Raw genomic sequence first — 144,179 nt, 5'->3', positions numbered from 1 at the left:
TGGCCCAGTGTAATTTAGACACACACACATATGTATACACAAACATTCATAGACACCAAGCCCCCTTGGGAAAACACCATCACACATCGAGTCAGAGATCACAGCTACGTAAACAACAATCCCTGATTAGTGTTGCATTACTGTTCAATTTTTTATTCGTTCCAAATTGGAAATCTGAGGGCTCTGTGTTTTTGTCTCTTCTTGTACGCCACAAGTTCTTTGATATTAAACATGGATTAGCAGTGTCTAAGCTCTCGCTGACCAGACATGAATGAGAGAAGAGGGGGTTGGAACTGCTATCTCTCCTTGTAGAGGCCATTGATTTCCAAGCTACTTACGCCTTGTTTGTATGTACAGACACACTGGAGTGTAAGCCTGTTAAATGTGAAGTGCTTCACCTGTCACCTACAGGTCCCTGTCTCATCTTCTTTGGGCTTCTCAGCACACAAACTCGCGCACGTGTGCACAAAATACAATCTGGCCACTTTGCAAATCAGATTTAGATATCGTATGGGACGCGGGCTGATTTTATCACCGTACCGTCTATTATATCAGGATGTTATGAGCTACTGGGTGACATGGAGCCGACTAAATAGGGTTATCATCCATTTGGTATTCTTATTCAGGGCCTCTGTTAACATAGCTGTAGCTCTATTTTAATTTTAATGTGGCAATAGTTATGTAGGGGTGGTGCCTGGTTAAACATTTGATCTATCGTTGATTTTCTTCTTTGAACTGACTAAGAACACGAGGCAAGATCGCTCCTATAGATTAAAATTCATGTCAAGTAATATCAATCATGTGATTACTCCCTATCATTTGTAAGTTCTCCTTTCATCTCATCCTTAGTGAATAGAGTTTGACTTGAGCGCCAAACTACTCATAAGGGAAGACAATTTTGATTATTTCTCTGGGTTCCTAAGAAAATAGAAGTTTGTATTTCTCATAACGTGAGCTTCCATCTGGCCTTGGTGTTCGGTGCTGAAGGATAGCCCAAGTGATTACAGTCTGTAGTCTGCTCCAGCTTATTATGGCAAAACATCACTGGCCCCTTCTCCAAATATATCATAAATAATTATTACGGAGTGCATGTTCAGTGCTCTGGGCTATGGATATAACTTGTTTAGTTTCAAACACAGCCCAATCAATATAAGCCTGTCATCTAAAATTTATGAGAACACCAGCTTGTATTTTATTTATCTATTTATTTATTTATTTCATTTGGCTGCTTTCTTTCAGCTTCTTTTTCTTAACTAATTTTGCTGATCTTTGCGTGTGTCTGTGTGTGTGTGTGTGTGTGTGTGTGTGAGTGTGTTTGAATTCCTGAAAGCACTTGTACCTTTGTGTGGATGCAGTCAAGTATGCGTGTGTGAGTCTCTGGATGTGTGCACACATTCTCTGCAGCTCGGTCCAGCAGGCAGCGCCACTCAGGGGACTCCTGGAATTATGGATTGAGGACAGGAGTCATGCGATGATTGACAGCCGCATTCCGTTGGAGGTGATTAGGTGCACGAGGCCCAAAGAAAACAGACATGATGGAAATTTCAACATCCCTGCTCTAATTTTGACTGTGGGTAATTATGATACATGATGATCTGCAGACATCATTGGCCACACAGTCTGCTGTGCTCAGTCTCCCCAGTTCTCGCTGGCTCTCTGTGCCTCACTGGCTCACTCACTCACTCGCTCTCAGAGCAGCACAAAAGATTTCTTACAAACAAATGGTGTCAAAAAGCAGGTGGGCATCATTAAGCAGCACCAAAAGTATGAAGGTTTGTTTTTTCAGCGAGTTTGTTATTATCTTGTTATATTACTGTGTACACAAAATCAAAGTCGGGGTTTAGTACATCATTTGTAACATTTGTAAGGCAGGAAAAATTTTTAAATCCCAGAATCATTTGTTAAGTATGGGGGGAAATCCCTGTGTCCAGCGTAAAGTGGATAGAAATGTTGGCTGTAGCCACTGTGGCTTCACCCGTTAGTTCGTGAACTCTTCTTCGGAAGCTTCAGTTTCTGAATACTTAAATCATTTTTTGTATTTGCACAAGAAATTTGTGTGCTACGTTTTCAGCTAATGCTAACTAACTTGACCAGCAAGGTGCTAACCAGGTACACCTGCTCAGCTGCTTAATGCAAATTTGCTTAATGCAAATATCTATTCAGCCGGTCACATGGTAGTAACTCAATGCATGTCGGCACGTAGACATGGTTAATTCAAACTGCTTAAGTTTAAACCGAGCATCAGAAGAGGGAAGGGAAGGCGATTCAAGTGACTTTGAACGTGGCGTGGTTGTTGTTATTGCCAGATGGACTGGGCTGAGTGGTCCAAAAAATTTAAACTATCCAGTGAGCAGCAGTTCTATGTGTAAAAACGCTAGTTGATGCTACAGGTCAGAGGTGAAGGCCCAGACACCTTCAAGCTAAGCGGAAGGTGACACTAACTCAAATAACAACTTGTTAGATCTAAAGTATGCAGAAGAGCATCTTTGTTTGAGCAACATGTTGAACCTTAAAGCAGATGGGCTACATCAGCAGAAGAGCACACTGGGAGCCACTCCAGTGTGGTCTGCTCCTTGGTCTCTTGCTTCTCAGTAGGATCAGAATTTAGCAAGAGAGCATGAATCTATCCTGCCTTGTATCAACCACACAGCCTACCTGAGCATTGTTGCTGACATTGCACATTCCCTTATGACCCCAGTGTACCCAACTTCTGATGCCTGCTTCTAGCAGGATAAAACACCATGTCACAAATCTCAGATCATCTCAAACTGATTTCTTGAACATGATAATGAGTTCACTGTAGTCAAATGGCCTTTATCGACACCAAATCTCAATACTATAGAACAAACTTTGGGATGTGGTGGAACAGGAAATTCACTTCATGGATGTGCAGCTGACAAATATGCAGTGACTGCGTGATGCTATCATGTCAATATGGACCACAATCTCTGAGGAATGTTTCCAGCACCTTGTTGAATCTATCCCACAGAGACCTGAGGCAGACACAAAAGGGGATCTAACTCAGTACTGGTACTAAAATGTAAACTCGTGCAAATAAAATGAAATTAGGTAAAAAGTGCAACCCAAACGTCTTGAACAGGCTTTTAATACAACAGATAAGATACTATTTCTCAGACAATAATAACAAAGCCAAAAGGTCCAGTTGAGGAACTCGTAGTAGTAGAACACATGACTCAGCACCCACTGTTTACTTAAAGCAGTGATGCACAAAATACCTGTACAGTTGTGAGCAATACTCACTGCAGATACCATGGGGGGCAATGGGGGGCAAGGTTATTTTAAAGCCTACCCCATGTGGCCATTAAAAGATCTGCAGTTATAGGCAGTTCTGCAGTGTCAACAGCTAGCTGTAGTTATAAAGACAATGTCTTCTCATGCAGCCCTCTGCAAGATAGTAAGTGCATTTCACAAAGTGCAATTAAATGTGAATTAAACATCTGTTCCACTGAATTTGAGTTAGTCCTTCATTCTTAAGTATCACATTCCATTTAAGTAAACTTACCTCTAGTAAGAACCATCGTGCATCTTATTAATGACAAAACTAATCGGCGTGGAATTTAACTGCTGCGTTAAATCACGCCACACAGTTTTCAAAACCCAAACACACAAGTGGACTCACTCAAACGCACGCACAGGCACGATCTGCAAAGGCCACGAGCGCACCATCGCGGATCCCGAGCCGAGTGTTCAGATCTGAAAGTTACAATATTCCTCCCAGCACTTTTCTTCTCGGCTTCTCTCATGTGCAGCCTCACTCTTTTCCCCCCATCTGACAAGAGCTGCACGTCCCGCTCTCACTCCCCCAACGTCAGGTGCGTTTAGCATGGCTTTGAACGCCATGCCGCCATATTTTATTGAACACTTTGTTGGTTGATGCTGGAGCCCTCCACAATGCCTGGCGATGAACTCATGCATTAGAGATGTGAGATGCGGACGGCGGCTGGAGAGGGTTTGAAAGAAAATACTGGGAGGGCGGGTGTTTCTCTCTGTTTTGGTGAGCTGTATAGAAGTCGTTGTGATTTAGTGTTTCAGTATTAGTTCTTGCTCCCTGTAAAGAAAAATCCATGATAGCTCTCACAGATTCCCTCTTAAGGATAAGAGCTCTGCAAGTGCTCTTAGCCTTGCTCACACACTGTCTTTCTTTCTTCAGCAGGTTCATAACATTGTTTTTTTGTTTTTTAAAAATTTGTTGCTCAAACTTGTGCTCCATGTTGACAGGAATAAAAGAGACTGTTGTCTCTTTTGTGATCCTTCAGTTCGGTACCGTATCATCAACATTTCCCGTGTGACCTTTTCCTTTGCCTAGAAAGACGTTCTTGGGTGTGGAATACATAGAACAGAGTCTATTTTGCATATCTAATGTTAAACCCAGCTGCCCGTCCTATAGAATAGGTGAGAAAATACTGATTAATCCCCCAAAGGGGTGAGTGTAAAATACATATCTGCATTCTCTTGATTGTAAAGTGTAGCAATAGGAAAATTAGACACTGAAATGTGTTAAGCCTTAAATTAACGCTCCATATTTTAGTGCCATTTTCAACTGTAGCACGTCGCAAAGGCCTCCACAGACAAGAGGCATCTCACTTGTTGTCAGACAACCTTCTATCACCTCTGCTACACCTTTGTAGGATTTGCATACGATCTGGTTATGTGTGAGCCAGTGAATTAAGAACCAGGCTTTTTATTTTTGAGGTTGCATCTTTTTTTGCAGTACTGGCATTAAAAATAATCCCAAACTGCAGAGTTAGTGCAAAGGTTTTGCGTCGCTCTTTGGATTTCTGACAGAAACTCTGTTCTCGGACATTTATCGATTCACATTTATCTGATGGTCGCTGGATTCTTTGACTGCAGCGCCACAGCCAAACAGATGTTTCATTTACAGCTAACAATTACACCCCGAGAAGTTTTGGGATGGAGGGGGTGGTAAAAAAAAAAAAGGCATGAGTTTATTTAAACAGATTCTTCACATGACACGTCCTCTCTCCAGCACCCCGCAGATTTATTTAAAATGAAACAGTTTGTGCTGATTCTCTCATTTACTTCTCAACCCCCTCAGTCCGCGGAGCAATAATCTGGCTTCCTGTAGACTAAACATAAAATTAAAAAGCAATCTGGTTCTCCTGTATGTTTTATAGAAAATCTGGGGGAAAAAAGAAGTCACATCAGCGACTTTTACAGATAAAAGTGCCATGGCTTGCCAAGTGAAAAGACGGATAAAAAAAAAGAATATCTTTTTTTCCTCTCTTTTCGCCTTTGCATATGTTAGAGCAGCTTGATTAACGGCAGGGCTGTCCAAAAGCTAATTATTTTATTGAGTTGTGGGATGAGGCGGGATCCCACCCTGAGGATTTGGCTTTGGCTTTGGCTGCAAAATAGAAAAGGGCCCCCTGCATGTGATGTGTGATTTCTCCCTCCTCCTGGTGCCCGTCCTGCACGGTGACAGCAGGATGAGCCCCAGGTATGGGTGGTCTCATCTCTTCTCTATCAATAAGGAGCTTACTAGCTGTACTGGAAATGGGAGGGAATACAATACCATTGCAATTTGATTTTAAGCCCCACAGGTCAATCTCCTGAACCCCCTTTTCAGGTGCCGCCTTTTATCATTCCCTCCCCATCCTTCACATCTGTCATTTGCTTTCTCTTTCTGAGTCTCTATCGTCCCCCCTCACTTTCATTCTCTTTTGCTTTCTCTAACCCTTTGTCTCTATTACTCTTTTTTTTTTTAACTCTCTGTGTTAAACCGCTAGCAGAAGTGCATTTAAGTTGCTCTCAGAGCGGTCTCTCTTTGAAGGTTGGTGGTCACATCAAAATATGCAACAGCCACAAATATGGATTTTAAATGTCAGGATGTCGTTTCTTTATGGTCACCACTGAGTGGCAAGTAGTTATTCACTTCAGTGCAAGAAAACAGATGCGCTGCACACAAAATGGGACAAACAAGTAAGAACTGGTGCATTCGTGTTTGCATTTATGCACTTCGTGCTCATTATTTGGCCCATTATAACATATACTTTGAATCCTTGAACAATAACAAATTATGGCAATCTTGTATGGAGGTGTCAGGATAATCACTTGAATGCAGCACAAGTTTTTGCTGTTTGTTAATGCAATGTGTAATCTTAAAGAACGACCCAGACAGCTCAGGCTGTGTCCAACAAGTGTCACCACACCTTAGTTCTTGTAGAAGAACTCTACGCTGACGATCACCTTGGGGGTGAATTTACAGTGCACAGTCCTCACCTCATGTGCCTCCTCCTCACTTGAACTTTGCACACTGACTAGAAATCTACTGTTTGGTCTCTGGGTGGGAGATCCATCTCTCATCACAACTGATTCAAAGTTGGGTCAGCTGGAAGTTGAGGTTGGAGGTTTTGAGGCCCGTGCTGAAATTGCAGATGTGCACATGCAAGTGGTCAGAATGGGACTTCCCGAGGGTGACCTAAAAATAGTAGCCATACTGGAAGCCGAGACACAAATATAATTCAAGAATCTTTTTTGGATTTTTATGGGTCCACTATGCAGTCAAAGTTCATTCAGGGTTTAACCCTTGTGTGGTGTTCGTATTTTTGTTACTCAGCCAGTGTTCATGGGTCTGGTGGACCCGCTAGAGTTTTGGCTTTCCAAATTAACACTATCAAACAATTTTATGTTAAATTACTCAACAGATGTTTACTTCATCCCAATTACAAGACATATGAACAGCAAACATGGTTAATTTTTTCCCTTTACCTTTGTTAGATCACATTTATGAATTAATGTGCTTCTCGTTTTTCTTTTATATAAAATGTTATAAATAAATCAGTGATAATCAAGTGGAGTGAGTGGAAAGACACAACACATTTACACGTGAAAAAATAATTAATTGTTTAATTTTTCTTTTGAAAAAAACTGAACACGGGTCTCACAGACCCGAACACCATACAAGGGTTAAAGCCTGTTTTTATATCGAGTAACTTGATGCAGTTGTTAAAGTTTCAGCAGTAATTCTTCTGAGGTTATTTAATAGAAAAAGAAGTGAAGAAAGAAGAAATGTTGTACTCATAAATAAACATTGATTAGTGCGTAATTACATCTTCCAACAAACTTTCTTCTCGTAAACTTAGAATTTATCCATTAAAAATACATAGGAAGCAGCGCCAGTTTGCGAAGCTGCCGTTTTGCCCTGCCATCTTGATTAGAGTGACTCAGATGGACATTGTCAGATGGACAAGCATGTGGCTAGAGAACTGCCACATACATAGTACCTCTTATAAGATCTCTCTTATCTCCTTTCTACTTCATCCTCTTCCTCCTCATTCTAAGCCTCAAATACTGAGCCGAAGTCAGGGCTCTAATATCAGAAAATGTGCAGAAATATGCTTATTTATTCCGAATATTGTCAAGCGTTTAGACAACAATTTTAGATCCATTTCAAAGAAAGTTTTACTAATGCCAGCTAACAACAGCTGACAGTGGCTAACAGCAGTTAACAGAGGCTAACAGCATCAGAAAAGTACAGGATACCTCAACAACTTCATATCACTCATCAGTGAGAAGTGAGGTTCACTGACTCAGTGTCTCAGATCGGACTTCTTTCATGAATTTTTACAGCCTCCTGCAGAGTAAATAGATAGGGATACATAGTGAGGCAGAAATAAACAGCGGACTAACAGCCTACATTCGCTACAGATGAACGGATACTAGAGTTGTTTGTCTTACAGTGTCCACCATAGCAAGAATTATACCCTTGAATGGGATGGATTAAAAAACATAATTCTGCAAATTTGACCGCAATCGGCAATCTACTGACATCTAGTGGTGAGCTTTTATAAAGTGTAACTTTAAAGCAGACTACGTTAACTTTAATTCAGAAAATGAATTAATTAATGCATTTCTTAAGTTATATACACTACACAAGTTTGACTGTGATGCACAGCATGCCTGTGTGAATGCGTGCTTGCATATGGTGTATATATGTGGGTGGCTCTGCATGTGTCATTAGTGTGTTTTAGTATACCACCGAATGCCATTTTTTGTGTGTCGCTGTCTGTAGGATCTGATTGACCTCACATCCCTGTCAACAAAATGTAGAGCCAGGCCTGCGAGTTCCATAAAAAAAGAAAGAAAAAAAAAAACTTTACTCACTTCTTTGTATCAAAGGCAGCTGCGTTGCAGACAACAAATTGGCTCTTCATGTCTCCCTCTCCAAATGCTAAGGTTAGGCTTTAATTGTGGCACCTGGGTCGGAAAGCAGCAGAGTTATAGACAAAATAGCGATGCTCATGTCAGTGGACGTGTTGTGAATAGTTCACATAATACCAGTGTATACACAGTGGACACGGAGCCAGCCACCTTTGCTCCTCTCCCCTGTTCTCGCTGAATAAGAATCTGACATAAATTCTGCACATATAAAATTAGTAAATGCCACTGTAGCCGTAGTTAAATATCACACAAACCCCCGGGGAGGGGGGCAGGGGGAGGCGCCGACAAGTTACCTTGGCCTATTTTTTTGTGGCGAAGACAGGGGGAGGGGAAGGGCCTTTGACTAGCAAAAGAGATGGTGGGAGGTTAGAGAGAAGGAACGGGGAGAAGGGAAAGGAAAAAGGGAAAGGAAACAGCTGTACATCATCAGAGAGAGGGTGGGGAAGGAGTGGTGGCGGTCTCCCTGCGAAAGAACCCTGCTTTCAGATATGGAGCTGTCATGCAGCAGGCGTGCTCGTCTCCCCCCGCTGCTCCCCTTCCTTTCTTCACATTGAAACTATCAAATAAAAAAAGTGTCGTGCAGAAACTTCTTTCTTCAGCCATCATTAGAGGTTAAGTGCAGTCTAATCTCTCCACTAATAAAGTTTCTTTGAAGTGAGGAAAAGGGGTGGAGTAAGGCCAAGGGTTGTTCACACACTCTATTTAGTAAATTAGCTCAGCAGAGGCATCACTGCTGGCGACGGCTGGAACACTCAGCATGAAAGCTGAACTGGCCTCATAGAGTTAGTTGATTATCAACACAGCCTTAGAGTAAATACTGGTTCTCAGTACATTTGGATGTTGGATGTTCTCCAGAATCAGTTTGCAATTCAAGGCAAGCTTTTTGGCTGTTTTTGCAGCTTTTTGGATGGAAACGTGAATATTTGATATTCTAACAAGTGGCTGTTGAATGGAAATGTATTTAAGAAAGTCAAATGGTTTATTTTCTACTTTCTTGTAATTTTTTTTAAAGTGGTCTTGAGCAATAGTTCCCCAGGCTTTCTGAAGGTCTTTCAAAGGTTTTTTGGACATTGGCTAATTTTTCACTCATTTTCAGTCCACTATTCATACATTTTCAGAGGAATGAGAGCAACCTTGTTATGTCTACACATAACAGACAATTAATCAAAGAACCAATTTTAAACTCTATCTTACATCTTTGGGCCCTTTGTTACTAGCAGTCTGTCACAAAAACGCATCCTTTAGTTTACTTTACCAAATATGCCAAAGATAACGCAGTTTGACAGGCGTTAAATAGCATTTTTGCAACAAGGCGATTTCCAAAGACCTATTAGCTGAAAACTTGGCATTTCTCGACATCATGTGCATGTATCTTTTTAAGATTTGGGGAAACTGCTCGAGTGAAGGACAGAAATAAGAAGCGACAGGCCAAAAATGCTGTCAATAACAGATGAACAGTAACTAAAAATCACATCCTTAAGAAATAGAATAAAAAATGCAGCAAAGACCTTAAGCAGGATCTTCAGATGATTCTTAACCCCTGAATCCTCATCAGAAATAGTCTCAGTGATAGCTGAGATGGCTTCTTGATAGCCACCTTTCCATTGGTGAGGTATTTTTAATTACTGGTAAGGTAGGTTAAATTACACATAAACTGGACTGAAATCAGTTTAGATTTTGTTAAAGAATACAAAATACTGACTTTCATAATGTCAGACAATATTTTCACAGACCAGCCTTTAAGGTGTCGCGGATAAATGCAACAAAATAAAATGATACGACCAAGACAAAAACTGTGGTATTTTGTAAATATAAGAAAAAATGTGAATTATTTGTGCAATTGTGTAATTGTATTAGCAGCGTCCTCCTGAAATACGTCAACGACATTGAGAGTAATATCCTCCTCTCTGCCCCTTAATGCTCTCTGGTCACTATGGTAATGCGTAAATATTTCTTTCAAAATTAGACACACAACTACAACACGGGAAAAGACACAGGGAAACCGAGTTAACGATAAAAAAACCTGAAAACCATAAATTTCACACCTGAGCCTCAACTCTCGCGGCCCAGCACCAAACTACTTACGGACCGATACGGGTCCGTGGCCCGGGGGTTGGGGACCACTGTTATAGACCATATTTCCATGTATGACTGCACATTTCTTTAAATAAATGTAGGGTGGCTTAAGACTTTTGCACATTTAAAAAACTGAGCTCCCTTTCAGTCGTCAATGGGTAATAACTGTGATTTTGTGTGTAACATAGCAGCATCTAACAAAACAGCACATTTATTAAACAGAAAGTACTTTAATGTAATTTGTCTTATTGGATTTTCTTCATCATCCTTTTTCTCCTTCACTTTCTTCCAACCTTTCCCTGCCTTGTGTGTGTGTGTGTGTGTGTGTGTGTGTGTGTGTGTGTGTGTGTGTGTTTTCTTTCGTATCAGCCTGTTGCTTCCACAGCCTCAGCCTGGCACAGCGCCAGTGCTGGGCAGGAATCCCACCCCTCCCCTCCTCATTAATTTGCCAACAGATTGCCAAGGGCTGCTCGCCGTTCACAGACGAGGGGGCGGTGGTGGTCGTGAGGCGTGTTTACAACAGTTAAGTAACAAACTGACAACCATTAAAACCTTAATGCAGCACAGCATCACAGAGCAAAGACTCGACTGCCCCCACTTTGTCTGGCACGCGTGATGATGCAACAGCCAGAGCCGGGCATGCTGTTGGCACTTCATCTTAACTGGAAATCTTGGGATCCTGCCAACACCGGCAGCCAAGAAACAACAGGTCTGAGGCAGCACGGGCCTGCCAGTGAAAAAAAAACCCCAAAAAAATGCATGCAGACAAATTCATTCAACAAGTGGAATTTTTGTCGCGCGTCAAGTATAAATAATGTACAACGTCTAAACGGTGAAATTTAAACTATTTAAATGATAAAATAGTTTTGATAAATATTTAGCACTGACTAAATGTGTTCTGCATGTGTCTGGAGCATTTTTATAAACTGTAATTGCTCATTTTCTTGTGCTACAGATGTATTAAAATCAACCAATCAATTACGTCAATCACATCATGAACAAAAACAACATTTCCCTGCATAAACTGTTATTGTTGGGGCGGCTTACCTTATACAACACAGCTCAATTTGGTAGCGATTTGCAGAGTAAATGTTATTGCCCTTGCATGCATCAACGCCATATGTTTTTTGTGTGTGTGTCTTTTGTTGGAAATTTCACTGGAAGGGGGCAAAATTCCTTCTCCAAAGGGATCTTGTTAAATTACTCCGAACCGTTTAGTGTCCAGCACACAAAAATGCCATTTCGTGACCATATGGAAGCCTTTATGTAAAGTTTTTCCTTGTTGATATACAGAATCTATAACAAATGATAATGATTTGCACATGTGGGATGGATAGGGCTTGGTGTCAGTTGATGGCTTGATGGCTTCAACATGAGTTGTGTGCCCAATTTTAAAGTTGTTCCCTGCCCACTACCTGTCGTAATGGGAAGTTTATGGCTACTTTATTATATCCAGTAACTGGCAGATAGTTTGAGGGGCTAGATTTAAGATGACCATGAGAAGGAAAGTAAAGTGCTGAGCGAGCTCAAACAAGCTTAGTAGGAAACTGAGTTTAAATGTTTTCAGCTTTCCCATTGATTTGATCGTTTAATCTACGCAGATAGATTTAGCTGAAAACCCCAGACCCTCAAGTACACCATTGCGTGACAGATTCATGGCGCAGTGACTACCTCCATATTTGGATTCTGAATGGCTGGTGAGCTGATATGGAATTTTACGCATATAGTTTTTATCAAGAAATCACAACCACATGGATACATATGTACATCATAATGTGAGAGCCTCCTGTGAAGAAGGTAAGCTATCTGAATGTAAAAGGCAGATAAACATGAGATGCTGGCAGCTTCCTTTGTCGGTCACTTGAATCAAAATCATTCACACAAGGGATACAAGGTGGATGAAAGGCAGAGATTGCAAACATGCGGGTAATTTCTAATGCATGTATAGAAACATGTCCTCTAGGAAAGCTGATACACCGTCACTGACCACCAAAAAATTTAGGCAAGGCGGTGACAAATTGCATTACAGGGCAAATAGGCTAGTTTTTTAGAGGCCCCAATTTGTCGTTTCCAATAAAGGCCATTGTTGCTCAAAAGTCTGGGCTCATTGCCCAGTGGCTGTTTAGAGCCAAACTGATTGGACGTAATGTCTGACAGCTGTCGGCGGTTCCATGAATTGAGTCAATTTCTATGTGTCATGCCAAGTTTTCTGTACATCAATATGTATAAGGTGAAAAGAGAGGCCGACAGGGCAAAGTAGAGCGAGAGCAAAAGAGACTGCTTTACAAAGAATGGATGACTTCCTGCTGTAACAAGAGGCCCCATCTGGCGCTGCTTTAGGTTCCCCGGGCTTCATGTGTAGACTGGGGAGAGTTTGGTCAAAGGGTGGGGGAAGTGTGGGTAGAATGTGTGGTAGGGAGTATTATGTGGTTACAGAAGGGACACTTCAGGCTCCCGAGGTAGCAATGTGAGAGTTTCTAGGTCAAGAGGGTCGACTCTGCCCTACCGTGGGCATCTGAAGTCTGGCATTTGGACTGACTTTGTAGTGATACAGATGGGTGGGCATGACATTAGGCCTGTAGGATGCGTGCTAGTGACACATATATACAGATATGTGTATAATACGTCTGGGTGTGAGCATGCAAGCCTGTGTGAAGTCTGATCAGAAGTTTTGGGAAGTCATGTCCAAGAATAGAAATAATCTGTGCTGAATAGAAAGACAGTTTAAGTTAAGTAAGTTGTGAATGCCTGAACACTTTATATGTGACTGCAGGTTCTCTTTCATTTTTGTGAAGTTAGGTACAGTGTGCTATTATATACATATACAGGGAGTGCAGAATTATTAGGCAAGTTGTATTTTTGAGGAATAATTTTATTATTGAACAACAACCATGTTCTCAATGAACCCAAAAAACTCATTAATATCAAAGCTGAATGTTTTTGGAAGTAGTTTTTAGTTTGGTTTTAGTTTTAGCTATTTTAGGGGGATATCTGTGTGTGCAGGTGACTATTACTGTGCATAATTATTAGGCAACTTAACAAAAAACAAATATATACCCATTTCAATTATTTATTTTTACCAGTGAAACCAATATAACATCTCCACATTCACAAATATACATTTCTGACATTCAAAAACAAAAGAAAAACAAATCAGCGACCAATATAGCCACCTTTCTTTGCAAGGACACTCAAAAGCCTGCCATCCATGGATTCTGTCAGTGTTTTGATCTGTTCACCATCAACATTGCGTGCAGCAGCAACCACAGCCTCCCAGACACTGTTCAGAGAGGTGTACTGTTTTCCCTCCTTGTAAATCTCACATTTGATGATGGACCACAGGCTCTCAATGGGGTTCAGATCAGGTGAACAAGGTGGCCATGTCATTAGTTTTTCTTCTTTTATACCCTTTCTTGCCAGCCACGCTGTGGAGTACTTGGACGCGTGTGATGGAGCATTGTCCTGCATGGAAATCATGTTTTTCTTGAAGGATGCAGACTTCTTCCTGTACCACTGCTTGAAGAAGGTGTCTTCCAGAAACTGGCAGTAGGACTGGGAGTTGAGCTTGACTCCATCCTCAACCCGAAAAGGCCCCACTGTCATGGTCTGGCTAGGGCAGACCGTATGTTGCAGGGAAGGACTCAAGCGCAGACCGAAATGAGATGTGAATAACAAAACAAGCCGTTTATTAAGGCAAGAAACGAGGGTACAAAATAATAGGGAATCGATGAAAACTAAACAATGACCTAAACTGGGTGAACTAAAACAAAACATAGAAAACTCTAAACATAACAAACTGACAGGGATACCTGGAGCGGAGACATAGGAAACAACAGACGAATACAACGGGTGAATACAACGGACGACCTGACAAAGAATGACTGAGAACACACAGACTAAATGGACACAGGAAGATAATGAGGGAAGTGGCAACACCTGGGGAAACAGCTGGCACACATGAACATAATGATGTCACAGTGGGAGAGTAAAACTGAACACGATGAACACAGAAACGCCAGACCTCTTCACAATAAAACAGGAAACAGAGTGAGACATAGACATGACAACCTGAACTTGACAACATAAGCCACAGACATGAAATACATGAAAAGCAGGGGAGACTTAACATGGTGGAAACACGAGGGGAAAATAACTAGAAACACCTAGGCATGAAAACGATGAACTTAGGAAACCTGAAGGCTACATAAACTAAACACAAAACGCTGGGTCAGCAGACCCAGGATCATGACAGAGCCCCCCCTTCAAGGGCGGATTCCAGACGCCCAAAACCCCGAAAAGACAAAACCAAGGCAACCCACCAAGGGCGGGCGGCGGGGGCCCAGGACGGAGGGCCAGAAACAAGGCCACAAAACAAAACGTCCAACAAGAGCACAGGAAACAGTTCGCAACTCCTCAGGGGGCCGACCCGGAGGGTGACAGTCCAGAAGTCCATAGTTGACTCGAGCAGGGGGCCGGCCCGGCGGCAGACGGCACAGGAGAACACATTCAAATAGTTCCGGGGGCCGGCCGTGCGGGTGGCAACGGCGGCGACACAGGCGACGGCGATCCGGGGGCCGACCATGCGGAAGGCAGCGGCGGTGACAAAGGAGACCACGGAGCAGTTCAGGGGGCCGGCCGCGCGGAAGGCAGCGGCGGCTCCCAAGTGTCAGGCGTACCGGCCGAGGCTTGGAGGGCACAGGACCAGGCGACGCTGAAGCAGAGGCTGGCCCAGGCGACGCTGAAGCGGAGGCAGAGGTTGGACCAGGCGTAGCAGAAGCAGAGGCAGAGGTTGGACCAGGCGTAGCAGAAGCAGAGACCGGACCAGACGAGAACGAAGACTCGGATGAAGCCGGACCAGGCGAGGACGAAGACTCGGATGAAGCCGGACCAGGCGAGGGCGAAGCACAGGCTGAAGCCGGACCAGGCGAGGACGAAGACTCGGATGAAGCCGGACCAGGCGAAGCACAGGCTGAAGCCGGACCATTCGAAGCACAGGCTGAAGCCGGACCAGGCGAGGATGAAGACTCGGATGAAGCCGGACCAGGCGAAGCACAGGCTGAAGCCGGACCAGGCGAAGCACAGGCTGAAGCTGGACCAGGCGAGGATGAAGACTCAGATGAAGCCGGACCAGGCGAAGCACAGGCTGAAGCTGGACCAGGCGAGGATGAAGACTCGGCTGAAGCTGGACCAGGCGAGGATGAAGACTCGGATGAAGCTGGACCAGGTGACGACGAGGCAGCCGCAGGTGGCGGCTGGACAGGCTCCTCGGGCCCTCCAGCTGACGCGGCGTGAGGCTGAACGGACCCCTCGGACCCTCCAGCGGAGACAGGAGGCTGAACGGGCCCCTCGGACCCTCCAGCGGAGACGGGTGGCTGAACGGGTCCCTCGGACCCTCCAGCGGAGACAGGAGGCTGAACGGGCCCCTCGGACCCTCCAGCGGAGACGGGTGGCTGAACGGGCCCCTCGGGCCCTCCAGCTGACGAGGCATGAGGGTGGTGTGGTTCTCCGGAACCACCAGCTGACGAGGAAGGCTGCTGGACGGGCTCCTCGGGCCCTCCAGCTGACGTGGCATGACCAGTAGGTGCAGAGACCACCGGCTGAACAGAAGGCTGAGCAGGTGATGGAGCAAATGACTGAGCTGCACAGTGGGTTAACGGCTGGGCTAACGGAAGCACAGGAATGTAAGCTACGGACTGGGCTGCTAACAGAGCTAACGACTGAGCTAATGACTGAAAGGCATGCAGTAGCGATGGCGGTGTGGATTGCAGACCGAATTCTCCTGAGCCCTCAGTAGAGACAGGGACGGGTGCAGGAGCACGCCGGACACTAGCCACTCCCACCCGAGGAGTAGGTACAGGTGCGGAGACGGGCTGTATCCTGGCTGCCCTCACCCTGGGGACCGGAACAGGTACCGGCAACGGCTGGGCAACTGCCCTTCCCACCCGAGGAGCAGGTACGGGTGCAGAAAGGGTCAGAGCCTCAGCCGGCCTGGAAACCAGAGCGGGAGCCAACCGGGCCTCAGTCTCCCCCACCCGAGGAACAGACAAGGGTGCAGAGGTACGCTGGGCCCGAGTTGCCCCGGGAGGAGAAACACGAGCAGGAACGGGAGCAGGCTCAGATAAAACAGTCGCAGAAACGGCAGGCTCAGGGTCAACATATATAGGGTCGACAAAAACGGATCTATCAAAAATGAGCCCGCCGTCCACTTCATGTTTAGCAGTCTTAGCAATAGCAGTCTTAGTTTTAACAGTTTTCAAAATCCTTGGGTTAACAGTTGCAGAGCGGGTTGACTCGGGGGTGACTGAACCGGACCTGACAAAACCCGAACAGACGGAACCGGAACTGAAGGTGTTTGACCTGGTAGAGTGGTTCACAGTTTTCCCTTTAACCGCATGTGCAGACTTAGGCGAGCGGGTATTGTTTTTCATCTCTCCCTGTGTAGAGGGAGCAAAGCAAAACGATTCTTCCCAGTCCACGTCGTCATCCATAAGGGAAGTTCCCCACGGATCAGAAGTGAGCTGATTACTTTTAATGTCAGACGGGACGTGAGAATAAAAGTCAATGTCACTCACCACCGTGAGCTCGGCATTGTCCAGTTTATGGCGACGGGCGCGCCGCTTCCTTCGAGCGGAGGAAGCCGGCGGAGCGAGCGACTGAGCCCCCGGTGCACAACACGGCGACAACGAGGCTGGAGCGTGAGCGCCTGTAGCCACGCGAAAAACTCCCACTTGAAGCGGACGAGGCTTGGAAACAGGTGGGGACTTACGGCAGCTCTTGGGACCTCCGAGAGCTAGCCGAGTCCCGTGGAAAATCCGCTCATAGTCGGGGGCGCGCCACGGCTTCCAGCGGAGCTCCTCCTCCAGCTGGGCGAAGGCTGCCTCCCGACGCTCGTAAAGCTCGTGGTCTGCTGAGTCCATAGTGGTCAGGTCGTACTGTCACGGTCTGGCTAGGGCAGACCGTATGTTGCAGGGAAGGACTCAAGCGCAGACCGAAATGAGATGTGAATAACAAAACAAGCCGTTTATTAAGGCAAGAAACGAGGGTACAAAATAATAGGGAATCGATGAAAACTAAACAATGACCTAAACTGGGTGAACTAAAACAAAACATAGAAAACTCTAAACATAACAAACTGACAGGGATACCTGGAGCGGAGACATAGGAAACAACGGACGAATACAACGGGTGAATACAACGGACGACCTGACAAAGAATGACTGAGAACACACAGACTAAATGGACACAGGAAGATAATGAGGGAAGTGGCAACACCTGGGGAAACAGCTGGCACACATGAACATAATGACGTCACAGTGGGAGAGTAAAACTGAACACGATGAACACAGAAACGCCAGACCTCTTCACAATAAAACAGGAAACAGAGTGAGACATAGACATGACAACCTGAACTTGACAACATAAGCCACAGACATGAAATACATGAAAAGCAGGGGAGACTTAACATGGTGGAAACACGAGGGGAAAATAACTAGAAACACCTAGGCATGAAAACGATGAACTTAGGAAACCTGAAGGCTACATAAACTAAACACAAAACGCTGGGTCAGCAGACCCAGGATCATGACACCCACAAGCTCATCTTTGATGATACCAGCCCAAACCAGTACTCCACCTCCACCTTGCTGGCGTCTGAGTCAGACTGGAGCTCTCTGCCCTTTACCAATCCAGCCACGGGCCCATCCATCTGGCCCATCAAGACTCACTCTCATTTCATCAGTCCATAAAACCTTAGAAAAACCAGTCTTGAGATATTTCTTGGCCCAGTCTTGACGTTTCAGCTTGTGTGTCTTGTTCAGTGGTGGTCGTCTTTCAGCCTTTCTTACCTTGGCCATGTCTCTGAGTATTGCACACCTTGTTATTTTGGGCACTCCAGTGATGTTGCAGCTCTGAAATATGGCCAAACTGGTGGCAAGTGGCATCTTGGCAGCTGCACGCTTGACTTTTCTCAGTTCATGGGCAGTTATTTTGCGCCTTGGTTTTTCCACACGCTTCTTGCACCCCTGTTGACTATTTTGAATGAAACGCTTGATTGTTCGATGATCACGCTTCAGAAGCTTTGCAATTTTGAGACTGCTGCATCGCTCTGCAAGATATCTCACTATTTTTGACTTTTCTGAGCCTGTCAAGTCCTTCTTTTGACCCATTTTGCCAAAGGAAAGGACGTTGCCTAATAATTATGCACACCTGATATAGGGTGTTGATGTCATTAGACCACACCCCTTCTCATTACAGGGATGCACATCACCTAATATGCTTAATTGGTAGTAGGCTTTCGAGCCTATACAGCTTGGAGTGAGACAACATGCACGAAGAGGATGATGTGGACAAAATACTCATTTGCCTAATAATTCTGCACTCCCTATATATATATGTGTGTATATATGTGTATATATGTGTGTGTATATATATATATATATATATATATATATATATATATATATATTAGGGGTGCAACGATACACAAAATTCACGGTTCGGTTCGATACTTTGGTGTCACGGTTCGATATTTTTTCGATACAAAAAAATGTTCATGCATTTTTAATTTGTCATTTATTAAAATTATAAATATATATTTTAACTCAAAAGTACAGTTTTTAAATTTAACCCTAACCCTTGTGCGTGTTTTTTATTTTGACAGCGAATGCGCACCTGCGGACCACTTATGTGCAGCCCTGGTTATTTAGCTCATCATATTGCAGCCAAAATTCTTTTGTCCATGAAACCATAAAGCTGCACTTTCTTTTTGCCTTATAGTCTGATTTGTCATAACTTCTCCGTTTTGTGGTAAGCTTTTCTTTGGCTGTCACTTCTTCACCCTGACCTGTCTTATTTGGCTCAGCAGAACTGAAATGCTTTTACACACGCACTCACATAAGCTCAGCGATTCTCTGCACGATCAACCTCTCACATGTTTAAGCTTGCTGCGGGAGATTTCACTTGTCATGTTTGCATAGTAAGCTAACGATTAATAAGACGATGTCAGAGAAATTGGTGCACAAATTATCATCACTCACAGATCAGTGCTGTCGCTCTCTATACACAGTTCGCACGATTGCAAAGTGAAAGCAAAAAAACAAGCGCAAATTCAAACGCGACTTCAATATGTCACATATTGACAGTGGCTCACCGATGCCAATGACATAATTACCCAGCTACATTTCTGAAAGAATGCAAAAGCATTGACATATATTTTTCCTACAATAGCCCGACGGGCAGGGAAGAGATAGATTTTGGTAGCCCGACTGAAAAAATCGCTAGCTCCGGGACGTCGGGCTAGCGATATTGCGAGCCCTGTATCTGATTGAGGAATCACTCATCTTTGGAAAAGAGAGTTTATTACAGAGAAACGGCTCTTTCCAAAATAAAAGCTATACTATCCGCTTCTTCTGGGCTATATTCTCAGCAGCATAAGGAGAATCATGTGCTAACAGCTGTCTAAATGACTCCGCTAAAGTTAGTAGCATGCTTGCTTTTTTTTGTCTGCTTCCACTTGTCTTTGCACTAGGATGATGTCGGCGTAAATGTGCAGTCATATTCGTTGTGTTCCCACTAGTGCTTTCAGGTTAATCTCGTTGAAATGACCTTAACGCCACAACACGGCAAATCTCCGTTAACGAGCTACCGCCGATCGCTCCGTGCATGGGGCTAGACGGCCAACACGTTAACGAGCTAACTGCGCTAACACACTAGTTCACACCAATGTAATTGAGCATTGCATGGCACATCCAACATACTGTTTTACTTTAGTCCATGACTCGCTTACCTTCAGGGTCATACGTCACATGAAAACCAAAATAATTCCAAACGCCAGATCTGAATGAGGTTCAATTTGCCTGTTGCAAGTAGAGCTTAACTTCTGTCTCGCTAGCTTGCCCTGCGCTCTTCCTTCTGACTATGCTGTCTGTGTTGAGCGCTCAGTGGATCTGCGCTCGACAGTGCAGCCTAGGCGGAGTAGTCGAACACAGATTCACTGAGCGCTCAACACAGACAGCATCGTCAGAAGGAAAATTGATAAAATAAATTACAAATGTTGTATTGTTCGATATATATGCGTACCGAACCGAAAGCACTGTATCGAACGGTTCAATATCGATACGAATATCGTTGCACCCCTAATATATATATATATATATACACACACACCATCAGCCGCTGAAGTCTTTCTTTCAACAGATTTTGTCTGCATGATAGCCCACAACTATGCAAAAGTCACATAATTTTGGAGGCAGAATTTGCATATTGGTAAGGTTCAACATATGAATGCTGAGTACTCAGTAGATTAGCACCAGCACAGAATTCTTGGACAATTGACCTCACAGCGAATGCTGAGGCCCAGTTCAGAGGTTCAGTTAGTACACCTAGCAGCCAGCTGCTAATAGCGCAAAACCTAGAGCCCCTGCTATTTCTAAGAAAATTGCTATAGAGAAAAAGTGTTTGGTTTTTTTTTGTATCAAACTGTAAACATTTTATACCCTGCTGTAATATTTGGCATTTTAACATGAGAGTCACTTTTGCTGCCATTGGCCATTTAAGGGACTTTTAGCACTTTGCATTGGCTTCATTTTTCAGCCATATAGGTTGTGCTAATGTAGTAATGGCTATAGTGTATATAGCCATTACTACATTGAATTTCTAAATCAAAAGTATTTGATTTAGAAATTCAATTTTTGTGGATTTAAATGGGGTGGGATTAAAAAAAATTAATACAGTGATTTCTGTCAAATAATGACAAACCACAAACTAGTTAACACTACAAATATTCACAGACAGAGTGCTCCCAGGTATAAAACATATCTCATAGACCTCGTATAGGAAACATTTAGCTTGTAGCACTGACCGATGTCTGATTTAGACTAATGCTGGCTGCACTGACAGTGTGTGTAGTTCAGTTTCTCAGGAGGTGCACATCAGGTTCTGTAGAAGGTTACGCTGTACATTTAAAAGAGGTTTCCAGTTGCTTCAAAAGTTATGATGTCGATTTCCCACAGAAGTCTAAATCAGTGATTAGTGAGCCAACGTGCATAAACCCAGGTTCCTTTTGATAAGACAGACTTGTGTTTATGTTAAAAGAATGCATATGTTTATGTTGGTATTATTGAAAATCTTGTGAATTTAGACTGCTTTTAATGGGATACAGAACCATTTGAAGAATCCATGACCAGCTCTTTGCCCTGGGGTGTGAGTCAAATTAAACCATTGGCTTTTAGTAGATTTCAGATCTGTGACACTGATTATCCTGCCATTAGCAGTGTCTGTTTATTTGATTTGCTTTATCGATTGGAGCCAATCCCCGATCAAACAAACTTTATGGATGTAACAACACGACCTCCAGGTCCCTGGATAAACAAGACACGGCTTGTGGGGGGCAGCGACACCAATCTGTTCTGGAAAAGTCTCCACATTTCATAACAACTGAACAGTGCTGTGGTTTCCCATAAGAGACGTGCAGAGGAATTATCTGTGACAGCACAAGCAAAGGCATGTGATTAGATGCCATATTGTGCTGCCATCTTTTACATACAATATTTATCCTATTGATTTCTTTTGATTAAAAATCTAAGCAGTCAGTGTTGGCTTGTCACTGCGAAAATCTTCACATTTCCCCTCCTTTGTGAGGGATATGTGTCATGTGGATTAATATTTCAAAGTCTGGTAATTCATTTATGGCAGGAAGAGCTCGTTACGGGGGGGAAGAAGCGTCTTCACGCTGCATAGTGAGGAAAAAAACCCCAACAACAATCGTGTTGCTGTTGCTGTTTGTCAATGACCTGCCGCGAATTGGCGATGAGGGAGTTACGGAGCAAGATGAAAAGAAAACATGCTAAATAATACAACAAATTACATTGCAACTTTTTCCCTGTGTGTCAGGAGAGCAGATTTGAATATCTATTATTTACACAAACATCTTGTTAGCTAAAGAGTAAGCAGTTTGTTTACTAAATATGTGTTTTAGGCTGGATCAGAACACTACAGTTGCATAATTCATGGAGCCAGGAGTTGTTTGTTCACGTAACTCAAGCATTGCAAAATGTTGTGGTGTCGGGCACATCCCTGCGCATTAAATATAGACTAGTGCAACACAGAAAAAGCTCCTTCTTTCCAGTCACTTATTCAGACTCGCTTCCGCACATTAATATTGCAAACCGTACACTGGCACGACAAAGCTTTTTGTGTGTGTGGGTGTGTGTTTGTGTGCCTTTTTACCCCAGTTCACTAATATGCCTTGTCCTGAGGATTTTTCCTGTTTCTGCTTCTTCCCCTCCATCGCTGCTTCCAACCACCGCTACCCCGACAACCCCCAAAATTAATCCTCATTTTAAACGTCTGCTCTGGTAGCAGATCAGGCCAGGTGAGAGATTGTCTTCTCCTCCCGCCTTCAGGGCATCTCAAGCTCCATTTAATCCAAATGCCAATTTGTAGCACACAAATAGGAAGAGGCTGGAGCCAGCTGCCTGGTTGGCTGGCTTGTTTGGGCATTTTGTGCACATACAGTACAAAGGTGTGTGAAAGTATCTGCATGCGTGTGTGCGCATGCACACGCAAGTTCCCCTGTACGAGGGTTTACACTGGGCTCTCTCAGCTTGGTGCATCTATAATTGGAGAGCAGGGAGCGTCCAGAGGTGTGGGGTTGTCAGTCACTGTTTAGGTTGCCCCGGGGCCCCTGGCACTCCTGTGGGTATCAAAGTGGCGCTAATTAAATGTGGGCCCCGCTGTACGGCCCTCCACATCACGGGGCCAACGAAGAGCTCCCGCTCGGCTGTCTTCCCCATGCCTTTGAGATTCTGGTGCTCGCACTAATTACCCATTGTCCATTGACTTGCCCATTCTCACACACCCACACACAGACACACGCATTTCACCCCCTACCAACCCCCATCTACATCACTAACCCCCCACCCTTCCTATATTTATTATTTTATATTTTCTCTGCCCACTCTGTCTTTGGCTAGCCAGTCTAATTAATCTTATGGAAATCTCCTCCAGCCAAGGTTGGCCTCCGATGTTTGTAATTTGATTTGGTGATGATAAAAGTGAAAGCCGGGTTCTGGGATGCTGAGGGAACAGTGTCATTTCTCTGTCCTCTCGCCCTGTCCCCCTCCACATCCCAGTACTCGGGAGACGCGTGGGGGCTATCAATCTTTCCCACGTGCCCAGCAAACTGATATCCCTGAAAATTAACTTCAATTAATAACAGAAATCCCCTGATGCGGCCGTGGAGGCAAGCCGGGGCTTTGAAGGAGAACCTTCAAAGATGTCTCTCTGCAAGTCTTTTATAGGCCAGCTGGGGAGGGGGGTTTCTTTTCATTGTCATCAACCACCATTTGAACACTCATTTTTTCTTTTTCGTTTTTTTCTTTCTTTCTTTTTTTGTCTATGGCTGTGGACATTTAAATAAAACCACTGTCAACACTGAAAAATCGATTAAGTTTCCCTCCAGCTAGAAAAGAAAAAACAAAATGGCTGCTCATTATTAAATTGCACAACTTGGCCTTTGTGTACTCGGTAATGTAAGTCTTTCCAACAAGACCTTGTTTATATCAAATGAATGACCACAAATTTCAGTCATCGTGTCAGTTTTTTATGTTTGCAGAGATTAGGATTTCCTAAAATTGAAGTTTTGACTTTAATATATTACAGAGATGTGTTAGTGTAGTAATGTAATGTAGTAATTCACACGTTCACCTAAGAAACAATGGGTTCTTGGTTTGGTCCCAGGAGGAAACACAAATTACTTTGTGTTAGGAAGGTTATCTGCTGTAATAGTAGCCGATAGTAGCTTCTTCCAAAGTATTGTGACTAGTCAGGCTTTTGTGTAATTTCAATAAAAAGTTTTTTGTCCTTAAGATTTACCAGTATACCAAAAGATTATCAGATTTTTTTTTAAATGTAAAAATGTTCATCATTATCCCAAAAGTCTACTATTAATGAAGCTATTGTCCTTTTTTTTTTTTACATGGGGCATAATTATAATTTGAGCAATTCTTACAATTTGTGAAATGACAGGCTTTTAGGGTTTTAGCTGACCTCTTAGAATGTCTCACAGGTTTTGCTGACTTGTACCAAGGTACAGTCAGTTTACAGGCCCTGCTCCCTCAGGCATTTTTCATTTTTTCTAAATTATCCCTCTGTGTGCTTGATTGACAAATCCTTAGTTCTTCTTTTTATTTGCGGAGCCTATCAGAGTAAAGAAGTCTGATTGATTCATGATGATCTCGTATAACTTCATTTCAACTTGAGAAGTAAAAACAGGCATATGGATGGGTGCTTCTTGAAAAGAGAGAAATCTTTAGTGTGAATCTCTTCAGCATTGTTTTTTTACACTTCATCACTCTTTGTCAGATAGTATAGCTGAATAGGGGGATCCATGCAGAAGGTGAGTACCAGCAACATAGTGACTAGAGACCATAGGAAGCCAATGAGATTCAGTGACTTTAAGCAATGCAGGCAAAAAAAACTCTGGAGATTGAAGTGATTACTGATGAAATGCCAATGAGTGATGTATGTCAAGATGGCAAATACTAAGGTTTTGAAGACACTAACTGCTAACCATGTGACATGAACGATTCTGTATGTGTGATAATCACAGTGATGTAGTGAAGAATGTGAAGTCAATAAGACCCCAGTCACACAGACCTAGAGACTGGTCCGCTGCCCTTCTGGTAATACCCATTCTGAGGGAAAAAGGAACATTCCCAGTTGTGAGTGTTTCCTGGAGGTTGATTGCACTTGTAGAGAAAGTGAAGGTTAGAGTGTTCAGTTAGGCGGGTCCCCAACCAATTTGCCTTCAAAGTAATATTTTTGCCTCACCGCTGAAGCTAGCATGTTTTAAAATGTGCAACTTTTGCTTTGAAAGCAAGTCTTTGCCATTTCCGGTGACACTTTTCCAAGCGGCACTACCGCATGGTTAGTAGTAAGCTACCATTTTCAGAAAAACATGGAAAAACGACATGCAGCCTGCTAGCAAACAAAGCAATCACTAGGAGGTTTTTGACACTGCTCCTTCTTTGCAACCGATTTTCTCAGAAAGAGAAACTGAAACTTCCAGAAACCATTGCCAACCATTTGGGTATATAAATTTTATCCTTAGTGAAAGGTTGTTGTATTGATCCACTAACGATCAACATAGCATTGCACAATAAACAAATAGCTTACTGTGTGGACTCTTCTTAGTAAACCACTTAAATTTAGGACTTTATGAATACTATGTACTTAATTTTGTAAAGCATGAACTTAAATAGGTCAGTGTTGTCTCAAACACAGCAAGTTGCGTATTTACCAGAAATGGCGATTACAATATTTGGCTGCTATTGTCCTGCTATCAAGTGTGTCTTGTAAACATTTACAGTTTGTTGAGCCTTCAAGTACAGTTCTAAGCTCTTTAACAATAAAGAGAGGGACTTAATGATCATAAAAACTAACAAAGATACAATAACTATACAAAACAAAACAAAAAACAATAATTGCTAAAAGAAATTTAATTTGTAGTTCTAAATAAATTCTAAATGCATTTAGGACTTTTTAACTCACTTTATGTCTCTTCCACGATATTATTTTTTCTCTCCTACAATGTAGGTTACAATTACATTAGCATGACCAATTATGCAAATTAGCGCTAAAGACTATATTCCCTTTTACGCCATGTAGAAAAGTGTGCAGAGTTCTAGAGTGAAGTTCTGTCGATCATGAATACAGTGATCCCTCGTTTATCGTGAGAGTTACGTTCTAAAAATAACTCGTGATAGGTGAAATCTGGGAAGTAGTCAGCTTTATTTTTTTACAATTATTGTAGATGTTTTAAAGCTGTAAAAACCCCTCACTGCACACTTTATGTACTTTTCTCAGACAGGCATGGACATTTTCACACTTTTCTCTCTTGTTTATACACTCTCAAAGTTCAAACCTTCATAGAAAAAAAAGTCCAATATTATAGAATGAAACCAAAGATCAAACCCTGTTTTCATGTCCAGGACAAGGGAATAGAGCAGCTGCCAGAGAATTCAACATTAATGAATCAATGGTACAGAAGTAGAGGAAGCAAGAAGAATGAGTTGAGTAAAGTTTGACTGTTTTATTTTGCTTATGCGCCTTATCATCTGAAAAATACAGTAACTTCTACCTGCCTTTAGCATGTCCAGAAGTCCAACTTTTTATGCAATGGTTAGTATCTTCCTCTGCCTTTTGGGTGCTAGCGCAGGTGCCTTTGAGGGTGCAAAACGTTTCGTCGACATTGTTGTGCTTGTTGGGGAGAAAACGTACAAACATACAGTACAGCACTTCAGAGTCACACTGCTAGCGATCGAAGATTTATGTAAATTTGACAAGCTGAAGCCATTCTGTACTGTACAGGAAACACGGCACGAAATTGATTGACAATGGTTTACAGCTGATCAGGACACAGAGCAAAATGCGCTGTAAAGAAAAAAAAGGGGAAAAAATTGCACAGAAAAAATCCACGAAACAGCGAGGCCGCTAAAGGTAATACCGTGTTATAGCAAGGGACCACTGTATCGCATTTCATCTTTGTAGCCATACTTCACTAAAATAGCAAGTAAAATTAGGCTATTAAACCTTTCAAAACAAAATCATTTTCACCTCATATTCAACCTTTAAATCTATTTTTATATTATATAAAAATATTTGACATTTTATTCCATTAAAAAATGCCTGGAACTATAAATGGCCTTTGCCACAGTAACAAATTCCTCTATGCTTGTTGTGTCCTTACACGCCCCCTAACATCTTTTCCCACACAAGGAGCTTTACTTTAAGTGGCACAAATACAACAAATACACCATGCTTATCAACAGTCCCCTGCCACCCCTACAATAAAACACAATTCTGTTTTCTTCACGCTGGCTTCTGGCGTGCTTGTATGCCATGGCGGTCACGTCTGGGGAGAGAGCTCTCTGCTTATTTATTTGTGGCTGTTTCCTCGGCTGTCAGGATAAAGAGGGCAACACGGAGCTAGTCTGAGAACATAATTTCACTCAGAGTGCCTTAGCCTGAAGCGCTGTACACAAGCACACACATCTAACAGACATGCACATACTGTATACATTGGCACACACACACACACAAACACAGACTCCCAAGCAGCGAGAGTGGCTGTTGACCTGCTGAATAATGCTTTCAGACTGTTGAAGCAGTGCAATGTGTGAGTGTCTGCATGTGTGTGTTTGTGTGTACGCCTCAGAGTGGGTGGTTAGCAGCTTAACCCTCCTGCTGACTCTTGTTAAGGGCTAAAGGGATCCATGTCAACAACAAGCAATAAAGAAGATGCCTCATCCAGAGAGATATGGGGGAGACAGAATACAAGTGCACGCACAGAAACACACACACACAGTCAACATGATGCACATCCTCATCCACAGCCTTCAAATACACACATAAACATAACGGACTTGTCTCAAATAAAATATAGATAGAGGTAAGAGTGATTGAAGGGGCTATTAGCACAGACAGTGCGGGAGTGATAGGGGTGGGATCAGTGTCACAGCCCCGCTCGGCTCAGCCCGGCATTGCTGCACGCCGTGGGGAGCTTGGAGTGCTGCCAGCTGCCTGTTTACAAGCCAGACGTGTGTTTGATAAGGACTGCTACCAGTTGATAGAAGCCAAATCCCCTTTCAATGAAAAATAAAGTAGTGGGCTTCCTCTGAAGTAGAATGGGCCAACATGGAGCAGCTCAGTTAAGCCATGATGCTGCCTGAGAGCTGCTGAGTCAGTGTGATTGGCTGTGTTGACTGGTGGATTGTAGAGCAACTGAATGTCTGTGTTTTTCTTTTCTTAAATGCAAAATATGACAGGGCTGCAAATGACTCATATTGCCACAGCACCTTACTTACAAGAGTAAGATGTATCACTTTAAAGAAATTGCACTTCCTTGGGTCCCCAGCATACACCCACCAATTGTGTAAGTAAGATAAGATAACCTTTATGAGATAGTAGATAACAAATAGATAAGTAGATAACAAATACACACACACACACACACACACACACACACACACACACACACAAACAAGAAGACAGACATGCAGAGTATCCCTTATTAGCAAGAATTGTAACAGCCTGATTGGCAGATCTTTTTCAGTTGTATAAACATACAGTGCCCTCAATAATGTTTGGGGCAAAGACACAATTTTTGCCCTTATACATCACCACAGTGGATGGTAAATCAAACAATCAATGTGTAATTGATGTCACATTCAGGCTGTCACTGAAGTTATTTTCATCCAAGAATTAAAAAATGAATCTTAAAAGGCTGAAGGTTGAAGTATGGACAGTTTTATCCTGTTAAACATCGTTTATTTATTGCAGAAATCTCTCTTCTTCCTTTAATACCCTTTTAGTAACAAGGTCATTTGAAAATGACCACAGTAAAACAAATAAACAAGACAGAAGTCGAGGTTCTTAAAACACTTCATAAGCTTGTTCCCTTTTTAATGCTAACAAGCCATGAATGTTTTACGTAATGTAAGCTTCCTGCGGGCAGATCAGTGGGTGGTTAATTAAAGTTTATTCAAATTCTGAATCAACCATTTAATCTGAAAACGATCTATTAAAGATGCTCTGGTAATAAGATGAATTAAGTTGCTCCAGTGTTGTGAGAATAAAAAAACACAAAATACTTGAAAGAAACTTCCCTGCACTGTGATTTCACAGTAAGTTCACATAGCTCCCACCTGTTACAAGAAAATTGTAATTTTTAGCCGCGGTCTCCTCCTCCTCCCTCTCGTCTCTGCCCGAGGCAGTGCCTCTCCTCCGGGAAGGTTTACATGTTGTGGTAGACCATCTACTTATTGATCGCTGCTAATGTCTCAGTGATCTCCACCTTGTGCTGTTGGAGGGAAGCTGCTGTGCTTACTGATTGGTCAGATAACGGTGTGATCAGGTGAGGAACAGCGGTGTGTTAGGCAGTTTGTGTGAGCGTATTGTACATCTTCGTGTGCTTCTGTATCTCGCTCTTTTTGATCTATAACCACTTTAATTAGCTGTGATGTTAATTAACCCCCCTCCCTTTACATTCAGTCAAGTAATGGATATTTTATTCAATTACATCTCATCTCAGCCTTTTCTTCTCATTTCAGAATCAAACTTTTGTTTCCTTTTTTTAATTTCTTTGGTTCATCCTGTCTTGTCTCTGTATATTAAAACATGTTAAAAGGAATTAAGGGGCTTGATACGAATGCTGACATCAGATATCACATTCATAATCACTGGTGTTCAAACTCGATGTGAAAATGTAGCACAGTCGAGTTAGGAAAAGACAGCTGGATGTATATGTGGGTACAAAGACCTTGGCTCTTTGTGAAGAAACAGTGCCTTCCTCTTCCTTCTCCTCGTGCCTATGTATATTGTTGCATTAATCATTTTCTCCAAGCTGAATGTCACAGAGTCTGCCTGGTAGCCCTGAATAAACACTGTCATCCCTCTGTAGGAATAACCTTCACATATTGCTACTGCCTTGTGTATGTGTTTGTGTGTACAGTATATGTACAGTGTGTGTGTGTGTGTGTGTGTGTGTGTGTGTGTGTGTGTGTGTGTGTGTGTGTGTGCCAAGCCTGACTAAAGGTTAGGAGGGCATGTAAATAAAAGAGCAGTACATGGCAGGCTCTGATAGTTTGCTTATGTATCTGTGCATTCTCACTTGCCTGTTAAAGCACCCCGTTGTGTTTGATTAGTCTGAGGTAAGGCAGGTTATTTCTTCACACACACACACACACACACTGCACTTTCTTTCTTTTTTACTCTGTCGCTCTCCACGTCCCTTCCTGACGTTCCTTCGCTCCCTCCAACTCTATCCCTCGTTTGTTTTCATTAGTGTGATTGCCTCAATGTCTTCCTGACCTTCAGCCATCTTCAGGTCTCTCTCATTTGCTCTCTCTCTTTTGCTCTCACACACACCCACCCACGCACACATACACATACACACACACACACACACACACACACACACACACACACACACACACACACACACACACACACACACACACACACACACACACACACACACACACATATATAAACATTCCTCTGGATGATCACTTCTGATTTTAGGCCTCATATCTTCATCCTATCGCTCATTTGGCTCTGTCGCTCTCTTTTTTCCCTCTTTCCCAGACCTGCTGGTAATAGCAACACTGTAAATGTTTCCAAGCTGATAACTGATAACTTTTCCTTTTGAACGAAGGTCTTTGTTACATTTTGACTCCCATTTTTCTTTCTTTCTTTCTTTCTTTCTTTTGAAGATCTCTAATGGACTATTGGTTCAAGTGGCAGCTGCTGTTGGAAAAGAAGGGGGGAGGGGGCTGGAAAAAAAGAAAAGAGGAGAAGGACAGGTCAGAGGAAGGGAGATGTGTTGCTGAGTAGCCATGACCTTCAGCGGTGATTAGGGACAATTATGTCTTCAACAGTAGCTTGAACCATAAAGCTACTCAGACAGAAAGATAAAGGGGGAACAGACATGAGGATTTACCAAGGTGTGGTCATTAGCAGATGTCCATAAAATGACTGTAAACGCTTTATTTGATGCCTTTTTCACCCCCACATCTGTATTTAACACAGCAGCAACGAGATGGAGGGCTTGTTGTGTGTGGGGGGTGGGGGGGTGGAGAAATGATTAATATTAATTCAAGGGCTGATTGAAGGCAACACTCGAGTGAAGTGCCTCATGATGATGTCTCCTGAGCAACTCCCACGCACTGCTCCCGCCATGAGTGGAAAGAGGAGAGAGGAGAAGAGAGGAAAGGCGACAGGAAAGGCAGGAAAGAGATGATGCCAGATGTGACAGCGAGAGGAAGATGTTAGATGAGCCACCATCCAACATCTCCCCACCCACTCTTCCATCACCATGTTATGGATTTTAAAAAAATCCACAAGCAAAACAGAGTTCACACAAAGAACTTTCGGGCGGGTTAGTTCAGGTTTTTTTTAATTAGCATGTGCTAGAAAATTAAGTAGTTGCTTTCATTGCCTTGGCATTTAGGGATTGGCATTAGCATTAGCAGACAAAACCAAAGACTAAATATTAACTTTTATTTTGTTTTGTTTTTAAATAATATATTCTCTGTGGTAGAAGCAGTCTTTGTATGTTTAATTAGCACATTCAGAAGTATGGAAGCTTTTTTAGAGGTCCAAACAAGTAGTGTGTGGTACAGTAACACACAGTTTCCAAACTTTGGAAGCTCACAATAGTAATCTTTCAGAATAAATGACCAGAACTCTGTGTATGTGTATCTGACTGGCCAGTGCAGTGTGTTGGCAGCAATGTTGTGTTGTGCTGCGCCAGAACTTTTTCTTTTTCTTGATCGCTCCGCATGTTTTTGTCAGATCTTTTTGGATCTGGATCCTATAAAAACAGAAAAATGTTTGCTAAGACCTTCCTTTTTTCTGCAGTCTTTATTTCTTGCTTTCTGTTGGAAGGCTGTTTTTGGCCTCAGTGCCTCATCGATCTAAGGCTAGTGAAGGTGGTGAAATGTGAAGTTTAGCTTAGTGTTTAGGCTGTATACGCCCTTGGCCTCAGATTCTATTCCCCTTGTGTCTTCCTCAATTTCCTGCTTTCATCCGCGGTCAAAAAAGGCTTAAAATGCTAAAAGTAAATAAAATTGTTTTCCTTTATTTGCAGATCTCTCTCAAGTGTGACTATTTAGAAGAGTGCGCCAGATTCTTCCAAATGTCTAAGCTTTCTCTCTCTCTCTCTCTCTCTCTGTACTAACCCATATAGGTTGACCAGAGGTGCCGGGTTAAGTTATGTTAATGTTACAGGGATCATCAGAGTGTAAAAGGAGATAACAACATGTTTTAAAGTCCACATTGCTGGGAGGTTGAATGGTGTTGAGGCTTGGGTTTGGATTGGCACTGGCGGCCTTTCGAAGTGTGTATGTGTGTGTGGAGCTAAGGCATAATGACTTGGGCCAAGGGAGGGGAGGCCAGAGGGGCTGGATTGGTGAAAGCAGAGGCAAGGCAGGGCACCCTTAGGTGCCATGTGAAATTAGGAATGATTAAGAAGTAAGAAAGACCAGGAGCAGCGCTTTGCAGTAAGGCGTACTTAATGAATAATGCAGTAAAAAGTCACATGCATGTACCCGGACGGACACATTGAAAGAAAGACGGACAAAAATATACTGAACTAGGTCCTTCGAGCTTTCTGCTTTACAAAGAGGCACAAAATAACTTTCATGCAAACATGCCCGGTTTGAGACACAAGTGCCTATACGTATTTCTGTGAGTCGACAGATACTACATCGACGTGAATCGAGGTCATTTGTGCTCAAATATCTAACTCAAAGCAGGTGGAGTGCCTGCTGAGAGGCAAACAAGAGTCGAGGAGGTGTTGCAGCGTCCATCAGGGGCTGACATTTATTTTGGCTCGAACAACTGATGTAATTAACTTTTAGACCTTCCTGTTCATGACTGCTTCTCCGGGCAGGTGCGCCAAGGAAAACATGCCAAAATTACCCACCCTCCCGTTCTCCCTTTCAAACACATCCACATTAATTTGCGCGCACACACTTCTTCCCTCGTTCCATCTCTTCTCTAACGGTACGTCTCTTCCAACCCCTCTTTTTCTCCCACCCCCGTTCTTTACCTTACAATCTGCCCTCACTCTTGTTTTCTTGCTCTCTTTCTTCCCGTCTCCTCCTGGCAGTACAGCGAGGTCTCTTCAAGCTTCGAGTTTTCGTAACCAACCGCAGCGGCGTTCAGTTTCCCCTCCATCGACGCGAAAAAGAGAAAAAAAAGCCACTTCCTTACTTTGTAACAATTTTGTACTCCGGGGAGAAGTACTCAGTAGGCCTACGAGTTAACTTCAACCGCCGTGACACTCCACAGTTGCTTAACGCAGCACTTTTTTTTTTTTTCATCAGCCTGGCAGTTTTGTATTGGAATGACTGACAACATACAGCCATCAGCTTCATGTTTGTACCTTGTATGTGTCTGGAAGACTACAAGAGTTTCCCATAAGTTGGAGTTTTCACAGGTTTTTTTGCTCGTCTTAGACTGACTTTCAGTTAGGCTTTTGCGTTTGATGACAAGATGAATAAATGAATAAAAATGAATGAATTCTATATGAGGTAATAGCATATCCTAAAGACATGACTCCTAACCTCCTTGTCAGTTAGCATGAATAACCCATATCACCTGTGAGGAGCATTTGCCATCTCCCTTGGGTCACTTTAGAATTCTGTGGGTGGTGCAGGTGTACTTTGTACACTGCCCCCAACTCTGCCGTATCATCTTTAATAATGAATAATGATGCCTGTGGTCTTGTCGGGTTTATTTGTCGGACTGGAAGCAGAATCTGGATTATTTTGCGAGACGAGTGATATGAGGCAGATATGAGGTTATAATGGCTGGCAGATGCGCTGGCCTGCACCGGGCCCGCAGAGCAAGCAAGGTGTTTGTTTGTACAAGCTGATTTCCCAGACTAAACGGGCTCTGTGTCCTACCAGCTGCTTTGGATCTAGACAGTCAGTTTGGAGCGGGAAGGAAAGGGCCCTCAGATTCACCTGGCAAAACAAGATGGGACCTCGGCATGACAGAGAGGATAACATCTCTGCTAGCAAAGCGAGCTGCTTACTGAGATGACACATCTGAATGGCCCGCACGTACGCCTGCTCTGTCTTCAGACTGGGCTCAGACAGAAATACAGGATCTTACAAAGTCATAGGTTGTTCTTATGCACAGATCAGGTGGTCGCAATGATAGCACTCTGGCCTCACAAATCCCACCTCAATCTGCATCAGTACTCATGTAGGCATTTGGTTTACATTAAACCGGGCCCCAATGCGTCGCTGTTTTTGCTGTCATGCGCTGTTGGCCACAGCCAGACGCCATCAATTCAGCGTCTTTGGGTCTGAAAGAAACTGTAAATCACATTAGTTACTCAGGTAAACAACCTCAGCAACTACACCCCAGAGAACATTTGATTTCACGAGCAAAGGCGCGCCGCTGAAGAAAAAAAATAAAACACAGGAAAAAGTGTTCAGATGTAAATTTTAATGACCGGTTGAGTAGCGGCACAGGTGCGTCGAAGCAGAGGTCGCCTGCAAAGGAGAAAGAGGACGGGGAGACGAGTGTTTGAATGAGTTCTGTGTGTTCTAACAGGTTTCTGCATCTCCGGGAAACCTTGCTGGTCTTGTTGGCCAGCAGGCTGCTGCCTTCTGGGAATACTGAGGAAATGTCCTCATTTTCTGTTTTTAGAGGCCCAATTCTGTTCATGTGCAGGTGCAGGTCAAGAAAATAATTCTCGCTCTTAAAAAAAGGAATACAATTTGTGTCTTTTTCAAGCCTGTTGAGTTGTTTTGTGCTAATAAGAGCTAAATGTTTTTAGGAATTTTAGGGATTTTGTGTTCTGGTTTCTGGTGAAAACAGTGCTTTTATAGTGTGGATTAAAGGTTGAGACATTATGGACTTAGCATGCATTTATTACAGCAATAAGACAGACTTGCAGTCTTTGGCTTAGAGCCTGTATTTATAGAAAAACAGTAGGCAAAAATCCTTTGCAAAAATCCATCATATGAAAATTGGGCCATTGCATTATGTTGCAAAAGAGCAGAATGAGTCGGTTTAGAGAGGGTAATTGAAGTAATGAGCCATTCTGGCTTCTTCCCTTTGATTTCCAGATATAGATGATTCACAGCAGTCGAGGTAAACTTCCCTCAGTTAGAGAATTATTGCCTCCTTGTCGTTCCTTAAAAGCCATGGGGATAACATGGCTGCAGATCGTGGTATCTCCTTTATCACCTGCCTGTTACAGCTGAAGCCACTTCATAAATAAAGCCATTGCACTTCAGATCCAGGGTGGGAGGAATTGGGGGGGCACATACACACATAAACAGGCTGACATTCACACTGCGGGCAGGTACTCAGGCTGCTGTCGCTGGGGAGCTTTAACCCTGAAACCCTGACCAGCTTAGTTCAGAGGCGAGAGGCTTTATGGGACATCGGGGAGCTGCTTGCAAGGAGTAAATAGAATCTCCAACAGTATCTGTCCCAATCTCAGATTAAGCCACCAAATCTCAGCAGTTTTTCTCTCTGACAGAGATGTGTACATATGTTTCTACAACATGCTTTCAACACGCACGTGAAAATCAGCCCATACAGAAAACAGTGTCTACGAGTGGGTCCCAGTGCAGCTAGGGGTTTATGCTGACACTAAAGAATGTGTTCATCTATGAGTGAAGGGCCTCTCTCTGCCTGTCTGTTACCTGCTTCCCTGCTTTACCGACAGACCGACTTACTGACTGATTGACTGACTGAATGAAGTGCAGTGCAGCGGAGATCTGACAGGGATCTCGACGTGATCCGATGCAGCTCCCAAAGGACCCCGAGCTAAAGCTTTCCCTGAGCGTGCTGGCAAAACAGTGCTCCATCTGAGCAGAGCCAACTTGCAGGGTGGCCCAGCTTTTTAGTCAAGCTTTCGCTGAAAAACTCCCAAGAACTGATGTCTTTTGTCAAAATGTACTCCCAAAAACAGAATCTCTATTATTTTGTGGGGCTTCTGGGGTCACCGGAGGTTTTTCTGGGTAAGTTAACTAAATGTTGCCAGGAGCCAGGAGGCTAATGGATGGCCTTTTCTTCGAATCTGTGGAAAGTGTGAGGTTAAATCTGTGCCACTCTCTCCTTGTTTTCTGGTACCCTGTCCTGGAGACCGTGTGGTAGAACGTTAAAGATGGAGGAACATAATTTATAAGGCAAGCAAAAGGAGTTCATGAGCTTATGTTGCTTGGGAAAGAAAAAGCATGATAGGGAGTAACAAATCACCACAGGAGGGAAAAAAGAGTTCAGAAAAGAGTGGAAATTTAGCTAGTGGGGGGAGGTTAAAGTAGGGTATGTGTAAGCTTGAAAAATAAGAAATGTAATTTGAAGAAAATATGATTTTGAATGAAAAGTGTGAGATCTAAATATTTACGTCTCTGCCTCCCTGTTAGCTCAGACGGTATACTTGAACCGGTCATTGATGGTGTTCATAATTTTTACATATGTGTTTGTAACACATCCAGGAGCAGCTGAGGTTTCTCCACGACGTGGCTTTCACACAGCGCGGGCTTGATTGAATTCCAGTCTGCACGTAAGTGTTTTTTGATCTAGCAGGCTTGATCCTTGTGCACCAAAGCAGCGCCACACACACGCACGCACTCACACGTGCAGACGCGAGCACACGCATCCCATTATACGACATCAGGCGGGCTCAAAGTGGATCATTATTTACTAAACAGGTTGCCTAACAAGAAAAGACGGATTCCCCTGCAGGCTTGTATAAAAACCCTGGAAGCATGGCGGTGGAGCAATATCCATCATAATTGATGTGTTGCAAAGCAGATTACACACATTAGCGCACACTGTTCTAGCTATGACAGCTCCAACTGAACATGACAAATTCCATAATATGGAAAAGAAAGGTAAAAAAGCTTCTTTTTTTTTTACTCTCTCTGGGTATTAAAAAAAACCCGGCACAGCAACTAACAAAGAACCATTTGCATGTGGCAGGAGTAAATGTGTGTTTGTGCGCTCAAATGTTAGCGCGTGAGCATCCGTGTCTAACTGCACCTCCTCCGTGCTCTCATCTCTCCTTAACTACATTCTATTTGTTCCACTTGGGGCGGAGGGGTCCTGTAAACTGTTTGGCACAGCTCTCCCCCTGCTCTGACACAAGACTTCATTCAGCACAGCTAATCCCAGCGTAGCACTAGCTACATGGGATGATGTGTTTGAGGCCAGCTGACAGCTGCAGCATTATTTACAGCACGCGGTACAACAGATAAGCCCATTGAAACGGCAGCCGGCAGTTCATTGTGGGGAAGTGTTAAATGCGTATGTGGCCGGCTAATCAGTGGGCCGGATGCTAGAGGAATAAATAAACCTCAGAGGGGAAAGAGGGGCGGCTCGGCACGCTCACTCCCTCCTCTCTTCTTACTTGCCCGCTCGCTCTCCGTCATTCGCCTCTCACACTTCTAATCAACTCAACAGCATTAGGGCAAATCTGCCAGCAGAATTCCTATTTCTGTACGAGTGCTATTAAATTAGAAAAAGGCTGCAAATAACGTGTCACTGATTTGCACTTATCAATATTATTATTATTATTATTATTTGATTCTGTTTATGGTTCATTCGCTTGAAAACCTGCATATTTTCTCCTCTTTTTTCATCATCTTTCCCAGCAATTTAATGAAAATATTCTCACCATGATAATTTTATTAGAAATTAACATTTTTATTAAGTAAGAGGCTAAAAAGTCATATCACAGTCATACCTTCTGTTCTGCTGTAGATGCTAAGTAATTGGATGTAATTAAAAGAGAGCCTGGAATGACTTACAGTTGTTTTTATACATTAATAATAAAAAAAGGGTTTTATTTAGAATTTATTTTCCTTACACATCCTAAAGATATCCTTTCATTTTGTTTGATGGCATAAAAAATATAATTTTATTTCCCTTTGATTAAAGCTAACATATTAAAGTATTTTGCTCAGCACTAATTGTCAAATTCATTTTAATTGTAAAAGAAGGCCGAAGCTCAACACTGTGTGTGTGTGTGTGTGTGTGTGTGTGTGTGTGTGTGTGTGTGTGTGTGTGTGTGTGTGTGTGTGTGTGTGTGTGTGTGTGTGTGTGTGAGTGAGACCGAGCTGTTTCGGAGCCGTGTCGTTAGCCGCACACTCACTCCTGACGACCCACTAATTAACACCCCATGTTAATCACTCTCAACCCAGCCAATAACCAGTGACATGCCATCATGCAGATCACTTTATCATACCGCAGCACAGCAGCACATCCGAGCTGGGCGATATCCCCCCCAACCCCACCCCTCGATCCTCGCTGTTTTTGTTGTACGAAACTCTCCGTCGGTATTTTGACTTCTTTCACAGGACGAGAGAAAAATATTTCATCTGTGTTACCAAACCAGTGAGTTGCCATTTAACGTGGGAAGTGAAACTGATATATTATAAACACTTCAACAGTGACAAAGAAACATGTCGTCCCCACCTTTCAATCAATCCTTTTTGTTTCCGCACATTCATTTATGTCACCATACCGAGTGCCACATGCATTAGATCTGATCCATTAGCTTGATCCCACTTCACATAGACTGGTTTAAGTGCATGCTGGCTAAAATATCTTCTCAGTGAATCTGCCATTCTGGATGAAATAATAATTTTGATATAAGTTAAGCTGATTTGCCTAAGCTACCGAGTAATTAACTGGACTTAATCATTTCATTTCAATTCATTTCCATTACCTGAATTATTTTTCCCAGTCTCTCCTGTCTTTTGTAATGTCTGCTTTAAGCGTGCTGTTGTTTGCTACCGAAGACCGGTGTCCGAACTCTGTTACAACACTGACCTCTAGTGTCGGTTCGCCCCAGCTGTGGCTCGCTGTGTGAGGGTTTTCTTTTTCTTTTTTTAAATGTGACATTTTAGCAGGCACATTGGTAGTCCTATCTAAGGTAATGAATCCGCTTTGGCCAAACTGCCTCGAAGCTTTAGCCTCCAAACGCCTGCAGCGGGGATTGCCCACGATAGGGTAAAGGTAGATTAGGAGCCAGTGTAATGAGAGGCAAAGCATCTCTTTAGCTTACCCTTTGTCTTTGCCTCCATCCACCGAGCCTTCGAGGAGAAGGAGAGACTTACTTCTTTAGCCAGTGGCATCCACACAAGCTTTAGCTTTATTTTTCATCATCCTTTGCTCCTCTCCTCCCTGCCAACTTCCTCCTATTTTCCCATCTCTACCTACTTTTTTTTCTCCTGTATTTTCTACATCCTGAGCTGTGCTGACACTTACTCATGCCAAAGCAGTCTCACGTCCTTGAAAGGGGATTGTCAGATCTTCTAGAATATGGAAAAAACACAGTCGCTTGCCAGCCACACTGGTGTGCGGCACTTGGGTAATAGGCATAATAGGGTCATGCCTGCATTTAATAAACAATTACCCATCTATAATAGATGAGTCCAGCTCCTAAGGCCCAGTGCCTGGCCTGGGTTGGAGAGAGGGAAGAGAGAGAGCGGGAAGGTGAATGAATAATGCAGTGGAGTTGCCCATCAGAGCGCCCAAAACGCAGTGCCAATTATCTTCGACTGCTAATGATGATCATCTTGATGCTCTCCCCTTTTACACCCCCTAACACTGCCATGCCTAAATCTGACATTTACCCAGCTGCTCCCACACCTCACCTCACCTCACCCAACTTGCACAACACGAGCCAGGAGGCGCGTTAACCAGCATTTATTTTATTTTGGAGGGGCATCCAAAATGTATTTATTTTTCTTCCTGTTGGTGGTCAGTGGTCATACCTGCTCTTTGTGAATTTCAAATCAATCAGGGACTTCTCTTCAGCCGCTTCGCATTCAGTCCAAGGTCACCCAGATTACACAAGGTTAAAGTGTGCACGTGCAGGAAGACTTAGGGTGGTGGTGGTGTAGAGAGGAGGGGGGCTTGCAAGTTGGATTAGCATACAGCACTGGCAGAGCAAGGGAATTAAAGGCAGCACAGAGGTACGATGGCCAAGCAAAATGGTCCCCGCTCGCTGCTGTATTTGAATAGAAAGCCTAAGATACGTGAAAACAGAGTGAGGAAGCGAGGAGAAGCTCCGTGGCCCTGAGGATCAGAGGGGGGAGGACCTGTGGTGCTCAACTCAGACTGCTAGTGAAGTCGATAGGGCCCCAGCAGACAGCTCCACTGTGGGCTCTGGGAAAAATACATAGCCATTTTGGCTCCCTCGGGGCCCCGAGTCTGTGGTAATAATGGGATCAGAGCCATGACCCTCCCAGGACACCGTACCGCTGTTGGATATTCTATTAGTTTTCTCTGCAGTGAAAAGAACTCCGTGCTCAGCTACTTTCCTCACTCCGGATCACATTTGTTTTACTTTTATGTCGGTTTTAACAGCGACTAATCGAATTACTTCAAGTTTCCAGGAAGAGACTTTATTAACAACAGAGCAGAGTGCAGCGTTTCTTATGGCTGCCGTAAAACCCTCCTAGTATATAAACTGTGGATATCTTCTAATCATATCTAATGTTCTTTATGTATGCAAGGATATTGTAAGCTATTAACATATGCGGCAAAAAAAAAGAAAGAAAAAAGAAAGAAAGCCCCATAATTGTTCCTTTTTACCATTTAATCCCAGGCACTGGAAGATACAGCAGAGATCACATTAACATTTACATTTCTGAATCCCTCCACCTCCTTGATACAGTTCCAGCTTTCAGCCCCGGCATCTCATCTGCCTTTACATAATATCAGGGCGTATTAATGCTACATATGGCACTGTCTGTGCTGTGCCGATTTACATTTTTCCTAATGATGTGCTTTCATTTTTCCTCCTCTTATCCCCCGTGTCCTTCCCTTCACCTCCAGCCCACAGCCCACTGTGATTTAAAATGCATACAACTGTGCTGCTGTTTTTTACTGCGGAATAACAAAAAAAACACACACACAAAAAAAAGAGCGGGCCGAGACACCTTCGGTTGCCCCGGCTCCATCTGTTGCACATCTGGAAGTGGTGTGCGGCACCAATAATTGGAAGTCAATTTGTTTGAAGTTATGTATTTGGCATCTGGTGCGATTCATAAAAACTCTGGAAATCGCATTAATTTTATAGCATCTTGAGAAGGGCCTTTTTTAAAAAAATTCAATTCTCTGTCTCTCGTGTTCCTTTGTTAATGCACGTGGGGGCCTCGGCGGTCCATTGACGTGGGAGTTTGTCGAGCGTTGGTCAGGGTGTGGTCCCTAATAAAATCAGCCCTTAGAGAATCATGGGAAGTATTACTCTGGTGCAATGGAAGAACACAGTCAATGGTATGAGCATTAAAATGTGATGCTCAGACTTTGGCGAAGTTTTATATATTTTTTTTCACCTTTAACTTTGACCTTAGCTTCAGATCGCTTCTTATTTTCCTGAAGGGGGGAAAAAAACTCATGGGGAGGGGGGGGCGGGGTAGTTTGCCACATTTCCAGTAGATGGGTTGACTGATTGAGAAGCAGCATGGTGTTGTTTGTCACACAGCTCTGAGTCATGGCTGAAAATAGATATGACACTTGATGTTTGGTTCCTCACTGCCGGCTGTCATATTGTTATTCCCACTCAAATTTCACCTAATTTGTGCACAAGTCTTGTCACAGTCCAGATCCTGATGAGGGCTTTTACGTGGATTTCTCTCTCTCTGTCTCTCTCTCTCTCTTTTTTTTCACCTTCTCTTCCACCTATGTGTGGCAACGAAGCTCAGTGATACACACACCTGCGCGTGCATTTGTGCGGCGAGTGTGTGTTTGTGTTTACACACGAGCACATTTGATTAGGCTTGTTTGTGTGCACGAGCGAGCGCGCGGCCCCCCGTGCATATGTCTCCGAGCTTGCCATGCCTCCAAAGTGAGTCACCTCAGCGGGAGGTGATTAAGAGTTGCCAATGGCAGGCTCGACAGGTGAGCGCATTGTAGCATGCTGGCAGCTCTGGCATCTGTGCAGGTGACAGCTTCTCCTGCTCGGCGGTGGCGTCAGTGTTGGTGGGTGGCAGGAGGTCTGACAACGTTGTTTTGGTGACAGAACGACTGCGCTGTGAGGTTCACGACATCACTTGCCTTCTTTAGATTTGTCAGTTTATGCTGGGAAGTATATGGAGTACCCTGGACTTTAGCATATACTGCCAAGGCACAGTTCCATATGGGAAAGTAGTGTTTTCCAGCCATTGTTACACAGTAAAGGTTTTTTTTATTCTTCTTTTATTGGCTTTTCTTAAATAATCCACCACAAACGTTCCCTATTGGCACCACAGTCCTGCATTGAGTTTCTTTTCATTACTGCACAGTGTGATAACAACACACAGCCAGCTGCTGCCACCTGCTGTTGCAATCAGGATACAGCAGCAGCCTTTTCTTTTCTTTCCTCCTTTTTTTTGCAGTCGTGGAAGTGAGGTGATTCACCGAAGGGGACCATGTTCCTGTGGGTGCTTGTAGTATAACAGAAGGGAGGTGAAGTATTATTTTACTAGGTGCACTTTTTTTTTCTTTGCAGATTCTGTAAGAAGCTAGAATCCCATCTGTTTCTCTACGACGGAAATTAGGCAAGGACTATAGCGAGTGAGACAAAGATTGAGAGAGTTGCGCAATTGGAAATATACCCAAATTTGTTTTACATGTTCAAGTTTAACTCCTTACACATGCAGCTAATGCCTCTAACATGCAGGCAGACATGTTTTCTCCATCCAGCGCAGACACAAACCCTCCGAGTTTTTCAAACCTGGGCTTGATGAGCTGTGATATTCCTAATAAAAAGTCACTTGTTCTGATGTCACTGTTGCCTCATCCGACCACATTTCCTTTTGAAGCATGTGCACAACGGACCTTGAACTTTGCCTGTGATAGCTTTTTGATATGGAGGAAATGAATTAGTTAGGAAGTGTGTTTTGTCTATAGAGTGTGAATGTTTTGGTTTTCTTTTTAATTAACACCTTTTTAAAATGTTCTTGCTTCATATCCTTCCAATACTTTAACTACAACAGAGAGTGCTGTTTTGTTTTGTTTAGCATAACAGAAATCTGTATTTGCCTTCTATAACTGATTTGGAAAGTTACTCGTAAACATCACTAATCACTTTGTAGTTTGAAGTGGCTCTGCTCCAAACCAATTGATTGGATCTTCTCTTTATTTGCAGCTGAAGAGGAGATGCGAGTGGGATACGTTTCGATTTCAGTACACACTAATAAGACTCTGAAACATTAATTTGAAGAGGCTTTGATGAGAAATCCATTTGGGAAGTATTGGCGTGTTTGTTGTATTATTAATGCATGACCTCATGATTAGAAAACTTGTTGATGTATGATTTTTGTCAATGACACAGCTACTTTTTTTTTTGTCAATATGAGATCAAAGAGTTTTTATTTCTGTGTCACACAGAAAGTTTCTGCGGCTAACTTGGATACAGATTGTTTATAATCGTATTCCGAAAAGGACACCATCTCCACAACCTCTTACCTCAAAGGAAACTTTCTCGGCTCTCGGCTAACAGCTCTCAGAGCAACTCTTTATCCGTCGCCATTATTCATCCTCAAGGGCTCATCAGCTCACAGTGGGCTCATCAGAATTATTACTCCTCCTCCACTTGTCTTTATTATCTAATTTCCCTCCTCTCTCTTCCTTTCGGCCTCTCGTTGCCAATCAGCCACCTTGTAAGGCTCCTCGCCTTTTACTATGAATCTTTCCAGGCTTTTTTATTCACTCCTGTTGTCATCCAGAATGTGCTTTTCTTTTCTTTTTCTTCTTTTTTATTGCCCCCAGTTTACAACTAGTCACTTTGTATCAAGTTTTTACCTGCAGGTTTGTGGGTGTTGAGTTAGAAGTAAAAGTTTTTGTAGCAAAGTGAGAAATGTGTTGCTTGGATGTGACAGATTGCTAACTGAAATTCCTGACGGTGGCTACAACAGGTGTGACACTCAGGAACAACTGTTTGAGGAAGGGTGCACCAATGAATCCAGCATGACAAGAAATAAGAAATACAAAAAAAAGGGGTTTATTACGTTGTTCCCACCCCTACAAAGAAGTTTTTAAAAAAGGTGTTAGATAATAATATATATACTTTTTATGAATAAATGGAATAAAACATATAAATACACCAACATTTCAAACAAAAACATTTCAAAGACACTGATGAGGACGTGTTAGGCATTGGGGTGAGTAGATCAGTACTGGTCAAATAAGGCACATCAAATAATGCAACCATCTGCAACGTATTAACATGATCTTTTGTAAAGAATTAATGCTTTCATGAAAGGAAACACCTTTGGTATGTTTTTAGTGGTTATTTTGCATACGTTACAGTGTGTGGCCACCACAGTGTGTTTAAAAAACAGTAGTCATTAACATTATGTACTTATAATTGTCTCCCTTTTTCTTATAAGTCTTTTTCAGCTGTGTCTGGGAGGCAGAGAATAGTTGAAACTGTCTGTAGTAAAGTTAAAAAGAGCAGCCGGTCCGTGGTGTGCTCACAGGATGTTTCTGTTCCCGCTCAGCTTTGGCGAACGTCAGTGTTCTGTAGCTTCAACACTCAACTGATCGACAAGAACTACACGCTTAATGCACAGGTGGCACTTTAAAGGAGTGCTGTCAGCTGTCGTTTAAATTACTTGCAACCCTAGTAGGAGTCTTAAATGTATGCTCGGAGCCATCACTCAGTCATTTAAAGGCCACGTGGATGCCCTTTACCGACAGGGATTATAGGTGATAACGAGACTGAGGGCACCCTTATAGGTCATCACCCTCGGCAGAGCTGAAGCTGCTCCTGCGGCTGCTGTCCTTGGATGCAGCTCCGGGGGAGCCGGCCGAGAGGAGCGGATCGGTGCCAAACGGCGACAGTGGGTCATCCATCAGGATCTCATCCAGCTGGTGTTCCTCCTTAAGCGTGGTGGTGAAGAAGTCTGTGAAATGGGACAGCGGGTCGGAGAAGGTGGTGCAGGCGTCAGTGCCACTAATGTGATCCTGCGGCCCGCTGACGGTGGCAGTGGATGGCACGCCAGATGCCGCAGCTATCCTCTGGAGGTAGTCGTTGTTGATGTCCTCTTGGTAGAGAGTTGGCTGCTGAGGTTGCTGGGCCTGGGGAGATGATTGCTGCTGCTGCTGCTGCTGCTGTTGTTGTTGTTGTTGTTGTTTGAGTAGGTGGGAGGAAAGTTCGACCGTCCCCAAGGCTGTGGCCATGTTTGGTAGCCCGTGAGCTCGTGCTTGAATCTCAAGCTCCTGGAAAGCAAAGAAAAGAAACCTTTTAAAAAATAATAGGTTTAGAAAATGTGTGCATGGCGAGAGCAGGCATAGGTTCAAAGGTGCTGGGGCTGGGTTGCAAAGCAGTTTGCAGCTGTAGGTGAAGCTGCCAACTGGATGCACAGATGGATGTAAGCTGAGACGTCAACTTTTTTTTGAAAAAAAAAAAGCTATGTGTAGTATCTGAATAACTATCTAAAACTGTGTGAAATTCATCAGTTATGAGCTGACGTCTTTAACTAATATGGGAGTAGCTCTGACACAATCACAGTCACACCCTGGCTCCTCCACATTCTGAGGTTGGATTGGGAGGTTCACTGCGTAATCTTCTCACACTTTTACAGAGTACATTATCTGCGCTTATCACCCATCAGTGACACCACAAAGCCCTGCTGTTGCATTAAGCCCTTTGTTTGCTGCCCTTTTGTCGGGGTTGGTTATTGTTTCACACATACTTTTATCATCATTTCTGATTACACATACTTTTCTTTTTTTTAGCATTCCCATCATTGATATCTACTCTGGTTAACCACAGTGAATGAGTGTGAAAGTCTGCATGTGCATAGTGCAATCCTATCAGCACACATTTATCAGTAAGCATCTCTTCTATTAGTGCTCTTCATCTATTTATGCCCCTGCTGCATTCCCTGAGGTCGCAGAGCTGAGGTCATTGTGTTTATTTATCAGGTAATTAGCACTGACCTCTATAAGAAAAGATTATGGGATGTGAGGGATCTTTTGTAAAAGAGAGTGGTGGTGAAGGTGGCGGGGACTGTGGGAGTCCCTAAGTTTGCGTTGTGGTGTCGTAAAGCATTCAGGTGGAAATTAGCGTGAAGTACCTGGGGATGATGGATGTGGGACTGGCAGTTACCAGCTGATCTTTGGCAGGAAGAACTCAGTATTGTAAAATAGAATTAAAATATTATGCTGTGTGCTGATTGGCTTGTAAAAATGTATATGAAATATAAGTTCCTTCTTTTTCTCTCTGTGTTTATCAAATGTGTCAAGCACTTTATCTGCATTTATACCACAGATATAAAGTAAACCCACTGAGACATTCACATCTTATTACCTGGATCCTCAGGAGCAGCCTCCTATTGGCTTGCTCCAGCTTCTTCTGACGGCTTTCCAGCTCCCGGGCGTGCTGCTGCTCCTTCTGCAGCCATCTTATGTACTCCACCGAGGCCTTGAGGATGGTGCCTTTGTTCCACCGCATGTCGCTGCAGAAAGGAGAAACGTAAAAGATAACCTTTTACACAGAACCCCCTTATGTCGGCAGAATATCCTTTGCAATAAAAAAAAAATGCAGGGAAAAGTTTTAACAGAGGTTTTTTTTCTCCCCCTTTTTTATGATATGAATAAGAAATGGTGATTTACACGGGGCAATTATTCATCCTTGGACATTACATGGGGACACTGAATGGGAATTTTAATAGAATAGTTAAGTAGGTATGTGGAAAGTCCATTCTTGTACCTCCTTGTACGGTAAAATTAATCCTCGAATAAAAATAGGTGAAGGGAAAATGAGCTAAGCAGGAAGGCAAGGAGAAAAATGGAGAAATGGACTTAAGGTGCTAGAGTGCAAGTCATTCTTTTGGAGATATTATTACTTTTTTAAAAGAGGACAGGGAAGCTGTAGTAAAATTGTCCTTTTCCACACGAGTGAGACGTTGGCCTGATCAGCGCTAATAATCTCTTTTATCCCGCGTTAATGGCACGACGACAACGCTAACCTTCCATTTAAATTTGAAGCAAAGTTCAACTGCGAAAGATGGCCGCGGGATTTCAATTCAGTTCCACGCTCCGTCTCGGTGTTCCAATTGTGCTTCAAACTTTGATTCAAATGCCGTGGCCCGCTTCTTTGCATTTGACCCTTTCCTCATCATTCATGCTTTGAGCTGAACTGCCGGGACCCGGCGAGGAGACGTACAGCTCGGAGAGCGTCGACTACAATGAGAGTTCAAGTGCACCCTTGAAATATGACTGAAATGTGCTCGAGCACTCATTTGAATTCAATGAACGACTTTTCGAGTGTCTTTGTGCTGTGAATTTAATACCCAACACACAGGTTCTTGCAGTTGTTTCAGTGGCGTGAAGTGAAGCGAAGCAGGAGGTGGGGTGGCGGGGGAGAATTTTTCAGTAAATATATTTAGGATTTTGCAACTTACGGATCATTCGACTTTGGTATGAGTGTTCCAAGCTCCTTAATCCTGTAGTTAATGTTGTATCGTCGCCTTCTTTCAACTGTGCAAGCAGAAAGAAAAAAAAGGGAGCAAAAGTTGATGAGAGCAGTGTCAGATGCTGCACCAAAGGTTATCCCAGATGTTAAGGTATTATGGAGCTGAACGGCGTGGGTTGGAGGGGGTGACACTTACTCAAATTATGGTTGTCTTTTTTCTGCCTCTCTTTGGCCATCACCCTTGTGTCGTGTTCTGTCCAAAAAAAAGCAAAAAAACCATAAAAATACACGAATAAATAAATCACGCAGGAGAATGAATGGATTAGCAATGCACACAGATTTAGAAACTGAAAGACAACAAATACAAAGAGCCACAGAAGGTCCAGTCAGGAGACGCACAATCAGCCGTTTTGAGGGGAGTTCAGCGCCGGGGTCAGAATGAGGAGTGTCTGTGCAGCGAGTCTACACTACGGACATAAATTTGACCTCCTTACACACACGCTGACCCCGGTTCATCCCCCTTCAGCATGTATGAAGCTCATTGTAAAGAAAAAGAAAAATGGTAACCCCATTTTTTTTTACCGCACAACATTCTATAATTAAGAAGATTTAGCGAATTGACTCATCCGTCCGAGAAGGACAAAAATTCCAGTGTATCCATATTTGTAGTCACGTTCTCCTAAATTACATAATTGGGGACCTGAGATTGGATTTCCCAATTTGTCTCTTGTTGATTTAATCAGGACAATTTGAACTCTGTGCAACAGCCCATTGTCCCCTCTGCCTACTCTCAAATGAAACAGATGGCAATGTTCTTATTTGCCCATTGAGACTGAAGGATTTCATTTATTTATTTATTTTTGGTCAGGCATCCTTTCTGTTTCCTAATCAGCTTTCGTCTGGGTGTTTGTAATTAATATGAACAAAAAAACCTAAAAGGATCTCTTTTTTGTTGTTGTTGTTGTTGTTGTTGTTGTTGTTGTTGTTGTTGTTGTTGTTGCCTTGAGATGAAAAGTCTCCACTAGTGTCTAACAAAGGGAACTTTGTTTTAGCTTCTATTTTTTTAGGTTTCACAATGTGAGCAACTCTTTAATGGTTTAGCTGTTTGGTCAGATTATGGTATGAGTTCATACCTGTGTATTCCCTTTTTACAGTGAGCTTTGTAGGGTTAGATGTAGGACTCAGTCCACCATTAGGGGCGTTCATACCTTGTTCACCCCCATAGACGTCCAACATGCTGCTGCTGAGAGACACCTAGGCAGGAGAGAGGGGAGATGCAGAGGAAGAAAGGGGAGTGAGTTAAGTGAATGGGAAGTGCATTTACATTTCACACATTCACACGCACATAAACAAACAGGGCTTTCACACTTTGACACAAAAGCCGCCAAACAAACAGTTGTTTTTAACTGCTGTGTGGCTTTGTTTGGCAAAACTGACAAGAGACATGTGGAGTGATCAGAGCGTTGAAGAAAAGATTGTTAGCATCTCCTCCACTCTACCCGGGAATGTGGCAATGGAGTAAAAACAACTTAACAGAAACGCAACCTAATTGTAAGACGTTTTACCCCTGACCTCGAACCCAGGCTTGCTGCTCGCCAAGGGGGCGATTTGACCAAACATAGCGCCTTGATTTGCTAATGGTACCATTTTCAGAACCCCTCCAGATGAAAGTGCTCCTAACACTGATTCGCTCTGTGTTGAAAATAGCATCCCATTAGATGAAAAGGCTAGCTAGGTCAACTGCATGAACAGAGGCAAAACTGTTTTCCTACGGGTGTCTTCTTGTCTGAGAACACATGTATCCCCCTCTGCAATAATACGGCCTTTTCATGGAGTGGAGGGACAGAGATGTCTGGATCTTTAGCATGATGGCACACGTGTGTGTCTAATTCTCATTTGTGTATTTATGTCGAAAAAAAAGCATGCCAGAAGCCACCACGGATTCCAACTAATTTTATCTCCAACGTGTGTTAGATTTAACAACCACGCTCTTATATGTGGAAAAAGGAAGTCAAGAGAAAATGAGTGTTAGCTGGTTTTAAAAATATGTACGTATATATATATATATATATATATATATATATATAGGAGGAGGGGACAAAATTGCATATCAAAATAAAAGATAGGAACAATTCCCCTACTACTAAAATTGTAATCACTTCAATTCCTCTCCCGTCTGCGTTCCTGAGTGTGTTGACACAGCGAAACGATGTGATGCATCGTACTGTATGACTAATTAGGATGAATTGATCCATTTAAGCACGGTATCATTTCTGAACAAGCCCATGGGGACTATGTGCATTAGGCCAATCCACTGGCTCAGTAACTCTCGCTGGCAAAATCTCTCACTCTTCGCTCCTGGCTGTTGCATTCCTGTCTACATTTGAAACCCACTGACTCGCCCTCATTCTTCCTCCTCCATTACAATGTCTGTTGTGTTTTACTCTGTTTTGCTTTATCTGTGTGTGTGCCTCTTTTTATTTATGGAGTTAGGCCTGATTCCCATTGTGTAGCTATGTTCTCTGGCCAAACTGACCTCTTGTCCCAGAGTTTTTGAATTCTTCCCTGTCTGTGAATCCTACTGGTGCATCAGTGCATCCACTTCATTTTTGCTAAAGAGTTAAAAAGTGTGCATTTTATGTGTTTTTTTTAGACTGATTTAAAGTTTTCCTTTATGTTACTAAATGCTTTAATGCACTAATCTAAATGTCAGGTTTAGATTTGATTACTTTGAGAGCATTTATTTGATTTTTTTTGTTATGCGCACATCATTACAGACTAGTATAAAAAGACCTTTCTCACATGTGATTTTCCTATGAATTTATGAATTTACTATACATTTAGCTTTAGTTGTTAAACGCATGTCATCACTTTTCCTTTAAAAAAAAAGTTCTTAATCTGCTTTGTTAAACTTCTTTAGTAATGTTGCTAATCTCAAGTGAACTTTGACTCATTTCTAGACTTAAGCTGACCTCAAACTGAGTCGGGTCCCCTTTTTCCCAAGCGAGTCAAACCAGCACCTAAGGGTTTGGGTAAAGAAACCTCACTTTCAAGTCCCCATTCAACTTTAAAAACAGAGAAGTGATTAGTTAAGGGGACTGTCACAAATCTAGGCTCACCTAGTCTAACCCACAGAGGCAGCCATGCAGAAATGCAGAAATCAGCACAAAGCATTATTTAAAAAAAAAAAAAAAAGGGGGGGGGGGGGGTTAATGAGTAGCTATTAGAGCAAAGTTGATGTGATTCATACTTACATTGTTTTGCATTATGATGTTAGGCTCCATGCAATCCAAGCCTCCATCATTGAAACCGGATTCAAGACTAATTAGGTCATCAATAACTTCATCCATTGGAAACTAAAAGAAAACAGTGATTTCAGTGTACTCAAGGACAGACTGATGATGTTTGTACCAGAATTTCAATGCTGTCCAATTCGTTTGAAATCTCAACATTCAAACCAGAATAGACAAGGGAAAAAGAGGGAGGAACTGTGGAGAGATTAATTCAATAACAGACGAGCTCTTCGCCGCCATGTTCTCAGATTTGTTAGTGGTGCTGGCGGGAAAAAACAGGCATCTGTTACCAACCTAGTTTCCTCCTTTGAAAGGGGTTCTCTCATCAGAGACTGCATGTCTGAAGTTATTGATGAGCACATCAGAGAGAGAGGGCGATCAATAATGGCATCACTTTGTTTAGATGATTAGTTGGACCTGCTCCCTGCATTAAGATTCAGACCCAATCCAGATAGTACATTTAGTCATAATTGATGCTTCTGAAGTATGCACCGTGTCAGCTATCCATCTCAACAAAGTGTCAGCCATTATTTATCACCCTTAGAAAGAAATTAGAGGGGCAGCAACAAATCTTTCACAAGTGCTTATTAAAAATCAACAGAGAAGAAAAGCTTTGCTTTAAAGTAATAGGCTGTGCTGAAAGGAAAACCTTGTAAGGATGTTGTGTAATCTACAAAAACCATGAACCACAGTTCATCCGTAAGTGACCCAGTCTGTGGTTCAAAACTTCTGTTTCAATTTCACGGTCGGAGTTCTCTGAATTTCAGTTCCACAAAGTCATGACTGAGATTCTTTCCTTTTCCATGCGTCCACTCACCTCACTGTCATGATTGGCCATCGTAAGCAGGGTAACAGGGCTGTTGGGGTTACTGCTGTCACTGACAGGGGGCATGTGTCCGTTCCTCATGATCGGCACGGTGGCGAGTGCCTGGCCAGGGGTGTGCGGATGTGTCACGGCGTGGCCTGATGCGGCCGAGGAGGCCAGCTTGGAGCCCAGCGTCAGGTACTGCTTCACGGGCTGATTCTGGCTCTGGTGGAGATGGAACTTGGAGTTCTCCAGGTGGCTCTGTACCTGTAGCAGAACAGATCATTCAACAGTTCAGCAAGCTGACTAAGTTAGTCCAGGAAGCGCAAGGTTGGGCACTGTTTCCCATACCGCTGAAACAGCGCTGACTCAGAGTATTTGCACAGGGGTTGTCCAAAACAGCTGTTGACTTTATGAAAAGAATATCTAAAGTAACACACATAACTAGTTTGCCGTGATTAGTCACTTATGCGCAGTAAATTTACAGACTTGCAAACTGTAAGTTAGAACTCATAATAAAGTGAATCATGTACAGAAATAAAAATGTTGAAAGTGTCTTTATGGGAATTTGATCTGATTCTCTGAACTCATTTTCACAGTCTAAAAGTTAAAAAAAACAAACCTAAAAGCAAAAAGCTTTTCTTCCCCCCTGAGACTTCAGCTGAATTTAACCAACTAAGCTGACTATTTTTACAATCAATCTTAATATTTAATCTTCAGTTGATCTTGAATTACATGTCAGTACAGCAATAGTCAAGATAACCTTAAAAAACATTATGAAAGCAGTGTTAAATAAACTTTACCAAGCCGCTCACAATGTTTCTAAAAGTTGGTATTCTTACATTTGAAGCTCTGGTTGCATCCCGCATTGTGTAGTAACTGCAGTCACTTAAGTGTGGCATTCTCAGAAAAGCAGATAATCTTCAAATTGATTTGTTCTGGTGTGGCAGCAGGTCAACTTTAGGGATCCACGGCTGCTGCTGCTGCTGCTGCTGCTATCCTGTTGATCTGGTGACTTCTCAGTGAGTGTCTGTCCCTTCCAGTCTCCCTACCAGCTCTTTATAAAGGGCCCTAAGTGAACTAATTAGGCCCAAAGCTGGGTGTAAGCCTTTATGTTGCGTAGCAATGATAATCACTTCAAACACTGGACTGTTAGATCATCCAAGGTTTGATCACTGCAGGGTATCTGCCTTTAGCATCTATCACTAACTCCCTCAGACCGCCCTTTTCTTTCTGGTTGACCAATCAGTGGTGCTCTCCCAAAGTCCTCTGCAACCCTCTGTAGGGGTTGTGGCAGCACAATTGACCCTTGTTCCCCAGTGAAGTTTTTAAATAACTCCTCCAATGCCATTTTTAACCAAGCCTTTCAATTCATTCAAGGCTTTTAAAGTAAATAGTTTAGTATTATGCGTTCCCCATACAATAACTGCAGTAAATCTGTTTTGAAGTCTCCTTTGGTGTAAGTTGAGGGCAAATTTAGGAAAGAACATCCCTCCTAAAATATCAAATTTTCATGCTTGTTGGTGCTCACAAAGACGGTTGCTGTCGTGACTTGCTTTATTAGTTTAGGGGCTGCAGAGTATTTAGGGGAGTACATGAAGTGCTATGATTTAAGAATGGTAGTCTTGTTGACTGTAATAGGTTGGCCAGTTTGCCTGTGTCTCGCGTACTTCCTCCCAAATCTGTTTTATTTACTGGTCAAAACAGCAAGCTCTCAGTTATTTTAAACCATGGAATAGATGCTCTTTCAGGGACTGACGGAATCAGGACCCACCAAAAACTGAGCAACAACAAGCTCAAGAAGCTTCGATTGGCCAGACCAGTATTACTCGAACATGATTTGAAAATGCCGATATTTAATGTGTTCCTAATTTCATGGTAACACATTTAGATCACAGTACTCAGCCTTAAAAACAGGCGACAGGTGTCGTTTATGTGAGATGAGGAAAGCAGCTAGCTTATTTAAAATGCCAAAAAAAAAGTATCATCAGCTGTTGGTTAGAACAGTCCAAGTGTTACTTCTTCTACGCTGCCTCAGAAAAAAAAATAGTCAGAACTGATTTGTTATGCAGCTATCCTTTATATCGTCATGCTTTCAGACCAAACTTCTTATTCTTCAAATGCTGTCTGGCACAAAGCTGCTGAACTGTAGGGAGTTTTTAGCTTTGACAGCTTTAGAATTGGTCTTTATGCTAAAAGTCAGCATTAAATTCCCCCTTGTCAGCTAGACTAGCTGACCTTATTCACAACTCAGCCACCTAACTAAGACCAGGCTCATCACAATACTCATCTTGTCAGTAGTGACTAAGAGTTGTTATCTGAGTTCTCCAGGCTAAACAAGATGCCAGTTGTTAGCCAATCAACATTTTTTTCCACTTTGGATAGCAGGAGGGATGCCAGGACCGCTGCACACCACATCTGCTTTGTGTGACAGCGGATTGTCCTGGTTTCACTTCAGCTTTCTCACTACTGTAAATGCCGGAGACACGCTTGTTATCCACTTAAGGAAATCTGATTAGATTTGAGGAGTAATGGTGCTTCAGTCACCAAGGCCAGCCTCGACAATGGCAGGCCTGTGCATGTGTGAAGCGGGCATGCAGGAAAATTATCAGTGCCCGCCATACACATGGGTCAGGAGAGAATATAAGAATGTAATCAATCAGGAGTTTGGGCATGTTGTAGCTATTCAGATGCTTCAGTTTTGTTTTGTTTTGGTTGTTTTCCTCTTTTTCGGCACGGCTACCAGCACCTGCTACAACAATCGAGGCAGTGTTTGAGATTATTGGCACAGAGGAGGTCATGGGTTCAGTTTTCTATTTACACACATTTGTACAGTTATTCCTGACATGCAAACCTACATTAAACTATGAAAGCTTTTTGCCTTTTGACTTAATGCACATAGTTTAACTTTAGAACACACCTTCTTGTCAGCATATTTCAGAGTGTTTGAATAAAATAATATATATCTGTATCTTCCTCACTTTTCGTCATTAGAGATATTAGACCACTAAAATAAAAATGCCAAAACCCAGAACATGCCTTTGTCCCTACATATGTCCTAATCAAATCTAAAGCACTCTACAGTACACGCCCAAGAAATCCCATCACAAGTGAATACAACTGCAGCTCTTCAACATATCAATTCAAAGCTCTGTCAGGCTTAAAATAAAGCAACATCCCAAACCTCAGCTTCTACTTACAGATAGCAGCAGGCCCGAAATTACAGTAACACCTTCACAGCTAAACGTAAGCCCAGTTCTTTAGCCTCTATTTGTGAGATCCATTTAACAGTGGTGTCATTTACCTCGCAGTTAAGAGGCGTATTTCTTTAGTGGCCCTCTCCCCCCGAAATGCTGCACTCACAAAGCCATTGTACTAGACAACCTTGCAGGTTTTACATTGAAATGCACAAAGCTCTTGCCTAATCCAGTTTCAGTCTTGCCCAAGTTCTCCTTTCACTTCAGAAAAATCCAACAACTTATGAAACACTGGGTGATGGTGACATTAGCTAGCTGTACAAATTATGGGCAAAACCTACTAGGAGTTTTGGATTCATTTCTGCAAAATGCCGCACTTTGCGACATATTGATGCAGATTATTAACATCTAACATCTTGTTTTCCCATCTCAAATGGATGGAGATGAGTTGAAAGTGGAACAAAACTCTTCCTCGGTCATGCTTACTGTATTTTGCTGAGCCTGCTAACCAGTAAATAGCTGTAACCACCCACTAGATTGTGCAATGTGAGGAAAGATAAGACTGGGATAGCGAACTGATAGCAAAAGTCCCATTCCACAGTGCCTCCATGGTTAGTCTGGCTGTAACTGCAAATGTGTCTTGCGTGCAAACAAATGCACACATAGAATTTAACACAATGTTTTCTTCAGTGTGTGTCATTGCCTCAAAATTCCTGGGCTGTAAATAAGTCATTTCCCCTACCTGTAAAAGTTGGATCTCTGTCAAGGTGATTACTTTGACCACACAACAGCGGCTCATGGCTCTCCAGAGTGGCAGCGTCTCCCACCACAGGAGCTGCAAATCCTTACAGAAGAAGAACAACTGTCACAGCCACAGCTTCGTCTCACACCGTGACAGGAGGAGAAGAAGAGGAAGAAAAAGAGAGGTGCTGCAGCCTCCTTCCTGAATTTTTTTTTTTTTTTCAGAAATATCAGAAAGGAAGCCATGACACATCAGCTTATTTGGGAGCAGCACGAGCCGTTTCCCCTCTGTAGCTGTGTGTCTGTGTGTGTGTTTGGTCAAGGAAAAGGCCTGACAGAGGCAGAAATACAGATGGCATTTACAGTAGGGGGTTGAAGTAAGTGTGTGAATGTGTGTGTGCGAAGCCATAATAAGTTGACAGAATGTGAATTCCTGCTTGCTTGTGGATCACTACACTTTCCTGCTTTTCCCACATAACATCCAGCCTAGCTCAGCGCAGTTTCCTGTCTTCATGACACCAACTTCCCAGTGGAAGTCATTTTATCCACAAAACTGTAGTCACTTTTCCAACACAGGGAAACAGGAATCTTGAGAATGTATGCAAACATGCTAAAACACACATTTTTATTATGTTCTAGTTATTATTAGGCCAAAAATCCCTGAAAAGTCCTCCCTTTAATCCCAAGATTTACAAGTTTTTATATTAGCAGGTGAATAAATCTGAATCAGAGTTGCTCCGATACATGTTCTGGGGTGAACTCCACACTGGTCCTGACAATTTAAGAACTCAAATTTCATATAGTAATTATTTTTGATTCACTGTAATAAACACATCAGGATTAATTTGAGGACATTGAACATAATGGCTTAAACTGAATCAATTAAATCAATCCTGTGCAGACTTTGGGTTTTAAAAGTCTTCTTTCAGCAGTTTAAATGCAGCCTGCCCCACACGTGTCTATGGTCAATGATTTCATTACGCAAAGAATGCCCTTCTTGATGCTACTGTGCACAGTAATCTTCTGTGTATATAGCGGATCTAGATCATTAGGTAATATTTATGCTGCACTATCTGGATTCTGTTGCTGCTGTTTGACCATCAACACGAGGCATGCCCATCTCTCCAGCTTATCTGTTGCTGTGTTTTCCTGCACTCGTTTTTGTACTGTTCTAACCATTACCCATGTGTATATTTGTCCACTATTTTGTTTATTTGATGTCTGCTGTATGTACGCTCCATCAGATCTAGGCAAAAATTCCTGGCTGGCCATTTTTGGCTCATCTTGGGGCAAGCCACAAGTGCTCACCTTTGTTAGTCCCCCGTCATAGCATGTTTTAAACATCAGGGACTTCCTGTAAGAGTTGGCCTGCTTCTGAGACAACACTTCAAAGTGCAGCGCCCACATCTGAGGACTGTTTTATCCTGCTAGAAAAGGAATGCATAATGGACACAGCACCACTGCACTTTTAATGATTCTCATATGAATTAAATATTACAGCTATTTTAACTGGATTACACATGAAACTGTGTGCGAGAGCATGCGCTTGTTACCTTGATGAAATATTGAATTTAAGAAAATGGTTCACCTCAGCAGTGCTGCGAAAATAATTAAAATTCATACTTAAAGTAAAGACATCTCACTGTAAAATGATTTAAAGGTGCCCTGTGGAGGTTTGATTGTAAACAAACATCATTAATTACAAAAACACGGGTAATATTTTGAAGCCTGAGAGAAAATGAAATGTAAATTCGTACAGCGCCATTAGCGGTACATAACTACAGCTGTGGTTAAAAAAGAAAAACTGATTCCTGTAAGTACACAAACAAAACCTATTTAACTATATTTGACTGATATAGCAAGCAGAGGACTTAGTTGTGAAACTATTTTCTCTGGTTTTAACACCAAGTCATATATAGAAAAATATTTTCATAATCATTTTACTTAACAGTTCACTTTCCACTGAATTTTGGTTTAAAAATGTAGTGAACTAAAAATGTGAGCTACTGTAGCAAAGTGCAAATACCTGACATAACACACTAATAGACTAACAAAGTATACATTTGTGGCTGACTCATTTACCTTTAATTTTATAAATGAGTATTACATAAATAGCTACAGTCAGCTGAAGGTCTTCAGAAAGCTGAGAGAGGAGTAGGAGAAAGAGCGACGCAGTGCAGCCTGTCCTCTCTGTCAGTACAGGGTAGATGTAATTAGTCAAAATGCAATAATACAATTTTTGCTGCTAAATCAGTTAGAGCGCATTATTCTTTCTGTGAGCAGTGAAAAAGGAGCCTGTTCACAGGAACACCTGAGAGGTCGCAGACCCTCATGCACACATGCATGCACACTACTTCACAGACACGCGCTAGTTAAGAACATGAAGAAATAGCACAGAATAAATCCAGGTTTGTAGACTATGTTTTTTGGTTTATATATATTTTTTTACTTCACAAGTGGTCTACACAAACTGTATATTTGTGAATAAAACCTTTTGCTGTTAATGACACTGTATTGTTTACATTGGTTGGTTTTAGTTTTTTAATGATAAGACTATAAGACATATAATAACTAAACATTATTTAAAAAAATGTTAAAGTGCACTGTCCTGTTGTTGTTAAGCCACCTAACACTGACCTGTATATTTTTCACACATAAAATGGCCATTTAACTCAGGGGATTAACCAATGATGCGTTTACACAGAACTCATTTTAAATTGTATTTTTAGCCACTTTGTTACTAGCAGCCTGCTGCAAATACATTTCATTTGTTCTAATTTCTTTAGTCAAATTAAGTAAAATGGTAACAGAATAACATAAAATTTGACATAAGTTGGTGCTATTGCACCAACAGGGTGATTCCCAAAGAGCTAGTAACTGAAATATTGGCATATTGCGATATAATGTGCAGTCTGTCCGTAAAAAATTGTGGGAATGGAACCCATGGAGGATAAAAGAAGAAGTTGTAGGCCTAAAATATATAACAGCAGATGAACCGTTTCTAAAAGTCCTTAAGAAATAGGGGAAAAAATCCAGCAAAGACCTGACACAGGACCTGACTGTTGCATATGGCCCTACAGGTGAGCCCTATACTGTTCACTGAAACCTCATCAGAAATGGTCTAATAAAAGGAACCAGGAAGAAATGACTGAAATATGCCACATTACACAAGAACCTGACAATCAGTCATTTGTACAACATAGGCTCTGTCTGCGACTGCATGCATTTCAGCCAGTAGCGTTGTGCAATCTTGTCAAACCTGATGGAAATATTGTATGGAAAAGTATGATCAGGTTTTAATACCATCTCAAACGTATCGAATTGTCAACTGCTTCATTTCTCATCATGACAGTGATGAAAAATTCAACTTCCAATGCAGTAAAAGCATACCCGGGCAGAAAAACACATTTCTATGACACACTGTCAGTCATGGATTGGCCTCCCCAGAACCTCTCAAAATTATTGAAGCAGTGTGGGATCATCTCGACAAAGAACAGAAAAAAATGCAGCATAAGAGGAGCTTTGAATGTTCTTCAAGAAGGTTGGAGAATCTTTCCTTAAGAAAACATGAGAAAGTTTTTCTAAGAGAGTTCGGACTGTATTAAAGGATAACAGTAGTCATACCAAATATTGACTCTAAAGCTTGTTACAATGATCCAAACTTTGATTTTGTTATTATATACTACATTTTTAGGCATGTTTGCATATAATTAAATTAGTGCAGTCAGCATTAATCTCCTTAAAATGACATTAACACCACAACTGCATTAATCTGGCAAATCTCTGTTAGTGAGTTAGCACGGATCGCCCGATGCGTGCGTGGGGCTGCATGGCATCAACGTGTTAGCGAGGTTAGCTCGTTAACATGTTAGCGCCATCCAATGCGGTTATGGTGTTAACGTCAATTTAACGAGATTAACACTGACCGCACTAATTTACCGCACCAGGCCACCTGGTGGATTTGAGCAAGAAACACAGGACAAGTTTTCCTCAAAAGAAGTTTAAACAGAAGCTGTTGAGCAGTACAGAACAGAACAGGATTATGGGTAAACTACTGTGTAGTAGTTCTGAAAGGGGAATCTCAGCCTTGACCCTCACTGTCCAGTGAGCTAGAACAGGATAGAGCGATGTTTAGTATTGCTTCTTTGGATGATGTCAGAAAGCTGCACCATAGACAAACTTTAATCTCTCGCTTTGGCAGACGGTGAAAAGAAGCCCCAATGAGCCCCATCTATAACTATTAAGATGAAGTCTTATTAAAATTATGCACATGATTGATTGCAAGACAATCCCAGCTTACCAAACTAAAGACTTTTCAAGACTGGATAAAGGATTATAGACAAAATAGTTACAATACAGACAATGAATTAGATTTCCTTAAAAGAAAGATGCGGTTAAGTACGACTGTGCTACCCTACTTTTTTGTAAAGGACAGATATATTTATCTATTTATCTCAAAAGATTTGACTCACTGTGCCTTTTGTACAAATGCTGCATGTCAAACTGAGTCTAAATACACTTAGTCTAATCGATTAGGAATCTATTCTCTCTCACTAATTCAATCTGTTCTGAAGTTATACATCCTGGTGGGAAACCACAGTAAGAGACATGAGTGTAAGTAGGATTTTATTGAAGCGTTTGATCTGTTCAGTTCACAGAGACTCTGACCTCTCAGTCCTCAGTACCAGCTGTCTGCGTGTCTACACCAGGCTGACTGACAGCTTAAATTTGCTACTGGTTTTATTATAGGCATAGATTTTTATGTATCAATTCACCAATTTCAGTCATTTCTATCTGATTTGTTTAGCAGACAAGCTGAAAATAAAATCAGAAACTACAATGGTTGTCAATAATCGGTGATTGGTAATCCTGCTTTGAAGACTTGTCATTTCATAGCATGGAGGTTGGTCTTTTACCCACCTCCAACAAAACTTATACTGAAATAACACTTACAGACATAAAACTAGAACCTTTTACATCTGCACTGATGGGAGTTTAAGTTTTAATCTGGATTCTTTGACATTTCTAGCTAGATAGTTGCAATTAGTATTAATATTTAGAACAGCAAAAATAACACTCAAAGATCATCTACTGGAATATGTTTAAATCCATTATTTAATTACTTAAACACAGCCCAGCTCATATCTATATATCCGCAGTCCACTCACAATAAGTCTGCATCTATCAGTTACTAAGAAAACATAACAATTTTTAAGAATTCAATGAAACTGTCTACTGGCAATTCTTGTAAAATTACACTCTTAGATAAACACCCTGAATGAAACTATTCATATGACATGAAGGTATAGTCATGGATGAAGCACAGACTATTGAATTTAATAGTCAGGAAAGAATCGGTAGAGCTGGCCAAAAAAGATTTAATAATCTAACAGCATCAAGACTTGTAATTAAGTCTTGGGTAACCTATTACAGAATGATCAACTTAGTCTGTAGTATTCTGAATCAATATAAAAACATTAGGCAACATGATGTAACATATAAGTGGAACATTAGACGTGCTTTTTGTGTCTGAAGATAATGGAAAATACAAAAACTAGATTGTAACTTTTTCCAACAAGGGTGCACAACATTACTTTGAATGATGCAAGCCAAATCTCTGAAGTCACATGCATAGTGTTTGGCGGTTTGTATTTCCTGTCTGGATTTAGCTGTTCGGGGAGTTGCACCTTGTCGGCCCTTTGTCATTTCATCTGGTAATAAAAAAAAACGTATTAGCTGAGATGCTACTGTGAACAGAACATGATGATTTTCCACTTATCAATCCACCTACGTTCTTCCACTTATTCAATTCGGGGTCGTGAGGGGGCTGGAGCCTATCTAGTCGGTCATGAGGCAAGAGGCAGGTTATACCTTGGACAAGCTGCCAGTCTGTTGTAGGGGTAATGGAGAGGATCAATTAATCTGACGTGCATGTCTTTGGACACTATTGGATCTATGTAAACCAGTCTAGTGGCCAAGATCCGCTGTTTGATCCTGGGAGGAGACACAAATCCCTTTGGTGTTGCGTCACAAAGTCCACCCGGTTTTAAAAGACACTTTAAAATCAAATATGTGGGCCTACCAAATGTGGTGACTCCTTGTAAATAAGGGAGCAGCTGGAAGAAGCATCTTTGTGGGAGTAAGCTGGAGTACCTGGATAGAACCCATACAGGCTTGGGGAGAACATGCCACACAGAAAGGCCCTAACCAGGTGGTGGATTCAAATCCAGGACCTTCTTACTGTGAGGTAACAGCGCTGACCACTGTCCCCTCTGATATATTGGTTTTTTTGGGGCAAAATCATGGATTCAATTGGACCAGTTACCTGCACCCCACATTTAGCAATTTGTTTAAACACTCTTTCAAGCGTTTAATTTATTCTGTGAGCTACTTTTCATTTCAGCTTACTATTTCAGACATCTATCTATTAGTTTTTATATAGTAGTGCCCTTCAGGTGGACTGTAGTGCATTGGTTGCAGACTTCAGCATGCATTACAGAATTGTTCGTTAATTTAGCAAGCTGTTTATCCCATTTATCTGTTATTTTAAGTTATTTCATCTGTGTTTTTAACTTATCATCAATCAGTTTTTTAACCAGTTATCTAACTAGCTGTCGCAGGAGTATGGAGTCTTTCCAAGTCTTTCCACCTTGGAAAGATCCCTTTTAACTTACTGTTTATTTAAGTATTTAAACCATTTCTCCAGTGCTTCTCTGTTCATTCATTCTCAGGAGCAATTTATAGTTCATGTTTATATTTGCCACATTTTTTTAATTAGTTGGGATACTCAAAAATCTTTACATATATCACTTAGTAACTTCCACTGTATCCCACAGGGTAAACAGGACAGGCCATCAGGGATTGATGAGTGTTTATTCTAAGTCCTCATAAACATTCAAAAACTTTTGATGAACTAAAGTCTTTGGCCAGAAAATCAGAATTGGAAATATTTCAATATTTTAATATAGTGCTGACCTTTAAAGCTTAATATGGCATCAAAAAGAGGATCGTACTGTTCCTAACTAGTATAAAGCTTTGTGGGCTAAATTTGTAATCTACTGTTCAAAAGCTTTTGGTGGACATATATTGATTAGTCAACCCCTACTCTTCTTCCTTAACTTGATTGTGGGAAATTAAATAATGCAATAGCTGTTTAATGAGAACTAAGCAGAAAATTAAATCAGCTTTGACCTTACCCGAACTAATAATATATAGTGGAGCTGTGGACAAAGAGCTGTTTGTTTGCTCCGTCTGGCTATCTTTGTGCTTTTGCTGTTTGAACGAGCGAGCTGCTGTGAAGTGAAAAGCAATCACAAGCAGGATGCAGCTCTGATCAGACGCTGATCTGCATTTAGATCATATCACATCACCTTCCTACATAACATAATGTGTTTCCATATATGCGCACTGACCAAAATGAAAGTATTTTTTTCTCAAGACTTCAAAAGCAGGCTTTCTCTTTTCTTTTCTTTTTAAATATCCTTCTTGCGTAGATACTACTGGATCATGCTACACTGCGAGCCACACTCTCCCACCACTCCAACTCCTAGTCTGGGGTAAATTGTGTAATTAGCTTTGCCTGAGTTCAATTTATTATTATTTATTTCATCATTTGGGTACTGCCAGTTCCAAGTGTGTTACAGAATTTCTGCCAGTGCCAACTTTTTCATTGTAGGCTACGATGCACTCCCCTGCCGCTCAAAATAAAGTTCAAATCAACTACAGGTTCACCAGTTTTAAACCTTAAATTTAACATGAATGTTTTGATTTCTGTTACCAACAAAATGAGCTGCTGCACATCACATCGATGTTCATAATGGCATTTGTTAATCTTTCTTGCGTCTTCGCCATATTTTAAAAGTAAACTGGTGCTTTTATTTGTTTTTCTATAACAGACTAGAATACCAAAGGGTTACCAGAATACCAAAGATTGTCTGCTTGCAATTGACATCCATTTTCAACATTTAGTGCCAGGAGTAGAGGGAATCTGCACCACACATTAAGGTTTGGGGGTGAAGTTTGGGGTGTTAGTGCAGTAGTGTCAGGGATATGAGTTACATGTAGAAGACCAGATTTTGGTCCAAGCCTTAACCAAGTGTTATAGCTGCCAAAGATGTCTTTCAAAGGGAAATGCAACAATTCCCTATTGACCAATCCTGTGCTTTATATTCCCAAATATCTTCCCAAAGCTCCCACCTCAATATCAGGAAGCCTTCATTTATTATTAATTGTAGAATGCAGTTAGAGCGTGTTGTTTTACTCTTAAAGATCCTTCTCAGACATTTTTACAGAATTTTTATATTTAAAAAAATCCAAATACAAAGTTAAAAATGCTTAAAACCAAACTTTCTTGTCATTGAAATGAATATTAACTTGCTGTATTTTATTTTAACTGTTGGATGTCCAACACCAGTTCTTATACTTACATTCAGTAACTAAGCATAAACACATTTTCACTCATTTTTGTAATTATAATGTTGTAAGGGATGGGCGGTTTATTTATTTCTTCCTCAAAACCCTGCTGACACTCCCTGAATACTACTTGCTCATTTCTGCATGCTTCCATTGTCTGTGTTCAAGCATGTGTTGTTGCATTTACTCTACTCCATGGTATTACTCTGTGTGTGAACCAAAATGATTGGTGCTTTACAATTTTCTGCTTCTGTGTGTGAAACGTTTGCGATGTCAGTGAACCAGAAATGACCATGAACCGTTGCTGTTTTACATAATTTATAATCATATATAATCCTTTTCATATCTTTATATACAGTATCAGCAACATAATTCAAACTGGTCATGTAGAAAGGTGCACAGTACAAAGAAATGATGGATTAAAGGATCTTGCTGGTGGTTATGCATGTTTTAACATGTGAAATAAAAACTTTGTATACGTATAATTATAGCTAAACATTTTCTGGAGCATTTTAGCTTCATCTTTGTCTGTTTAAACAGCCATATGCCTCATATTATCCCAGAATGTTTTAGAAAATATAACTTTCTTCCACAAATCTTTGGCTATTTTATATTTTATAGGACCCTGAAAGTATGTTTCTCTTTCCATCTCAACTTATGGTAATTATCAGATGTGCTGGCGGAGAATGCGCTTGTGCGAGGATAACAAGACACGACACCAGTCTTTTCACAATTGGGAGGTCCACAGACCAAAAGACTCACTTAAAAGGCGTTTTTCAGGGTATTAATTGCTTGACATGGCTTACCCAGGTATGGGAAATCTTTGGTTTCACAGTTAAAAGACTAAAAGAGGGGAAAAGACCGTTCTGCAATAGCTAAGAGGATGGCAGAAGTATTTCACGGTGTGTAACACGCAGCTATGTTTTCCAACAAAATCACGTGTTGTGAACAGACAAAGTTCTGGCAATTGAAGTAACTCTCCTGTTATCCTTTGCTCCTTCACATCTCCTTTGGTTATGTATGCAAGCACAAGCATTTCAAGAAGGGTTTTCAGCCCAAAGCCACACTAGCTGGTTTTGACATGTGTAAATAAAATGAAGTTTGTCAGAAAAAAAATGACAAAGATACATTTTTTAAAAACCCAGGAAATTCTCTCATTTAATGATTAACAATATCAATTAATGATATTCATTAAACACATCAGAAAATCTGTGAAGTACAATTACGTTGTTTAGTACTATGATGAAAATACTTACACTGACTTAACAGATAACGAAGTGTGCTAAACAGTTCCTGTGACATTATGACATAGAACAGCATGTAACTACTAAAGAAACAAATTGAATTACTTATTGTCAACATGCTTTATTGTCCAAAATCAAAAATTTAAACAAATCTATTTTTCCTATTTACTGTGTTTTTTACTATAACGTAATTCTACCTTGCACGTGTTTACATCACTTCAAAGAAAGCTAGTCGGGATTTGTGAATATTAGCGACCACTAAAGCCAGGGGCAACACTACCGTAGCCCTCATAGTTGCTGTGACAACAAATAGTGTTCATAACAAGTGAATGAAACAGAAGTAAAGTTAAGCTCCTTTAAGGAGATTATCTTTTAATGAGTCTGCAGTGTTTTGCTATGTCACTGATGAGGTAATACTGTCGGCCTTGTTAATTTAAACAGAATTTGACGGAGTCTGATGCCATTTAAATGCACATTATTTACTCTAACTATGCCCTGTACAAACTTCATTTTATTTAACATTTAATAGAGTCATCAAGTTCTTTTTTTGTGCTATGTGAAACCAGGCTGTTCTTTATGCTAAGCATTTAAGCAGTCACACAATACAATTATATTATTTTAAAGTTAGTGATATGAAGTTATGTAAATGTATAGAGTAAGAGTCCAAATAATTGCTTTGATTTTATTGAGCATGTAGTATAGAACGAGGGTAGACTTGGTCTGATTGTCTACAGTCTGAATGTTAAACAATAAATGGCGTTTAACATTGTTAAACAATGTAAGCAGTCAATGCACAGCAGTATAGTAATTCAACATTAGCAATTCTGAAAGCTTTGCAGACTCACGCAGATACATCAGCAGAGGTTTACATCAGTATACTTTTGAAAGCATCAATGCAGGGATTGGTGCGTCAGCTTCACTTACCTGTCCGTACCAGTTATATTCCAGCATCGCTACAGGACTTGTAGGACTCACAAACATAAACAGTAAAAGTTGTATGTCTACGTTCTTGCACAACTATTTAAAAATTAAAAAATTAAGTTAAAAAGTGCAGTCTATTGCTCTTTGCTCTCAACCTGCCTGTACAACTCTTAGTTTTCCTGTGTGGAATTGATGTTGTCAAGACTTGGAGGGGGGGCAGGCAAAAATCTAAGCCATTACACACGTTTTTGTACACATGGACTGGCAAGCATATGCACGCTCACTCACACACCCCTGACTCTCCAGTTGAATTTTGGCACTCCCAGGGCTTACAACCTGTTGATAATGAACCTGAACCCATTATTTTGAGTCAATGAATTGAAAGAAATAGGGCAAAGAATGAAAGCCACAGGGCCAATTAACGGCATTCTTTGATGTATTACCCTCGCTCACCACTCAACCAGACCGCTCTGCGCCTTTTGTCTTTATCCTCTCTGTTATTCATTAATTATTCTGAGCGGGGTCAGAGTTCGACTGGCTAATTGTGCAGACTGTCTCTCTTTGAGGATGGCAAAAGATTCGCCCAACACTGACACTCCCCCTGACTGTGCCCAGCCACCTTGAATTATGCCAATTATTCCAATTCTTTGATTTTTTTTTCCCTCCTACTCTCTGTTCCATCATTGTACTCAGCTATATTACTCTTTCTCCCTCCCTCCTGCCTTTTCGTAGTTTAGTCTACATCACTGGACTCTTATCTCTCTCTCTCACACACACACACATACACGTACACACACACTCAAACCAGTACATAATATTTTGGCAATGATGGCATTTGAGCTGGACAATTAGGGTCTTCTAAGGATAAAATCTGACTCATAATTGAATTATACACTCAGCAGATCTACACTACAAAATGTGTCACACAATCTACTCACAAGAAGAGCACCATTCTGATGTATTAACCCATTATAACACATAAAAGGAAAAGTTTTGTGCTCTTTTAAGTGCACATTTGTTAAGTGTAGATCTAGTGTTCTTGCCAAGAATGAGATGACATGATTAATAATGCCACTTTCATAACTGAATCACCAGATTAATAGTAGATAAACACGCAATCTTCCATAACAACAATAGAATTAGTAAGCTTAAAAAAAATAGCTGTATTCTAAAGAAAACAAGGCTCATTTTCCCCCATGTTTCTATTTTTTAGGCTAAGCTAAGCTTACTAGCTGACCACTGAACTAATATGGAACTATAATATTGAGCAAATCACAGGAATAGGTCTTGTTGGTTTATACACAATTTATAAAATATAATTACTTGTTTTTCCCCCCCCAAGCTTCTTAGACTACCTTCACCTGGAAGACTGAGAACCTACATAGACTTAATTGTAGAGACTCTACAGACCCCAGTTAGCATGAAAGCTCATAACAGTGCAATCAGAAACAGTGTCTAGAACACAGGTGGAGATGTTTGGTCATAATGCACAGGGCCACATTCAGAGAAATCCAGACACAGCATATCAACCAAAAGCAGCCACGGGACCTGGGCACCAAGTATTCAATGAGTTGAAAATGCACTCCTCTGTATTCAAAGTATTCTAGAGTCCTATATTGGGCCATTTATCTGACAACTAAAGTTTGGCTGAAATTGCATCATGCAACAGAATGGCTGAAATGAACAAAGACTCAAGGTGTTTAAACTTATTTGCAGTCATTGCTACACCCAATCCCAGACTTCATTCTGATTAAAATGCTGTGCCAGGACCTGAAGACAACTGTTATAAATGAAAATCTGCAAAACCTAATGAACTGAAACAACTTGTAAAGAATAGTGAACCAAAATAATGTAAAGCACTTCAAAGTGTTGCTGCTAAAAGTGGTTCTACAAACTACTGAAATGTGCCCTTCACAGGATTGCATACAGTCCTGTAGAAATATCACTCTATTCTCTTGTTTTACCCTTGTTTCTGTATTTTCATTATATGGATGGAAGCATCCCGAAAATAAAGACTTTTTGACAACTAAGGATAAAAAACGGTAACAAAGGTAAAGCAAATGAAGAAGCAAAGGAAAGATGTAATCAGGTTAGGTAACATGGCCCCTCTTTAACACCATTATAAGAATAGACAGCATATAATGGTTTAATTATCTGTCTGGCAAGTTCTACTTCTATTCATCTGAACTGAGGATGCAGTGTTTTTGTATCACAAATTTATATATATGTCCCAGATTCACAAATCATTGTATTCCATTTTTGACTGACATTTTAAACAGCATTCAACGTTTTGGGGGAAACAGGGTTGTAATAATAAAACAGTTATTATTCTATTAACTCAGTGCTATTACTTTAAAAGCCTACGTTAAATAAGCTTTAGTACTTGCAGTTAATGTCAAGTATCTCTTCAGAGTCTTTGTTCCTTGTTTGTTTTTCAAGACATGAGACTATGTAAGATGAATGAAATCCTGTGCTAACCTTTTGTCTCTCAAGTCCTTTTGGATTTGTTTTCTTCAAAGGGAATCCCATTTAGCACCTCTGGCTATGGTCCGTCCTGAAAGGATAAATCCTCAGGGTATATCTGTGTCACTGATACCATTGGCTAAACACTGTGTCCTCTTCTGACCTCCTTAATTTGGTGTGCGTGAGTATGTGCTGCTTTGCCTATCACAAGTGCTCATCTTGTCTTTTGGCAGGCACAAAAGGACAGAGGGGGCGGTTAACAAAGGGTCTTGATAATATGTTGTAGCTACAAACCCAAAATAGAAAGGAATCAATGAGGTGACAAAGTTTTTGATTGTTTAAGGCCAAGAGTGGTGTTTCCTACTGTCTTTTGACTCGAGGACCCCTCAATTTAGATTGCATCTTGGGATTTCATTCTTACCAGGAAGTTTTTGGTACAAGTGAAATTCTAATTGTGATGCTAAACGCAATTTTTTGGTTTATTTGATTTTATTTTATATGAATGTTATGTACCCTTTTGTCTTGTTTGTTGTCTGCATCTGTGTCCCTTATATTACAGTGATTTATTTGTTGAAAAGAAAATAACATGGCCCTTGTGACATGCATTATGACACATAATGTAATATGTCTCACTACAAAATCCACTTCATGTGCTGACATTCAGATGAATGTTTGAAAGATTAAGATAAATTTATCACATTCTCTAAACCACATATTTTGTCTTCATTTCCCTTTTCACTTGGCAGAACATTGATCTATTACAGCTTGCAGCAATGAGCAGCAAGTAGTTAAATCATGTATGTATATATACAGATCACATACATGCAGATAAATGTGATAATCTTCCTCCAATCATCTTTCATCAATTAAACTGTTCACTTATAAATCACACCATTTATTATCCATGGAGCGCATACATACACAAACATGCAAGAGAGAGACGCCAGCTGTTCTTGCTTGTCCACCTTGAGGGAGACCTCTGGCTTGTTTCCTCGCTCCCACATATCCCCAAACTCAGCAGGAAGCCCCTGCTGGTCCCAATACTGTCCACTTCCCCAGCCACACACTAACACTGCTGCTCTCTTCGTTGTACCTTTTTTGCCCCCTTTTGAATCCTATTAGTGCATGAACTTAGTTTAACTGAAAAAGACTGTGGACTTCACTCAATTGGGCCTAATAGGATTAGGCTGTGGGTATGGGCTGGAAGGTTTAAATGGGAATGGAATTTTGGCAGACACCTGCTCAATCCATTGCATTAATCTTATAAAGGTTATAGACTATGTGGGGGCCCCACTGATGCCCAGAGTTGAATGGTTGGATGAATGGCTGTATTAGGTACTTAGGTTTCAACTAGGATGGCATCAGTATTAGAGGAAGTGCAGCCCAGTGATAAAAGAGGGCATACGTGGACCCAGTGGTTGCAGGTATAGAGAACATTATTCATGTAACAATTATGATTCCATTAATTTAAATGAGATCATAAGAATTAAGAACTGTACTTTTATATACCAAATATACCATTAAGTCTTTCTGTTTATACTTAAAAAAAGTTATTTGAAATTGTTTTCCAGTTTTTATGAAAGCCTATAGAGTCATCTGAATTCCTAGAAACAAGAAGAAAGCACATGGATCCAAGGAAATGGTGACTGAAGCTTGGGAACATTCTTTATTGTAAGATGTAAACATTGATCAATAATGTAAAACTGACTAAAGCTCAGAAGAAACGTCACAAGTAAATTTTAAATTTCACATGTCCAATGGTTTCCTACTGAATTTTCTCACCGCAGATAAATTTTTTGAGGTTATTTTAGTATGTTGCAGTTCAATCCTGTTGGATGCTGCTATGATAACCTTTATGTTTTGAAAGCTTGAAATATGAAGTAATGTTATAGATATGATTACAAAAATAGTTTCTTGAGAGTTCCAATTCTACATCAGAAGTAGCCAATAATAGATTAAGCATTAAGCATTACTCTGTTTAAATCTTTTACACTGAACATTACATTACTGAATGTAATTACGTTGCAGAATGATTTAGAACTTTGATCATTTTAAAAATATGCTGAGAAGTCTTATTCTATTATAAACCCAGACATTCCCTATTTTATTTTTAGATCTGATTAAAGATTACATGTTAATGTTTTCAGTTATGTTGAACATCCATCCATCCATCCATCTATCCATCCATCTATCTATCCTTCCTTTCTTCCTTCCCTGGACTTTCCAGTATCACACCAGGAATGTCCAGACCTGCCACTCATTTACAACATTTTAAAATGCTTTTAAAGAGCTCAAACTCATATCAACAAATAATGCTAAACATCTTGGGTGTTCAAAATTACATAAATAAGTCTCTTCATATCCCAAATAATTACAGAGTGTTAGCCAAAGTACTCAGCCCTATCAAAAGGGACTTTTTCACTTTATGACAATATTGGTATCATATTATTCTAATGGAACAACAATTACAATTAGTTGTTAGAAAGTTATATGAACATATACTAATCAAAAAAAATCTAGCTTAGGCTTCAATTCACAAATTCACTTCATTAGGTCAGAAATGCCTGAAGGACTGCAGTCACAGAGACTGCCAGAGGACATGAACCCACTCATTGTCACGGGAAACAACACCATAAAAGTAAAGAAATGGAGATAGATAAGAGTGGCACAGGGGAGAAAATGGCTTGATGTGGTTCATGCTCTTAAGATAATTACTAGCAGTTACTGTCTCTTAATACACTGAAAACAGTGGCTTTTTACCATGTCACTGATCACTTTACTGCTTGATTCACACAATACCTAATCACTTCAACACAAACCGTTCAAATATGTGAGGCTTAAAGAAAAAATTTTGAATTAAATTATATTTTTTAATCTTTGTGTGAAACAGATATGTAAATCAATATGATTATGCATGCAGACTCAATGGGTTTGATTAATGAAATAAATTAGTGAGTAACTCACAGCACTTCAAAACCTACAATCAAACTAAAACCACTAGATAAAGATCAAGATTGCTAAAGTAAATTCACAATTTAAAACTTTAAAATTGAAAAAAGTTGTGAACAAAACAAATAATTTTCAAAAATGTTGAATTTTTCTTGAAGCTCTTGTCATTCTGCCCTTTGAACTTTGGGTTGTCGACACTGGAATGCTTACAGGTTTGCTGGCACAGATTTACAGGGAGCACAAGACATTTCTCCTCAAGTGCAACATCTTCACGTACTTGCTAGTATTCTTGCAGCATCATTAACACATTAGTCGGTATTTTAACACCTAATAACAGGTTGTAAAAGTCTTAGAGTGCAGTTGATCCTCTTCATTTTTAATCACCATTCTTCCCAGGGGTGTCATACCAAGTCTCAACCAACACCTCATAATGTCTTTCCCGGAGGTCTCTACATGTTTCTGGATGCTATGAATAGCTTTCTTGGTGGCCTTAAAACTTCCCTCCCACCCCACCTAGAGGGATTATGATATGTTTTAACCAGAAGTGGTCTGTGCTTTCTTCTTTGTGTCAATTATTGGGACAGTCTAATGAATGGCTTGATCTGTGGTGTTGTAAGAACAGTTGGTGCAGGAGGAGATCAGGGGCAAGCTGGACAGGTGGTGGTGGTGGTGGCGGTGGTGGTGGTGGTGGTGGTGGTGTGTGTGTGTGTGTGTGTGTGTGTGTGTGTGTGTGTGTGTGTGTGTGTGTGTGTGTGTGTGTGTGTGTGTGTGTGTGTGTGTGTGTGTGTTGCACAAGCTGGAGTTAGTTAGTTATTTTCAGTGTGAAACACTGAAGAAATGAATGTGAAGCATTTAGAGGGTCATTCTTGTCTAATCCTATTAGTGTCTTAGAGCTCTTTTATATCAGAAAGGGTCAGGGAAAATACCTCTGTGGGAAAAATATCACAAAGATAGCAATTTCATCACTAAATAATGCAGAAAAAAGAAGAAGAAAAAATACTTTTACTCATAAGCAATTTGAAAGAAACAACAACTATATTCTATTTTGGTTTATAAAAATAATTATATGTCAATTTGAGCTCATCTGTATCTGTGAGTATGCATTAAACCAGGTTTGTAATTACAAGGAAACTTTTAATATTGACTCTGTGCTAGCGTTGTAATAGCATCACTGTTACATATTTAAAATGTTGACAGTTTTTTTTCATTGTCATTAAACTGTGTGTCTCAGTTTGGGTGTAAGGAGAACTTCTCCCTTTCACTCATAGCTTTGTTAGTGAGTAGAAAGTCCAATTTCAGTTTAGTATTTGCGGTCATGAAATGTACAAAAAAAAGATAAAATTACAGTACTTTACCTGTGTGTAGTCCTGCTTTGGACGGACTGATTTAAATATGAGAGACAAGGAAACTGTTGTCTCTGTGAGGATAACTGTCTTAGAGAAAACAGGATTTAAAACCGAGGCTTTATTTGATTAGCTAATTTTATTTACAGTATACTGTGTAAATCTGACTCTGTTGAGCATAATGAAGAAGCCAAAAAGCTGCACAATTGGTCTGGCCATAAAAAAGCCTGAATTAGTTGATATTTGATAATTAGAATTTTTATGCACAGATCTAATCAGGAAATGCACATATAAAACTTTAGTCTTTACCCTCAGCCTGTGTTTGACTCAACGTAACAACTTTTAAATGATGAATTCGAAGTCTATACTCACATCATAAACAGAAAATGTGTTCTAATTATGTACATGATTCTTTAATGAACCATTTTATGGTGTACAAAAATGACAGAAATGGTAAAATAAACTGTTACTTTTCTTTCCCCCAGTGCAAAAAATACACAATTTTTTCTTTCTTTTATGCCTGCTAACTGAAAGATGATTCAACTACATGCTTACTATTATTTTATTTCATAGTTGTGAAGTTTAATTCTAGTTTAAGGGACTCTCGGTTATTCCAAGTTCACAGAGTCAATGCAGGAAATATGTCTGTTTTCATTTATATGTTTAATATTTCCGATGCCTTGATTCATCTCTTTGAATTATTGCATAGGACCTCTGTTTCTTCACTCATGCATACATCCAGTCCTGTGGGCTAACCCGGGCCAGCCCAGGCGCTGAGCCAGTCCAGATGGGTGGTCTACACCCATCACTGCTGCTCTCTCATGCTTTGGCCTGTTAATGTCCTTGTTGCCCTGATACATTTTTTCTATCTTTCTTCTTCTGATTCTTCTCCTTTCAGCCCTCACTTCAATCTTAACTAAGTCCTTATTTCTTTTCTACCTTAAATGCTTTGTTAGTTCGTTTCATTTCATTCAGTCACAAAGACAGCGTTGCACTAAAAACCTCCTTGTGATTGCTTCGGTCACAAGCAGATTGCCACATTCTGCCTTTGTTTTGCATGGAAGAAAGTGAATTGTCTGTATATACTCACGAAGGAATCATGGAGCGGTAGTGAAACTTATAAAAGTGCAGCACAAACCAGAAATGAAGAACATTCACCTTCAAAGGAAACGTTACCTTAAAACCAACACATTTCAAAAGGTGCAACTTATGCATTGAAGGCAAAGGGTCTCTACTTCCAGTTTGTGTCACACATTTCAGTTTCACTACTGCTAAGCCAGTTTTAGGCCAATGTTTGCAAATAAGTCTTTGTCCTTTATACAAACTAGGAGCAACTGCTAGGGACCAAAGCAATCACAAGGAGGTTTTGTTGCAGCGCTGTATGTCAACCTCCAGCAACCACTCACCAACCAGTTGGAGGATACACATTTTTCCATATTAACTCTTTTTTAGCAATGGTTTACTGACCGGTTTCTAGACATGGCTGAAGCAGCTGGCAGTAACCTTCAGTAACCACTTACCACTGGTCAAAGAATAACACTTTTTCCATACCTACACTTCACCTATATTTTCATTATATTTTCTGGTTACCAAATAATCTCTCAGCCTGTGTGACTGGGATTTAGAGCCCATAATCACTGATGGTCTGCTAGGTGTAGTGGAGTTGTAGCTGACCTTCTAGGTGGAACAAGAAATACTTTTCCAGTGTGGAATCGATCTGATTTAGAAATCTGCAACGTTTGCAAATTGAGGAGTCTTCATTTAATTTTATCCATTAATTCAGTGGTCCCCAACCTTTTTTGCGCCACAGACCGGTTTATGCCCAACAATATTTTCACGGACCGGCCTTTAAGGTGTCGCGGATAAATACAACAAAATAAAACCAGTACGGGTACCGAAAAAAAGAAGATTTATTCATAACACACGTGAAAAGACCAAGGAAAACCGAGTTAACGATAAAAACGATAACAAAATAACGCTGAAAACCCTGAAAACCATACATTTCACACCCGAGCCTCAACTCTCGCGGCCCGGTACCAAACGACTCACGGACCGATACTGGTCCGAGGCCCCGGGGTTGGGGACTGCTGCATTAAATCATTACACACCCAGCAACACACTGAAGGTTTTTTTGTGTTTCCTCACTGACTCAAATGCCCTGCTGTGAATATTAGACAAACAATGTTTGTGTTGTTGGTTGTATAGTGAGATTCACTTGCAGTAGACAATATGGGCTAGCTATTTGACTGAAATTATATAGAGTTTTAATGCCAATATAATTAGTGTAGAGAGAAATTCAGTGTGTAAGTAAAAAACATTAATTCAGTTTGGTATTTGCCTAATTAACAATATACATTTAGATAGATAGATAGATAGATAGATAGATAGATAGATAGATAGATAGATAGATAGATAGATAGATAGATAGATAGATAGATAGATAGATAGATAGATAGATAGATAGATAGACAGACTCAACTAAGTAGTTCTTTTAATTAGGAGAAGGAAGTTACCTGACTCTACCTAGCCACTAGTGAAAGGGCTAGCTTTTACCTTGAGGCAGACATCAACTCACAAACACCCGCAAGTATTTGTGCATGTACACAAACACACACATCACACATCAGAGAAACTTTAGCACATGAAAGGCCTCCCACTGAAGTGAAAAACATGCTCCAACAATGCTTTGAAGTCTACTAGTCATCCATCTGATGTTTTCCGTTCCTCCTCCTCTAAAAGTCTGATTCATGCATCCCTTGCAGAACTTACCTCCCCAAAGCCAAGAGACGACTCCAGCCGATCTGGGAGTCATTTGACTCTTTTCACAATACCCCCCTAACACATCCCAAACATCCAAAATTCAGCCTTACTTTTTGCATCAAAGCAAAGCAGGAAAATAAATGGTCCTAGACGACGCATGCAATCTTTGTGCAATCTAAGAAAATACACACATATGCAACAGTACATGATATGAATACCCAAATTATGCATACTTTCAGTGGCATACAGTAATTGCAGAAGCCAGTTATGGCTCAGTGAGCTGTCAGCACATTGTGTGTGTGGTTTTTGGAGTTCCTTGGACAATCTGGCAGCAATATCCAGAGACAAAATATCAAGGAAGTGACCCCTAAAACTTGGATCATTCAAATGGTTCTTGCCATGTGTGAACAACAGCCACAAATAGGCTAGTATATATTATATATTATATATATATATTAGATCTTATTAGCAAATACTAAGAAAAGATTATTAACAGTAAAAAAAAAATATCCAACAAATGAGCATTTCTTCCACAGTCACCTTTACTGTGAGACACAGTTTTGTTGACCTTTTCAAAGGCCTCTAATTAGCTTTGATGAAAAGAGAGTAACGTTTCATTGGTATTTACATGTGGCAGGCAAGAGGAGGTTCACCAGGAGAGTCCCCTCTGTGTTTACGACCTGATTGCATGCTATATTTATGTCAGTTGATGCATTACATAGAGCTTCGTAATTATACATGTGACAACATTTTTTTTTAACCTGACAGTTCAGTAATTAAATACCTGTGGTGATATATGGGCTATTAGCACAGTGTGTGAATAAGAAAAAACACACATTGTTAGTCTTTTTAGCTACAGGTGTTAATTGTTTATGCTCAGGTCACAGTTTTATTTCCTCACCATTAGTGTAATGTAATGTAAAGTGACAGAGAAAAACAAAGGGAGAGGAATGCACCAAAAAACCCCAAAACAAACAAGGATATGGCAGATACCATAGATAGATAGATAAGTTTAATTAATTTAATTAATTTTGAATTTGATGGCAGCATCACATCTTTAAAAGTTGGGACAGGGCCTCTTGAGTCCAGAGGACATGGTAGCCATGATTTCCAAAAACAAATTCCAAAAACTGATTTGTCTGAACACAAAGCATTTAAGCCATTTACCTCCATCCATTTGAAATGAGCTTTGGCCCAGAGAAGATAAGGAATGCCGCTAATGCATTTCAGTGGGCACAGAAACGCCACTAAAACTCTGTCATACGTCTTCTCTGCATGGTAAAGCTTTAACCTTTATTTCTGGATGTCACGGGGAACTGAGTTCACGCAGTGATTTCCGTGATAGAATCATGCCTGTTTTTAATGAAGTGCTGCTTGAGGGCCCAAAGATCATGAAGCATCTTATTTTGATTTTATTTACCAATTGTCTGCACACAGAGATTTCTCCAGATTCTCAGAATCTTTTGACAATATTAGGTATGTTATATGATGAGATCATCAAAGTCTTTAAATTCTAAGTTAAGAAAATTCATCTTAAATTATTCGACAAATTGTAGACACAGTTTTTTACAAATTAGTGAACCTACTAAGACGCTCGCATCAACCTAATGAGTTCCAAAATGTTCTTTTGGCTTTTCTAACTGTTTATTTACTCCATCCCGACTTTTTTTAGAGATGATTTTTGACATCAAATTCAAAATAAATTTTTATGGGACATTCCTAAGTTTAAACATTTGAGATTAATGTTCTATTGTGAATATAATTGTGATTTTTTTTCATTGATTGTACTCATTTGTATTTTTGTATTTCCTTCTGATATCTGTACCTAAATCCCATATAACGGGATTCTGATTGCTAACAGATACCGATCATGCCTATCATTGGTTGCTAGTGTACATTGTAGGTTCTGGTCATGAAGGTAAACCTCCGCCATATTACAATCAATAACATTCACTCTCATTAGCAAGTCGTTTCAGTGGCACAGCACTGAGTTGAAATTAATTAAACTCTGCCACATCACCTTTTTCAAATAATTCTCTGTATTTTATTGACAGTCCTTGATATCTGTTCAGCAAAGCGCCACAAATCTCTTCTTTCAGTCAGTTGTATTTATCATATTTAATAATGTTTCAGTGGTATTTGATGATCTCATAACCTCATAACTCATAACCTACCTTCCACATGTTTTTGGACTGCCTCCAAAATGGAGCTGGTGGCCTGGTGTAGACTTCGCCATAGGGACACTGGGAGCGAGCATTACGGATGGCGCCACTGGGATGAGGGGGGCAGAACTGAGGCCAATGTGGATGTGGCTCAGAATCATATAAACCCTGTCCACTAATCATGCACTGGTTGTCTGGACTGGAGCGCGACTGGAACATTTTCGAACAACCCAAAACTGGATCTAAGGAAAAAAAGGAAATAACAATTAGTCAGCAAATTAACCAATTCTTGTAATGAAATTGTTACATTATCCTTATTAAATCATGATTTATACTTGAATTTCTCAGCAAATATCTTGTTAAAGAAAGGGAAGCAAGAGGGCAGAAAGTGGCTGCACTGTTGGATTTGGGGCCTGTGTTTGCATGAGTTTATATTCGTTACTAAATCAGCAGGGTTTTTTTAGACAGCTATAGACTCCAGCTGATTAGTTACCAAAGTCTAACATGCTGTTAATCTTGAAAGTAGGGCGTTTTCCCTAAAGACATTAGAGGAATAATTTCCAACTACATTAGCACACATCAGTCACAGTGGGATGTATCTATCACGTGGAAACAACTTGTAGGAGACTTTAGGCATTTAGCAGAACAGCTGTCCTTCACAATTCACTTGCCTCATTCACATAAGTGGTTATGCAAAAAGGTCACTAACTTTACTACTACAACTGCTAATACTACTACTTCCTTAGTGTCTTTTTTTGTTTGTTTCTGTCTGGGAGCCTTGCTGTCTCCCATCAGATTTGAGAACTTGATTGCATCCACTTACAGGATTCCCTCAAATGTATTGAGTTCAGGAACAATAGTAACTTACTTGAGTTTATTTGTGAAATGACTAAATGGCTCCACATTTGATTTACTAAAGGTTTAATTCCATAAAACGTTTAGTATTTCCATTAACGAGTGAATAGACGAGCAAACGTGATTACTTGTACGACTGAAATAACAACAAGCAGCATGCCCCAGATGAAAGCATCTCTGAGGCTGTGGCCTAAGCAGAATCAGTTGATGTATAAAATCAAAAGCAAGTTTGATTGGAATAAAACATTTATGTCAACCAGCCTTTTATATTTAATTGTTAATATTATCAGCCATTGAAATGGCAAGGGGCCTATTAGGCAAATAGCAGGCCTATTGTATTTTCTTTTATTATTATATTTATTATTTTACTTGCTGGAAACCAAGACATTAAAGATCTATTAGCAGTGCCAGACAGGGGCAAACACATTTGATTTTTCTAACTTAACTCTATTTATCACTTAATACATTACTGTGCACCTCTTCATTTCTTTATATTTTGCTAGGAAGATGGAAACACATGTAGCAGTTTATCAAAACACGCAAACGTATATGCAAATACAGTATACAAGACAAAAACAGTTTTACACGTCAATATTTGCTGTGACCACATTTATTCTTCAACACAGCCTGAACTCTCTTAGGCACTTTAACTTTCTTCTCATTTCTTTACGGAGTGTTCAGGAATGCTTCTCCAGGCTTCTTGAAGGACATTTAAAGACCTTCTTACCTTTTGGTCTCTTCGCTGCTAAGAAGTTCCACACACAGCTTCAATAATGCTGAGGTCTGGGTTTTAGGGAGGCCAATCCACGACTGATAGTCAATTTCTATCCAGGTATGCTTTTACTGGATTGGCAGTAAAAAAAAATGCTGAAAAATGAAGTTTTTGCCTATCAAATCCTTTCCAGACTGTATTGCACTGTGGATCAAAATCTAATGCTGATGAGTTCGTGATTCCATCAGTTTTGACAAGATCTCCAATGCTGCAGGCTGAAATGCAGTCCCAAACCATGAGAGAGTCTCCAGTGTGTTTTACAGATAGCCCTCTTGCCACAAGTGTCCAGTGCAGTTCTTGTTTAATTTGGAAAACCTAAGAATTTTCTCCTTAAGAATGTCTTCTTCACAGCCACCTTTCCACAGGGACCACTTCTAATGAAGCTTCAGTTAACAATAGTTGGACAAACAGAAAGCCAGATGCATCTCTTGGGACCTGTGTCAGGTCTTTATTGGATTTTTTTCCCCCCAATTTCTTAAAGACATGACTTTCAGATTTAGTTCATCAGCTGTCAGTTGTTTTATGGGACTGACACTTCATCTTTTGTCCTCCACTTGTTCAATTTCCTCAGATTTTTTAAAGACACATTTCCCACCATGCTGAGATATGCCAAGTTCTCAGCTAATAGCTGTTTGTGAATTACCTTGTTGGTGCAAAAATGCTGTTTTATGCCTGTCAACTGTGTAATCCTTGGCATTTCAACTAAAGAAATTGGAAGAAATTATGTGTTTTTGAGACAGGCTGCTGGTAACAAAATGAATAAAGATACAGTGTGATACAGTTCTTTGCTAAGTTGTCTGTTTTGTGTTGACACAACACTGGCTCATCACTTGAGTGAGCGGCCTTTTTATGCTTGAATGATTCACGGGACAGTGCTAAGTGGCTTGACCATTCCCCTAAAAATGGTCGGACTGGAAATGAACTATTTCTCAAAACCACTTTAAAATTATTATAAGAAAGTCTGACTCCTAGAAAGTAAAATATAGATAAAAGAGGGGTTATTCAAGACTTTTACAGAGTGCTGTGCTTAAAAAGTCTGAAACTATGTTTTAACTGGTTGGGAAAAGAAATCTCACTTTCTTGGAGTTATTTTTATTTTTTGCCTTCAAAAGATTCAAGAAGATGTCTAACATGGAGAATCACTGGTGACATGAAAGGAATTAAAATGTTCCACTCTAAAATAAAGGTGATTGGTCCTCGCGGAAACAGACTGGGGAGACGAGCCCAGAAGTAGGTTAGATGGGGAGAAGTCGACAATAGCCGATGATCCTGAGGGGGAGCCAAGCAAGGGTGCAAATGTGGAGGTAAGTAAGCACTTCATATCAAAATTACAATATCTGAGTGCAAATTAGCTGTCATAGAGGAGTAGTAACACAGAATACATGCAAAATAAGAGAGCATTTATTACAGCAGAACAGCAAGCAGAACTGATTGAACACAAAGAGGGGGAAGGGTGAGAGACTCGAAGGATGTGCGCGATTATAATCTTGCAGTGTCTTCTTCCTTCCCTCCTTATTATGTGGGAGGTTAATTAGCTAGGCATATGGCTGTCTAAGCACAGTGCAAACAGTGCTTAATTGCCTTTTATTCTGAAGCCAACATCGCAGAATCTGCCAGGCACTTCTATGCACCGTGTAAAACCGTGTAGATGACGTAGGCCTGCCATGAGAAAACAGGTTTTTGTAAATGTAGAGAAAGGGTTTTGTCCACCTAGCTGCATTCCTGCAAAAATGGTCATCTGGAACAAGTGGTTTGTTTGTGTGGGTTTAGTGTGAGTCTTTGTCTGTGGTTTGTGGGCCTCTCTGTTAGGCCATGAGCAAGGCATCTTTCTTAATTAACAATTAACTAAGTGTTTTGTGGGGATGGCAATGCCACTCAACAAACCTTTTGTCACCCAGTTATCCCTACTCCATTACTAATTCATAAAGTGCACATTTAGATCAAATGGATGGCTGGAAGTGAAACACAGTATCACTGCCTGTCTTCTTAAGTGAATGTTTAATGCCAGTTTTCACAGTTTCAAGACATTATAAAACCAAATCCCAAAATATTGGAATGCTGTGTAAAATGTAGATTCAAAAAATGCAACATCTGCAAATCTCATAAATCCATAATTTGCAACAGAACATGTATCAAATGTTTATACTGTGAAATATTACTATTTCTTGAAAAAACAATCTCCAAAAAGCTGTGTCAAATTTTTAAAAATGTGATTCTGCAATCAAATTCAACATGTTTTTCTTTAAGTGATACATTTTCTCAGTTTAAACAGTTTTTCTATGTTATATTGTGAATAAAATCTGGGTATATGAGATTTGCAATCTTGTTTTTATTTATATTTTACACAACAGCCCAACTTTTTCCCAAATGTGTGAAAGCACTGTGTGTGAGAAACTGCAGCTGCCTTTAAATTGCCATACAGTTACTACAGTCATATGTGGCTAGATGCATGTCATATCAACAGGGGTACAGTTTGTGCCTGTAATAACCATTTTATCATTTACTCTAATATTCCCCTTACATTACAATAGAATGAATCAGTTGGAGAAAGGGACGATAATTATTTAATTGATTTCTTTTAAAAATGTATATTTTAAAAGCACAGCCTGAATGTGTTTTTTGTCTTCCTTCCTTTGAATCCAGGTTGCGTCTCATTCTTGCACTATTATAGACCAACATGGATTATTTGAATGAATTTACCTTATTCATTCATTTTCCTTTTTATTCATTTACCTTAATCTGAGATTTCTAAGACAAAACGCAACCACATAGCATCCTGTGTTCGCTCAGTCTCTTTAATTACGTTACCCTAGTTAACATGGCTCATTAAAAGTTACACGTTGAATGACCATGCAACACTCTAAACAGTGTGACTGTGATGTCCTGATCTCATGAGACCACCATCTTATGACCCCTTGCTTGTTTAACAAGTGTTACCCCTAATTGAGCCTTTTGATTTGCTTTTGTTGCAACTGAGAACTAACACCAGTATTAAAGGTCTCCTGCTGCTCTGAAGACACCGACTACAGTTAAACTAAGCCACGGGGGTCACTGAAAAACAACAAGCAGCAGCACTACAGGGGTTACATTTCTTTTCATTAGGTTACAGGCCTGGTGCCATTCTCTGTAGATGATAGATGACCTTTTTATCTGTCATGAGTGACTAGTTTTTATCTTGATCTTGACAAATTTAGTTATGTTTTTGTGCTCTCCTGCTATGCCCTTCCAGTCCATCCACAGATGGCTGCCACTTCCTGAACCTGGGCTGTGTCTGTGGTTGCTTCCTGTCAAAAGGGAGTTTTATCCTTACCACTTTAGCCAAGGCCTTGCTCATAGGGAATTGCTGAATTGTTGGGGTTTTCCCTCCAATATTGAAGGGATTTGTAGTATAAAGCACCTTGACTGTTGATGTGAACTGCACCGTTTGAAAAACTAACTTGAACTGAATTGAACTGCATCAGAGTTTTAGTAATCAAACACAGTCTGTATATAAAAGATGGCCATAGCCATTGTGATGCTATCATTAGTTTGTGGACTCACCCTCAGAGTGAGGAGAGAAACCAAGTACACTCGACATTCTTTCATTTCATTTCATTTCTTTATTTATTTCACACATGGTTCAACAGTGTTTCATTTCCTACATACAGATCCTCCTTCCCATTAACGGCACTGTCTTACCATTCGCAGTGTGTCCAGTTAAGCACTCCTTTACAATCTTTTTTTTCCTAAATTTACAAAACATACATCACACTGTATTGGAGAAAGCTTCTAGTCTATGAGCGAGGTAGTTTCCACAGAGAATTTGATATACTGAAAGTGGACTTGTTTTTTACGCAGGGGAAATTATAAAGAATGCATATTTAATGCATGACCTTTTTCTACAGTCATTCCATCTATCAACCAAACCAAGCTCAACCATCTCCAATTTACATAAAAAATTTTATGTTAGAAAACTTTCATAATGGTTGTTGTGAAATTTTTCCTTCATATATCACATACATTTTGGGGGAAAGGGTCAGTCTGCCCACTTTAAGGCCTTTTTCCACACACTGTGTTAACTATTCTAGTTATAACTGAGAAGATAATTTTGTTAAATATATAATTTTTTTTGTCCTCTCAGTATATTTTACTCTGATTTATCAGACTTTCTCGGGGCAGTTGGTCTCAAGATTATAGGTAGGTAGAGTAGGTCTTAAAAAATAAAGATTCCATAATGTTCTTCTATTTGGGATAGACTATGTTCTGATATTTTCGTTTTTCTGGTACGGCTTCTGATATTTGCACAATCCTATCTAAGCATGAGAATTACATGCAAATAGCATTTTCTTCATTTTTGTGACTAAGAATTTCCGTTAAAAAGTATTCTACATCCTACATTTTTCAGCATTGTGTAATTCAACTACATCCCATTCAGATATCGTCACTAGTTGTCTTTTGCAATTTGACGTTTTTCATTAATGTGTGATCAAATACGGGACTTTGAAGGAATGGGGGACTTTTTTTTTTCATATTTTAACAAGCCAGTAATCTGACATTACATTGATGGCTCGGTCTCAAATGTTAGATCCCGATTAATGGTAAGAAAGACCAGTGAAAGCTTCTGGCTTTTATCTTTAATAGTTTTAAGATGTTTTTCCTGAAGACAATCTGATATTTGAAGCTAATATCAGATTGTTTCCAAGCTAAAATATGACAGCACTCATTATATGTTCAAACTTTGTACCATAAAAAATGATACAACTTGAAGATGCTCAGGTAGGAACTGTTCTAAAAGTTGAAACCCTTGTCCATCTTTTATATTCAGTCTACGTTATTAATTGACTACTTTGATCATGACCCCGATAATCAAATAATCTATTTTAAATCATAACTGTCTCTGTGTCCATGTTGCACACACAAACCTTTACCCACCCATGTTGAGGCAGGAAGTTAGGAGTATCATTGCTGAGGATTTTCTGAGTGTCTGTGTCACAGATGAGAAAACATACACACACATACACACACACACGGACGTCTGCCTCATTAAAACCTATCCCATAGATGTACTACTTTGTGCAGCTCTTCACTCATCATCACCTCCAATCCGCTCAAGCCTTGCCTCCCTTTGAGCTTCGCTACTTATTTTCATCAAGGCTTCTCTCCCCACCTTCTGCCTCTCTCTCGCTCGCCGTCTTATCCACAGTGGGCTTTGTCACTGGGCTGCCATGTATTTAGGAACCTATTTACTTGCTTTTTCCACCCCTAATTCTCTCTTATTGTCACTCCCAGCATCCCACTGCGTCAGGAACAAGGCCTCCACAAGAGTTTTGTTCTCTGTGCCCAAGACATGAATCACTGAACCAAGATAATGATGAAGAGCTCAGACACACTGCAGATCAAGCCTCTATCACCGATCGTGCCAGCAAACACACACCGCTCGTAGGAGGTCATTATTACAGAGGGCTTTCAGTTTGTCTGAAGAGCCGAGGTATTACAAACCTGTGCGTTTTAACTGGTCATCAAATTTTGGGTTAGATTGCAGTCACTTAAATAGGGTTTTGAGATCCATGCAACAATATTTATTCCAATGTCACTTTATTATGATTCTGTTTTCATTCCATTAAAGAAAAAAAATTAATAAGCTGCACTGGGTGATGAGGTCCACCTATAAAACATTAAGCTCCGAGAATTCATTAAACCTCACAGCATGTCTCTCAGATGATGATAATAACATTACATTTAGCTAATCTCATATAATATGATCTTTGAGGCCTAAACAAAATTGTGACTGAAAACTGTTTGCCACATGTTAAGAAGCCCCAGATATGCTTGTCTGTATTAGTCCCACTAGCTGACAACGTGACATATAGAAGCTCAAAAATGATGATAGCGAAATCAATTTAACTAAAATAAACTTAAAACCAGAGGGGTCAATGCAAGGTCAACGGAGAGACTTGACGGTTGTTCTGTGGGTACATTTAATAATAGTTATGAAACAGATTAGGTTTTGTGAAAAAGAAAAAGGGGAATCGGCTTTTATTGTCTAACAAATATGAAACTGCTGGGAATTTTTGTCACATAAATAAACCAAAACAACACTCACCTGGGGCTAACCCTTAACCACAGAATCATGAAGTTGATACTTGTGCAAACTCATCCCTGTGGTTGTTATGTGTCTGCAAAATAACTGCCAGGATGTGCGTTAATTATGAGATCTCCAGTTAAAAGTATACATTTTTAAAACTAATGCACTTTCTCTTCTCTAACGCTTGCTAAACTGAATGCTAAAAGATGAAAATGATAATTCTGATGAAGGAACAACAACAGAAAAGGGGATGAAACACATGCTAAAGCATGCTCGTGCATTGCCGAAAACAACCCCTCTCCAGAGATGGGAAACAGAGAGGTTCTGTATGTGTCAATCAGATCCATTTAGTGACATCAAAGAGCGGATTCAGGAAGAAGCTGTTGAGAGTGGATGAGCATTCACCTTCCCTTTTCATCGGTCAAGGGCCACAGCTGAGAGGAGGTTGCCACAGGCTCACTTTGAAGTCAGTCCTCAGAGCAGACAATGTTTACATTCTTCCAGCACATTACCCCATTAGCCCATCATTTCTTACAGACATCTGTCTACCGCCTGCAGAAATGGCACCTAGAACCTACTACTTGAAGCCACATGATACTGGGCTTGGTCTTCCAGGTTTCTTATTCTTATTTTTGTTGTTTCTCAAAGCCGAGATTATATTTTTTCACAAAGTCTTAACAACCATGTGTAAACAAATATGTGCTTCTGAGGAGGTGAAACAGACCAAATTGTCATTTTCATATTATCCACAAGGTGGTGCTGTGGTGCTCTCACTTACTCACTTCAGAAGCTTTAAAAAGAAAGAACAAAAAACCCCAACTTTTATTTCCTTCTTGAAACTGTTTTGCCCCCACAAACAGAAGAAACAAATCCTAGAATATTTGAAAGGCAGAATGAGTGTCAGTTTTCAAATGTCATTACTGACAAGTCATGACTCAGAGAAGAATGATTTCTCAAAATTGCAAAACATATGGAGGGCAATGAGTGCAGTCAGTCATGTCAAAGTACCACTTCCACAAAGCTGCACGCTACTCCATATTTGCACTCCACCCTTTGAAGATAGACTGGAATTGCAGCGCTGCACACATCTGTGGTGCTGCACACTGCACCCCTGCACACACCACTGACACAATTTCTTTCACCTTCTCATATTTTTGATTAAAAGCCATACTGAATTCTGTCATTGACCTTTTAATAACAGCTAAAAGCCCCCAAACATAACTGGATGCAATCTCGTAATTATACCTTTTATGATCATTTCTGTTCATCATACTGCTCTACCACTGATCTTCATTGTGACTCACTGTCCCATTAGTCTTTTACACACATCCCCACTCTTTGCCACACCGCTCAGTCTCTCCACGCTTTTTTTTTCTCTTCCCCAAGCCCCCACGCTGCACACGCACTCCAAAAACAACATTCCCGTGATGCAAGATTAGAGAAGTTTTTCTTAAAATATTGTAAATAATATCAGATGACTGAAAACGAGGAAGTCCCCCATGAGGAACTTTTCCCGCTGTGTCATTCTGATTTCTAAAAGCGGCACCCAGACAAACATACACAAACAGACCACATGCCCACGCGATAATAACTTGTTGTTAGGTTGCAACTGGAAACAAAGGATGCAGTGGGGCTTGATGCAGCATGGTTATCTTGTCCAAATATTAACTTTACTTTTAAAATATGAATATAAAAATGAATATAATGAAGAATCAAATTATTTTAGTGTATAGCAGCAAACTAAAATATCCTCATTGTGTTACATAACCATCTCTGAGATGTCCCGTCTCAGAAATATGAGAAATGTGAGCCTTGCGTAAGAAAAAGTTGAGCATTCGAGTTATCGTAAAATGATTATGCTGACACCACTCAATAATCTTAAAATATGAGCAACATGTTTATATCTCAATAATGTCTATCCAAATTGCTTACATTTCTCAGCACTATGCTCACACGTGAGCACAAAATCTATTTATTTAAGAACCCAATAAAACATACCTGCCTACCGGGAAGTATCAAACTTCCTGTTAAACAGGATGTTACTTGTGGAGAAGTGAAGGACAATTCTTTCTCTTCATCACACATGACAGCAAGAACAGGTGATACGCATTATACATATAGAAGTAAAATTATAGCCTGCACAATATTAATTGCATTCTAGTGTGTCTGTCAAAGAAAACATTCTCATTTACCTGTTTGTTTGGACTCTTTGTTGAAAGTCTCGTTGGTATATTTTATGTAGCTTTTCTATATCCAAGTGCAGCTTCAGTTTATCCAAGTCAAAGTGCTTGTTGACGTGTGACACATGGAAGCCCGAGCCAGTGAAAGGGCCCCAGATTTAAACCAAATTCTATTTCCTCTTTTCAAGCGGGGTGCAAAGGGAAGCTTTTACGTCAACTGCCCCTCTGCCACTCTAACAGGAAAAAAAAAATCACAGATTCTTGCAAGTCATTGTGTGACATAATGATGGTTACTTTAATCTTAGCGTCTTAAAGTTTTATGTGAAAAGTGTAAAGTGGTGAACAGAACTTACTTTATACCTGACTTTGAGGGGTTTTTTACTGGAAATTCTCAACAAAACCACAGTACTTACCAGGTAAATTACACTCCAGCTGATAATGCAGCATGCTGCCTCACTTTGATATTGTTGTCAAGGTCGACACTAAAAATAAAGGCTTGACTTTCAAGTGTAGACAGAATACTGTTAATTTCATATTCTTGAGACAGTTTGTTCATAACTGATCAGGACTACTTGAAATATAAGAACAAAACACACAAGTGTTTTCGGTCAGCTTTATGAAATTGTGGCATTTGGTTCCAGATGGAAAGGGCTTCAACACTGCATTCACGGTCACACTGTAATCTGCATGATAACAATGATGAACAACCCATCAGGGACGATTTAAGAGAAAAAGCCTTCAAATTCCCCTTCAGATGCATGTTGATTGTGTTTATTCATGGCAGTTAGGTTGATGAGGGAGCAATATGGAGGAGGCTGGATGGACACTTGTTACGCGTTACCGTTAAAATAGCAGACATCTCTTGACAAAGAACAAACAGCAAAGGCAGACTGAAATCAAGGCGTCTGTGAAAGCTCTCAGGAATGCAAATTCAAAAGCACTTCATTACTTGCTTTTTCCCTGCAATCTTGTGTCTGAGAGACTGAACTAAGTGGTTAATCAAGCCAAAAACCAAACCTCGTCTGAGGGGCCAGAGAGGAGGCACCTCTGCTCGCAGACAAGGCCAAAGCTGTGAGTATGTCAGCACATGTGAAAATACACAACTATGTGTTTTTAGAAACTCATAAGAAAAGGATAACACTCAAAAATAATTATTATGAGATATCCGTGACTTGTTTTTGATTTTGATACTCTGTGGGTAATTTCCTTGTTAGAATTACGGGAAAAGTACTGGCATCTAGATTTACCAGCATTTAACTGTTATTTTGTATTATATCAACAATAACTGTATTTGTTTTTAATAAGTCTCTGTCGAGAGTACAAGCTTTCTAATACTGTCAGCTTGTCATTCTATGGTTATTTCAGTGTTCCTACTGTTCTCCCTATGAACAGTTTAATGTTCTTGCCCATGTACCATGCAGTAAGTATCTTGTCTTCCTCGAACTAGCACATGATGTTAGCTTTTTCGCAACTCCCATAGGTTACAGGAATGTTGCTGTGGTAAATTTTCCAACAAAAACCCCCAAAGATGAAGTGATTAATCACTAAATATGATTAATCACATATGGAGGAGGGTGTATGGACATTAGGAAACTATTAAAAACCTACAAAGTCTTAACGCAACACATCATCTTAAACTACATTGTCCCTATCAAATTAAAAACTGTAAGCGTGTTGTGATAATGGCCCATTATAATGGAACGCACATAGCACATTCACCACAATTAAAGTCAACACACTGATTATTAATAAGAAGGAAAAAGATGCTGAATTATACCATAAGACAGTGGTTTTCTCATCAACATCAGCATTTACAGTATTCAACTGTATTCAAAACACACACAAAAATGGTAGATTACTTTATTATTACTGTATTTTTATTTATTTTACATTTTTAAAGCAATTTGTTACAGTGTACAACTCTTCTACTCTTAGAATGAGTAAGTTGGATTATTTCTATGACATGTACTGTATGACAGAAAAACAAACAAATACTGTAATGAATCCAAAGGGAATTCAGTCAAAACGTCAGAGATGCTGTCGGGTTATGTTAGTACATAGTCCTTTTCACACACACAATCCCTAACATTATTTAAGAAAAAAAAAGAGTCTGAACTATTCTGGTAGAGATAGATTCTTCTCTTTCTCGCTTAATCAGGGTCTTAACACAATTTTAAGGCTATGTGAGCCTTCACACACCAACAGAGAGGGCACAAGTCCTCTGTTGTCTGAAGTTAGATGCATTAACACGATATCTCAGGATGGAACTTGAGCACTGATGTTCCCCTTCAAACTGTCTTAACTGATTTAGTACCATAAAAGCGTTCGATTCGTTTTTACATATCTCTGTAAAATATGATAGAAAAAACAGTCGTGAATCTGTGACTGCGTGCGTGAAGTGCACGCTCACATTAATATGGTAATTTTATACATACTGTATATCACAAGACATGCCCCTGCATTAGTCAGTAGAAACTATCCAGCAACATCCTGTAGACTAAGTGCCAAAATATGTTCAACTTGCTGCTTTATAATACGGATAAAAGCTAATAAACAGTATTTATTTTTGTAGTTGATTAAAAATTACCAGCAATCGCCAATCAACTAATCAGCCGATTAAGTAAAAGCTTTAGATCTAAATCTATTTAGACTGTCTGCTGAATTTAAATATCAGCTGGATTATTCTAAGTTTATTCTTCCTTGATGTCTGCAGGGCTCGAATCAGCCCAAATTATCTCCCGTGCCTCCAAGAACATGTAATGCACCTGACAAATGACCATGATTTACTTATGACGTAGGGATTTCTCTCCCTGATCTTGTTATTGTTCAACAGGCGGAATGTGCGGAATGCCAGTGTGTGAGTGAACTCAGCGAGAGCCGACACTCGACATTAGATTTATGGGTGAAGATTATGACCCAGGGCGCTCTGGCAGAAACAGAGAAAAAGACAGCAAAGCCAAGGCCAATGGTACAGACGAGAGGAGGAGAGAAAAGGCAGGGAGAACGGAGCAAATGCCAAGAAATGAAATGAGGTGTTTGATCTCTCCAGGACAGGCCAGGTCTTACCCCTGGAGTGTCTGATCTGATGTAGAACCACTGAAAGCACCTCCAGCTGCACAAGGCATTCATTACAGCCACACGTACTGGAAGAGGAGAAATACATTGGAATCTATGTATTTATTTGTGACGCCCCTCTCTGCCCGTTCCACTTCACCATCCTATAAAAATCTATCTGTTCTCTGCAGATTCTTTGAGAATATACTCCTCCAACACAAACCTACCCTCTTTGTCCAAAAGTTTCCTTGAGAGACACTCGGTTTAACTCGAAGCCTCTGTTGTCTCTTCAAATGCCCGCTCGTTTTTCTTTTCTTTTATTCTAATCGATGCACTTGGCAAAGTGAAACGGTGTCTGCCTGCAGACGCAAAATAAGAAGCTCTGAAATGAAAACCTCCCTTTTAGGTGGCAATTGTATGTGGCTGTATCTTCGTCTGGTTTACCTGCGGGTCTTTGATCCTGACAGTGTGCGACTGCGTTTGATTCCTGGGGTACTTTGACAGTTTGCAGGCTGGCAAAAGGCCCTCCAGTGTCTGAAGTTAGATCAGAGGAGAGAGGGCCTGAAAAGCAGGCGTCCAGCTGGGAGAAGATCAGAAGAGACACAAACTTTAGCGAGAGCCATTGTGAGGTACACAGTAGCTGCTGGCTCCCGTAACTTTTCTCTTTGTGTGTGTGTGTTTTTCTTTTTTTCATATGGCTATCTTCTCCCTCTCTTATCTTCGTCGCAGAAGTTGAATGGCTCAGTTAAAGGTCTGCGAGGTTTTATCTGATTTCGCCAAAACAAGTCACCTTGTATTTGTTCCCTCTTTCAACTGTCTCTGAAGGTTTAAGGCCGGTGTGTGCTGAACAATGCTACACATCCTCTTTAAGAATTTAGTGTAAGAATATAATGAAGATCTCCTAAAAAAAATAATCCTAGAAACATAAAACAAAAGTCTTTAAATATCACATCCTATGTCCAGTCAGTGTGCTTAGAATAATTATTGTAAATTGAAATTAAAATGTAAATGTGAGCATGAGTTTTTGGGAGCCTCAAGTTAAAATATCAATCATTTCATTTACTGTAATTACTGCGTACACTGACAAATGTCTAAAATTATGGAACTGTATTTCCTTTGAGCCTCAGTTGGGTGATTTGAGGAGACTGTTTCACAGATTTGTAAAGCGTAACGGTGCCCTCTAGTGGTGCAATGGTAGACTCGAACAAAATTGAAGATAAAAGCAAAGAGGTTTTATTTTGCCAGTTAGTTCTGGAGTTTGGTTAGGTGAAATCATATAAATGCCACACTGCAAGACAGAAAACAAAACTGTGCAGGTATCGTACTATGCAAAGGTCTTGACCTGTCCCTCAATGTCTTTATATTTTTCTTCCAATGAGTCACACTCGGTTGTATTTTTTAGGTGGCCTTGGACAATAGTTCTCCAGATTTTTCTGAACTGTTCCATATTATTTCTTTGGATTTTGGCTCCCTTTTCACTTATTTGTCAGACATGTCCTTTTACCTCATCATAATAATTATTCAAGCATAAAAAAGGCACCTAACTCAAGAGATGAACCAGTATTGTTCCTGCACATAACAGTCAACTTGGCAAAAAAACAAACAAACAAAAAACCTAGCTAAATGTTGTGTTTTTATGCTATTTGTTATTGGCAGCCTGTCAAAAACTTTGTTGCAGATTCTTTAGTTAAATCTATTAAAAAATACCCCAAAAATTAGTTTTATTAGTCCCACCTGTGGGACTAATAAAGGTCATCTTAAAATGTATTTCTGCAGAAACAAGGTGATTCGTGTTACCCAAAAACTCTACATATCTTGGTGTGGTGTGCAGTGTGTCCTTTATTGAGCACAAGTTGCAGGCCTAAAAACTAAATTCTCTGGCTATTGGAGACTAACTGAAATAATTTCTGAAGACTACTTAAAAAAAACTACCAGAAACGCTTGCTTGAAAAAGTTCAGTCTGCATTAAAAAAAATAAAGGTGGTGATACCACATACTGACTGTTAGAATTGTACAAACTGTCTTTTTGTTTCATTTTCATCTATGCTTGTTCCCATTTTCCTAGCAAAATATAAAGAAATGAGGGGTAGTATGAGATTTTTGCACTGTACTACATGTTTTATTGTTTGTTTGTTTTTAGGTCAGTATTTTCTGGAGCATTATCCATAGTCCTTCAGTATTTTATTAATATTTATTTCTAAGTTACTTACGATTGTAAAGGTACTTGAGCTTCCCTTTAAAAAAATGTCAATCAATGTAAAATGATGCTGCTTATCAGTAAATACACTGGAAGGTGCGTGCGACTGCCGCCTGTAGCACATCCTGCAGAAAAGAATTAAAAGACATCATTAATCGATCGATCGACGATGCTAGCGATCTACTAGCTCTCTGCGGTGCACTTGGCATTTGCTCTCGCTCGTCGTCTGCTTTCAACCACATTCAGGTTCTGCTCGTTCACTACAGAAATGGCAACTTCAGTGAAACTCAACACCGGTGCACAAATGCCCATTTTGGGACTGGGGACGTGGAAGGTGCGTCTGCTTTCATTTATTATGCCGTCCGACTTTGCACAAGTTTGTAGTTAGCCTTTTATGTAGGCTAACATGCCAACAGAAAATATGGTTGGAGGACGAATAATGGCCGTTTAAAACAAGTTTCTATCGTATTATCTTTCGACATTTCGAGGTAAATTGCATATACCGTCTACAGAAATTACTGCTCGACATTATTTTCACTTTAGGACCCCACCTTTGGGAGTGGAGCCAACCTTGGCCGAGTTTCTAGAACCATGACAAAGTCTGTGCGAAGCTGGGGCAGTCCTCTAATGCCCCACGTTTGCTTCACTGTTATTCAGTGCGCAGAATCAAGAGTAGTTTAAGGATTTGTTACAAGTCGTGCTACGTAACTGCTGCTGAAACACAGCTGATACATTTACCCTGCTTGTGTAAACAGTAAGGGCAGCAAGTTTAGTGTACTTGAAAGCTGAGATCGCTGTATTCTCCTTTTAGATATATATATCCATCCATCCATCCATCCATTCGCTACCGCTTCTCCTTTTCAGGGTCGCGGGGGGCGCTGGAGCCTATCCCAGCTGTCATAGGGCGAAAGGCGGGGTACATTTAATGAATATTAAATGTATTGACCTTTCCTTCTTAAATAAAGGATGGAAATTGAATTTGTCCCCCAGATGTTGCTTTTAGCTAAGTGGGTATAATGGAAAAAGTAGCAATTAACATTAGGAAAACAGTTAGACTATAGCATCACTGGACGAAAGGTATATGTGAAGAGGACACGAGACAAGGGCAGTGTAGATGTAACCTATTTAGTGGTCCTTTCCCAACAAGACAAAATCAGGAACTGGAACTCGTGTTTTCTAAGTTACATTTTGTGAAGTGTGCAAAATGTTATCTGCATAGAGACAACAGGTCCATGTATAAGTCTACCATGATGTTTTGGTACAGCAGTCTAAATGATTCTTTTAACTGCCAGGGTGAAGTACCACAACAGCTAACCATCTCTTGTTTGTTAGTCTCCACCTGGCAAAGTTGCCGAGGCAGTGAAAGCAGCCATTTCTGCAGGTTACAGGCACATCGATGGTGCCTACGTCTACCAGAATGAGGTAGAGGTGGGTGAAGGTATCCACACTATAATCAAGGATGGTGTGGTCAAAAGAGAGGATCTTTTTATTGTAAGCAAGGTGAGCTATTGGTGCAAAAAGTACCTTTTTTTGTTTGTTTGTTTGTTTGTTTGTTTGTTTGTTTTTAAGATTTTATACTAAATTGATGAGCAGTGCTTATGTGTGCTTTCATTTCCCAGCTGTGGTGTACTTTTCATGAAAAGTCCTTGGTTCGGAAGGGTTGTGAGAAGACTCTCAGTGATCTTAAACTGGACTACCTAGATCTCTATTTAGTGCACTGGCCCATGGGTTTTAAGGTAGGACCACTTTTGTTTTAAACATAAAAATATTTTAACTCTTTGCTGCCCTCATCTTGTTTAGTGGCATATAATCCTTTGTCATGTTACAGGCAGGTGATGAGCTTTTTCCTTTGGACAGTACAGGACAAAGCATCAGTGATAACACCAGCTTCCTGGAGACATGGGAGGTAAGTTAATAAGACTGTGTGGGATAGATTACACTTTGCCATACTTATAGTGCTGTGCTAATAATTTTGTGTATGGTGTGAGGATTACAGAGGTCAAAGTATATCACTTTAGTGACAATGGCAGACTTCATTTTGTTTTGTGGAGGTAAGAAATTGCGTTGCGTGTCAAACCAGGAAAAACTGCACCGAGAATGTGTGACAGGGTCAGTCATTTTGGATCAGGAAGGATCGTGGTTTAAGGGAAAAGATGGTCATGTTATACAGATACACGGCACTAACATTTATCAGAAATGTCTTCATTGGCACATTATTTCCTCAGTCCCATCTGCTTCCAATCAGTCAGCATTTTTTATGCAAGACAGTTCTCCTTGTCACGCTGCACAATGGGTAAACCACTTCCTTGACGTTGACAAAAATGAAATAATGAAATGACTAGTCCAGAGTCCTGAAATGAACCCAACTGAGAACTTGTGGGATTTTCATTGAGGACAAAGTTATGGCCGAGGAAACCACCACAGTTATCAAACAGTGAAAAAATATGGGAAGAGAGAAAAAAAACAATTCTGCAGATATACTGAGGTAATTACAAGAAATAGGCCTCCACTACTTCCAACTTTCTTTTTTTTCTGTAGCCATTAATAATTTCATTATTAATGAAAATATCTTTTCTGCTTCAGTGGTTACTTGTCTGTAATTCTGATTAGTTACTTTTATTTATTTTTTTAATCTGTTTTTAATTTTTCAGACAAAATCATCATCTTGAAGGAAAAAAGGGTTTTATATCATTGCATATCATGCGTGCTCACACCAAAAGTCCTTGTGCACCAAAGTCCTTGTGTTTATTTTTTTATCCCAAATGTTCTCAGGGAATGGAAGAGCTGGTAGATGCTGGTTTGGTCAAAGCTATTGGGATCTCCAATTTCAAAAAGGAGCAGATTGAAGCCATTCTCAACAAGCCGGGCCTCAAATACAAGCCTGCCAACAACCAGGTATGCTAAATGATTTGTATTGTATAAAATAACCGTTTCTGTTTGTTGTTGGAGTTAGCTGTTGTGAAAGTTAAATACTCAGGGCTATGAAGGAACAAGAAAACATTAATGTTTCATGCTTGCTGTTCTTAAAGGGCAAGAGGCCGTAATAGCATTATCTGTCTCCTCCTGTGAGGCCTGAGAAATAAATGTCTTGTTAGTTCATGATGGGCCGCAGCAGTTTCCCCTCAGGCTGGGCCAATTAGTTGAGGTGACCTTATATTTTTGTTTGTTCTCAGAATCATGGTTTACCATCAACGTCACGTTGTGTCTTATATTAGATTTCATTCATTTCATTCATTTATTTATTCATTTTCAGGCACAACAAATACCTATATTGAACATAAAATACACAAAACAAAAAACAAAACTTGCCTGAAAAAGGAGTGGGACGAAGAAAACTTATTAAATCCCACCCCTATACTCACTCATCAACAAAAAAAACCAATAAACTTCCCGCAGCTACGCCCATCATTGCATACAGACCCATCAACAGCCCCGGGCAGATACAAGCATCTAAGCGGCAGCTCGCAACCAACAATTAGAGCCTTCATAACTGAATACAGAATATATAAATTATAAATTGCATTACCACAGGTAACAGGCAGTAATAACTACAAGTAACAGACACACATACATATACATACATATATATCTACACACACAAGTACATATATGTACATACATACGCACACTTTATTTTTTATTTTTTATTTTGGAATCCATACCAGCAATGGTAAGAGGACAGACATTACAGAGCACACTAAAACCCATCATTGAGTATACTGTGACCAGACCAACTGTTTGTAGAGAAATTTAAATCTATGAATATTTTTGCATTGTTTCAATTGTAAACTCAGACTGTTCCAGATTTTCACACCACATACAGACACACAAAAGCCTTTACGGGTTGTTCGAGTTCTGGGTAATTTGAATTCTCCAAAGCCTCTCACATTATAAACCTTTTCTCGAATTTCAAATCTAGTTTGTAAATTTGCCGGTAAAAGTTTATTAAAAGCTTTATACAAAATTATGGATGTATTGTAATTAACCAGATCCTGGAATTTAAGTAACTTTGCCTGAAGAAAGAATTTGTGAGTATGATCTAGATAACCAGCCTTGTGAATTATACGCAGTGCTCGTTTCTGTACTGTGACTAATGGATTAGTTGTATTTTTATATGTATTTCCCCACACTTCCACACAATATGTAAGATATGGAAGAACCAGGGTACAGTACAGAGTACGAAGTGCATCTTTATCAAGGAATTGTTTCACTTTGTTCAAAACTGCGAGGCTTCTGGAAATTTTGGTTTTTATGTGTCTGACGTGGGGTTTCCATGAAATTTTGTTATCAATTATAACTCCCAAAAATTTGTTTTCACTCACATTATCAATTGGTACACCTTCAATGATAATTGGTAATTCTATATTATATTTTAAATTACCAAAAAACATTGCTTTAGTTTTATTTATATTTAATGATAATTTATTTATGTCCATCCATTTTTTTATTAATTTTAGCTCCCTGTTTACAGTCATTACAAGATCAGTATAATCATCGCTACTGAAAAATATGTTGGTGTCATCTGCGAACAGTATGAGTTTAAGTACTTGAGAAACATCAAAAATATCATTTATGTATACATTGAAAAGTTTTGGTCCCAACACTGACCCTTGGGGAACACCACATGTAATACCAAGTTTCTCTGAATGGTAATGCCCTATGCTAACATATTGTTCCCGACCTGTTAGGTAACTTTTTAACCAGTTACCAGCTTTCCCTCGAATACCATATCTTTCCAATTTATCCAGTAAAATTGAGTGATTGATTGTGTCGAAGGCCTTTTTGAGGTCAACAAAAATACCAACTGCATATTTATTTTTATCCAGTGTATCAGTAATTTCTTCTACTGCCTCAATTATCGCCATTGAAGTGGTTCTTTGCGTTCTGAAACCATACTGACCAACATTTATTATTTGATGTTTTTCAAGGAATTTTTCTAATCTTGAATTAAAAAGTTTTTCTAGAATTTTTGAGAATTGAGGCAGTAGAGAAATAGGCCTATAATTGGTAAAACTGTGTTTGTCATTACTTTTATATAGTGGTATTACTTTCGCAATTTTCATTTTTTTTGGAAAACAACCGGACTGAAATGATAAATTACAGATATATGTTAAGGGACTAGCAATATTCAGAATAACCTGTTTAACTACAGACATATTTATGTCATGATAATCCATTGAAGACTTACTTTTACATTTTAATGTGATATTTATTACTTCTTGCTCATTTGTAGCTGAGAGGAACAGTGAAAAGGGATTTGATTTTATATTACTGATATTTTCATTTTTTTGACACGGGATGTCCGCTGCTAGTTCAGGGCCAACATTTATGAAGAATTTATTGAACCCATCGACAATATTACTCATGTTGTGATTTTCACCATTTGCATCAGTAAAATATTCAGGATATGATGTTCCAGAAGATCCTTGTTTAATTAAGTTGTTTAACACATCCCAAGTTCCTTTTATATTGTTTTTATTTTCATATAATCTTCTTCTATAATAAAGTTGTTTGCTCGTTCTTATAATATCAGTCAATTTATTTCTATATGCTTTATATCTTTGTTCCACTTCTTTTGTTTTTACTTTGATAAACTGTTTATACAGATTGTTTTTCTTTTTGCAAGCATTAATAATTCCTTTTGTGAGCCAAGGACTTTTTATCTTTTTTTTCTTTGTCATGTGTTCATTTACAGGACAATGTTTATTGTACCACATAGTAAAAATATCTAGAAAATTATCATAAGCCTTGTCCACATCTGACTCTTCATACACCGAACTCCAATCTTGTTGTGCTAAATCGAAATTGAAGGCATGAATTGCTTCTTCATTTATTGTTCGCTTTGCTATCATGATCTTGGTATCTATTTTTTTTTAAATCACAGTCACACAAAGTAAAAACTGGTAAGTGGTCAGTTATATCACAGACAAGCAGGCCACTATTAATTTGGAAATCCATGACATTAGTAAAAATATTGTCAATAATAGTGGCGCTATGTGAAGTTATTCTGCTTGGCTTTGTTATTGTTGGATATAGTGATAAGCTGTACATTGTGTCAGTAAAGTCATCAATGGCTTTTAACCTTGTTGGATTTAGCAAATCAATGTTAAAATCACCACAGATAAATAGTAATTTTTGGTTCACCGAAGCAAACGTTTTTTCTATCCATTCATTAAAAGTGTCAATACTTGAACTGGGTGTCCGATATATACAACTTATTATAACATTTCTCTTTTTTTCATTCATAATCTCAATAGTCAAACATTCCAAAATTCCATCAATAGCCATAGACATAGTTGTTACAACATTATATTTTATAGAGTTATGAACATATATAGCAACCCCGCCGCCTGCCTTATTTAATCTATTCATGTATTTTAAATCATATCCATTCAAACAAAAATCTATTCCTTTATCGACATTGAACCAAGTTTCAGTGATGGCTATAATACTAAAGGGGCGAGAAAATTGTTGCAAATAGTCCTTAATGAAATCAAAATTAGAGTACATACTTCTGCTGTTAAAGTGAATTAATGAGAGCTTCCCGTCTAGGTTAATTTCTTTTTCATATTGTTCCTGAGTGAAATAATTACAATTTTTAACAAAAGAAGAGAGAAAGTTACTTTCAGAATCTATTTCTGGATCTATTATATTATGCTCCTTATATTCACAATCTAGATCAATTACTTTCTGTTGAAGAACTAATTTCAACGTGTCCATGTCATTTCCTGGTGTAATTGATACATTGGTGTCAGTTATACTTGTCCAGATCCTCCATGTTCCTCACTATCAGTACTTTTGCCTCTTCTGGTGTCCCGTTTAGCTTAATGAAAATCTTACAGTTTGTTACCCATGTATGTTGTATTTTACCGTTCTTCTTCAGTTGCCTTGCCTTCCTCGCGATGTCTGCGTTTTTTCGTGTCAGATGCTCATTAATGAAAACGTCCGTGCCTTTCAGTTTGCGTCCTTGTTTCAGCAGTGCGACCTTGTTCTTCCGATTGACAAATCTCATAATGATGGCCGGCAGTCTGTCACTCCTCCTGGGCAGTGAGTGACATGCTTCTATGTGCTCCAGGTCCATCTCTATCCCCTTGCTTTGGAGGAAGGATGCCACCTGTTGCTCTACCGAGCGGGTCTCCTCGTCGCTGGGCTCCCCGACGTTCCCGGCCACCGCGCGCTCGTACGCGCGCGCGGCTTGATTTTAATACCGCTGATGACCACGTCGTTCGTACGGGTGTACTGCTCCAGCTCATCCACCCGCCGCTCGAGATCCATGATCCGTCTGTCCTTCTCGGCATTTTGGAGGCGTAGCTGTTTTACCTCCTCCAGAAGCCCCAGAAGCAGCTCCTGCTGTGCCCTGACTCCGCACAGCGCTCCGAGGGAGGTTTTAATGTCCTCAACCTCCTCTGGTGTTGGGCCTTTCTTGGGTGGCATACTGAAGCGAGAGCACGAGGCGGCCACCACGAGGGACCCGGAAGCGGAATTTCTGATGATGGCGCCTGGCTAGGCCTGCTGGCTGATGATTAAAGCACAATTCTTTTCCTTTTTGTCATCAGAGCACAGCAGTGCTATAGCTGCTTATCAGGAAATTTATCACTGAAAATGATGCCAAATGGATCCAGCAGACTCTGAAGGCTTATGGTCTTGTATCTTCTTCTAAGCCAGTACTAAAATACTTCATTTAACCATGCTAAGAGTCTTTATATACAAATATTAGTCCTTTGACAAGACATTCAATGCAGAATTTTTAAGTGAAGCTGTTTTTCCTTCTCTTTTCTTCAGTCATTTAATGGAAATACTAAAGTGGTAATAATAATAAATAATAATAATAATAATATGTGCATCTTTTGAAGGGGTTCAGTGAAATGATACATGCATAGATTTATCACTCTTATTTGCTTCTCATTTTTCCCACTAGGTGGAGTGCCACCCATACTTGACCCAGGACAAGCTGATCAACTACTGCCACTCCCAGGGTATCTCTGTGACAGCTTACAGCCCCCTGGGATCCCCTGACAGACCATGGTCAGTAGGCATGGCAAATATGTTTGCCTCAAAATGACTTCAACAGGCCTTGAAAAGTGACCAAATACTCCACACTCACATTGGTTGATTCCCTTTATAATATTTATCAATACTGTTCAGCGTATTATATCCCTTTAGCGAGTTTCAACTCATGACTCTTGTTCCTCTTTCTCTCTGTGGCATATGTTGTCACGAGTTTGATATTAAGTAACAAGCCAATGAGACCAGGGTCTCATTTATTTATTTTTTTACAGAATACACTATTTTGTACACAGAGAAAATCTTATTGAACATGTATTGAAAATGCAGGGCTAAACCAGAAGATCCCTCACTCCTGGAGGATCCCAACATTAAAGTCATTGCTGAGAAACACAAGAAGACACCTGCTCAGGTACAGCTGTCCTTCTGGGCAGAACATGCCACTGATATATTCTATTTTATTTTGAGTAACTTCTATACAAGAGAAAAAAGTAAAATCAATCTGCCTGTTGTACTCTGGAACATTATATTGAGCTTAATCACCTTATCACGTTAATAGCCTGAATTCTTTTATTTCCAGGTTCTGATCCGCTTCCACGTCCAGAGAAATGTGATTGTGATCCCTAAGTCAATCACACCGCAGCGCATTCAAGAGAATTTCCAGGTCTTTAGCTGGGGAGATTGATTATCCTTCCATTTTGTTACTTAAACTTCTTTTGATTGGGTCATTATTCTTATATTTTATACACATTTGCAGGTGTTTGACTTTGAATTAACTGAGGAGGAAATGAAGACTATACTGGGATTTAATAGGAACTGGAGAGTCTGTCCAATGCAATGGTGAGACAAGATAATTGTGTGCGCTTTAAACAAAGAGTTGTGAGTTGGATAACAGGGAGTCATGACTTGAATTTCATTTTTTTCTTTTCTCCCTCTCTCTCTTTGTAGTGCCACAAAGCACAAGGACTTTCCATTCAACGCTGAATTCTGAGAGGAAAACTGGAAAGTTTCCACATGTTAACGCTGGGTCTTTGTTATTGCTTACTTTCCTCTTCTTTATGTGTTTATGCTGTTGGGTTATTGCATATAAAATCAATCAAATCTGGAAAAAAGTTCCCACTTCACACTCAAGCACGTGAAAGTTATTGTACAAAAGAAGTCAGTTGACATGAGGGGTTAGGTGGAAACACTGATTTTTATTTTTATTTTTTTATTTTATTTTTTTTCATGGAATGACCCTGCTGTAGCTTTGACTCCTTTTACATTTCTCAGGTAAAAAAACACCTGCTTCCTGTGTTACCACTAAAGTTTATACACACACTCCAAAGACAACTTGATGCTTAATTTGATCTTTGGGTTATTATAACATATAATTATGTTTTGGATTTTGCACTCCTGTAGTGGCATATTGGCATTGAGCCTTGGGGTGAAGTAAATGTATTTGTTAAGTTACTGAAGAGAATGAAACATAGACTTTACAATGTCATTTAGTTTGTAGTTTTTCATGTCTAGTAGTGTCACATGCAAGAGCAATCTTAACTACCTTTAAGCTTTCATGTCCAACAATTTTTAAAAATGTATTTCATTTATATAGAAAATTTGATTTAATTTGCATTAAACGTGAAACCTGCAGTCCCTGACAGAGGCAAAAAAATGGCGAATTTATAAACTTATCTCTGTGAAGCACATGTTGCCTTAGAGTCATGCCATACAGTATTTGGTGCTTTGTATTACTGTGTATTACTGTGTTATAATGGTGTGGCTTTTGCTTCTCATGCTCGTTTTATTGTCGAGCAAAGCGAGCGCGTTCACTCCACACTAGGGTCTGCCCATCTATCTGCAGTGAAATCTATTGTCAGATGGAGGCAGTGTACAAGTTATGTGCTACAACCGGTCTGTAGGCCACTCTTTCTTGTGTTGTTGCTGTTCTGCGAGCCGGCCGTAGAAAAGAGCGAAGTTGTAGGATACAAAGAGCTGACGTTAAACTGAGTGTTTAAAAACAATTAAAAGTCTTACTCCTGCCATTGTCTGTGCTTTTCATGCTTTGTTTTATGATCTTTGAAGTTTATTTACTGTTCTCCGTTTCCCATGAACCCCTGTGTTCCGTATTCCGGTGCACTTGTCAACCAGCTGTCAATAGCCAGTCACATAAGTCATCCACTTCCAGCGACATACAGTCAGGATCTTCGAAGACTACCCTGCAGCACGCTTGTTAGAGCTCTTCTCCCCCTGTGTAACTGAAAATTGTACACGGATAGGTACATTTGTGGGACTAGAAATCCTGCTTCAGTTGTTGCTAGTTTAATAAAGTCCCGTGGAAGAGAATAAAATAATTATATTTAAAAATAAGAAGGAAGGACCAGCCCAAGCAGAGATTTATTGTATTCAATTCAGGTTTATTTAACGTTAACGGAGATTTGCCGTGTTAATGCGGTTATGGCGTTAACGTCATGTTAGTGAGATTAACGCTGGCAGCACTAGTATAAATAAAAAGAAGCACAATGAGGAACTGTAAAATGTACAGCTCAAATTGGATCTACAAAAAGAATAAAAACTTCATAAAAGAGTTTATGAAAGTTGGCTACACTATTGTATTTCGTGAATCTGTTCACTCCCATAAAGTGATGCTAGCATTGCATCACCACACAGAAGTAGCAGTACCTATTTGGTCTTTTAAAAAATAGTTTGTCTTATGAATGATTTATGAATTAAACACTCTTGGCCCACAGGCAACATGTTTAACATTCAGGGCATATAGTTGTAGAGGTTTCTGTCATGTCAGCAGGGTGCTGTCATCTTGTTGCTCTTGGGCAGCAAACTGCATATTTTCTTATTACACTGTCTTTTCATTTTTTTTAAATTATGTATTTATTTTAAAATGCAGTAACACAAAAGACATCAATGTCTGATAAAATAAGGAATAGAAGGGGATTTGACCTTTCACCCAAGGGTGAAGCAATCCTTTCAGGAACCAAAGCACCAGCAACTGGTAAAATTAAAACAAGTTTATTTATTCCCTCAGAGCAACGATATACAGTTAGGATTCTCTTCTTAGGGCACGTGATTTAAATTTTCATCTTATTATCAGGCAACTTCAGCATTTAATGCCAGCTGATCATTTAATCATTAGTGCCTCTAATGTTTCGAGATGACTGAGTTATGGGATATACACGTAGTCAAACTATGCACCACAATGAACTTGTACTAACTTACAGAAAATGGACACTATATATTTTAATGGGAGAAAAGACTGATTGGACAGTTATGATCATCCCTTCTGGCAGTGAGGATGAGTGCACCCCAGGATTAGGTCAGGGGTCAGGCATCCAATGTGATATGTGCTTTTAGATCTTATTAAGGTACCCACATGTAAAAGCCACACCTGCCAGTGGTTTCCTCCCAAAGTCCTACATAAGGTAGTAGTGTCTGACACAATAAGAGATGATGATGATTGATTTACCAACAAAGTCCCCCAAGCTCCCAAAAGTAAGGTGCTTTTTTTCCCCTTTCTCCTAAGAAAAAAAAATTAATACCATATAGGTATGAAAGGACAAATGTTTGTTGTTGTTTTTTTTTAATCATGTCAACAAGAAGATGCTGGGTTTTTTGTACTGGTAGATCTACAGTTTAATTACTGGCTTATTTTGTGCCTTTTCATCCATAATTTTAATTACATGGATTACAACATGATGCATTTACAAACTGTAAATTAGTTCTGGCAGAACTATTTGACATTTTCACTGAAATGCCTCTCTCATTCCAAAACCCTCACTGTGGCTTAAAAAGCAGCTGAACTCACATTCATCCAATGCAAACACAAATGTCCTAACAGGATTTTTAACAAAGCCACACAAGTTGCATTGTTCATTTTATTGATTTATTTTTAAATTCTGGAGGAAACATTCAAGCAAAACTGATATAAACAAGGCATGGTGAACCATATTAACTTAGTATTCTGCATTAAGGGGAAAGTCTTTGTGTTTTGAAGCCCTGGAAAGAGAAGACAAGAAATAGCCATTAATTGATAGCACAGTTTATTTTAGAATAATGCCACGTCTTTATTTTTTCTGTATCCCCTTTACCCTTAATCTTCCTTTATTTTTACTCACCACTGTAATGTGAAGCCTCTCCAGTCCTTATTCAAGCTGAGGATGTCCTTCATGTCATCTTTGCTCAACTTGAAGTCAAACAGCTGAAAAAGAAAGAACCGAAAAATAACTTATAACCTGCACAAACTATATGAGCTGCTCTATGGAACCCAACACGTATAATGAAAATCCAAATGAGAACATAGAAAAACACAAATTTTTGCATAAGTCCATGACCTAAATTCCCCCCAACAATGCAGATTTCTACACAAATAAATCTAAATATGATAACTGCTCAGTGTGAATACACTATATTAGCTAAAAAAGACTAAAAACAAAATCTGCTCATGAATATTTATGATTACTGTACCTGGAAGTTCTCCTTGACACGATGGGGTGTTACTGACTTTGGAATGACAACCACATTTCTTTCGATGTGGAACCTAATCAGAACCTGGGGATATGGTTCAAACGAGCAGTGGTCATTCAGTTCAGTATTATTTAACTTTCCCATGATTTAAATGTTTTTTTAATAAGCCTTCTAATCCACCACATGACAGTATTGATTTTCTTCTTGCTGACGTCAGTAATTTAACTTTTGAAATGTTGCATTGCATAACTGTAAGCACACAGGTTTTGGTTTTCCATGGGAGACAACATGCAGCCAATAACTAAGATATTCAATATTAGTTAAATACTGCATCTCGTTGTTCTCTGGTTGTGCTGCACACTCGTGATCCTACTGTCTGATATCTGACCTTTTACCCAACATGAGATGTCTCATTTAGAAATTCAAATTTCAAAATTCCTGACTTGTGTAATTCCTCAGTACCTGTGCTGGAGTTTTCTTGTACTTTTGAGCAATGGCCTTGATCTTAGGTTCCTCCAGCAGCGAGGGTTCATCAGATGAAGCCCTTTAGTAGAAGAGGACAAGAAAAACAATGTGACACTGTTAATATCCTCGAGAAGTAAAGCTGATTATACTCCTACATTAGCTTTGTTTACAATAGATTGTACATCCTCTTACCAGGGTCTGTCAGGGGAGCCTAGAGGACTGTATGCTGTCACTGTGATGCCTTTTGAGTGGCAGTAGTTGATCATCTTCTCTTGAGTCAGATATGGGTGGCACTCAATCTAAGAAAACAACCACATTTCGGGGACTTTGTTTTATTTTTATTTTCATTTCATCTTTTAACAGTCCATGCCTCCAGAATTCAAAATAAATAAAAAACAATTTTGCAAAATCTACCTGGTGGTTGGCAGGCTTGTGCTTGAGGCCAGGCTTGTTAAGTATGGCTTCAATCTGGTCTTTGTTGAAGTTGGAAATGCCGATAGCTTTGACCAAACCAGCATCCACCAGCTTTTCCATGGCCTTTAAGATAAATCATAAACTGGTTTTAGCACAGCATATTTTAATTTGGTTCAGCAAGTCCACAGGATTATCACTGTGCAATAAGTCATTTATATTACCTCCCAAGTGTCCAAGAAGTTGCTGTTGTCAGAAATAACCTGCCCATTCTCATCCACAGGAAAAAGATCATCTCCTGGCTGCAGTGGCCAAAAGATGTGTTCAAGACAGTATTAAATTTAGACTGCATAGTTCAGTCTGATAATACAATTCAATTTTATTTTATTTATATAGCGCCAAATCACAACAAAAGTCGCCTCAAGGCGCTTCGTATGAGAAAAACCCAACAATCATATGACCCCCTATGAGCAAGCACTTTGGCGACAGTGGGAAGGAAAAACTCCCTTTTAACAGGAAGAAACCTCCGGCAGAACCAGGCTCAGGGAGGGGCGGCCATCTGCTGCGACCGGTTGGGGTGAGAGAAGGAAGACAGGATAAAAGACATGCTGTGGAAGAGAGACAGAGGTTAACAACAGATATGATTCAATGCAGAGAGGTCTATTAACACATAGTGAGTGAGAAAGGTGACTGGAAAGGAAAAACTCAATGCATCATGGGAATCCCCGGCAGCCTACGTCTATTGCAGCATAACTAAGGGAGGATTCAGGGTCACCTGGTCCAGCCCTAACTATATGCTTTAGCAAAAAGGAAAGTTTTAAGCCTAATCTTGAAAGTAGAGATAGTGTCTGTCTGGAAGCTGGTTCCACAGAAGAGGGGCCTGAAAACTGAAGGCTCTGCCTCCCATTCTACTTTTAAATACTCTAGGAACAACAAGTAGTTCTGCAGAGCGAGAGCAAAGTGCTCTAATAGGGTGATATGGTACTACAAGGTCATTAAGATAAGATGGGGCCTGATTATTTAAGACCTTGTATGTGAGGAGCAGGATTTTGAATTCAATTCTGGATTTAACAGGAAGCCAATGAAGGGAAGCCAAAACAGGAGAAATATGCTCTCTCGTTCTAGTCCCTGTCAGGACTCTTGCGGCAGCATTTTGGATTAGCTGAAGGCTTTTCAGCGAGTGTTTTGGACATCCTGATAATAATGAATTGCAGTTCATTATAAACACTATTATATCACAGAGATTTTAGAGAAAGTTAACTGTATTGTAAGGACTGGACAGAAGTTTCCAGACCTTGGTCCCCATTGGGAAATGCATGAGGTAAAGATCCAGGTAGTCCAGCTTCAGGTCCTTGAGAGTCTTCTCACAAGCTGTTCTCACCAGAGATGGAAGGTGAAAGGTGCACCATAACTAGGAAAAATAAGCAGGAGTTTTACAAACAAGGTGTCTCATTTCCCCCAACGCTGTAAACATGTTATAGTATGACCATTGTACCCTCATTATTTCCTTATGCAACTAACAACATAACTACTATAAAGGTACTGCTGCTTAGCTGCTCCTTTATTTCCAGAGTGGTTGCTTTTGATTCAGCTTAGATACCCTTCCTGACACAACCCTTCCACCGACCCTTGGAACCAGCACTAGGAATTCACTAGCTTGTGTCTTTATCCCATCTCAGCTGGGGATCTTTCATGTAAAGGGATCACCATGGTGTGGAAAGCCACATGCCTCAGGTTGTCTTCCAAAGCCACTGCTTTGGAAGACAACCTGAGATAATAAAATGGTTTATACTCATTTTTATTGGCTCTCTCTAAAGCTCACCTTGCTCACAATGAATAGGTCTTCCCTCTTTACCACTCCTTGATCAATCATTGCATGGATTCCAGCTCCAACTTCTTCTTCATTCTGATACACATAAGCGCCATCTATGTGTCTGTAGCCACAACTTATGGCGACTTTCACGGCCTCAGTCACTTTTCCTGGTTCTGACTGCACAGGTAAGGTGATAGAAAAACATGGAATGAATAAAGCAAGTGTGAATCGCAAGAAGGCAAGCAGTTTGTGACCGCTGCGTTGTTATGGTAAAATGATGTTGGAATAAAGACCAAAAAGGACAAGATAAGTACTGCTGGAGTTATTGGACTGTTTAATTCATTCATGCATACCAGTGACATCGCGTCACGTAGGATTAGCCTCTACAATCCAGTTTATTTTACTTTAGTTGCACTATGTAAATAACATGTTACTTTGGTTTCTTTTGTAACCAGACTCTATCAGCAAGATAGGGAATTTGTTATATAAAAACAAATTAAATATAAATAGTACAGATAACATAGACGAGTGAAACCAGTGAAAAATAATGAGAGTAGCAGAAATATTCATTGAAAAGTAGGGTGAGCATGGACAGATTAGCAGTCTCCCACAGAGCTAGTTTAAAACAAAAAAATCTAAGACTTACCCTCCAGGTGCCCAGACCCACTATTGGCATCTTTGCTCCATTGTTAAGTGTAACAGCAGGTATCATCTTAGTAGCTTTGAAGTAACGTTCTCAACCTAGTCGGAACACTCACTGTTTGAATGTACTGACTCATGCTACTATATACTCTCTCTAATAGTAGGAGGAGACCGTCTCTTACATAATCATAATATCAGTGAAATAGGAAGGCTTTCAATGGGCCCCGCTTTTCTTACACACAGTGCAGAAATATTCTGTTAGGTGTACATAAAATTTTTTAACGGGTAGTTCTAAAATTTCCACAATTTGGATAATGTGGAAAATTTGAAAGTAATGTCTTTATTCAGTCTGAGCATAATTCTGAAAAGCTGCAAACAAAATTATTGTGTTACTGAAACTGACATTTGACTGCATCTCACTTTAAATTGGTAACCTCTTATATGTGTAAACATAAATCCGCAGACAAAGTAAAATGAAATTTTTTAATTGACACTTACCATTGATACCTCTTACAACGATGCAGCAATAGATGACTCCTCTAGAGTTTACAAAAAACATGTCTGTGACATCAATTAGTGTATAGTCACTATAACGTTCACAACCATATACAGTGCTGTAAACTTGTCAGAATCGAGGCAGTAAGCAGTCTCAGTTGTGTCAAGAGTTTACAGGAAAGTGAAAAGTTAGTATACAACCATCACAGGAACGCAAAGTATTGTAAATAAGATTATGCAATTTGATAAAGTTTCTATTAGCACGGCTTGCGATTTTAGGTCAGTCTGAATGAATTAATCCCCCCTCAAAAATAATCTTTGAACACAGGACGCGGAGGAGAAGAGACAGCAACGTGTGTTAATTAAAAAGCTTCAGCGGAAGATTGCTGCAGGGTTTATTCAGCAAACCAAGGTTAGGAAAGCCTTTCAAAATATATGCTCCCAAGACCAAAAATCTGTCAGAACTCACTTACTATAAACTAGTGGGAAACACACACAAAAGAAAAATTTTCTTTTTCTGACTGAGTTGGGTTTACAGCAGTAGGATAGTGAAGCAGTAACTTTTTGTTGACTAAAGGCCTGTTCTGTCAAGGTGAAGACGTTGTAAATATAAGTGCGTTTATTGAGATGTTGGTGCATGTTATCTTCAGAAGGCAAAAGATAACATGTGATTCAGCACTCTGTTCTCAGAACAAAATGCTGAATCATGCAGTGAATATTACTTCAGCAACACACTGAAAACTACAGCTGCAGATTCAATGATATGTTAAACGTGACATGTCAAAGTGGAAATATGTCTAAATGCAGATGTTCTCACAAAGATCACAACGTTAATGATAAAAACTTTAAAAACTTTTCTCTGCTCATTAGAGTTAATATAGATATACAGTCCTCCTCTTTGTCAGGAACAGTTTGTTCTTATGGGTGCTTGACCCTGTTTAGCTGAATTCCAAAAGAATAACTATGTTATGTAACCGGAAGGTCACCGGTTCGATCCCTGGGCTCTTTGTTCTGGTCGTTGTGTCCTTGGGCAAGACACTTCACCTACCGCCTACTGGTGATGGCCAGAAGCGCCGATGGCACGATATGGCAGCCTCGCTTCTGTCAGTCTGCTCCAGGGCAGCTGTGGCTACAACTGTAGCTGCCTCCAGCAGTGTGTGAGAGTGAATGAATAGTGGAAGGATATATGCAATCCATTATTATCCTGATAATATGTATGTTTTTATGTATATATGTATATATATTTTCACAATTTTTTGTTTTCAAACTGATTTTGATTATGACTTCTCTTTTACACCAAGCTTCCTTCAAGGAGATAAAAGTTAGGCCCAAGGTTTTCTTTCCAAAGCACCAGATCGAAATCTACTCGATTACCTTTTGAATGTGGTGGAACAAGACAAATCGCACAGACAAATCTGCAGCAATTGTGCGATGATATCATGTCAATATGGACCAAAATTTCTGAGGAATGTTTTCAGGACATTGCTGAAATTGATGCCATAAAGAATACCAGAAAAATATGTGTGTGTCCTCAGCAGCCACACCGAAGATGTGAGCAAGTGGGTGAAAATTTTATCCGACAGACAACTCACCCAAGCAAAGCAAAAGGGTTGAACTTTGCTGTGACACCAAGACAAATCCCGCTAGTGGAACTGATCACAGTGACAGAAACAGCAATTCAAAATAACAACATTGCAGATGTGGAAGCAGAGCAACTACAGATGAAGGTTTCGGCCTGTCCCAGCAATGCAAAGGTTGCGGTGATGATACAGCAATGCAGGAGGAGGAGAAGAAAGCATTCACATCGCTTAATAATGAGAACAGCAATACCATCCGTCCAGCAGACAAGGGTAAGTGCACAGTTTTGCTAAACCAGAAAGATTATTGTGAGAAAATTTTGTCACTGCTCAGTGACCCTTTGCATTAGTACCTACTTGAATTGACTCACCACGGACGGACGGTGAGGCAAGAATATACCTGCTGCTCAGTCTGTGGCTTTTCGTCAGACGCTGGGAGCACGGAGTTTGGTGGGGTTTTTCTCCCGTTGCCGGATTTCAAAAAAGGTGGTTTTGATTTCCATGAACAAGCCGAGTTGGCAAAACTACAGATATTCTGTGCTTATGTAGAAGTACAGATACTACTGTTAAAAACTACTCCAGTAAAAGTTGAAGTACTGAGTCAAATTCTTTACTTAAGTAAAAATAGAACTGTACAAGCTCTGAAATGCACTCAAAGTAAGAAAGTAAAAAGTAGCTCTTTGGAGGATGTTTCTATTTGTGTGCAAAGCTATATGAACCTTGTGTTATATTATTGTGTTATATTAACATAATGATAAAATAATATTAATAGATGGGAATACAAACGTTCAGTCTAACTTTTTTAAAATTCTAATTATACTCAGCTTGAATCTGAAGGGAAAAAAAGGAAAATATATCTATTTTCTGTTGCCTACATTGTAGAGGATGACTTTGCCTCAAAACAGGAAAATGTGTACAGTAAAGTGGGATTCAGCAGGTGGGGGAACCCTAAAATTGGTTGTAATCGCTGAGTGTGGAGGGGGAAAAAAATCATAACTGACAATAATTTCTATTGAGAACTTCAGGAGACTTTCAGACTAGTGTACAGGCTGTGATCAGCTGACCTGCTGCTCTTTGTGGATTTACACAACGTAATTAAACCAGATGTCAGCAGATATTTCATGAGCTGTCCTGCTGATTCCATCCTCCACTGACAGCAAGCATTGTTTCTGCTGCCTTTTTTCTAGATGGTATAAATTTGGTATGAAGGTGCAATTCAGTCAATGAATCTAAGCATCATCAGCTGAGGTTCATATGAATGTCTGCTACACTTGATGCAACCTTACTCTGACCATGAACGACAGTCACTGGGCACCAGTCACACATTGTTCTTTACTTTAGAACCATCACAGTACAGCGAATTAACCTGTTTATCCTGCACTAACCTGTTTATTTTCATGCAGCTTTTAAATAGCAGTTAGTCTACCTCGATTTGTTTTACAGCACATTTCACAATATGAAAAAAACATAATGTTGAATGTACAGACCGAATATCTGATTTAAAAACATGAGGAATTACATGTAAGCTTTACATTTACAGTTTATCAAATACCACTAAACAGTCCTTACATTTAAATCCAATCTCTCTTCTTTCTCTCATGTCTTTCTTATCTTTCTCCATCTCTGAGTAAAGTTAGCCCTCTTTCTTTTCTCTCCTGTGAAATACAGCAACTGGACCTTTAACTAGCAACACACTGTGTGACATATTGCACACAAACAGTTTGTGTTTGCTGATGTTTGTTAGGCTGATAGATACCTTGCATTTGAAACTACCTGCCACTTTTTTTAAGCCACTCCCTTTATGTTTGCTCCTCTTCAGTAAGGCTAGCTAGATCCTGAAGTACCGCAACTTATAGACACCTGCAGTCATTCTGGTGTTGTGTCAAGCAAGCAAGAAAGAAGGAAAGAAAGAAAGAAAGAAAGAAAGAAAGAAAGAAAGAAAGAAAGAAAGAAGATTAATACACGAACAGGACTGCCTTTCATGTTACAGTTTAGTCTCAAATCGCTTTGATGCCTGAAAGCTGGCAATGACAAAACTTCCCTCAAATGCATTAAAGCTAAAGTAATGAGTCTGTTTTGAAAATGTAAGGAGAAGAAAGCACAGATATTTGTTAAAACATGTAGGGAGTAAAAGTGGTCAGGAAAAACAACTACCTTTACCGGAAATTTGTACCTAAGTATAGTAAGGAAGTATTTGTAGGAGTCAAGGAGGCCACTTACATCGAAAGGGAAATACCATCTCTGAAATAGATGTTAAACGCTTGAGTATTTTGCATAAAAAAATAATATGTATTTAATGTGAGATGGCTTCATGCCCAACTAGCAGAGCCTGCCCTACAATTTAACCAAACCAGTTACCTCATTTGTATCACAGTGTTATATGTGTGTTGTCATAAAAGACAAGATAACAAATGCTTTATTAGAGCTTTATAAAGAAATCTGCAGTGTCATGCTAGCTCTGTGACGCTGCAGATTTGCAAGACCATGGTGTGCTGGATCTCTAACCTTATTCAAATTTATGAAAAATATGATGGCCATCAGGATTACTTGTTAACCAGTGTTTATTACTTATTAGCCAACCTTATCACCACAGAGCTCTCTGCTAATACACATGCTCACTTCATTTTTTTTTTTTCAAATGGAGACGTTAAGGGGATTGCTATGCCACAGTCTTTTTTCTTCTACTTTCTCTCTTGTTGTTTTTAATATTTTATTTTATTATCTTGTGGTTGGATCTCATGAGCATTCGGTTTTAATGCTTTAACCCTCCTGCTATGTTTGTTTCTCAGGTACAGCAATTAAGTTAAGCTTTTGCTTTGTACTTGAGGAAAACCCACTAAATGACATAGAGAAATTGTAGGAAAATGGTTTGCCATTTCATGAAATGAAATAATTATGTTATTTATTGCTGTGCTGGATAAACAGTGGGTAAAAATATGTAATTAAGCCAACTTTAGATTTCAAGATTGAAAGATAAAACAGGGAGGGGATTTAAGGAGAGGAGATGCAGTTAGAGTCATAAGTATTTTGACAACAGCAGATTTTTTTGAAAATATAGTCTCTCAGTGGATTATGAGAGAAATTCAAACTTTGACTTTATTTAAAAGTGTTTAATAAAAGTATTGTATTGAGTGTATAGGTGTTACAGATACCCCTCTGTGAATCGCTGCCTTATCGTGGTGGAGGCGTTTGTGTGTCCCAGAGATCCCAGGAGCTATGCTGTCAGAGAGATTTTGCACCCTGGTAGGGTCTCCCATGGAAAATTAGAACTGGGTGAGGGAGCAGACAAAGAGTGTTTCAAAAGACCCCTATGAGTATACGATCAAAGGAACGGTTCACCCTTCTTGTAATGCATTATAGCCCGAATTTTAATAAAAAGCATTACCTAGGTTTCTAACCCACCATGTTGTTATTTTTGTCAAGGTTGCCTCTGTGTCACCTGATAAGCCAATGAATGTTGCAGATTGCGCTCAAAACACTTTTCCTGCTTTAAGAAAGTATGACCTCTACTGGAAGTAGGCAAGAATTGCTTATCAGGTAAAATGCTGGCAAAACTGAAAGTGGGTTACTTGTGTATTTTGGTAACTGGGTGACCCAAATAAGTAAAATTGGGGGGTGGGTTATGATCCATGCATTTGAACCCTTAAAAAGAGCGTGAAAAACTGTCTTTCAGTCAAATCAACTATTAAGTTTCACATAAGAATCATCCAATGTGCAGTTGTGTTGTGTTATGTAAATATCCTTGAGTGGATCTCTCACTTACTGTACAAAACTGATACAGTCTGTTTATCTGAGACTGTATAACACGTATGCATGTAAAACAGTGTGCAGAAGCCAGTGCAGCAACTTGCACTTTGTGGCTTCACACATCAAGCAGCTTCTCCTTTTAGTTGCATCTCATCTCATGAGACCACATGACACGGAACTTATTCTACATTTGCATTGGTGTGTGCTTCACATGCAAATATAATTCATATTTTATAATCAGAATACAATCATAAACAATAAAGCACATTAATAACAAAGACCAATTACACAAGTGCATTACTGCCTCCCTCCTTTCCCAATTCAGTTAAACACAAGCACAAACTTTCCTCTAATATATATTTTTTTATTCATTCTCCAAACATTTTGCAACCAATTGATATTCAAGACACTCACGCACGCATTCAAAGTGCAGACATTAGACAATGACATTTACACAGCACGGTCTATAGAAGATAGGCAACATGAAGAGCAAAGGTGCTAAATATTGCACGTTATGATCAGTTTAGGGAATCTTAACTTGTCAGACCACTCAGTTTGACTGGCAGATGAGCCTGGGTGGTTTTTGTGATAGCTGGTCCAAATGAAAAAACAAAACAACAAACAAACAAAAAACAAACAAACAAACAGCCAAGCAATCACGCATGCAAACACCTCCGCCGACTTTGCCTGTGGCCAAGTCTGCCAGTTTTTGTCATAGGACTGATGTTAATTTCCAACCCTGACTGAGTAAAAGGTAGATGCCACTCTGTTGGAAGAGGGAAAAAAACAACAACCAAAAAAAAACCTAAACGAGGTAACAGTTGATAATGGCCAAACTGTACACATTCCAGGTGAATGTAGTGCATCCACAAATGCAGTTAGAAGAATTGATTGTTAATGTATCCTTTCACCAAAATAAAGAAAAAAAAAAGGGGGTTGTCAGGAAACCAAATGTGCAAAACCTGCAAGTCTTGGTTTTGGATGAGAAAAAGGTTTCTATTGATGAGATAAAATAAAATATGGCCTATATAGCTGCAGAGTTATGGTTTCCCATTTTCACAAATGTGAATTCTAACGCATCTAATTGCTTCACTGCTCAAGAGAAAAGTACTCTTTTTAAACTAAGCATAGGCCATGCCTGAGAATCAGATTGTAAACATAACGAACCTGGAAAGCGAGGTGATAGGGAGGTATCTGACTGATCTTAAGACTTATTACTATGCTATAATAATAATATGAATGAGTTATTGCTTGGAAGCAGCCATTTTTCAGGCTAGCTTAGATATTTGTTCATACAGGAAATTACATGCAATTACAAAAAGCCACACAAAGCCACTCTGTTTCACCAAGTGATAAATTAGCTTTCAATTTCAAAAACCACAAAGAACCCCCCCCACTATCCAGCCTGTCTTAAGAGCAGTCAGTGAAGGTGGTCACCATGTTCCCCCTACGCTGCGTCACTGTCCTGCAGTGTTGCTTCCCTGAGCCCTGAAATCTGTTCTCAGTCCTGGAGCTGTGCGTGTGAAAGGAAAACATCTTCTCCAAGTCCTCAAACATATCATCAAATAGTCCTCCGCCAAAGCTGCCCTGCTGAAACTGCCTCCTGTGCCCATTCATGGCCTCTCGATGAGCCTGGAAGTGGCTGTCAAAGTGTCTCTTGTGGTGGGAATTAGAGTGGGAGTGAAAGTGGTGTTGGTGGTGTTGTTGTTGTTGATGTTGACCAAAAGAGTCAAAGTCTTTGAAAATGTCATCAAAGTTGAATGACTTGAAGTGCTGGTTAAAGTCGTAGTCTCCTCCTCTCTGGCCCTCCCCTGATGAAGCACTATGTCCAAACTGGTCATACTCTTGCCTCTTCTTATCATCCGATAAGGTTTCATATGCTGGAGGACACAAATATATATATAAGATTAAATTCATTAGGAAATAAGTTACAAAAAGCACAGAATGGGGCGTGTAACCCTTTAGCCGTTACCATAGTGTGCAATTACGTCAACAAAAACAAGGAAAGGTGCGACTGCTGGGGCAGATCCTCCCCTTTAAGTCCACTCTAACATCAGAATCCTTAAAAAAAAAAAACTTTTAAGTAGCAACTATTTTGCTTTTAGGTCTCTAGATCAACTGTATGAGGACTCTTTCCCAACAATACAGACTGACATAATGTGTAACTTACCCTCTGCTATTTCTCTGAACTTGGCTTCAGCGTCTGGCCCCTTGTTTCGGTCAGGATGGTACTTCAGGGCCAGCTTGTGGAAGGCCTTCTTGATCTGCCGCTCGGTAGCATCTCTCGGCACCCCTAGTATGTCGTAGTAGTCCCTTTTGGCCAGAATGAACTCTGAGATGAGCAGAATATGCACTGCTAGCAGCAACGTCGACTGCGCTGTGGCCATACTGGTGGTTTAGACACCTTTCCGTCTGTGAGAACAGCATTTAGACAACTGTGTTAAAAACGTTTCACACAATTCTGAAACACTTCTGAAGCCTTAAAAGGATAAAATTGTTACCGTTTTGTCAAACGATACAAGCAGTTATTAACTTTCGAGCGAGTCTGAAGGCAGAAGGCGTCGCAAACAAGAAAAATGACAACTTTTACTGGAAAAGAGGAGTAACTAGTTTGACCTTTTAAAAGCTTGTAAATTATACCCTATAAAGAGCCACCGGCGGCAGCTAAGTTAAAGTAGCTAAGTTAAAACTGAGAGCTTACCTGTATACAAGGTAACAAACAGCCTGGGGATACTGGTGTTAATCGCCGGAGGTTCCAGCTCAGCTGATGTGAAACGAAAGCTAACAGTTGTTGTCTAGCTGCATTCCTGAGCCGTAACACCACGACTCGCAACGCCATTGGTGGGTTTCCGAACACAGTGATTCAGACCGTTGTGATTGGTGGAAAATATGCGCACGTGGAAGATTTAAGGCCAGGGCGGAACGTAGGTATAGGTAACGCAAGAAAATAATCTGCTTATCTTTTCCGCCTTTGCTTTTCTATTCAATTTTGACGTAATCGATTTAGCAGAATTAGAATACTTAAATAATCCGAGGGTTGGGGAAAACGGAAGCATTGAAAGTCAATAGTAAATTTAAATGAAAGATTTCAAAGATTAAAACGTCGATTGTACTTTATAGACAAATGCCGTAAGACCTATACAGGTTTTGCCATCGGTACATTTTTTATTTAGCGCGTGCGTTATTATTTTGTAGGTTTTTATTTAATACAAATAATGAAAATAATAATTTTATTTAAAAAAGTTATATCCTCATAGGGAATCTTAATTTCGATGCAAATATGTCTAATAAGTGATGACGTGAAAGAGCCAGTAAAAAAGAAAATAAATGCTGTACACGTCACTTCCGTTACGAGGGCCACAAACCGGATATAATCATCTACGAGCTGGTGTGTGGGTTTTTTTTTTCCTTTTTTTCTAATTGTATCCTCGAACGGGTCTCGCCGATGTGTTTTCATGTAGTCTGTCTACAGATATGCCACGCTACTGCGCTGTGAGAGTTTGCAGAAACCGTGGGGGGACTGCATCAAGACAAGACAGCAAGAGAATCAGCTTCTACCCGTATGTTTTTGTTGTTTTAGTTAATCTGTAACGTGTTGCTTGGTTTAATTGGTGAAAGATGTCACTTGCAGGAGGTGCAAAAAGGATGTCATCTAAGTATATCATAGTGCTTGCTTGTAATGACACGAGGGTAGTGTTGGGCTGATCCAAATCACACTCCAGTGCTTAGAGTTAAAGCTCTCTATTATCGGTCTATCTCTCAAAGGTTTCCTTTGCAAGACAAGTCCAGGCTTCAGAAATGGGTGAGCAACATGAAGAGGGAGCAGTGGACCCCTAGTCGACATCAGTATCTGTGCAGTGAGCACTTTACAGCGGACTGCTTCGATATTCGATGGGGAATCCGGTACCTGAAGAATACAGCCATCCCCACCATTTTTCCTTCTAGTGAAGATGTATGTATCTAGAAAACATCAAGCTCAGAATACAATTTTAGCTTCTTAATAACTTCTTAAACTTTGAGTATAAAGCGTAGTCTTGTGGAGTTAAGCCTGTATTTATATATATATTTGTATATATTAGTACTATGTTATAACAGTGACTGCAAGGAAAAGAGGTAGTGAAGGCAGGTGAGTTTAAATACCTGGGGTCAACCAATCAAAACAAGAGGCAGGGTACAAGAGTGGTGACGAAGAGAGTGCAGGCAAGGATTTAAGCAGTTTCTTACCACGCGTTTGTTGCGCCAAAACTTGTTGATTTTCTGTTAATTCCCATTAATGAAGACCTTTTATCTTTTATTCCAGGACGATGAGAAGAAAACGACAAACCTGAAAAGAAGCCTCAAGGCTAAAACCAACATTTCACTCGGTGATCCTGAGCTTGCAACATTCGACTCTCCTGCCAGTAAAAAAAGGCCACTCATTTTGAGCAAAACAGGCAGAAAGTCCCAGTCAGCAGTGATAAACAATATGTCTGGGGAACGCACAGAGATGGTATTTGAACCTGCAGTGTTGGACTCTCATTTAGAACGTTCTGAGATACAGACTGGTGCTTGTGAGAAACCACTTGATGGTGAAACGGCAGCACAGTCTCCAAGCAGGGAACTCTGTTCTGAAGAGCAGGCCGAGTCCACTGTGACTGTATTGTGCTGTGAGCCAGGTTCATTCTCTGATGCAGGGGCAAACATGGATGGAGATGCATTCCAGGCAGTGCTGGGTCAGGCTTTTAGCTTTGTCCCCATGGAACTGGTCAAGGACAAAACCACAGGCTGTTTTTTAGCAGAGAGTGGACTCACTGATGAAGAGAAGGTTTCTGTTTTTGAGCATTCGTACTGCAGACCGGATACTGACAAAGATGAGCTCTGGAGGAAGATCTTGAGTTTGCACGCAAAGATCTTAGAACTGGATCGCAGGGAGGAGAGCACGGTGGCTAAGATCCGTGCCCTGGAGAACGAGGTAGCCCTCCTGAAGAGGGATGGTGCTGTTTTTAAAGAGAAGCAGAAAGTTTAAAAGAGTGTATATCATCTGTGCTGGTCTGAATTTTTACAAGATGGAACGAGATGTTAATATATTCTTACAGTTAATTTGCTTTTGTAGAAATGTTGCAAATGCTTTCATACAAACCTTACACAAAGCACACCAGAAGACGCTGCGCTTCAGTCATATGTCTGCTGGATTCCTTAATGCTGACCTGAATTTATGTGTACACACATAATAAAGTCAGACCAGCCTCAGACCATGCATATCCTCAAAGGATGAAGCCATGGCTGTTTTAGACAATTTAAACACAATTTCTAACAAAATAATATAGCAAATACCTAAAAAAAAAGAAATGACAATAATAACAATGTAATATATATTCATGTATTCATTTACAGTTTTAAAAATGTATAAAACTATAACACAGAAATAAGTGTAATGCATTCTAATGAAGAAAACACAAAATATGTTTTACATAACACAAAAATGGGGATACCTTATCACACCTGTGATCATATCCCAGCTTTAAGTGGTTAAAATGGGGGACAGATAATAATAATAATAATAATAGTAAATAAGCATGGCATTGATGATGTGCTTTCATCATTGGTCCATTTATTGCGTCTTTAACATCAAACCTTTGTACTTCTGTCTGAACAGAAGCTTATATGATGTGGGTTTTTTCTCCTCTTTTTTAACCATTACGACTGCTGTGCAAACACAGAATTCATGTTCAGTAAGCTCACAGCTTTCTCCACCATACACATCACCGTCTCTCCACGCATTCCTATATAGAGAAATGTGGGGTGGAATAATGTGGCACATGCCTGTTGGGTTATTATCAGTATAGTGATGAGGAAAACTGGCTGGTGTCCATGTTTGATTGAATGAATGAAAGAAGGCCATTGTGCCTCATTTTATCCAGCTCAGTGTTCTACAAAACGGTTCCCTGCTTCTGTTATTACACACGTGTATCAGATCATCTTTAAGGTTCCACCTGCTGGAGCTGGATTACAGCTTCTCAGTGCTTTGTTACAGTGCATAATTATTATTATTATTATTATTACGGGATGCAGTGCAGAAGTTTTAGGAACCTTAGATGTGGTATCTGAACGGACGCAAATTCTGCAACATGACTGCAATCCAGAGACATAAAGAACAAGAGCCCTGCAGCAGATGCATCTGAGGTGCTGCAAAAGAGCTGGGGCAACTTCTCTGAGATGCTTGGAACGGCCTTTCTGCTGAGAAGCTTGAAAAACTGTGAAAGTTTTCCTGTTCTTGCTGTTTCAAAGTTGGCCACGCCAAAAATGCATTACTGCACTTTATATAAGTTATATTTGCGAGAATGTTTAGTGCCTAAGACTTGTGCACAGTAATTTTCTACTCTATCTTGTGATCAGTTTTAACTTCCTAACTTATTAATGGTTATTTGACTGCTGCCCTGTGCAGCGTTGTTGCATTTCACTGTGTGGTCTGTCGGCAGCTTCCTTTGTTATACTCAGTTTGTTTGCTGCACGATGTCACTGTTATCACTTATGCATTTCATATGTTTTCTTTTAACAAGATTTAAGTGGTTTACATTTAATGTACTGGTGTGCTGCTTAAGTGCTACATGTTATACAATTAGTCATTTAATTGTGTTTTGTTTTAAGACTGAATTAATATAAATAGAACTGGACAAACTGTGATACCTTGATGTGCTGCTGGTAAATTCTCTCCATTTTAACTCTGTTGTATCAGTGCATTCATTCATTTTTTTTTTCTTCAAACATTTAGTCTGCAAAAAGAGTATTGAGTGAACATTGATGCAGGTGTATTGTGATGATGGCAAACTAAGCATATGATTCAGTTTTCATGCAGGGGCATTTTTTGTGCAGTGTAGATTCAAGTGACAAGGGTCAGGTGACCACAAGTCTAGATTTTCTGGGTTTGAAATTGAGCTGAAGACTACTGACAATGTGTTCATTTGTTTTTCTCCTCATGTTTTGAAAATGATGGTGATCCAGCTTAAGTATATCTCTTTGTGCTTCAGCTCCACCTGCTGGAGAAAGAAAATCATCATCGCTGTCTTTACACGATGCTTTACACAATAGCTGGCACCTATTTAAGCACAAATTGCTGTTGTTGCCTTTATGCCTCTCAAACTGGAATTGAAATAATGCTGCTGTGCATTTTCAGTATTGGGATACTGCTATATATCTCAGAGATATCTCAGCTTTCTTCTTCTTTGGTGGATCACAGTAAAAAGTGTTTTAAGTCATTCTTACAGCCTGCTTTAGCCTAAACTAGTAAAAGTCTGAAGAGGTACTTCAAGCCAGGTGTTTTACTTTCATCCAGCCATCCATCAATCCATTATTTTAATACCTATCCAGATTCAGGTACCACGGGCAGCAGTCTAAGCAAAGACATTACCACCCAGGCATTCCCAGGTCAGTCTAGAGACACTGACGCATTCCCAAGTCAGTTTAGAGACATTTAGGCGTTTCCAAGTCAGTTTAGAGACACCCAGGCGTTTCCAGTCCAGTCTATAGACAGCTAGGTGTTACCAAGCCAGAAATTCCTCACCTAGGAGTCGTCCAGGAGGCATTCTAGTCAGATGCCTGAATCACCTAAGCTGTCTCCTTTCTATATGGAGGAGTGGCGGCTCTACTCTGAGCCCGTCCCAGGTGACCAAGCTCCTCATGCTGTCTTTAAGTGAGACTCCAGACACCCTTTGGAGGAAGCACATTTCCAACACTCGTGGGCTTTCTCTTTTTTTGAAAAACGAAAAACACTCAAAAAGAAACAAAGGCAGACAGAGAGAGTTGTCTATAACTCTACAAAAGCTGTGCAAAAACAACAGTTACACATCTTTTGAGATATTATATATGTTGTCAATATTCTTTTTTTAAACATCAGGATTATCCACAGCATCATGACAAGTGAACTCTGTCCACGCTGTTCTTTTGAGATTAAAATGATAAAAGATTATAAAAGATATATCTAAAACTTATATCTAAGTTTATTTGAACACTGACTTTTTAAGTGTCAGCGAACCTGTGTGTGAAGTTCTTAAAACTTCTGTTTTAAGATGAAAATAATCATTTAAAAATGTCAGAGTCTCTTTAAAATGTGCAGGTCGATTGTTTTGTGTTTGACCTTGTAATATCTGCTATGACTAGGGAGATTTTAAAGGTTGTGCCCATATCCTTCGCAGACCTTGGAAACTCAGCGTACAGATAAGCGTCTCTCATAGGTCCAGACTTTTTGCATTTGTGATTTAGATGAGCAACAACTAGACAAATAGGATAAGCTATTGCTTTTTGGCTGTCCTGCTACTCAAACGGCATCTTGTAAATTTGTTGTTGCTTAAAACAACCGTTTACTGTATGCCAAAATGACCTTCAAGCTACTGAAAAAAAGTACTAAATACCACGTATCTTTGTCTTAAAAAGGTTAGGTTTTGATGCAGTGACTTGTACTAAGAGCTACTGAAGTAGTCATGCATATGGCTTGGTGGTAGTTTCCCTGGTATAATCAAAAAACAGCTGACATATAGACTGAGGATAATAGAAAAGTGAGATTGAATAAGAATAGCAGTAGATTATTGCCCCAAAATTAATGAATATAGATGCCTTATTGTCAAATAGACCCCCCAAAAAATCCTGCGAACAGAGTTTTTTTCCTGCTTATGTTTTAACAGAAGGGGTTCTTCAGTCTAAAAGTTATAAGTCTAAAAGTGTTTACTGTGAAACCATCCATATTGGAATGAGCAATAGTGCCATGTCGTGACCAGATCAGTAACATTACCTCAATTTGGAAAGATAATTTAAACCAAGCATTAATAAGAGCATGAGATAACACAACCTTAATGACTTAACAGAGATTCATCACATTGACTGAACCAAACATATTAAGTGAAAAAAAAATTAACTGTAGAAAAAGAATTAATTGTTAAAGAACACAAAAAACCGTTTATTTGAAATTTCTTGTGAGACATTTAAAGAGACATCACTTATATCTCAGTCAAAGGGCAGGGGGGCTGTCAAGAAGCCATTCTTAATGAAGGGAAACAGAGACATAAGGCTGATGTATGCCAAATTACACAAGAAGCTTCATATGGGGTTGCCACAGCAGATGGATCCATAGATTTTTATACCAGGTGTCTTTAATGATGCAGTCCACCCTGACATTGTGCTCAGTCTTGTACCAAAGTGTTATATGTCATGTGTTAAATATATTTGTTAACTACTAGGCTATTGATCCACTATCCTACACATAAAAAACCCAACAAATGTGACATTTTTGGTTCAAATCTTTGTCTGTATGTACAGAAGAGATGGTGGAGGCTATGTCATAGTTTAGAGACACACGGGTGTTCCATTAGTTTTACCAAAACGAATGAAATAATGGACACAGAAAAGTAAAGATCATCAAAAGATTTTGATCCACCATGCAATACCACCTGGAAAGTATCTGACTTTTTTCAACAAGACAATGATACCAAACCTGTTTCCCTGTGCTCTCTTTTTCTTTCCTCTTTTCTTTCTTCTTTTCTCTTTCCCCCACTTCCCAACTGTGCATGACAGACCCTACCTGAGCCTGATTCTGTCAGGAAGACGTCTCTTCTTGTTAAAATGGAGTTCTTCCCTCCACATTCGCAAAGTGCTTGATTATTGGATTTTTTTCTCTAATACTGCAGGGCCTTTACCTTACAATATAAAGAGATGACTCTTGTTGTGTTTTGCCACCATAGCACAGTAAAGAGGGTTTTGTTGAAAAGGAACTTCCCCCTTACTCTTTGTTGTCATTTTAGAAATGAAAACCTGTGGCTCTCAAAGGATTTCAAGATTTTAACTGATGTTGTAACGCTCCTCTTATCTCCTTATTCCTAATGTGTTTTTACTGACCTCTAGTGGCACACCTAAACCACTGCAGGGGAAACGGTCCGCTGAACTATGCCCACATGCGTAACTTCCTCTCCTCTTCCTGTTTATTTTTTTCTAAGGTACCATCCTCATACTAATGAAACACTCCAGGAGCTCTGGGTTCCAGAAGGTGAGGAGACGATCTGCTCATGTTGCTATCACCAATAGTGTTAGAAAGGTAGGTGTTTTATGTTCACTAGTATTGCTGTCAGGTACCAGCGAGGTCACATGTTTACGTTTAGACGTCTGTTTAGTAAGCTAGCTTTCAGAAATCATGGGTCAGGTGCTTATTCCTTCACATAAGCGTGTTATATAAAATAAGAAGCTTTCTAGTCACTAATACGTTTGAATTGGTTCTGCTAACGCCTAGCGCCAAAACAAACTGTACAAAGCGGACCCAGAGAACAGATAATGGTCGTTATTTAGCCTTTTTTGTGTTTCGAAGTATGTGTGGTGGGGTGCTAATGAAGTTTAAAAGCACCCTCACAGTGCAGAGCTAACACCCAGGAACTTAAGGAGCGATATTTTTATCTGCTGGGTTTAAAGGTCTACCATTCGTTGGAGCAAAGTCTTGTTCTCTATAACGTCCACCAGCCACTTCTCTCTAAACCTGGTCCTCCCCGGTGTGTGCACCAGTTTGTTTGACTCCACTATGAAGCTGACTTCCACTGGTAGAGTTTGAGGTTTAACCTTCGATACATCCACGACGAAGTAGACGCTAGCTGTCCCCCGAATTGGCTTCCTCGGTGTTGGGGTGCTGAATCGGGCCCGGTAGTGGTGGAAGGTCCGGTGCTCCTCCTCGGTTGAGCAGACAAAGTCCACACTGTACAACCAGCAAGAGGGGAGCTCCCACGTTTTAATGTAAGCCCCAATCTGCTTTTCCCCGACATTCACTGTGAAGTCCTTGCAGGCAGCCCATGGGATATCATCCATCTCAGCCTTCTCAGTGCGGTGGTGTCGGTCCAGCAGGGTTTTTACAAGCTGAGCTGACTCTGTTGTTAGGTTCATTGTTGTCCCCCTTTTTAACAGTATCTTGATGAAAGTTGCGGTCATTTGTATTGTTTGTTGGACTGTTTCTATAGTTACCGGTCAGACGGCGGCCTCTGTTGGCCAAATTTACAATGGCAAGCAAGTTAACCAATATCGCCCTGAGCTTCTGTTTGGGATGTTTTTGTTTGTTTTCTGATTTCACCTAGCTGTTCGGAATTAGTTTGAACTGATAAATAAAAGAAAAGCACTATATTTGAACTGAGAACATTTTTTTAAAGTATTTCCTCATATCCATCCTATAAGGTATATTTTAGCATAAAACAAAGTCACTGATTTACAGTGTTTAAAACACTTTATTAAGTGCAAAAAAGCCCAAATTTAAGGTTTCCATATGAGGACACTGGGTTTCCGGCTGATATACAAGTGTTCCTCTTTATATAATTTCCTTTTTATCTCTGTTTTTATCTTTACAGGTAGTGTGTTGCAAGCAGCGAACAATAAACTCATGGCAGAAAGCCTCCCAGAATGCTGCTGAATTTGCCAGAAGTTATCGCCTCATCTGTTTGCTTGAGGAAAGTATTTCTCTCCTGCCATCCCCAGTGAAACAGGAGACGTATGTCACGGATTAGGATCACACTTGACAGTGTTACCAAGGCAGTAGGTGGCACAGACTTCATCTCCAAGTTCTCCCGGCTCAAGGCGGGGGGCGGCGGTGGCACAGCTGAGAGCACCCACGCAGAAAAGTCTCGGGTAAAAGCCGAGACAGTAGCCTCAAAGGCTTCACTACCTGAAACTACAATGAAAGTAGAAGATGAAGGTGAGGAGACAGATAAGGAGCAGCAGCAGATTACAGAGAAGCCCTTTGTTTCCACAAAGAAGTCCATGTCCACTTTGGATTCAGCAGCAAGTGTTTCTGCCCCGTCCTCTAATGTGGCAAAACAAACTATGCAGCTGCTCCAGCCAGCAGCTCTGTCTACCAACATGGATGAGACCTACAAAACGCTGGCCAACCACATTGACGCTTATTTCGGACCCAGCACAGAAGGAGAGAGCAGGCAGCAGCAGCACATAGAAGGGGGCGATCATGTTGCTGGACCAGTTCCTCAGTTTTCCTCTCAGAAGAAGGGGGACCACATTCCTGTTTTGTCCCCAGTAGGAAAAAGTGTTGAGGCGCCAGCTAAAATTCCTGCCTCTTCCTCTTCGCCTAGTCCTCCAGTAGAGGCTCCTTCTGCCGAAAGCAAAGCTGTGGCGACGGCCTCCCCTAGAAAAGGCTTCACTCATTATCTGTCCTACCCTCGGCCCAGTGTTCAGGCTTTTGTCGGCAGCTACATCGCACCACTGGTCCCCAAATTTAGAAGCGATTCCAAAAAAATGGCAGACACGTCTTCAGATGTTGCCGTGGATGATGCCACTCCAGAGAAGGAAGAAGTAAAGACGGAGAGTGAGGAAGAGAAAGCTGACAAAGCAAAGCAAGAGCTGCTAACTCAAAGGGAAAAGGTGAGGTGTTAAATGTGATGCTAATGACCGATCCATGCTTCAGAGCTTTGATTCGCATTCACAAGCAAAACAGAACAGGAGAGGAGAAGCAGTACAATGAAAAATTTAAATAAAAGCTAATGCCAAAAACATAGATGAAATGTATTTACACTTTCTTCAGTAAATTAAAATAAGATGGAATTATTCTGGAGAGACGAGATCCTGGCAGAACTAAATAAGTCACGTAGAAAAATTAAGTTTGGAAGTGATCCAATCAGAAGGAATCTTCTTACTTTCCTTTGTGCACATTTGATTTGTCCATCGTAATTTTTTTTTTGAGAACAGGACAAAACATCAACACTTGTGAGGAAGAGAAGAGCAGGTATATGGTCACATTTCTAATTTTATGTCAAGGGAAATTAAAATGCTTTATGAACTGTGTATGAACTAAAATTAGACTAAATCTAAAAGAATCCCAATGACTAAGCTATGACCTTTTAGACTATGACTAAAAGATTATGACTAAAACTAAATCTATATTAACACTAGTTCTAAGAAATGAAGATTACACCATGTGGGAAATATGCATCGGTGTGTACTGCTCCCTTTACTGTCTAATGAAGCTGGCAGTTAAGGACACATGAGGCAACTGTTTCTCAAACTAGAGATCTCTCATAGTCACGTGACTGGATCTTCCTCTTCTCCTCCTCCTGTTCTCCTTTCATACCGGTTACAATTAGATCACCTCGTTGTGTGAAGGGAGTAGAATGAACTCATCCTTTCCTGCATGTAATAACTTTTTATTTCAAACCCACAAAGGCTGCCCCTCCACATGTCGAACTACCCATAATTATTGCTTCAGCTCCCAGATATATAAAAATGTATGACGTAGCGCAGCGTGTCTTTGGGCATGGAAGGGATGGTTGATAATCCCCCAAAAATGTTATAAATGATGAGCTCTACTATTTGTCATTGTCATTTAACACATATCCAAACAGTTTCCACATTATTTTTGACCTTTGCTTTATTTTGTCTGCGTTTGTCACCTAGATAATAGCCAGGGTGAGCGTAGACAACAGGACCAGAGCTCTGGTGAAAGGGCTGCAGGCCGTCACCGACGTCAAACTCCTCACTGCTCGAGTGGAGGAGCTTAGCAGCCATCTCCTGGAATTCCCAGAGACTCGAGTTGTGGCCATCAAGGTTAGTGCTGTTTGTAATTTCAACTTGTTCTTGTAACATGTGGGTTACATGGTCATTAAAGTCATTCATTTTCTGTGTTTACTATTGTGACTGATAGGAGAAAGTGCTGCCCTGCCTTCTACGACTGCGCCAGGCCAGAGATCTTCCTCTTCAGGCTGCTGTGAGAGAAGCGTTGGCCCTGACTGGCTACACTGAACCAGTCAAAGGCAGAGGAATTAGAGTCCTGTCCATAGATGGAGGGGGAACAAGGTGCGGCTTTTGGAAAAAAAGACAGACACCCAGATTATATTAAACTAGTACAGAGTACAAATCTACTGCACATGAATGTAAATGAAACAAACTTTTTAAACACGGTGATCAGCAGACATCAGTCTGTCTAAAGTAAAAGTGTTGCGGACACAGACTGAAATATATTGTTAAACTGTTCCAGGGGATTGCTGGCCCTGCAGACTCTCCATAAGTTGCAGGACCTCACAGGGAAACCAGTCCACCAGCTCTTTGATTACATCTGCGGGGTCAGCACAGGTATGGTGTTGCCACCTCTCTCTTGTCGGTCTGTTATAAGCTTAATCCATCATTTATCTAATCGATTAAAGGATTTTAGGTGTCAGCTGTCCTCACTTGTTCCTTTCCATTAGGTGCCATTCTGGCTTTCATGCTGGGGATTTTCCAGGTCCCCCTGGAAGAGTGCGAGAAGATGTACCGGGAGCTGGGCTCGGATGTGTTCAAACAGAATGTGATCGTTGGAACAATGAAGATGGGCTGGAGTCATGCTTTCTATGACAGTGAAATGTGGGAGAACATCCTCAAGTTAGTCTGCAACACTCTTTCATTGCTTATTTAAAAAAAAAAAAAAAGGTCTGTTTTTTCTTTCTTTTTCTTCTTTTTTTGTACACTTTTTGCATTCTTTCTTTCCTCTCTTCAGTCCTCAGCTTCAAAGACACCAGGATAGTCTAGAGTATTTGTATGTAATTTTGTGTTTTCTTTAGAGAACGGATGGGTGATGGACGTATGATCGAGAGTGCCAGGGATCCCCACTGCCCAAAAGTAAGTGTTTGAGTGCACACCCATGGGATTTTGTTTAACATCTTAATATTTCTAATGTGCCTGTTTAGTTTCATTTTCTTTTCTCATTGTTTATACCGCAGAGGACTTAGGACTTGAAGGGTTTCATGAAACTGATTTCAAAATTAAAAAGTTCTTTTCATGCCCACTAGGTGTCAGCAGTGAGCACTATTGTGAATAGAGGTCTTCCTCTGAAGGCATATGTGTTCAGGAACTATCGACTCATGCCAGGAGTGAGATCTCACTACCTTGGAGACTGCAAACACAAGATGTGGCAGGCTATCAGGGCCTCGTCTGCCGCTCCGGGCTACTTTCAGGAATTTGTTCTGGGAAAAGACCTTCATCAGGTACAACATGAATGTGAGACAACTGGGAGATGTTTGACTGTTCAGTTTATTCAGTTTATTTATTTTTAACTTAAATTTAAGTCTGAACTGAACTCATCTGTCCATCCACTCATGCTGCTAACTGCTTATCCACTTCACTAACTAAATCGCAATATATTAATTTAGTTATTGTGTCTTGGTTTCAGTTGACCTTCACATTTTCAAAACCATAAAAATAATTATCTGTCACAAATTAAGCCTAGAATTAAGCCAGTGTTATGGAAGTAACAGGGATTGAGATTGGCATGTGAAAGTGCACGTCTCTAAGAGGTTTGCTTTCCAGGAAATCTACCAATGCGCTTCTGCCACGATGCTGCTTTTTTAAGGGACCAGTGCCAAGGACACAGGCACTGCGTGCAACAGCAGTGGCAGTTTTATTTATATAGAGCATTTTATTACACATAAACTAAGCTGCAGTGCATCGTGTGTGTTTGTGCATCAAGGATATATGTGCAGATTTGTTCCACTATTTCAAACTCACAACCTTGGAACAGCCCCATAATTGGCTCTTCCTCTTTTCTGGCTGTCAAGAGCCTGAAGGACAGAGGGGAAAGTCAACAGAATGGGGTGGCGGTACAGAGAGAGAGAGAGAGAGTCCTCAGACCTGGTCTGTGACCTTAAACATCAATGGTATCCTCCTTTTTACACCCCGAGAGGCCTTCCTCGAGGGAAATTGCAAAAGTTTCTGATTCCCTATGAAAGAGAATATTTTAAAGGAACCGTGTCTGTGTGGAGCCTATTCCAGTTGTCACAGAGCGAAAGGAAGGGTAACACCCGGGACAACCCGACAAGCATGTGGGAGGCGAACCCATACGAGCAAAGTGAGAACATGCAGACTCTACAGAGATCATCAGTCAGCCCGTAATATTGCCCAATATGTCATTTAGGTTCTAGTTTGGATTCTTGTCAGATGTATTGTTTTTTTTTTCTCATTTTAAAAACTGATTGCTTTTAATGTATTAGGTGGGGCTTAGACGGTGGCCCTGAGAGTTCAAATGTGCTGCAATTTAAGAAAACACACTGGTATTTTGCTGTACTCTAATAAATCTGGAAGTTGCCCAGAAAGACTAATATTAAAGTGTTATTTTGAAGTGGTATTATTAGGGCAGGATATCTTTAGATGATCTTACAGGCAGCAATTCTCCTCAAGGCTTAGCTTCATTTTGATAACCTACTTAAGCAAAATTAGCCTTGTCCCTTCTTCTCTCCCCTGCCATTTTCTAATACAGTAGTCCTTGTAGACCCCCCCTTTTGTGTTTCCTTTTTTTTTTTTTGCCAATAACAGGTCATAATCTACACCTCTGGTCTACATAAGCCTTGATACTTGTAGACGTTATTGGTTTAGAACCAAAGGCCTGCTCATTCTTTGCCCGGAGAGCTTCTTTTGTGGCACTATCCCAGGAAAAGTGCTCTAATCTTTAGTTAACAAAAGCTAAGCTGTCTGCTGCTTTCTCTCCATTTATTAACAAGGCAAATATGACATGGCTGTAATCTCCCTTTCTATCCAGCACAATTACAGTTACATTTCTGTTTGCATGTATAACGTGTGTGTGTGTGCGTGTGCGTGTGTGTGCGTGTGTGTGCGTGTGTGTGTGTGTGTGTGTGTGTGTGTGTGTGTGTGTGTTTCTGTTTGCACATTTCTCTCCTCACTTACACCTCTGCAAAAAGTATCTGTTTCCCATGCACTGGGCTGACAGCAGGGATGGAAAGACAGAGACTGAGAGAGTTATGTGCGTTGTTCTCCAAATTCCTCTTGGAGCCAAATAGTGTTTCATCAACATTTTGAGCTACCCTCGCCACCCACTGATCTCACTCCTACTCTAGTTTTCAGCACTTGCAGCGGTATTTCTCAGGAGAGTTCTGCCACTGCAAGGGATTAAAAAAAACACACGAACACATTCAAGTCCATTGTTTTCATCATACAGCATTACTAAGGAGTTTCTTGCAGTCACTGAGATCAGAGGGGTTCTGAATGTCATTTAGTGTCAGAGTCAAGAGGAATCTGTGTGGTTTGTCTCAGCAGTGCAGCTTATAGTATACGAATATATATGAATTGCTTACACCTTTGTCTTAACAGTCACACAATCAGGCTTAAAATGACACTTTTAATGTTTTATTGTACCATAAGAACGCCTTGAGAGCAGAGCAGACCCATTAAGATCAACATTTACTGTGGTCTAATGTAATGTGGGATAAGTGAAGAGCAGAAGAAAAGATTTTTGTTACCAGGAGCTTTCTGCTTTTGTTTGTTGTCCTGGTGCTACTGACCCGTTACAGCCTACGGTCACTCTGAAGAGTGAAACAGGGAACTCTCATCAGATGACACTTTGAGTCTGATATAAATGTGCATCCTAAAATGATTTCTAAGTCTTTTATGCTGGTTCTGTATCCTTACAAACTAAACTACTGCATTAGTTTCATTGCTTTTCTGTTGCCCCACCACCTGTAGAAGAGTGGAAATAACCTTTTCCCACTTCTCTGTGGGGCAAGATGGAGTGCCACACTCTCACACTATTTAATCTCAGCCAAAAGAACTTCAGTGCTTGGATTAAATTCAGAACTGAACTTGGTGAAAGGCTGACAAAGAGCAGAAGCAGCAAAACGGTTCAGACAGCCATTGAGCTGGATTATTCTTTTTTCTTTTCTTTTTTTTTTCTCTGTTCATGATTCTGTCAAGAATCTGTTAACACTATTTAGTAAAAATGCACACCAAATGGGTAGTGCAAAAGCAATGGGATAATACAAGAAAGTTGTAAGATTAAAATCCTGAAACGCACTGTGATTTACCAGTGAAGCTACATTTGTACTGTAGGTAGTTTCTGTCCAAATGATCCAAATGCAACTTATTTTTGAGGGCAGATAAAACCACTGTTTTCCGGGCTTGTTTACTTTGTTTTCCAGCACAGCACATCTCTCGCCCAAAGCTGTGTAGCTCCAGGACAGCCTGTCCACTTCACCTCATTTGTCCTCAACATGCTGTCACAACAGATATATTTAAGCTAAAGGACACATACCAAAAAATCTTTCTCTGCACAATAAAAACATGGCAGCCTTTCTTCCTCTCTAGGATGGAGGACTCCTAATCAACAACCCCACAGCTCTGGCCATTCATGAGTGTAAGTGTCTGTGGCCAAACACACCCCTGCAGTGCGTGCTGTCTCTGGGCACCGGGCGATACGAGACAGCGGGCAAGAATAGCACAACCTACACAAGCCTCAAGACCAAACTGGCTCACGTCATCAGCAGTGCCACAGATACAGAGGGTAGGACCACACAAAATGTTGTTTATCAGTGTTTGACATCCCACAAGCAGTTATTTCTAAACGAAAGGTTAGAGGTGGTGTGATGAAAACCAGTATTGGACAAAACAAAAAACATGTCCCTCCATCCTTATTTCAGAAGTACACACCATGCTGGATGCTCTCCTGCCCTCGGACACCTACTTCCGTTTCAACGCCTACATGAGCGAGGACATCCAGTTGAATGAGAACCGTGTAGAGAAGCTGAACTTCCTCAAGAGCGAGGGCGAGCGCTACCTCGAGCGCAACGAGGCCAAGCTGAGGAAGGCGGCTAGCATCCTGGGCCAGGAGAAGAGCGCCATGCAGCGACTGGCCGAGTGGGCCAAGCTCAAGGCCGACATGTACGAAGGTTTCCCCTTCGTCTCCAAGCTCTAGCCTGGTAGCAGTGTGACCCTAGGGGTTTGTTTTTTTAAGGTACAAAGACACAGAGAGGGAGGCAAATAGACCCCCAATGGAATCAATGTTGTGGAAAAGATGCATACTAGGAGACAGTTTGAAGTTAAATTACAAATGTTTACACTGTTTTACCGCAGCTACCTAACACTAAAAGAAAAGATCCTTTGGTCATATTGATGTTTAATAATTAACAAGTGTAATAGAATTTGCTGTTGGTGGGGAAGGATGTGTCTATAGTGGAGATGGAATGTTCTATTAGAACTGAGCAGGTTTTGACATTACAGCGGAAACCTTTACATGACTGAGGGAGGAGGAAAATGTAAGAAAATGCTGGTTTACTGGTTTTTGGGACGCACAAAGATGGGCATGTGATACCTGTTATACACAACAGTTTACCTATGGTTATTGGGTAAAGGAAGTGAGCTTTGTTTTCTTTTTCAGTAACTTGAATACATAAAGATGTAATTAATACATGATTGCACCGTGAGAACATGAGCGTGACTACCTATCTGTAACACTGTACACAAGTTAACACCTCACGCACTTTTTAAAGGGTAATTCTTAGCCTCTCTGTTGAGAATGATGTAAATACATTTTGTGGTAATTATGACATAAGTAATTATGAAGTGTTAGAATTTAACAATTTAAAAAAGTGTGCACATACCGCTACTTTGAAGACTGATACTAAAGTAAAAGAAAATGTTGTAATCTGGTAAAAAGCATGTCTATCCCGCTTTAAGCAGCTAGTTGTGGCCCCATGGTTAATATAAAGCTTTTACCTTGAACCTCAATCAAGCCTGATTTCTGTTTCTGCACAATTTATAAACTAAATAGACTTGACATTGTGAGAATCCTTCCTGCCCCGACCCCTTCCTTCATTACTTAGTGGAATGCCAAAAATGAACAAAATGTAATGATATAATAAAATTATACTGTCAAACCACTCTTCCTTCTTCCTTCTTGCACAAAGTGTTCTTCACTCACTCAGTCTTTGTGTGTTTACACACTACTTTGAATTTAATCCTTAGTTATTATTAAACCTGACCCTGGTTCTGCCAGAAGTTTCTTGTTGTTTAGAGGGGAGTTTTTCCTTCCCACTGTTGCCACTGTGGGCTCATCTGATAGTTTTGATTTTCTGTATTATTTTAGCATCTTTACCTGTCACTCATTTATAACATTTGGGGTGTTAGGAAACAAACCAACAGACAAAGGAACACCCAGTGTATTGAGGATTGCGTTGAAATCCTATACCATCCAAGAATGGAAAATCATTTTGTTTTCAAAACTGCAGAAATGTCTCTCCTTAGTTCCTAAACACCTAAAGAGCAAATAGAAGTGATTTTGTTTCTCTTTGTGTTTGTGTGTGCGTGTGTGATGTATATCTGCGTTCAGTTTCTGCTGCCTCAGTGTCATTTAAAATAAGGACACACACAAATCACAACGCGCCACACAAAAGACATGTCAATGAAGAATGCCAAGTGTCGTCTTATGATGAATTGCTTTTCTTTTTCCAGTTGCGCGCATTAGGTTTTTGCTTTGTTGTTTTGATCTCATTGATTGTCACTTGAAATTCCACGGGATCATTCCTCCCAGTCATGCTGCCGTTACCCCATCAACATAAACGGCATGCCACTAAAAGCTGCACCTGCAAACACTCAAAAGCTACAGATATCAGAGTAGTGCAAGTATTTCCCTGCATTGATGTCTCACTCCTGCATTCAGTGTGTCAACATCACAGTTTGACGTGCGGATTGATGGACCTTTTATTTTTTTTCTCTCTTCAGTACCAGCTTGAGATTGACCGTGGCCTCAGCCAAACGTCAGATCCTGATTTACGATCGTGCTGCCTACTCTCGTCCTTGCTCTAGAGTGATTTTTTTCATTAAGTGAACACTGATAACGGGGTGAGAGATCCTGCAGGGGTGTGTACAGCTACCAGTGTGGCTGAAAGTGTCTGTGATAAACATGGCTCAAAATACTCTTCGAGTCAGGAATTCCCTGACTGTTTCAAAGTAAAAGTTCCACCCTTTTCGATATATTAACATGATTGATAGAGCGCTGACTTTTTGTTTTTATGTTATTTGTCCAAAATTTGATAGATGGCAGAGAATTCACTCTTCACTACTGTGGAATACACTCACAGCCCACTTTGTTTGGCATACCGGTTCAACAGCTTGCTAACACAAATAACTAACAGCCAATCACATGGCAGGATCTCAGTACAGTTAGGTTGCATGCTAAAATGTTTGAACTGAGCATTTACCCCTTAGTACCAACTGGCATTATTTAAACACCACAGCCTACCTGTGTATTTTCTAACCGTGTCCACCCCTTAATGACTACAGTGTAATCAATCTTCTGATGGCTGCTTCCAGGAGGATAACACACCTTGTGACAAATCTCAAATCATCTCAAACCGGTTTCTTCAACAGGAAAATGAGTTTACTGTACTCAAATGAACTCCACAGTTACCTGGTCTGAATCCAGTAGAGCACCTTTGTACAGCAGCACTGTGTGCAGGAAATCTGCAGCAACTGTGTGATGCTGTCATGTCAATATGCACCACAATCTCAGAGGAATATTTCCAGCCCCAGTTTGTATAATTAAGGCGCTTTTGAAGGCAAATAAGGGTCCAATGAGTTCCTGGTAAACTGGCCAGTGAGTTTGTATAAGAAGTAAAACTTTCATGCTGAAGGTGCTGCAATTTATATCTCAAGGTTTAAGACAGAGAGTGGGTCAGGGTTGGCTGCATTTCTACGTTTTCTGTTTATGTAGCAAATTAAAAATGTTGAAATAATTGCTGTTGCTCTTTGTTGTTCTTACATATGTTTATTTACAGATAGATAGATGGGGAGATAGAGATGGAGATATAGAGACTTGGGTGTCTTTGACAAGGGTGGTCAAGAGAGACAAATGAGGTGAATGTGACATTAACACTCACACGCAATTTTCATTCTGTTCTCTTCGGTGTTAAAGGCCAAAATGCCAGGGTAGAGTGAAGTCCGCCAAGCACTGTTTACATGAAGCGTCTATATAAATAGTTCATACCACCGCACTATAGCAAGAGCTGTCTGTCTCTACGCCTCCTGTTCCTGGTGTTCCCTAGCAACTGCTTTGGTTCCCATTGACAATATTCTCAACGTATGTGTGCCCACGTTTGCTTAAAATTGCCTCAGATTTTGGCAAAAATGTGTTACACAGCAGACCTGCTTTATTTCACTGCTATAGAAAGTCATTTGGAACTTAATAAATGTGTCTCTTTGTTTTTTGCTCAGTGTTTGAAGCATGTGCCAAGTTTCTCCTCTTGTTTTCAAGTTCACGCTCTTGGCTTATGTGATTATCAGATCAACGTCTGCCAGGATCTGCCATCTTCTTATACAAACAAAAGTGTAGCATGTGACCAGATGTTGTTACAAGGTGACTGACTTCTCTTTTATCGTGGCTCTACTCTGTATTGAGATTCACAGCCGCCACCCCCTAAATGCGAGATTGCAATCTCTCAGTCTAAAGTAGTTCCAATTGTGTGAGTGCACCCACGGGAAAAGGGGTTACAGGTTTCGAATTCCCTCATATGAATATGAATAAGGAAGAAAGGAGAAAAAAAATGGCCCAGCACTCACTCAGTTTTTTAAGTGTATTTCCTTCTCACGATTCCCTGGGTTGACGCAGTCCGAGTACTCTGAACAAGTTCATATTCATGCTATCCCAAATTACATATGAACTGAACTGAAAAATCCAATATGAAATATTATTTAAATCTTTGTCAGTATATATGGGAGAGGTAAGGAAAGAAGTACAATAGTGAGTATATGCAGCTATTTGTAAAGCACTGTGGAGGCTCTATCATGGTTTGGGGCTGCATTTCAGCCAGTAGTGCTTGGGATCTTGCTAATACAGGCCCAGTATTGCAGATACCAATACCAGCACTGATATGTTTAACTTATGCAGGGCTGAGCAGTCTGAAAAATACTTATGAGATGAATAATCACCAATTTTCACATTCTGAACACATTTTAATGGCCACTATATCACTGTGATATTTTTTTTACTTTCCACTATAATGAGTTAACACAACAAAACAAACAAACATGTATTTCAAAACTGGGTTTTTCAGAGTATCATATAAATGTGCCTGGAATGTAAAGAAGCCTGTCTCCAAACCACTTTAGATCAATTTCTGTTACTAAAGGTATATTTTTTCATTTCCAAAGAAATAATTTATGCAACACAATTCAGTGGGCTACATACTGAACCTAAAGGAAAGAAACAAAGTATCGATCCAATACCAATACCAGCATTAGTATCGATACTATCAATATTTGCCCACCTCTAGCTCATACTGATGAGTGAGAAGAAGACTCTAGCTGCTTCTCTTCAGTGTAAACATTAACAGTGTGGAAATATATATCTGGTGAATGTTAAACATACACTGTCTTGCCATAATATATCCTGTCCTGTATAAACTGTTTTTAAATCATACAGTGGCACAGAGAAGCTCTGGTGTAGACCCCACTCCAAGTCCGACATATTTTGGCCTTAAAAGATGCTTGGTGATAGGAATACGATGGCTTTCCAGGACACAGAGAAAGCCTCTGATGCATGAAAATATGTTAAAGTACTGCTGCAGGAGTGTTTTTCCACTTAGTGGTGTGTCTGCCAGTAATGTCGCACTCTTAAAAAAATTAAATAAATAAATAATCTTGTCTCGCCATGTCTTTCACTGAGCGAAAACTGAGTTTGCACAGTGCCATTGCTCTCTGCAGGTCTCTGTCAGCCAGTTAATATGGAGACACACCTGCGCACACACACACACACACAAACATCCTACTTGCCCTGTGGAAATGTCAGACATCAGTGCCTGTGCCCACCGTTTCAACGTCTGCACGTCTTTAAAAGGATAATATCAGTCACACCCATGAGCTGGTGCACAACATTCTCTCTGAGGTTTGAACGTACATGTACAGACACAGCAGCATATTTTTCATCTCACATTAAGTTGTGTTTGTTTTGGTGGTGGCCTTCCCTCAGGCCTTGTCACCATTACTGCACGTTACAGCACTCTGCACAGTGGTGAAGGCTAATGTCCCTCGGCCCAGATGAGTGTTACTTCATGCACATATCGTGGACAAACTGTACGTATATCCTTTTTCCCCCTAAACAGTGTTGATGATCTGAGCCTGCCCTGTGGGAAGCTACATATGATTAAGCCACAGCTGCAAACTCCAAGCTCACTGTTTTTCTTTTTGCTGACATATAATGGTGAAAATACACTTCTCAGAATAATTAAAGGAACACTCTAAAAACATCAGATCTTTATGGGAGAAAAACCTCATGCTGGATATTATACTGATATGGACTGGATAATGTGTTGGGAACAAAAAGGATGCTACAACATTTGATAGAAATTAAAATGATCAACGTATAGAGGGCTTAATTAAAAGAGACTCCAACCATCAAATTGCAAAGTTGCATTGCAGCAACTCAAAATGGTATTCAGTAGTTTGTTTGGCAATAGATGGTGTCCCAAGGAATCCCCGATCCCAGATATGAACCAGGGCATCACTGAGTTTCTGGTCAGATTGAGGTGCATACTATTGCCACGGCTTCTCCAGACTCTTTCATGTCTGGACATGCTAATTCTGGTATTCTATGGCAAAACACACGGTGCTGGGTAGTGAGCACAGCGTCCTAGAGTAGCGGTCCCCGAGTTGAGGCTCAGGTGTGAAATGTATAGTTTTCAGGGTTTTTATCTTTTTTTTTAAAAAATAGTTTTTATTGTTAAATGGGTTTCCCTGGGTCTTTTCCCATTTGTTATGAATAAATCTTCTTTTTTGGTACTGGTACAGCTTTTATTTTGTTGTATTTATCCGCGACACCTTAAAGGCCTTGAAAATATCGTTGGACATAAACCGGTCTGTGGCGCAAAAAGGTTGGGGGCTGCTGTCCTAGAGGACGTCGGGCCCCCAAGCCACCCTCAGGAAGTCTGTTTTTGATTCTGACACTGACTCTAGACCAGGGGTGGACAACTCCAGGCCTCAAGGGCCGGTGTCCTGCAGGTTTTAGATCTCACCCTGGGTCAACCCACCTGAATCAAATGATTAGTTCATTACCAGGCCTCTGGAGAACTTCAAGATATGCTGAGGAGGTAATTTAGCCATTTAAATCAGCTGTGTTTGATCAAGGATATATCTAAAACCTGCAGGACACCGGGCCTTGAGGCCTGGAGTTGCCCACCCCTACTCTAGACAAATGCAAAGCTGGTGAAAAAAATAAAAGTGGCATCCACCTGTAGCCTAAAGCTATTTCTGTTATAGGAGTTGTGTCATTGTTGCTCCTTTTTCAGTAACAGCAAAGCAACTGAAACTGATTAGCACCCCCCTGCTACTTAACTGTTCACTTCATTATACCATAAGTTTAACTGCTTACTCTGATTGAAAAGTGTTCCTTTTTTTTAGTAGTGTATGTAGTGATGGTGAGTGAGAGAGAGATAGTGAGTCTGTAGATTACTGGTGTTGATGGCTGCAGTCTATAGAAGACATACTTCCTGTGTCCCTGACATGACACGACCTGAGTTATGTGGGATAGGTGAGGAGTGTTCACGCATACAGCTGTCATGTGAGAAGAAGGATCTGCAGTTTAAAATATGTAGTGGGATGGCGGGCCAGTAATGAAAATGTAATGTGCAGTGGAGTGTTTGACACCAGCAAGGCCTTGTTCATATCTGTATAGGCCATCTGTCCAGTCCAGGCACGTGACATTGGGAAACATCTATTAGCAGCACACTGTGTTAATTTTATACTGAATGGAGACTTTTGAAGGTGCCAGTGAAAAACACTGGCAGCAAAGCCAACGTAAGTGCCAATGACTAAACTGCTCAATGTCTCAACATCTAAATCTTGCAAATGTAAGGTCTTTAAAAACAAGAGCCAAAACTATAAAGCAAACAAAGCTTAATGATGATTTACTAAAGTAATGGTTTCAACGTTTTAGAAATAAAGCCTTTACATCCCGGCAGGACTGTTTGTTTCACGCACCTTCGCCCGCAGGCCCCTCTGCTGCGCTCATTAAAGAGGGGTCGCTGTAGTTGGGTGTTTTTTTTGTTGTTGTTGTTTTTGTTGTTGTTTTTGTTTTTTTTAATCTGCGTCACATTGGTAACGACTGAAAACATTAAAGCAAAGGAGTCTCACTCTGGTTTAAAAGAAAATAGTCTTCTTTTTGTGAGGTTTTAGATTACTACTAGTTTATATTAGACTAAAATCAATAGATTAATAATATTAATTAAGTACCTGACAGAGTATTTACCTGCCTTAGAAATATAATCATATAGGGAGTCTGTGTTACCTTATTTGACAGAAATCTTAGCTTTTACTGTTGTTTCTCCATTACGATGAAAACATGCTGATGAGCTTCTTTTCCTGCTGGGGTAAATGGCATAAAAGTTTTCATGGCATGTAGGCCTTGTTTATACAATGTTTAAAGCACAAAGTCAAATGTTGGGCTAAAGCTTGGTCCCTTTTTTGTGAGAGGAGTGCGTCATCCTCTCTGAGCGTAGACGATCTCTGTCGCTGCTGGTTTTGACAGCGGTAGGGGAGCTGCTGGGGAGAGCGGAGGACCCGTGTGGACCACAGCTTGCTGTAGCAGCGGCTGAGAGGGGGGGGGGCGGACACGCACCAGCCGGACACAGACTCTGAAACACACACACCTACCCACAGCACACACGCGCGCCTCTCTCAGCCTTTTCAGCAGCATCAACACACATTTCACTGACGGGGTGGAGGAAACAACAGTCGGGTTGTAGAAAACGGTGAGTGTTTCTCATCTCTTTTGGTTCTTTAAAGATGGAGTGGGGGTGTGTGAAGGAGGGGGGTGTCTTTATTCTTTCATCCCCCCCACGACATAAGGGTTAGGGTAATGGTGCAGCGAGTGTGTCAAGTCTTGTCATCTGCCGCGATGTCCCTGTGATGCTGGCTGGTCCAGGATGCCCAGGTTTGCGGTAACACAGCAATATGGACGCCCGGTATTATTTTGGATGCCGCCGAGTATGAGGCAGACGTTGCAGTGCGTGCACTAGCCGCACTGCATCTTGAGGAGCAGTAGCATCAAAGCCACAGGAGGGGAGGGAAAGCGGTTTGTCGGTGGGCCCTGGCGTTGAATGAAGCTGCTGGTGCAGCAGGGTCGGTGCTGCCGGCCGGTGCGGGCAGGCCCGTGAAAGCGCTGAGCGGATTACTTGATGTCTGCTGGTGATGCTGCCAGCTGTAGCTCAGCTCCCCCCTCCATCCTCCCGGTGTCATTTCAAGTGTTTTGACTTAAAGGGAAGCTTAAGCCGCCCTTGATTTCATATCAGAGATTTTGAGATGTAGGGTAAGAGCTCGACTGATTATAGTCGATAAAACGAAACCATTATACATGAGTTTGGAGGACAAAGGCACAGAGACGAGGACAGCCTTTAATATTTTTCAAGATTTGCTTGAAATATACATCAGCAGTCATATTAAACCCAATCTTATTATTATTACTACATCAGCTAAAAAAATGTTGTTCACCTTGCCATATAATTGTAATAGTAGCATTTAGCAGTCCTTTGTCATTAATGATTAGTGAATATTACTGAGCAAATGTTGGCCATGTTCTAATGAACTTGTGAGTTGGAAGTTTGTTAAAGTGTAGACAGTTTAAGACAAAATGCTGTAAAATGTAGAAATCTATGATTCTCAGTGAGTGCACCTGAATACTGCAAAATGTGCATTTAGAAATAAAGAATACTGCAGTCACCGAAGGATTAGACAGCACTCCAACATCAGTAGGAATGTGAGCGTTTCTGCCATTCATCTAGACGTATTACAATGGTTATGTGAGTGCTTTGTGTGTTTGCACTTTGTTAGAATGGTGTGATGCAGTGTTAAGGGTTAATTAGCGATGGGCCATGATGGTGTAGATGCTGTAGTGATCATCTGCATGGAAGGAAATGTGCAATACAGCAGGGAGTTGTGACAAAGCTGATGTCCTGCCGCAGTCCAAGAAAGACAAGAAACTGAGTTTAGGGCACACTGGGGACGACGTGTGATTTTACTGTGGGGATTATGGTGGGCATACTAAAAAAATAGTATAATGCATCCAAACAGCTGTCAGTATTATACATTAAAGCGTAGAATCAATACAGAACATTTCTTCTGTTATATAGATGTAGGCAGGATGAAAAGTAAATAATTGTTTAAATTCTACTAGTTCTGACTGTAATTTAACAGACAAGTTGCTTACAGTGTGGGATTGCAGATGTGAATGTGCTGGAAACTGTTCTGAAGCTACAGTGTGGTCTGTGTCTGTGGATGAGATGAAGGTGGAGCTGAATAAACAGAACGTATTTGCTATAACAGCACAAGTGTGGGAGAAAAGTTGATATAGCATAGTATCGCAGTATTTTGCATGACGGTGTATCGATACAGGAACACCAAATAGCAGTATTTTTTTAAATAAATTTGATTTCTCTGTGAATATTATGAACAAGAGGGCTCATCTCATGCACCGCTATCCTGGGATAATGTTAGTTGAGCAAATTTACTTTAAATCTGCTCAGCCGAAAAACCGTCCCACTGCTGCCTCCTAATTCAGAGCAAGCTAATAGTTCAGTCACAAGTACCAGTTTTGGTTGTAATTGCACAGGTTGCTTGATAGGAGGCAACATTTCTGCAAACAGATGCAGTTTGACATAATTGTAACAGTTAAATGTGAATATCTGTCTATGTAGATATGATAGACAGAAATGTAGATAAGAAATATATGTAGATAGAAAATATGGGATTTTTTGACAATTTATCACAGTTAATTGTTGTATTATCAGGAAGAAATTGCATGAAATTGCTAACGTGATCCCATTCGATTGCAGACTGATATCTGATTGATATCAGATATCACCAAATGTTGATATTTTATTAAATAAAATATCATATCATGAATGAACTATTGTGATAGTGTTCTGTTGTGGGATTTCCACCGCTACATAATATAGACTCAAATGTAAATGCAATGTAATGTAAATGACTGCAACCCTGATTTGCTTATTCATTGTGATTTCAAGGAACTGAGCCCAGTGTCCCTGTTATGCAGTGAAAAACAAACAAACAAGCACTGCTCTTTGCGTAGTGTTTAATTAAATGCATACATGCTTGTTCTATATGCTGCAGAAAGTCACCAGTGACTTCCACGCCTGGCTGCAAAACAGTCCATGAGTGGGTAGAATCTTTTTGGAGGCAATAAGAATGGCACTGTGTGTCACTGCAGAATTTAAAGTGTGAGTTTTGTGGGGGGTTTTCCTTGGGGTACTAACATTTACAGCGTGATTCAATATGACTTGATGCCGTGCGCCCACTCTGACCCAGGGGCACCACCAAGGGGGGGCCAAGGGGGGCACTGGCCACACCCAAAATTTGCTAGCGCCCCCTGGCATGACTATCCAAAGATGGTAATAATTTTAGTAAACATGAGCACAAGCGAGAGGAAGACAGCCTACAATGAGTTGAAACATTAACTTGTTATTTATTACTACATATGCAGTTTTTGTCATTCGTATTGTGTCACTTTGTACATCCCTCACGATCTTCTGTTTTTGGTGTGCCACCCCAATATTTTTGTAGCCTCCATATGGTCACCCCTATGAAAAAATTCTGAAAAAATTGACCCTGCATAGGAAAGTACTTTAGAGCACAGAAAATATTTGCAGGTTTAATAATTGTTGCAGTGAACAGGAAGCCTATAATTGTGCTGTGCGAGGCGGCACCAGAATGCTAATATCAACCTGCTAACCTACATTTCGAAAGCTCCAGTCAGCATTTAACTCTCTGTTCTTTTATAATCTCCAGGAAAACACAGCGAGAGCTAAGACTGCAAGAAAACATATCTAACGTTAACTGCCTTTAAGGTTTTAATTTCTTCTAAAACGTACGTGACGAAGCTCTCTGCAGTTATACGATCTCCTGCCAAAGCCAGCCCATGTTAGGCCACTGAAAAAAATACACAGGTGAGAATTAATAGAGAAAAAAAAAAAGATTGTACACAGTTGTAACTGACAGGTACTGAATTATATTAAAGCTTTTCACTGAAAACATTTTGACAAGTCACAGCAAGGAAAAGCACAGGTTTGAAAAATGAAATGAAAAGTCTGAACTACATCAAGACACTTGAATATAACAGTACCGCTATTACATATCACCTCAGCTTTTATATGACGAGTCAACAATTCC

The 144,179-nt window shown here is 40.3% G+C and overlaps 7 protein-coding genes across 29 annotated transcripts in view; 4 read left to right on the top strand and 3 right to left on the bottom strand.

The window, feature by feature from the left end:
* Window positions 1–43,906: 43,906 nt before the first annotated feature.
* On the bottom strand, window positions 43,907–87,435 carry tfec (transcription factor EC). 7 transcript variants are annotated; one of them, XM_026148086.1, is made up of 9 exons: window positions 87,398–87,435; window positions 77,527–77,756; window positions 51,335–51,589; window positions 50,479–50,580; window positions 48,358–48,478; window positions 47,421–47,477; window positions 47,214–47,289; window positions 46,118–46,265; window positions 43,907–45,024 (listed from the first exon to the last, which is right to left on the bottom strand). In XM_026148086.1, the coding sequence occupies exons 2-9, from the start codon at window positions 77,731–77,733 to the stop codon at window positions 44,536–44,538; spliced, it is 1,455 nt and encodes a 484-aa protein (XP_026003871.1). In that variant the 5' UTR covers window positions 77,734–77,756; window positions 87,398–87,435; the 3' UTR covers window positions 43,907–44,535. The 7 variants fall into 7 exon arrangements, with proteins under 7 accessions (XP_026003871.1, XP_026003874.1, XP_026003873.1 ...); XM_026148089.1 differs by lacking the exons at window positions 77,527–77,756; window positions 87,398–87,435 and adding an exon at window positions 65,841–65,904; XM_026148088.1 differs by lacking the exons at window positions 77,527–77,756; window positions 87,398–87,435 and adding an exon at window positions 55,262–55,401.
* A 5,350-nt stretch (window positions 87,436–92,785) lies between these two features.
* Window positions 92,786–102,664, top strand: LOC113009224 (aldose reductase-like). The gene is made up of 10 exons (XM_026147418.1): window positions 92,786–92,970; window positions 93,969–94,136; window positions 94,256–94,372; window positions 94,465–94,542; window positions 95,409–95,531; window positions 100,555–100,661; window positions 100,971–101,052; window positions 101,221–101,304; window positions 101,398–101,480; window positions 101,589–102,664. The coding sequence occupies exons 1-10, from the start codon at window positions 92,905–92,907 to the stop codon at window positions 101,629–101,631; spliced, it is 951 nt and encodes a 316-aa protein (XP_026003203.1). The 5' UTR covers window positions 92,786–92,904; the 3' UTR covers window positions 101,632–102,664.
* A 1,839-nt stretch (window positions 102,665–104,503) lies between these two features.
* On the bottom strand, window positions 104,504–108,527 carry akr1b1.1 (aldo-keto reductase family 1, member B1 (aldose reductase), tandem duplicate 1). The gene is made up of 10 exons (XM_026147091.1): window positions 108,434–108,527; window positions 107,797–107,964; window positions 107,269–107,385; window positions 106,199–106,276; window positions 105,978–106,100; window positions 105,756–105,862; window positions 105,561–105,642; window positions 105,099–105,182; window positions 104,750–104,832; window positions 104,504–104,630 (listed from the first exon to the last, which is right to left on the bottom strand). The coding sequence occupies exons 1-10, from the start codon at window positions 108,497–108,499 to the stop codon at window positions 104,588–104,590; spliced, it is 951 nt and encodes a 316-aa protein (XP_026002876.1). The 5' UTR covers window positions 108,500–108,527; the 3' UTR covers window positions 104,504–104,587.
* Window positions 108,528–114,591: 6,064 nt separating this feature from the next.
* Window positions 114,592–117,015, bottom strand: LOC113008962 (dnaJ homolog subfamily B member 9). 2 transcript variants are annotated; one of them, XM_026146943.1, is made up of 3 exons: window positions 116,950–117,015; window positions 116,419–116,660; window positions 114,592–116,128 (listed from the first exon to the last, which is right to left on the bottom strand). In XM_026146943.1, exons 2-3 carry the CDS (start codon window positions 116,633–116,635, stop codon window positions 115,659–115,661), a joined length of 687 nt encoding a protein of 228 aa, XP_026002728.1. In that variant the 5' UTR covers window positions 116,636–116,660; window positions 116,950–117,015; the 3' UTR covers window positions 114,592–115,658. The 2 variants fall into 2 exon arrangements, with proteins under 2 accessions (XP_026002728.1, XP_026002729.1); XM_026146944.1 differs by lacking the exon at window positions 116,950–117,015 and adding an exon at window positions 116,750–116,827.
* Window positions 117,016–117,102: 87 nt separating this feature from the next.
* On the top strand, window positions 117,103–120,949 carry LOC113008961 (THAP domain-containing protein 5). 2 transcript variants are annotated; one of them, XM_026146940.1, is made up of 4 exons: window positions 117,103–117,636; window positions 117,721–117,808; window positions 118,014–118,200; window positions 118,549–120,949. In XM_026146940.1, the coding sequence occupies exons 1-4, from the start codon at window positions 117,576–117,578 to the stop codon at window positions 119,251–119,253; spliced, it is 1,041 nt and encodes a 346-aa protein (XP_026002725.1). In that variant the 5' UTR covers window positions 117,103–117,575; the 3' UTR covers window positions 119,254–120,949. The 2 variants fall into 2 exon arrangements, with proteins under 2 accessions (XP_026002725.1, XP_026002727.1); XM_026146942.1 differs by lacking the exon at window positions 117,103–117,636 and having other exon boundaries at window positions 117,645–117,808.
* A 1,980-nt stretch (window positions 120,950–122,929) lies between these two features.
* pnpla8 (patatin-like phospholipase domain containing 8) lies at window positions 122,930–133,885 on the top strand. 2 transcript variants are annotated; one of them, XM_026146939.1, is made up of 10 exons: window positions 122,930–124,260; window positions 125,594–126,617; window positions 127,647–127,796; window positions 127,894–128,045; window positions 128,227–128,321; window positions 128,435–128,606; window positions 128,786–128,843; window positions 129,014–129,208; window positions 132,315–132,510; window positions 132,647–133,885. In XM_026146939.1, exons 2-10 carry the CDS (start codon window positions 125,736–125,738, stop codon window positions 132,919–132,921), a joined length of 2,175 nt encoding a protein of 724 aa, XP_026002724.1. In that variant the 5' UTR covers window positions 122,930–124,260; window positions 125,594–125,735; the 3' UTR covers window positions 132,922–133,885. The 2 variants fall into 2 exon arrangements, with proteins under 2 accessions (XP_026002724.1, XP_026002723.1); XM_026146938.1 differs by having other exon boundaries at window positions 122,930–124,308.
* Window positions 133,886–140,493: 6,608 nt separating this feature from the next.
* nrcama (neuronal cell adhesion molecule a) overlaps window positions 140,494–144,179 on the top strand; it is a 64,410-nt gene continuing 60,724 nt past the window's right edge. For all 14 annotated transcript variants that reach the window (XM_026146400.1, XM_026146408.1, XM_026146411.1 and 11 more), the window contains exon 1: window positions 140,494–140,746. The gene's annotated coding sequence lies outside the window, so the exon portion shown is untranslated. The remainder of the gene's footprint in view (window positions 140,747–144,179) is intronic.

The sequence above is a fragment of the Astatotilapia calliptera genome, chromosome 17 (assembly GCF_900246225.1).
Source record: "Astatotilapia calliptera chromosome 17, fAstCal1.2, whole genome shotgun sequence".
NCBI classification, from domain to species: domain Eukaryota; kingdom Metazoa; phylum Chordata; class Actinopteri; order Cichliformes; family Cichlidae; genus Astatotilapia; species Astatotilapia calliptera.
The sequence above is the reverse complement of the archived record's forward strand: the minus strand, read 5'-3'. Positions and strand labels throughout refer to the sequence as shown.

Coding starts and splice junctions, on each gene's coding strand:
- pnpla8 (XM_026146939.1), top strand. CDS start 125,736: ATGTCACGGATTAGGATCACACTTGACAGTGTTACCAAGGCAGTAGGT. Junction 128,046..128,226: donor ATAGATGGAGGGGGAACAAG/GTGCGGCTTTTG, acceptor AAACTGTTCCAG/GGGATTGCTGGCCCTGCAGA. Junction 128,844..129,013: donor GGGATCCCCACTGCCCAAAA/GTAAGTGTTTGA, acceptor CATGCCCACTAG/GTGTCAGCAGTGAGCACTAT.
- akr1b1.1 (XM_026147091.1), bottom strand. CDS start 108,499: ATGATACCTGCTGTTACACTTAACAATGGAGCAAAGATGCCAATAGTG. Junction 106,277..107,268: donor ATTTCCCAATGGGGACCAAG/GTCTGGAAACTT, acceptor TGGCCACTGCAG/CCAGGAGATGATCTTTTTCC. Junction 105,183..105,560: donor ACAAGAAAACTCCAGCACAG/GTACTGAGGAAT, acceptor CCATATCCCCAG/GTTCTGATTAGGTTCCACAT.
- LOC113008961 (XM_026146940.1), top strand. CDS start 117,576: ATGCTGTACACGTCACTTCCGTTACGAGGGCCACAAACCGGATATAAT. Junction 117,637..117,720: donor ATATAATCATCTACGAGCTG/GTGTGTGGGTTT, acceptor GTCTGTCTACAG/ATATGCCACGCTACTGCGCT. Junction 117,809..118,013: donor AAGAGAATCAGCTTCTACCC/GTATGTTTTTGT, acceptor TATCTCTCAAAG/GTTTCCTTTGCAAGACAAGT.
- LOC113009224 (XM_026147418.1), top strand. CDS start 92,905: ATGGCAACTTCAGTGAAACTCAACACCGGTGCACAAATGCCCATTTTG. Junction 101,053..101,220: donor ACAAGAAGACACCTGCTCAG/GTACAGCTGTCC, acceptor TTTTATTTCCAG/GTTCTGATCCGCTTCCACGT. Junction 101,305..101,397: donor GCATTCAAGAGAATTTCCAG/GTCTTTAGCTGG, acceptor ACACATTTGCAG/GTGTTTGACTTTGAATTAAC.
- tfec (XM_026148086.1), bottom strand. CDS start 77,733: ATGTTCCAGTCGCGCTCCAGTCCAGACAACCAGTGCATGATTAGTGGA. Junction 51,590..77,526: donor AGTCCAAAAACATGTGGAAG/GTAGGTTATGAG, acceptor GTTCTGCTACAG/GTACAGAGCCACCTGGAGAA. Junction 47,478..48,357: donor TGTAAAAAGGGAATACACAG/GTATGAACTCAT, acceptor TTTTTTGGACAG/AACACGACACAAGGGTGATG.
- LOC113008962 (XM_026146943.1), bottom strand. CDS start 116,635: ATGGCCACAGCGCAGTCGACGTTGCTGCTAGCAGTGCATATTCTGCTC. Junction 116,129..116,418: donor GTTCAGAGAAATAGCAGAGG/GTAAGTTACACA, acceptor TGTGTCCTCCAG/CATATGAAACCTTATCGGAT.